The sequence below is a fragment of the Cydia pomonella genome, chromosome 2 (genome assembly GCF_033807575.1).
Source record: "Cydia pomonella isolate Wapato2018A chromosome 2, ilCydPomo1, whole genome shotgun sequence".
Classification (NCBI taxonomy): domain Eukaryota; kingdom Metazoa; phylum Arthropoda; class Insecta; order Lepidoptera; family Tortricidae; genus Cydia; species Cydia pomonella.
The window spans coordinates 22,535,636-22,679,814 of record NC_084704.1 but is presented as its reverse complement, the minus strand read 5'-3'; the positions used below and the strand labels follow the sequence as shown (position 1 = coordinate 22,679,814).

General features: G+C 35.6%; 5 protein-coding genes and 1 long non-coding RNA gene across 7 annotated transcripts; 3 read left to right on the top strand and 3 right to left on the bottom strand.

Annotated features, from left to right (window-relative positions):
• Positions 1 to 29,025: 29,025 nt before the first annotated feature.
• On the bottom strand, positions 29,026 to 58,352 carry LOC133534657 (mitogen-activated protein kinase kinase kinase 15). Its single transcript, XM_061873864.1, has 26 exons — positions 58,179 to 58,352; positions 57,898 to 58,103; positions 56,518 to 56,712; positions 49,551 to 49,720; positions 48,744 to 49,022; positions 47,505 to 47,675; positions 47,031 to 47,143; positions 46,577 to 46,778; positions 46,095 to 46,209; positions 45,805 to 45,974; positions 45,538 to 45,718; positions 44,893 to 45,093; positions 43,687 to 43,837; positions 42,797 to 43,011; positions 42,048 to 42,143; positions 41,829 to 41,968; positions 41,542 to 41,685; positions 40,040 to 40,135; positions 38,962 to 39,055; positions 38,513 to 38,695; positions 37,729 to 37,993; positions 36,846 to 36,996; positions 35,914 to 36,030; positions 35,583 to 35,831; positions 34,415 to 34,552; positions 29,026 to 33,695 (listed from the first exon to the last, which is right to left on the bottom strand). The coding sequence occupies exons 1-26, from the start codon at positions 58,225 to 58,227 to the stop codon at positions 33,551 to 33,553; spliced, it is 4,236 nt and encodes a 1,411-aa protein (XP_061729848.1). The 5' UTR covers positions 58,228 to 58,352; the 3' UTR covers positions 29,026 to 33,550.
• Positions 58,353 to 66,185: 7,833 nt separating this feature from the next.
• Positions 66,186 to 94,275, bottom strand: LOC133534655 (muscle-specific protein 20-like). The gene is made up of 4 exons (XM_061873861.1): positions 94,117 to 94,275; positions 67,826 to 68,034; positions 67,068 to 67,188; positions 66,186 to 66,558 (listed from the first exon to the last, which is right to left on the bottom strand). Exons 1-4 carry the CDS (start codon positions 94,138 to 94,140, stop codon positions 66,367 to 66,369), a joined length of 546 nt encoding a protein of 181 aa, XP_061729845.1. The 5' UTR covers positions 94,141 to 94,275; the 3' UTR covers positions 66,186 to 66,366.
• On the top strand, positions 77,680 to 79,418 carry LOC133534656 (muscle-specific protein 20). Its single transcript, XM_061873863.1, has 4 exons — positions 77,680 to 77,830; positions 78,268 to 78,467; positions 78,571 to 78,691; positions 78,846 to 79,418. Exons 1-4 carry the CDS (start codon positions 77,825 to 77,827, stop codon positions 79,026 to 79,028), a joined length of 510 nt encoding a protein of 169 aa, XP_061729847.1. The 5' UTR covers positions 77,680 to 77,824; the 3' UTR covers positions 79,029 to 79,418.
• Positions 83,740 to 91,094, top strand: LOC133534654 (circadian clock-controlled protein daywake-like). 2 transcript variants are annotated; one of them, XM_061873859.1, is made up of 6 exons: positions 83,740 to 83,899; positions 85,318 to 85,410; positions 89,003 to 89,150; positions 89,414 to 89,547; positions 89,772 to 89,921; positions 90,311 to 91,094. In XM_061873859.1, the coding sequence occupies exons 1-6, from the start codon at positions 83,827 to 83,829 to the stop codon at positions 90,502 to 90,504; spliced, it is 792 nt and encodes a 263-aa protein (XP_061729843.1). In that variant the 5' UTR covers positions 83,740 to 83,826; the 3' UTR covers positions 90,505 to 91,094. The 2 variants fall into 2 exon arrangements, with proteins under 2 accessions (XP_061729843.1, XP_061729844.1); XM_061873860.1 differs by lacking the exon at positions 85,318 to 85,410.
• An 11,718-nt stretch (positions 94,276 to 105,993) lies between the features above and the next one.
• Positions 105,994 to 125,822, bottom strand: LOC133534651 (uncharacterized). Its single transcript, XM_061873858.1, has 2 exons — positions 124,709 to 125,822; positions 105,994 to 108,578 (listed from the first exon to the last, which is right to left on the bottom strand). Exon 2 carries the CDS (start codon positions 108,563 to 108,565, stop codon positions 107,462 to 107,464), a length of 1,104 nt encoding a protein of 367 aa, XP_061729842.1. The 5' UTR covers positions 108,566 to 108,578; positions 124,709 to 125,822; the 3' UTR covers positions 105,994 to 107,461.
• LOC133534653 (uncharacterized) lies at positions 108,587 to 114,261 on the top strand. Its single transcript, XR_009802071.1, has 3 exons — positions 108,587 to 108,987; positions 113,889 to 113,987; positions 114,122 to 114,261. It is a non-coding gene; the product is annotated as an uncharacterized LOC133534653 (long non-coding RNA).
• Positions 125,823 to 144,179: the final 18,357 nt, after the last annotated feature.

Sequence of the window (144,179 nt, the reverse complement as noted above, 5' to 3'; positions counted from 1 at the left end):
TCAGTTTTTCAGACTCACATATTAAGTCTAAAATAGAGTCCTTTTCAACTTGTTAGAGACTCGAGTCTTTTGTACGGATTTGAGTAATTTTCAAAGAATTCTTAATTTTTTCTTTGCAAAATTTCGACATGCTGCGTCTTTAAATAATATTCATCGATTAGGCACACAAATAATACAATAACGCATAATTTCTTTACTTTTATTTAGGTTAAACCTATGAAATTGTTGACGGAGTCTTTATTCGGAGGCTCGAGTCCTTTTGAGTTCTCTTAAAAAAGACTCAATAAATGACTCGCCTCGGGACTTGGAAGACTCGGAAGTATTTTAAGCGCCGAGTTTCGTAAAAACGAGTCGACTTCTTCAAATTCAGACTCAAAAGACTCGAGTTCCTACCAACACTAGTAGCAAGCGCTCTATTAGCGCCGTAGCGAGTTGCGAATTAAAGCATTTTGCCTAAATTACAAATAGAACGTAGTTCACTAGTCAGCGCTAATCCTAATTTGAATGAGGTAAATCCGTCGATTCGAGTACATTTGCATAATCACCCGGGGCTGATTAATTTTGTAGGCAGCGGTTATTCGCGAAACTAAACACTAATTTTGCATATTAGTCGTTTGGTAATATATGAAATCAAGTTAAAAAAGGTGGTTAAAAGGCTACGTAGCTCAAAGTGGTTTATTGTATAACATGTGAATTGTGAAAACCTACTAAGCCCTATATGGCTTGGTTGACCCGACCCTTATGTTAGAAATTACTTACGGCCCGATTCACACTTTAAGATGCTTCAAATCAAGATATCAGATATCATTTTGTCTAGATATGATATGTACCTATCGGATACGTCGATGTCAAAAGTGTAATTTTTGTTTGAAAAAACGTCACTTTTGTTACTGACAAATCCCATCCATATCGTATCTAGACCTAATATTTGACGTTTCTTAAATTTCGAATCGGGCTGTTTGAAGTTACAAGACTTGACTTATATCATAACACAAATCCTATAGTCCTAGAGAACTCTCTCAACCTAAATCTACATATTGATGAAACCCGAAGAAAATAAAAACACGTTTATTTTCACCTAAAAAATTAAAAACAATTATTTAAGAGATCTCGTTACCGTGATTAACGTATGCAGCTACTTATACTAAATCTGCAGTGACTTATATAGGTATAAGATGTAGGAACAAACCCTCTTGAGATAAAGCTTATTTCCTTGAACAAACCCGGGTCTCGTGTTTGACAAAAAGGGGCATAAGCCAAGTTTAATTACCAGCTTCATAGTCCAGTTTCACACATAGTTTTGAACCAAGCTTCACACTTTCCCTTAGAGATTTCTCAACTTAATAATTTAAGTCTAATGCTTCGAGCGCGTGTGGTTTTAAAGGCAGGTGTGGTTTTATTGGGATAAAAAAATAACGCTCGTAAAAATAGGTATTTATTAGAATTCAAATGAGAACAAAAAAATAAATAAAATAAAAACACTTTTAAATATACATAGGTGCAATAGATTTCAACTATTAGTGTAATCTGATGATATTTTCTACCTATTTGGTGGGATTTTTTTAACTTCCTATCACAAAGATAATTTCGTATAAGTAACTACCTTCTTATTACCACAATTGTCTATGAGTTAGTTTCACCTGGGGGCCTACCCAAGATGACACTCGTACATCGAAAAACGCCAAACGATGATAAAAAAATGTGTTTGGATGAGAGATGCTACGAAAAGTCACTTGATTATTGCCATACATTTTTCAAGTTCCAAGTGGTGTTTCCTATCAAAGATGATTATTTGACAGTTGACGTAAATTTACATCTTTGTCGGAACTTGCGTCATCCTTCTCGAGCCAACATGCTGAGTGCGTCCAAGCTAATAGGGACACTATAACATTGGCACCTCAAACCGCGTTTCACTAATAACTTAGTCCAAAGACGAGGCGTCAAGAGCTCACACTTCCCCAGTGGTCATTGAGGAAATGTTCGCTCCAGGCGCGAGGGCGGTCAGTCCTGGCGTCAATTTGAGTGACAGCCGTACTAAACGCCCGCCGGTCCCCGAGGGCTTAACCTTCGGTACAACTAAGCTTTTGCGAGTGACGTGTGTTTGCAAGTTTGTGGCTTGTGCCGTTGTACAATGGGTAAGAGTACGCTCTGATATTGCCTAGCTATTTATGATACTTTACAAGCAATTGTCAAAAATACAAAACCGAGGGGTTTAACTTCAAATCCCATAAAGCAGGGGATTGTGTCTGAAATATGAAGGTTACTTCTGGCGATACCTCAGTAAACGTTGTGAGCTGATAACCGCTTGTTGTCGAAAGTCCTAATGACTCGTCAGTAAATAAGAATTTAATAATTGTAAGTTATAATATTTATATTTCTAATAATTTGGCAACGGTTTTGGCGTCAGGATGATGCTGAAAATGGCCGCCTACATGGGTGACACTTCAGCGCTGTTTTTCAGCCAGAACCAGACTCCCTTCGCACCTTTACAATTCATTATATGTAAACCGCGTTTAAATATTAGTTATCATGATAGAGTCAGTCCAAGCTATCTCTGCACTGACTGGGAAAGCGGCAAAGTATGGATGTGCCTCCATGAACGCCAATCCGTCTCCAGTGGTTAGTGTTAGAACAAATACCTAACGACGAATAAAGTACACTTACCCATTTTTAGGGATCCAATGTTCCAAGAAATATTACGAATTTTGAGTTTTATTCTTCAATTTCTTTATTCTGCAAGGGTCCAATCAAATTAAAACCAAAACATTAAAAACAGATGAGACAAAAGAAATATTGAAAGCAGAACTAATTTGGAAGGTCTTCAAAGGTCTTATAAGCGAAATTCTATTTTGAACTTGGAAATTATTATATCAGAGTGTTCGTTTACTTTATTAAAGCGTCCCAGTAAATTTCCTTGTGGTTGGACCTATATCAGCCAACTTGGCTCCAGGAAGATTATTCTAAACGTAATTATCATAAGTTGGCCCGCGCACTGCACTCGCTTCCCGCTCCGCGGCGCGCCCCTGGGACTAAACATTTGCTTTCATGAATACCTTACCATAGCAGACGCCGTGAACCTGCGCTATAAAAGCAACAATGTAAATTTAATCTTAATTTTCATTGTAAATAACGCTTTTCCATGGAACAAGGCCAAGCTTTTTTATTTTTAGGTAAGTACGAGTATAACCATTTTTATTGTCAGACATTTTGTACAGTGCTACCTATAGAATGACAGCAAAGTAATAAATTTGGTGCCTTTGTATCTCTATTACTTCGCAAATTGAATAATCTCGTTTTTGATTACAGCTGGGGAAGGAGGCAAAAAGTTCATATTGTGTCAATATAAGTTCTAATCGCTTTTTAAACGCGTTAACGTGCGGCGATAGCGAATAAATTTAAATTTATTAACGAACAGATTTGACTCCGCCTACTTTGACAATTTTAGGGGGAACAAAATGGAGTTTGATTGAAATTCTATTTAGCGTTTCGGCCCAAATAAAAACATAAATTATCATCGTTCCCTCGATTATAAACTTTCTTCTTCCTTTCTTTTTTTGCCTTTTGCGCTTAACTGCCTTATGAATGTGGCACTACATACAATACAACTTACAATCTTTTTTCACCACACCAGCTCCTAAAGGATGTCTTACTACTTCAAAACATGTATGAAAACGTTGCATTTTATCCACAAGAGTAGAAAAGTAATAAGATGCAAATTTTAAGTTGCTTCCTGATTTTGGCTGGTGGGGTTCAACAACAACTTTGTCCCCTTGTAAAACAAAAAACTATTATACTTTTTTATAACGTGAACGTATTGCAAATTTTTGCTCAAAACTATGTAGCTTAATAAATACGGATTTGAAAGTTACTAAAAACCAACACTTCACTTGTTCATATAACAATATAATCGTTACATTTAGCGTAACAAAGATATTGAATTATTTAACAGCCATTCCTATGTAAATTCGAAAGATTTAATATAACGACTTCGAGCAATGCACCAATAAGCGTAAATATGACACTTAGTTCTTGAATTCATACCAAGAAGTAGATATCAGATCCACCAACAAAGTTTATTACAACAATTAATAATGGTGCTGAATATATATAGTCAGTACCTACGACTTAATAGGGTGGAGTCGCATCTGTCAACATCGAGCCGCATTTTATATACCCACCTAAATATGAGAAATTGCTCGTAAGTATGAAGATGCGTACGCATGCCTTCAGCTTTCGATTCATAGTGGTAGCTACAGTCAGGTAAGTCAATAACTTTCCTGACTGTACATAAAATTGTAGAAATTTATTATGGGCGCCACTGTGCTTCACCAAGAAACACATGATACAAACATCCATAGGTACATCCATCTCCTTCTGCCGCAAAAGGACGTCCTGTACGTTTGTTGTTTGATATTCGACGTTTGGCGTTTACATTGTTTAACAAATATTTTCATCTAACGTAGACGTAGTTCATCAAGTAAGTTATTAAGATATACTTACCCGTCACATGAGCAGATCATTCATAGAACATCCACAAATCAGATCAGAGTCCGCCTTTAATAGTTATTTGTACAACAAGAGAGCAAAGTTTGATATTTCTTCGAGTGCTTATTTTGAGTCCCGTGCAAACGAAAGATTCTGTAATAGATTCACGAGCGTAGCGAGTGTAAATAACTTTGATCTCGTGTAGTACACAAAAATTTTCACGGCAGCAGTGTGAACATATTTGAAAGGTGAAAAAAAAAAATGTAATCCGTCTTCATCACTATTTCACTCATGTTTGCTTAAGGTATTCTAACAATTAAGTTTAATTACCGCAATAAAACAAAACCAAAGAAGTTTCAATAAAATAATACGGAAATAATGAAGTAACGAACATCAATTCACACAGACAGTTCAATCGAAAACTTTTTTGTAAAAAAAAAAAACTTTGTAGGATACGCTCCGAATTGGGGATACAACATACAACTATTTGTCAACTATAGTAAAAGTCGTTAAAAGTAGAACTATTTACTTTGCGTAATAATTGCGTAATTCATCGTTTTGATTGTAAAATAAAATATGGTGTTTTATTAAATTTTTAACTTAAATTTAATTAATCAATTATTACGATTTAGGACTCGTAGGGTGTTTTGGAACGATGCGGTCTGACTTATTTCGGGAGTCTAATATAAACCGCCAATATACCGTTGAATTACGTATGCACTTATTTTTGTCTCTTTCTTTTTGCTAATGACGTGAATGGGACAAAGACAATAGACTCCAAAAATTTCGAACTTGTATTAGGCCTCGCACGTTGAAACGTCATTCGAATATAAAGGTCACTTGAATGTAATTTTGTCTCACTCAGTGAGTAAAATGCGATTTTTGCCACTGATTTTAAGAAGCAAATTACCCTGGTTCCAGCTGCTGACGTGAAAAACATGTTTTATGTTATCTTCCGAGTTTAAGTATGTTTTGTTTTATTTATTTTGATGCTTGCTATTTATATTTAATATTCATATTACGTCGGTGGCAAACAAGCATACGGCCCGCCTGATGGTAAGCTGTCTCCGTAGCCTATTATGTACGCCTGGAACTCCAGAGGAGTTACATGCGCGTTGCAGCCCTTAACACTCCGCACCCTCGTTGAGCTCTGGCAAACTTACTCACCGGCAGGAACACAACACTACTACTGACTACTACTACTACAATTATTTCTTTTTTCTCTTTTTTTTTCCTCGAAAAATAAATGCGGTTGTTGACATGGTTGTGATGACAAGTCAACTGGTGTTGCTGCTAAGTTTCGCCTTCAGTTCCATTTTATTCAATTTCTACAATTTTATGTAAAAATATATGCATCTTCATACTAACGAGCGATTTCTCATATTTAAAATGCGGCTAGATGCTGGTAGATGTGATTCCACCCTTAATGTTATGAAACTGTCAACTGTGACATCCGAATTAAACCTAAGATTACAACTAACAATACTTAACTGCAAAGTTAAAAAAAAAAACATTTTCAAATTTTAAGTAAAAAATTACTCCAGGATTCTTCCTCTCGATTATCGCCGCTTTCAGTTAACGCATTATTTGAGGGAGCTCAAATAAGTATTTCATAACGAAAGGTATTTTCTTTGAAGCGTTTATAGAAATCCAATATTATTATTATTTAAACTGGATGCTGCAAAACGGCGGGTTTAATGCACGCATTCCTCTGTTATTAAACGACTTGCTGCTGCGGGCAGGGCCGGCAAGCACTTTCACATCACACTCAGTAATATACTATGCATTTAATTGTTTTTTTTTTTTTATGTACTCGTTTTTGAACATTTTCTTTTAACACAACTTACGATTAGGTATCCGGTAGCCTGATGATGTTTTTATATTGAGTATCTTATTGAAAGATACTGCTTTATGTTTCCCATTCTCCAAGTCATATTAGACTATGATTCGTAAGGTTTCAAACTGAGAATAGTTCGCAGATTCCTTCGACCGTTTAAAGATAAGTTTGAACATGATATTTTTATATAAGTATGTAGTTGTACTCTGTTTTCTTAAGTAAGGTCATAGAGAAATAAGTAAGCTACGTATGATATTTACTTATTGTATTTATACTTAGATATTATTTTCTTTATTTTTATTTCATCTTAGGCTAGGTTTTTATAATATGGATATAAAAGTAAAATATAAAAAGTTATACAAAAATAATACAAAATACATATAAACATATTATAAAAACCATAACATAGGGTGCCGCCTGCAGCGGGGTCGGACCCAAGCTGCCGGTGGTCAGGGCCGTATATAGATAGAGGAACTAACTTATACGCGCCGTGTCCAAGATTACCGCCTTCTGCATCTGACCTATCCAGCCACCCAGCGAGAGTCTCTCTCGGTGTTGGATGAGACTCTTCGCTATGAGACCGTTCGCTGACACGCCTATCGATATCGGAACAAGATAGATAGATAGATAGATAGATAGATAAAAACTTTATTCGTTTCCACAACATACATGGTAGGTAATAGGTATAGACAATAAGAAGAACATGCAGCTTAGAATTATTCTTAAAACTAGTTTACAATTCTTGAATGCAAAACCATGTGTCGTGGCAGAGAATAGGCGCTGGCTCAGCATGATGACGCGGCAAGCCACATCGCTGATATTCTGCCAGGACCTTACAAAAACAAAAAAGACTGTACAACGCTTAATTCTTATTAATATAACCTAATTATGCTCATGTTGTGTTGTGTGTGTAATGGCGTGTGCTTTTGTGTATTCGATATAGTAGGTAGCTACATTATTGAGATTTAATTTATATGTTACAATTTGACCCTAAGATTTTGTAAAATTTGAATTTAAATAAATAAATGAGACTACTTCATCTACGAGGGAGTTTCAACCTTGAAGTTTTTGATGGTTTAAAAGGTGTAACCGATATTTAATTTTAAAATTGAATTTATTTTTTAAATTACGAATTGGGGGAGGAATGTTGTTCCAACATTTTGTTGCACGGTAGCGGAAACTCCCTCTAAAAGCAGCGGACTTGTGTTTAGGGACTTGTAGCACGGCTGCTCGTGACGTTCTAGGTTGATGGTGGTTGTTAGTGAGCCATACAAGTTTTTTAAATAGATAGGTGGGCAGTTTTGTCTGTATGGTATCAAAGAGTAAGCACGCGAACATAAGATCCAGACGCGCGGTCATTTTTAGAAGACCCGAGTTATTTAAGTATGGTGTAACGTGTGCCCGGGGAGGGATTTTAAAGCAATACCTAGCGCACGCATTTTGCACTCTTTGAATGAGACGCTGTGAACGAGCAAGAAGACATGGGCCGTAAGCAGTGAGGCAATAATGAAGTTTAGATAAAACGAGATAGAAACGATAAAACAACTTATTATTATTAGTATCTATTTTAAAGTAAACGTTCGAGTGCTTTAAACTTAAGTTATTGACAATAGAGGTGACCGCTGGATATCATCCTTACCTTACTTTAACCTTAGTTACCGAACCTACCCATTTTATAAAGTGATTTCGTAGAGTCTTCTTGTTTCGATAGAGTGTTTTATATTTATTTTCCACGATATTCTCTAGTCAAATTCATTATTAATAGTTGACTTTCCAACATCGGTAACCCTAGGCTGCACAGACTGAGCGGAACAAAGGATCCACTGGAGCGTCGTCTGATAATTAATATTGTTTTATTATAAGCCGCGTATCTCCGGGGCCCGCTGGCCCGTGGCGCAACCATGCGTGCCTCATCCAATAACGCTGCTGCTGCTGTTTAGATAACTCCTCATTCGGGGAAACACCGTTTTACGTTGATCAGCCCCTATAGGTTTCATCTACTCCTTTCAGTTTAAAAAAAGTATAATTCAAATGACATTTCATTCTAATTGTTTAAAGTCGATGTGTTTGCAAAAAGCAACGAAAACAATTTACCAATAAAGGGGTTGTATGTTTAGGAGATGAAATAATTAAGCAATTTTAAGCACACAGTGGCTTTTCCCGCTCATATTCAGCAACGTTGAATTTGATATCTCAGCGGTTAAGAGTCGTGTGAAGGCTCATACATTATGCATGTGGGCGGGTTAGCCTCCGTTTTGGGTCGCCGACGGCCCTTGATTGATTGCGGCTCCATCCCCTGCCACTGATGGACGCCTGCTACACTAATTGGTATTTTAGTATTTATTGCTTAGATTTTCTTATGGGACGTGACAATTTAAATTTTTTATTGTTTAGAAATATTGCAATAGCTAAAACCAAGTGAAACTGAATTATTTTATGTAAATAAAATCCGTTTCCACTATGTTGGGCAGGGATTAATGTAGGTGGGTATACCTAAAAATACTCTACTTTGTTGCATATTGACCACTAACAAAAAAGCTATTAAGAAAACGGAAAAAAAATATTTTTTTAGAAAAATACAAATCTTAATTGACCAAAACAAAACCTTATAAATACCCAGTTAAAACAAATTGACTCATCTAAACCTTTTACCAAAGGCAAACATTATCAACTTTTAAAATACACATAGGTATAGGTACTTTAGGAAATAAAGTTCATCAATTTTATTATGGGCAATTTGCATGTCCCCAAGATAGAAAACAAAAACTTCGACACAGTGATAAGTCTTATTTTAGATACCTATGACAACGCGTTAAGGTTCATTTTAGAATTCAGTTGTTCTTGGAGTTACTGTTGTTTTGTTGTGGGAATGTACATGTAGACGACTGTGACGCTGACATTTCACCGGCCTTGCCCTTCTGTGGAACGTTCTCAAAGGCCCGACATCCAGAACAGGTGTACCAACAATGTAGCAAGCCGTCTTATTCATAGACGACAATGCTTGAGATGTTTGGAAGCGCTTTTAGTTTTGATGAAACACAAGTTTAAGACACCCTTGTACATTAATTTGATTAAACTTTTTATTTAATTTTTCCCTTAACTAGGTACACGCCACACTAATAATATAGGTAGTAATAGATTGTTAACCAAGGGATGAAAGGCACTCATTTCTGTCGAGGTAGTTTGGCGCTCGAACGCAGTGAGATTATTTGTGTGGAAGTCTAGTTAAAGGTCCCACTTTATCGCTTACCATAAGGACGAGATTTGTTTGTATCTTTATATGAATAACATGTCAAAGAGTTCTTATGGTAAGCGACAAAGTGGGATTTATTGCTTGATAACGACACATTTTATTTCACGATAAAAATTACAGTACAAATTTGTCTAAGTCAAAATTATAAGAGTTCACATCACGCTCATCAAAAACTAAAAAACATTATATGGCAAAAAATGCCTTACATCATTTTGGAAAAGAGCTGATACTCTTCAACTGCTGGGTAGATGTTGTTTATCAAACATATCTAAGAAGCGGTGGTGGCCGAGTGGATATGACGTCCGACTTTCAATCCGGAGGTCGCGGGTTCAAATCCTGCCTCGTACCAATGAGGTTTTCGGAACGTATGTACGAAATGTCATTAGATATTTACGAGTACCACCAGCTTTTCGGTGAAGGAAAACATCGTGAGGAAACCTGCATACATCTGCGAAGAAATTCAAAGATGTATGTGAAGTCCCCAATCCGCATTGGGCTAGCGTGGGGACTATAGCCCGAGCCCTCTCGCATGAGAGGAGGCCTGTGCCCAGCAGTGGGTCGTATATAAGCTGAATTATTTTTATTTTCTACCTAAGAACCACCGGAACCGCAAGGAAACTCGCTTTCACGTAAAAAAAACATCGCATCGATATCGGTCCATCTGTTTGAGAGCTATGATGCCACAGACACACAGACAGATATTGGCGTCAAACGTACAACAACCCTCTTTTTTGAGTTGGGGGTTAAAAAAGTTTTAATTAAACTGTAATGAGAAATGTAACCACAGTAAATATTTACTGGCTTTGTGTCACTTAATATATTTAGCATATTTTGCTAAAAACATTTGAAATGTAGTAGATTAGAATAGATTTAGAATAGGTCCACAAGATTTATAATACGACAGGTAAATAAATAACTGCACCCTAACAAAACACCGCTCCAAATCTTTGGATACAATCTTCACGAACCCTTACAAGAATTTATGCCTCGAGAATATTCTCAGTGGAATTTTATTTACCGAGGCGTCACCCAAAGTGTCATAGCACCTGAATTTGCATACGAGTGTGGAATCCGCCTTAATTTACCCGTAATGGTTTTGGAACGAGCCGCGAGTGTCGCCTCTGATTGCCAGACTCCCCAGAGACTGTATTACGGATAGTATTCGAGTACAACCGTTACTTGCGGGGATCCAATCGTAATGGAACTCTAAAATGCCGTGTGGATGACGTCAGTATGAAACAAAAATATCATGAAGTTCATTGTTACGCTATATTCAACAACTTTGCTTTACAGTTGTTGAATATAGCGTAACAATGAACTTCATGATATTATGAAAGCCTTTCATGCCATCTATCTGCCTTTCGTCCGATTGAGCTGTAGATGATGTGGGTGGTTAGTATAAGCTAAGTGCAGCGTTAAAATCTATTTAAAGCATTATAAGGATGCTTTTAAACTCCACCATGGGCCTGTTTCTCCTAATAAAGTTAACTGCATAAATAGTACCTACTGATAGAGAAATATGTACGTTCAATTTGATCTGAACAAACGAAAGCATCTTTTCAACTCTTTTTGTAAATTAAACATAATATCTTCATGACATAATGTCTTTCTTTGCTAGTAGTATGAAGGATTCCTAGTTTCATTAATTTAATTTACATTATTTATATGCATATATATATATATGGTATGTATATCTTGTATTATGTACATACATATTATTTTGTTGCTTATGTGTTTTTTTGTTAATAGTACCTAGTAGTAACTAGTAGCATCCCCCACAATCTCTCTGCTTTACCTTAAGGTTGACTGGTAGAAAATGCCTTTTGGCATTAAGTTCACCTTTTATACGATAAGTTTTCTTTTGTGCAATAAAGTTTAAATAAATAAATAATAAATATTCGTTCAATAAATGTCCCCTCTTTACTTTTTATATATAATCGAGCCTTCTAAAAAAACCTTCACTAATATTTCTGTCGCCTAAACAAATGACAGCCAGTCAGAGTCAAGTGTGAGGCTCCACATTGCTCACCTGTCATATTCGAATGTATCCAGCAAGGGTAGCCATCCATCTTGCACGAGCCCTCTAATGGGGGAGTGCTTAATATTCAATTTTTTACCTAATTTCGCCTACTGCGACGCGTCTGCATGGATTAATGATCTTATTCCGCGCAGTGTTGCGATACTATTCGATATTTAAAAATATATGAGAAAAATAATACATTCCTATTAATAGTACCAATGTTCTTTTTTGGTTTGACTATTTTTTTCTATTTTGTGAATATATTTTATCTATGCCCTGCTTCATTAAAATAATAACTAGACCTAATTTTCAATTTTGGTCCATAGTATATAATGTATATAATGGAAACATGTAAGGAAAGTAGTCCTAGACATGAAATAGGCTTAGCAATTACTCAACGCGATTGCGAACATTTGACGTGTCCTGGGTGCTTAGCCAACATCTCCATTGTTAATGCTCCGTAGCGTAGCGTCGCTGTCGAATATATGTGCAACAGTGCAGTGACAGTTTCGTTTCGTTCGCTACGGAGCGTAAACGATTGAAATGATGCCTACGCACCTTGATTAATTTGGTTCTTTAAAAAATCAAAATTATGTTCAATTAAAATTGCAATAATGAAATATTAGAAAATATGTACTTTAGTATTGTAATATCTAAAATACAATACTGTATTATTGCAGGAGCTGTAAGATAATCCGTGTCGTATCGCAATACGGCCTACCGTTTGTCGATATTCTCCCGTACGACACTAATTTATCCTTGTGATAAAAAATTGCGCTACAGGGTCGCGCCACATCATTGTGTCGTTAGTGTCGACGTACCATCAGTCATGCGTGTGCTAAATCTATTTTGGATATGTCCGATATGTAACTTAATTTCGATGGTGCCCGAAATAAAGGGTCTACATTGTTCGCCGTGCTAGCAAATTTAATAGCAGCCGTCAAAGGGGAGGGTTGAAGCTCTTTGTGTCACAACTAAACAGAAATTCCTGGACTATTAATCTAAATAAATATGGCAATAAACTGTATAATAAAATTATACCCACTCGTAGTTTACGGTAAGTATAAACACACAAAAATTCGTTTTTCCAATCCACTCAGTTCAAAACTTTCAATGAGATCAATAATGGAGCTGCATGCTTAAATTACAAAGCCAGTCATTACTTTCTGCTCAAGTAACATAATTAACTACAACAAGACCAAGAAGTAGTTCCACTTTCTCTACAACGTTGTCACCGCTACTTGTTATAAATAAATGTATGAATAAATTCTTAGACTGGAGAAACAGGTAGAATAGGTGTTATGATGGAATTTTGTTAGACATGAAGACAGCAAGTGTCTCCTTGATTTATTGACTTGTAAATTGTCTGAGTAGCGGCATCTGAGACATCTAAGTGCCACAGCATTGTAGACGGAATCCTCTACGACTACGAGTGTTTTGAGACAAAGTAAAATGCAAATCTTCATGTATTACCAATTAGCACCGCCAGCTGTTTGTAATAAGTTTGTAGCAAACGACGAACCATAGACGTATCGAGTAAAATATTATTATATGTATTTTACAGAATTATTTATTAGTACCTGGGCGACCGAGCTTTGCTCGGTTATAACTATAAAAATTAAAAAATAAACTTGAACATATAAAAAAAAAAAGTTAGTCACCGGGCGAGATTCGAAGATTCGAACCCGTAACACTCGTTTAGCAGTCCGCGTTATAATCTTATAATCCGCTGGACCAGACGGACAGTGGCCGGCAACACGAAATTAGCGACAATATTCTGCGTCGAAAGAAAAACGCATGAAAACTCGAAAACACGCGTTTTCCCAAACATAAGACTAATCTAGATAGATTGTATACAAAATAATTATGATATAAACAAGGACTCTAAGAATTAAAATGTATAAACTATTTATTAGCAACGCATCAGACTTGAATTTAATTAGGTAGTACCGTAAATCGGGGTGAAAAGACACGATTTTCAACTTAAAGGACGATTTCCACCAATAATGCAAATGATAAAAGAAATAATTTTGAGATGATTTTTTTTACTCATGGTTATTAGTTCTTCAATTTTGTATTTGTGAAATTTCTTTTCTTTTTTTTTCTTTATTGGGGAAAAAAACAGATACAGGCCAGTAATATATACGGATAAGATTCTAAAATAATAAATTTAGTCTACATCCTAACACAATTCCCACTAGGAGTTCAGACAATAATTTTACGACAGCGTTGTAATCGGAACTTAAAACAGACATCCTTACTTATATTAATACTAAACTATTACAATATTTATCATATCCTACTAGTATGTACATAAACACAAAAATAGGATTATCGAGTTCGGCCTAAATCACAGCAATAAACAATACAAAAGAAATTAAGCTACAATACTGGTAATTAAAATTAAATTAACATTATAGGAGCAAGCTCACTTTGCGCTTAAAGTTGGATCGCGTATAATTAAATATGTCAACCGAGATTAGGTTTTTATTGTAATTATGACAAATTCTACGCAGCGGAGCTACTACCTGTGTTCGTATCATTAAAATTGGGTTGATAGACACGGTATACAAATATTTCTTTTTGTTTCCATAGACATCGAATTTGGTCATATTATGTTAATGCTTTATTGGCAAATAGTATATGTCTCCGTTAAACAGTTTTTTGACACAAAATAATTTTTTCGTATTGTTAACCCCTAAGATAGGTTTTTCACCCCTTTGTTGTATATAATCACCCCCTATGGCGTAACTACTCACCTCACATGCATGTCCGCTGAATCCTTTATCACGTAATATTACGTATTGATTATTTTAATAAAGATGCTTAAATATGGAGAAAACTGGTGATATTATTTATGTGAGGAAAAAAAATACCTTTTAGTCATTTTTATTAACTTATTTTGGTATCAATGTAGAGTATAAATAAGTAGTCTACTATATACGTATACTAAAACTCTAATTTTAGAGATGTACGTTTTTGAAATACCCCTGGTATGGTGACCCCGTTTTACGGTACTAAGTACAAAGTGAACCATAAGGTTTGAAATAATGCGCACATTCCCAACGTAGAATAAAAGTGTTTAAATACCTAACTAATCTCATGGCTTTAGCTGCTTCAGCATCCAATCCAATGTACAAACGCCCTTAGCCGCGGGGCGACAATGCCTACTCTCAGAGACGTCTACACTTTATAAATAATACATTTTAATCCTTCTACGGACCCTGGCAGCTTGTAAGATGCACTTTAAAACCGTGGAAGTTTATTTGTCTAGTGGCTTTTTTCTTTACCTTTGAACTTAAAGTTCTTAGTCACTTATTTTTATTCCGTGTTAGATTTAATTTAATATACTTACATCATTTATTTTCACGAGCGCGCCATTGCTAGTGCATTATGGTACTGTTAGAAAAAAATCTAGGCGAAAAGGAAGTGGCAAATAGTTTTCTAATATCGTGTTTTTTTAGTTGAACGCCTTTATGAAATAATCTAATACAAAAAGACGTTCAACCAAAAAAACGCGATATTAGAAAACTATTTACCACTAGTTTTTCGGTAAGCGAAAACATCGTGAGGAAATCCGCATACGGCGTTGAAATTCAAAGGTAGCCATGGATAGTCCCCAAACCGCATTGCGCCTGCGTGGGGACTATAATTAGCTAAGCCTTCACGTACATGAGAGGAGGCCTGTACCCAGCGGTGGAACGTATATAGGCTGAATTGTTATTATTAAATGTATAAAAAACTACCAAATTAATATCCCATTGAGATATAAGTAATGCTTAAACTTTCAATGCAACTTAATTAATTAAATTGCTTTGGGCGTCATAAATTGTATCCAATATAATATCATATAATTTTTCTCTCTAAAAACCTTTAAGCTAGAGTTAATTCTATATTATACCTAGTAGGTGCGTTGACACTTCTAATTAGCCCAAAACGTCTGCAGTCTTGCGTTTTCATGAATTATGGAATGGCGGATTTTTCGCCCAAGCAACCGTCTCGAGGCGCCGCGTAATGTTGAGAAATTAAATTCAAGTGTCTCCTCTTTCATTTTAATGGGTATTGTCCGTATTATCACGAAATAACCTTCACAAGGCCATAATATGACAATCTTTTTTATTGGAATATATACTTTATTGTGGTAGAATAAAATACACTATTTCAGACATATCGTTGTGCCGAAAGCAACTGACGCAGGTTTCATTAGTTGTTTACAGATAATCATGTTAACAGTGCGACATCTCCTGTACCTAACTAGGTAAACATTATAGAAAGCGTATAATATATTTCAGCAAATAGGTATTTGCGACGACGATATTTATAGTCCTAATTACATAATAAGAAGAAAATATAATTTCTCCTTTTGCTGATTTTCCATTCCTTCTTTTTATAGGACGTGCTATTTATACGTTTTTTGATCAGTGGAAATGCTTTGGTATCATACAAAACCATATCATCAACAAATATCAGTGTTGATATATTTTGATAATTGAACAATGCTTAGGTGCAAAAGATATAAAAAGATGATTTTTTATTTGTTTGTCTTACATTGCAAAGCATACGTTTAGGCATAAGGTTCCAAATTAAAATCCATAAATGAATATTGCTACAATACATTTTGGCAAAGCTATTTATTAAATTGGTTTACATCAAATATCTATTACCTATGACTTTATGAAACTTGGGGCTAAGTAAACGTTCTGAAGTCGTTTTCTAATTTCTGCGTTTGCGAAATAGTTATTTGTACAAAGCGATCATATTTTACTCTTATTTTATTTACTTATTTGTTGGAATGGAGTAAGTATTTGTACACCCAGTTGCAAAAGTGCAAATACATTCCATTCATAATATGTACATGCAATTTTGCAACTCGCTGTACACTTACGTATCTAAGTATGTATTCGTTCCAAAAATGTTATTATAATGGTACAGTCACGTCTGAAAATATCGGTACAAAAAATGTGCCAAAAATATGTATACACTACCTTAATATATGGGCAATAAAGTCGTGTATACATATTTTTGGCACTTTTTTCGTATTAATATATTCAGACGTGACCGTACAATGTACCTAATTGAAGTTGGCTTGAAGTTTCACCCCGTGTGTTCCAAATATGAATATGACGTTCACTATTTAACTAAGTATTTCCTATTCTCATAAAAAATGTATCATAGTGTACTAACCCCCTTACCTGAAACCCGTTCACCCGTACTTACCATAATAAACAAGTGATGACCGTATTCGCAACCTTACCAGGAACCCTTTGGCTTAAATATCCCGACCTGTTGCTGCGTCATTTTGCGATTCAATAGAAAAATCCGGCTTGAGACGGTGGCGTTGAATAGTTATTGACCTTATCACGAGCGAGTTATGCTGTACTCTGTGTGGAAATTGTAGAGCTTCGTGAAACAAGCAGTATGAATCATATTTTGGAAATCCGTCTGAGATCTAACTCCAATATCTTCGTAAATTCATTCCGCGGCGTGCGGTTATTTTAATGCATTTTTTTACAGTATTGGCTCCCTTAACGACTTAATTTTAGGTGTACCTTTTATATAATTTATGTATCTTTCAGGTGGTTTAAAGTATGCTTGCTTAAAAATCCAACCACATCAATTCGAGCAAAATATTTATGTTTGCCACTCAAATAAATTTGGTGAAAAATGCCTGAAATAAATGCCTTATAGCGTTCTAGGAGACCAGGAATGCGTAGCGAAGATCCCGAATACCGGGACAAAAACCAAACTTGGGTAGCGGTGCCACTTGGTAAGCATCGTCATAAAGTACCCTAACCTCACAAAATAAACACCTGTTTACAGCATTGCCAGCATTGGTCTAACCAAAGTAGGTGTGTAGATTGTATTAGCTGATACATTTGTTTATCGGTAATAATAGAATGAATCAAGCAACTCAAGACTAGTGATACTCTATCTATCTCTCCCCCCCCCCCCCCTCTCTCTCTCTCTTCCTATTACAGGTTTATAAAAACGTGTCTACGAAACGCGTGTTATATTTTTTCATGCGGTTTATTTATTTTATATATTGTTGCAAATTAAAAATATTTCAAAGTTCAACCTCGGGGTAGTTATTATTATGGAATGAATCATCTAATTATTTAATGTTATGGTAGGTATATATAAATCCACGTTAGTAAAATTAAAAATATATAAACGTATATTATCTAATGTTGAATTTCATAAGGTTAGTTAGGTACGTAATTAATTATTACTGTTAGAAACAGCCAGTTAAGATGGTAAATTACCCTTACCCTTAGATGATCGAAAAACTAATCGCGGAATTACCACAGCTGATACATTATTTAATAATATTTGATAGGTAAACCTAGTGTCGGATCTTGTTTATGATGTATCTGTGGCACGCAGCACCTCGAGCCATAAACACGGCGGCAACCTTCCGAAGCCCGCCCCGCTTATGCCAGCTATTTCTCCATTTACCCCCACTTAAATATAAATCTCAAATAAAATATATTGTTTGGGTGGACATGCGACGGACAAAACACTTAACCTGATTGACCCCCGGCTGGTATTTTTATTGCATCTCAAGTCGCCGGTGTTTCGGCCTCAGGAGGACACTTCTGCGTGCATTCGTTCCCTTCAGCGTTTTTCTATAAAATAGCTTTCGCTATTTATTTGAGAGGAGTTTTATTTGGATACGTAAGTGAGTACCTAGATAAAGTGTAATGAACTTGAGATTTGCGGGGTTTGTGATTGTTTCCAATTTCAGACTATTTAATTTCGGTTGATCTGGGGGCACGGTAGTGCTTCCGCTAAGACGAGCCAAGTGTAGCGCAAGGGCACTACCTACCTTTTCTCGAAGCGCTTCGTCGTTTTTTTGAACCCTCATAACGTGGTTTTCGATTGCACGAAATAAACAAATTTTATGTATTTGGGGACAATCTTACACAAATCGACCTAGCCCCAAACTAAGCAAAGCTTTTACTATGAGTAGGTACTACGCAACGATATATACATACATAGATATGCATCCTACTCATATCTGTTTGTGATATATATATGTATATATTTACTTAACATTTTATGGATATCTAAAAACACCCCGATTTCGTCACTAATTTTTAGTTTTTAGTTAGGGAACAGAAGTTTATCATAAGCAACTTACAAAAAGAATCCCACCAAAAACATTTTCATGTAAAATGTTGCCAAGACGAAACCATAAGGCTCGCACTGTCAAAGAGTTATCAGATCTCTTGTAGAGCCAAGCTTCTAACTCTACAAGCACTAACTTCACAAAATCTACACCTTACTCAAAATATGTGGCTTGGCCGTTTCGCTACCGTCATCATATGGGTGTAAGGTTAAAATTTTATTTACTATTCATTACTTTTTTGTTATAGGTTCCTACTATAGTTCATGTAACGAAACGAAACGGCCAAGCCACATATTTTGACTAAGGTGCAGAGTTTGTGAACTTAGGGCTTGTAGAGTTTAGAAGCTTGGCTCTACATGAGATGTGATAACTTTTTGACAGTGCGAGCTTTATAGTCTCGTCTTGGCAACATCTTATTTATTTATTTAATATTTATTGCACAAAAGAAAAACAATCTTATAGTACAAAATGCGGACGAAGTCTCGTCTTGGCAACATTTTACATGAAAATGTGTTTGGTTGGATAGCTTTTTTCTTGACATGCACTAATACTTTTACGTTACTTGAACCTGTTACTTTTATATCTATTAAGGCAGGCTTTCGATGGTAGCTTACATTGTTATGAAACAAAATTTCTAATCATTATAATTCGTGTAATAAATCAAAGTATCACAGTCCCTTAGCTTATGAAGTTATGTTCTTTCTACGTAGGCGCTTTACTCTATAAAGTGGCTTTTCTCTAAGATACGTTATAAGGAATATCTACCCTCATCTGTTTATTACCATAATTTTTTTGTGATAAGAAACAAATTATAGATAATATACACATTGACACATTGCAAATAGGTTGCCTAGTAGTTAAAGTGCGTACAAATATTTTGTTTTCACTATTATATCACATGAAATCTCATTTTATATATAATCTAACTATAATGGGTTGTCTTTTTAAAAAGTTGGTTCAGTCCATGGTTGCCTAGATTTTATATAAAAATCGGTTAATATAGGCAACCATGAACTGTACAAACAAAAATTTAAATTAAATAACAAAGAAAATTTTAAAAATATCTGTCTGTACGCAATTTTACTAGGCAACCTATTTGCAATGTGTCAATCTGTACCCCTAGTGTAAGTTTTATCGACATCATAACGTGACGAACGCGTTTGCGTTAAGTGTCATTTTGTATAGGATTTTGAGTTTCCAAAACGTCCCGCTTGGCGCGCTCTTTCTAAATCACATACAAAATGAGACTAAACGCAAACGCGTACGTCACGTTTCGAAATCGAATTTATTTACACTAGGGGTACTGAATATTATCTATTTCTTATCACAAATAAATAACATAGAAGAGGGTGGATATTCCTTATAACGTACTGCCACAACTACTAACGCAATCGGCTACGAACGTAGCGAGTAGCTCACAGTGGCAGCGATACCTAATCGTCATTTTTAAATTGTAAGGCAATCGATAGGTACAGGTATTAGTTAACTAAATAATTTGAAAATGTGACTACGTTTTCTGTTCGTCTTTGATCTCTGTTTAGCTGCAAAGCGACACTTTCACACTAAGATATGCAATAGGCAAGCTACTTACATATACAGGATATATATTTCACTGTAGATAAAATAGAACCGTCGAACGGAAACATTCAGAAATTTCAGAATGTTATCCACACGTGCAGTGGTCCCTATCTTTGCACATTTTCATTCCCGTTCAATATTCATGTCTTCGGCAATGTAATTGTAGCTTTAGTGAGTGCAGAGATTGAAACAATAAATTGTATGAAACAGTAACATGTGGCGACACGCAACCTACAGCAATTGGCACTAGGGTTGACAGTTATATCAACTAGGTACCTACTTATTGTTAGTACATTAATATTTCGAAAACTGTGTGATTTTTTTTTTAGCTAACTAAAGATGTTTAATTTCAGCTGTCTATGTGTGGGTATGTTTGTGTTGTGTATCCCACCGTAGCATCGAACTTATTGCGCCAATTTCTGTGAATTATATTTCAATCGACTTTATGACGCAGGTGACATACGCTTACATTTTTAATTGACTTTAAAAGACGAGGAGACTTTTTTAGCCTAGTCGTTTTAAAAAAAAAATAGCTTGTTTATGTCGTGGTCATATTATTAAACCACATTTATACATGACTTAATATATATATTTACATTTAATTGTTTTACACAATTATAAATATATTTTTAATATCTGATACCTATTTGATACCCTACATTTGTAAGACGTGATCAGTAACCCACGACCCATGTTTTGTTGTGTTTTGCTAAGTGTGTCTTAATTCCTGCAACAGATTATGCCAGCTGCCACCTGTCACTATTTTTAGATTTATCGCTACGATTATTTTAATGTATTCTACAAATTCGTTGTGTAAAGTCAGATACTTTTGTTGCATCCGCTACTATTGATGTTGACTGTACTTATTGAACAAAACAAACTCAAAACTATGTAATAAAATTAAAATAACTATAAACCATATCGGTATTAAATAAAATAACCACTATGTAACAAGAAGTGTCAATCAAATGTTGACATAATACGAGTATGAAAGTTGGCAGCCCTACCACGCCGCGCCCTACCCGACACCATTAGAGCGAAATTAAGACAGCTTGCGCTACCAATATGCAAATTCTGTGTACCTACACATGTACGAGTGTTCGAGCCTAAACAAATATTGTTCATAACAAAGTACCCGCGTCAAAAGCAACATTTCTGTAAATAAACGGCATTAATGAAAATATTACTTTCTGACTTGTGTCCACATTTCGCTCTCAGAATACGCCTGTTGAATTTTATTCCGGTTTTTCCTTTTAGTTGGTAACTTTGTTTATTGTTGTGAGAATGAAAACCTAATGATATTTATCAGGAAATATGATCCATTTACTAGAAACCATGTTTTTTTATTTATTTATTTTACCTGCAAAAAATGCTAAGATTACAATAGTAGTTAATGTGACTGCTACATAATAAAAGGCATTAAAATACACGAGTGTGGGTTTCAGGATCACACGAGTGTTTTAATGCCTAATTATGTACAGTTACATACACTATTTTATCTACACACATATAAACTTTCTATGATATATTCACTAACCCAAATTACAGCCAACGTTTGGGGCATCATTGTCCTCTTGGCGGAACTCGCGGATAGGTATGTGGTGGCGTCACCGAAATACTTTGCTGTACTTAAACTTATGCTATAGTTACTTTAAAACAACAAACCAATACCAACTACCAGTGTATGTAAGGAAATCGCAATCTGTTGCCTCACTCAAGGCGAACTTGAAAAAGTTGTGGTCCTGATATTAGAACTGAGTACTTTGTATATATATATTATATGTTTACGTTTATGTTTATGTATACATATATTTATTTATAATATTTATCTTATATATAGGTGTATATAGATTTATGTATATGTTATAGTTTGTTTATTCATACTACGGGTTGTCTACTTTTTACTCATGCTACTTTTATGTGTATCCAAAATTTTCATATTGCTACTGTAAATATTGATATGTCTTACAACTGTTAGTGTTTGATCCTTTCGCATTTTCTCAAAGGTTAGCTGGAAGAGATCCCTTTTAGGGATAAGTTCGTCTTTGTACATAACAAATTTTTTCGTTTTGTTTTGTCTGTTTTATGTTAACCTGTTTATGTGCAATAAAGTGACATACATACATACATACAAAACATATTCATTTTATACTTAAAACTAATTAAAAGATAACTGTACGTCAAATGGCGGTAAATGAAAACTTTTTCACGCATGTCACACATTCGTAATTTTTTTTTAAATTCAGAGACAAACTAGAGTCGAGGGCCTATTTCCATATCATTCGATACAAACTAACATGCGAGATATGTCAAAATTGTATGCAATTGACATTTCATTTCGAACAAAAAGGGATCTCGAGTGATATTAGAATAGAGGTCAAATCGAATTGCTTTTTTTTTTCAGAGATGTTCCAACTTTGAATGTCATATGTCACCCAATCGATTATGGAAGGAACAGAATCTCCATATACCAAAAAGTGTCCGACAAAAAACCATAAATAGGTGGCGCTACAATAGCTAGAATACTTGAGAAAAAAATCTGATCATAGACAGCGCACTTCACTCCGTCAATAACGTAGGCGTAGGTTCTTAGCTACTCTAGCGCTACTCTGGAGAGATTTGGAACTATTATTTATAGCTGACGGCTGGACACTTTTGCAACAGTTCTGCCTAAGGAGATTCTGTTCCTTGCCTCTACCTTCCATACAATCGATGTTGATGTAGTTATGAAATTACAACATTATCACAGATAAGAAATTTGTTGTAACAAAACAGTGTATTGTAATGTTGGCCTTTATTTACGGATTTTGAAGGCATCATAGAGGGTTTATGATATGTGTGTAAAGCCCGACCAGATAATCTATATTATATCGAGTATACAGCGATTAACAAAAATGAATGGACGCATTGTGAATGAGAATCTATTCATAAAATGGCCATACAATTTTGTATTTCGGTGTATATAATAAGTATACATGAACATAACAAATAACACATTATTATCAAGTTTTTCTTAACTATACATATACACATTTTTCTAAAATGAGTTATAATGCAATTGGAATAACACATCCTCTTAAAAGTACATAATATAAATAGATTTATCGTTAACTGTTAATTGCGTGTGGGTAAATGTTTAGATATCAGTGATATAAAAATGGAAAGAGAGCAATTCCAAAGTTATAATAAACTAAGCAGATATGCATATGTAACTAACTGGCACCGTGGCTAAGGGCGGTTTCAGACTAGCATATTTTTATGCGCGTATACGGTCGTTTCGGCGTGACGAGCTTACATGCGCGTTTCATCTCATTACATTTGGTTTTTACGCGCTTACACGCGCGTTACTTTTCCCTATATTTGATCTATACGCACGCACGTATACGCGAAAAGTCATGTCGCTAATGTATTGTAATGGGAACTGAAAATAAATAAATATAAGTATGTTATTTATGTCCCCAAGTAAATCTGGCTGCGGCAACTATTGCACGCTTTGTTACTTTGAACTTAGTATTCCTTTGATTCGCTTCGTTTTACAGAATAAACGCGGGTTTCCATTTCCGCAACGCATTTGTTTCTCGTTTGTCAGAGGAATCCTTAAGTTCCTTTCTATTCGCGATAAAATATCGCAAGGCAGTTGCGCATTCCTGACGCGACTCGCCGGTCTGGAAAGCATCCTTTACGTTCAAAGATACCAATAGTAAACCGCGCAGTAAAACTTTTCTTGAATATATATTTTTAGACACGCACGCAAGCACCAGTAAGGGCGCTTTTCCTCCCGGTACGCAACAGAAAATTTTCCTTTCATGAAATGAGTTTTTATTTGGTTATTTTACCTTAGAGTCGTAACAATCCTACGTAGCAGTACCTACCTTGTATAAAGAAATAAGAATTTTCTCAAGCTCATTTAACGAGATAAAATTCAACGGTATTGTAAATTGAAATTCATTTTCTCGCCACTAATAACTATAACGTAAACGTGCAATCACTACGTATCGTCGAGCACCTCTTCACAAAGTTTAAATAAAAATCAAGTCTGAATCCCCTCGGGGCGTGCCTGAGCAATTTTCCAATACAGCCATCAGAGCTGGTACATCCGAGAACTAGTCATCTTACAAGCTGAATTGATACTTCAGACATCCCTTGAAGTGCTATTCTCTTGAAAGCTTTTATATTATATTATCTAAGACCTTTCAACACGTGGCGACCGTCTGTCGAAGCGATCTATCGATTTCGATTCTCGCCTCATGGGTAAAGAGCAAAGTGCTTGCTACAGCAAAGCAGGTGATACCGAGACGGCTTAAATAAATTTGTGAGGTACTCACAGACCATACTTGTGCTCAGAATCTATCACACTTTCAGGTGCTACTCAGTAATGCAAAAGCTTGTTTTAATATTGACTACATAATTAGGTACCGTAATTTTTGATGAAATCTGTATCTGAAAACTATAATTCAATACTATTACTACTATTGTCTAAGTACCCACAACACAAGCTTTATTGAGCTTACTGTGGGGCTTAGTTATAGATAGAATAGGTAAACATTATTATGTAAACATATAGTCTCTGAGTTACTAAGAGTGCATGCTTAAGGAAAGGTTTGGGCATCACATTCGCGAAAATTGCTCAGGGCTCAGACGAGGTTCCGCTCAACGATCTCGCGCTTCGTATAAATCCACATTATGCAGTAACAACGTTTTGGTTCCCTGCCAGCAAACGAGCATATGTATATACACTCTATTCCCGCATCTTGCGGTTTAAGTGCCAGACGTTAAGATATAAGTAACCACGTAAAGCACGGCCCTTAGTTACCCGTAGTATAGTAACATAATCAATCAAAGTCGATTTGTGTATCCTTCATGGTTTTTTCCAAACCAATTAAGTTTTATTCTGTAAGCACAGTAATTGAGTCGCTTAGCTTCAAACTCAGGTAAATCCATCTGTCAGATTATGCGATTTTGGTATTATGAAAAGGTAATAAGGTAGATACCTATTTGCTGAGAGGGTCGAATGGATTTATGAGTTGAGTTTGAAATTAAGCGACACAATTATTTGTTCAACACAGTTGATATATTTTAGATATCTGTCGTAGATACCTAGCTTGTGAAAAAAAATCTTTCACTTTCAACACTTTTGAAAGCTTTTTATTCACTAAATATTGACTCTAATTTATAAATAAATACGAACTGCTTTTAAGTAACCTGCTTTAAGGTCAGAAAACAAGGTAACTTTAATAAGAGCCCTAAAGTGAGCATATATTTTCGATGAAAAAAAGCGTCGTGCGTTAAGAGTATTATTTTTTTTTTATACTTTTACCCCACTATGCGCTATAACCTCACTAAACGTGATTGCTTGTTACAAATTCTAATGAAAAATGTATGAAACTTCAGCCACTGTTCGAGAGTTGTTGTTTTTTCAGAAAAAGTTTCACAAACTTCTTACACTCAGATGGTTCTTTTCGGTTTTTGTTCTTGGCAAGTAGGTATGTGAAATTGATTAAACAAAGAAATAGAAATTAGATTATAATTTCTGACAGCTAGCTAACATTCATTCCATTAGGAATTTTTAAACAGAACTCCTCAACTTATAAACAATAAAATATCTTAGTAATGAACTGCACTAATCAGATTAAGGCTCGATTTACATTAAAGAGCCTTCAGGCGGTTCTAATATAATTAACGATTCTTTTCGCCTGTCTCAGAGTTTTGTGGGAGGGGAAGCGATTGAAATTCAAATCCCAAGTCTCGAGCATATCTAATGTAATTTGTCGCCCTAGTGGGTAATGGAGAAGACATCCGTATCTACTGTTCAATTTAAACAGAAAAGTTACAAAGTTAATAATAAGTTATCGTAATCTTGCTTGAATTAAATGCACTAAACAACGTATTCGGCTTCACCATCAAATTAATGATCAAATATAAATAGCACTTTGATACCTTGAAGTTCCTACCTAATTTATTTATTTATGTATATGCTAACTTTTTTCTTCAATTAATTAGATAATTTACAGGTACCTATCTTAAGTACACGAAATATACAGGTCTTAAACTCCAATATCGTTCCAAAAATATTACGAAAAAATGCGGTATCACAGTATACTAAACATTTTCTTTTCATTTTAATCTCATCCTTGTTATTTAAAAAATACGTACCTAAGTAGCCATCCCTATTAATCAATAAGTAATTACAAGTATTCGGAAGTAGATAATTTAATATAAACTGCACAAACACTTGAGATAACCCGTCACGTAAGCCCCTGCGGCTTCGTTTCCAATTTTAAATAGCAAATTATAATGAGTGCGTATGGATATGTTGTTACAATTTAAGTTGTTCACCCCCGGGACTGAGACGTTGGTAAGACATTAATTCACCCTGTGTTTGCGGGCTAACGTCTGCTCTAATTTGCATATTATACGGTGCTGTCTTCGCACAGTATATAAATCGAAACAAACAGTTAACTATGCTTAAAATTCAATACAGCTTATCATAATTATCATTTATAATAGTTACTATATAGTTCATGATAATTAAAAAGTAAAACGAAACGTGAATTTATTAAATCATCAGATTTATCAGTAGGTAGATGTAGTTTGACCCTAAAAATTATAGAATATTTTTTCTATACCTACTTTTTCATCCCTACTTAGATACCTTTGCAACAGGGGACTTTTGACGATGCACATTTACCTAACGTACAGCGGGCTAAGCACGGTCGCATTTTTATCGCCAATCACGTTCTAACAAGTATGTAAGTGCGACAGTGAGATGCATAGTGACAAGTGATAAAAATGCAACTATGCTGCGACAGTTGGTCGAATTTCGCTACAATACGTGCTAAGAGTGCTATGTCGTAGAATTTGTGTTGCATAGCAATAAAAATAAATAATTGTGTCCGGTATATCCTGATAAGATAACAAAATGGAACATCAAATTCAAAGTGACAGGCTTAGGCCCAGTTGCACCACCTTCCATAATTGAACCGACCACATTAGAAGTAGTAGAGTAGCAGACTGATCAACGTCACTCAGCTGTCAAACATCCCATACAATAAAATTTGGCGAACGCTTTATCCGTGAAAGACGGTTTCGGTTTACTGCAACCGACTCTAAACAGAAGGAATTTATGTTTGAGTTTGACATGGTTCAATTGTTATCATAAAGTACCTATAGAGGTCTGCACCAAAAATTTTATATTTGGTCCCTATTTGTTTCATCTACAATCAGCTGTTTATGAGGTCGGAATTTTTATTCATTTTATTTTATGTTCATACTGTTCCCACACTGTCTAACACGCCACAACTTACGTATCTCTAATGGCATTCCTATTAGATTGTTTGTTACTATGCGTTGACGTTGTGACGTGCGGGATACGTATTAAATCTCAGACTAATGTTTACTGACAAAGCCATTTTGGCTAAAGTAGATTTCGTAGTGTAATGTTATTAGTACGTTACCGAGGTCGCGCTCCTCGGGTACACCTATGATATAGGTATAACTAAAAGTATGTGCCTACATACGTAAGTACGTGTAGGTAGTCTGTGCGGAAAGAGACGAGTCGTAGGTAGAATGTATTGGTTCCCTTACATTTCACGACTCTTCTCTTTCCGCACAGACTCTATAAGCTACATGTAAATACTAGCTATTTATACGTTTCATACGTATGGTAGATATGTTTGTCGACTTTTGTAGGATTCCTGCATATATTCTGTAATAAATTATCTTATCAGAAAGATATTTTGACTAAGATGTAGATTTTGTGAAGTTAGGGCTTGTAGAGTTAGAAGCTTGGCTCTACAAGAAATCTGATAACTTTTTGACAATGCGAGCCTTATGGTTTCATCTTGGCAATATTTGAGGTTGGGGGGATTTACTATTAAAAATCCTGAAATACATATCTGGGGGCATCTATTATACAAGTTGCGCTTTACTGATTCCCCATAACAACTTCAACCCCCTTTTCCCGCCTAACGCCCTTTTCACCCTTACGGGGTGATTTTGGGGTTGAAAACTATTATATCGGGTGTTTCCTGCAACAGGAGCAATAAATTAAACTGTAGGCTGTACTCCTCAAACTGACCAACATTTGTTCAACAACTTTGAAAAATAACTTATAATTTGATTTTTATTACACGTTGAAGTAAATTCTAAGACGCAATACATTACGTTTTTTTATTTTTGTTGTTTAAAGCGTGACAAGCAACGTCAAACACACTGATGTCATCGTACATTCAAAATAATATTAAATTTGTATGAAAAAGTTAAAATCTAAAGATGCATTATTTTTAAAGTTTTTAATCAAAATTTATATAGTTTGAACAGTATAGCTCTTATAGTTTCGGAAAAAAGTGGCTGTGACATAATCGGACAGACAGACGGACATGACGAATCTATAAGGGTTCCGTCTTTTGCCATTTCGCTACGGAACCCTAATAAAAAATCAAATCCAAATTGACGTAATAAAAAAATATCATTCAAAATCATTATTTAAAAGTCAATTCTACCATCTAACATAAGGAAAAAATTCAAAATTTGCATCTGATTACTTTGCCCCACATGTGGATGAAATGCAAGTTGCATCTCATTAGTTTTTGAACAATCAAGAAGGCCTTTATCAGTTGGTGTGGTGAAAATTATTTTTGCATTCTAATATGTGCAAATTTTGCGAATGCGCGTAATGGGAAAATATTAGGCAAGTAAGTAGACGATATAATAATAACAAAAAGTAGTAAATCAATTAATATTTATTAGCTACGCAAAAATATTTCAGCGTTTGAATTGTTCACAATAATCGGATAAACAAATAACGTAGCTTGACGCCAAACACAGGGGCATGACATGAATGAAAAGGTGTCATCATTTAAAACACTGGGATAAACTGAAAACAATTAAGTATTTAGAAGATTGCGTTATTCTCAAATGCACAAATAATAAAAGTCTTCAAGCAAAGTTGAGTACTTTTTTTTTACTTTTTTATCCTATGCTAATCACGGGTTTTCGATATTCGATAACTTACTAACAATGTAACTCAATTATTGACTTTTTTGTTGAATCAGCACAAATGGGCTACATTCACCATAATGTATACAGCGGTAAGGGCTCCATTAAGACCAGGCATAAGCAATGGTATGCGTATTTTTAACACAAGAAAGTGACGTGCATACAGTTTTAGTATATATCTGAACTAATTAGAAGCAAAGATTTGAAATAGAGATGAAGAAAACTTTGTAGCCACAGTAAATTTACTGCCATCTTTCGACACATGATTAAAACTTTTAGACTGCCATTTGACTTTTATCCTTATTCTTTCACTGATGTGTTAAATTTGTGAAATATCAAAAAGTGGCGCCATCTCACCGGGCATAAGCCCAAGGTTGTGGCGCCATCACTCGAAACGATGCCGCCATATCTTTGGCCTTTGATCTATTAGATGGCGCCACTTTTTGATATTTAATAAATTTAACACATATTAGTGAAATAATAAGGATCAAAGTCAAATGGTGTTCTAAAAGTTTTCCACCTCTATTTCAAATTCTCTATGTTAGAAGTTCCTGAAATATTACTGAAAAAAAGGGCTTGCGATATTCTTACTTCATAAAATGATCTCATTTTACACCACTCGCTGCTGGCATTACATCTCGCATGCACTTATATGCCATAAGTCATAGTCATGACCTCTATTTGTAACGTGAAAAACTAAAATGAAAAGATAGATACTTTGTTCATGTTGTTTTACCTCTGCTCAATATATTGTTGTAACACATATTTTGAAGTTGGTACATAAGATACAAAAGTTAATAAATTAAGTAAACATATACGTTTTTTTGTAAACGTCACTGCATTTAAACTTGTACGTCTACCACCAGTTTGACACTGACATATTCGCTAGCGTGTGCGTAACTTACTTTCTATGCATCTCGCTCGTACTCGCATATTAGTGTGAGAAAGTAAGTTACTTTTTTTCGTCCATCTGAACAGGATAAAGCTCTAAGCCATACTGCCTTGTCATGAGTAGAAAATTTGTTATAAGTAAGTTCAATCCGGTAAACGTCTTCAGTAAAAACTATTCATATTAGGTCAATTCCGAAATCAATGTCTTTAGTAGTTTTCATTTTCGTAGTACTTTAAGTAAAATGCATTTCTTCCAGGTATTTTAGTCACATTAGTAGAAAATATGTTGAGCAGCGCGCCTTTTTCATTAAAAAAAAGTAATTTAGGTACGCATACGTTAGCGAATGTCAGATTGACACTTCGGCAGTGGTGGTAAGGCTACTAATTATGGAAGGTAGAGGCACGGGTCAAAATCTCCATATACCAAAACGTGTCCAACAAAAAATCATAAATATGTGGCGCTACAATACCTAGAATACTTGAGAAAAAAATCGAATCATAGCGCAATTCACTCCGTCAATAACGCCTAGATTCTTAGCTACTCTAGCGCTACTCTGGAGAGATTTGGAACTACTATTTATAGCTGACAGCTGGACACTTTTGCAACAATTCTGCCTAAGGAGTTTCTGTTCCTTGCCTCTACCTTCCATACTACTAATGACAACAAAACATCATTTAGTTAAATGCTAGTGACCACGACTAACATAGATAACAAAATTTATAATACGAGTACCTATCATTTGATGATGATTCTCAAAAACATATCGTCCGTCTCATTCGTGCGTAAAATTAAACTTTTAGAGAATATTTGGATGCACTTTAAAACCGTGTAAGAATGCTGTATAGTTCTCGTTTTACGAGTTGTTATATCACTTTCTTTAATGTTTAAAAATCTTATTTTAACCGTCATTAATATATGGCACAATTCAATAAAATTACGTATATACTCATAATCATAATTCTGCACACCTGTCAAATCTTTAAGAAAAGCTATAAAGATAAAAGTTATTCACTTCGGCCATTATTGCTTTTCAGGCGTATATATTGCCTCTAGCGAAACAAATATCAGAGATGTCACTTTGGAAACTGTAGCCAAAAACAGACAGTGCCCAGGGCCTAAATTTGACTTGTTATTGCTGTTTGTTGTAGACATTGACATATATCTAAGGACAGCGGTGTCACGAATTCGAGCCAATCTGCAGTCTAACGCCACAACGCGATTGGTTGATGAGTTCGCATCACGCGCGCTATTGGTCGCAACTAGTTGCGATAGGTTGCACGATTGGCTCGAATTCGTGAGTGACACCACTGAACTAGAACCATTCTTAGTGCCCGTAAGGCCCGTCCTTAGATATATGTCAATGGTTGCAGATGTTAATGTAGTATACATAATATATATAATTATTTTGAAGTTGAATGGGTATTTATTTCTTAATTTGCAAACCAACACCTAACAAGTAACGTTATTAGTGTAATAATGTTATTTCACTATTTAAAAATGATTATAATTTAAAAAAATTTAACGTATACTTTTAGCAACTAGATACCTACGTTAATTTAATTGGTTTATAGCATTAACAAGCGTTTAATTTACAAGGCACTCTTGTTGCTAATATTATTGTAATAAATCACTAGCGAGCACCGTTGCTTTGTGTTTGATTAATTCCGAAAAGGTCACGTAGTATCAATTTAAAGAAAATAGACATTAAAGGCAAAAGTCCACAGTAACGCAAAACTAATTAAAAATTTGGTTTGCATCACGATAGGGACGCGATGTGCGCTGCGGTAGGGTTTTGCCTTCAATATTATATAGACAGGAGATCACATTATATACTTAGCAAAAATGTCACCATGCTGTGCTGTGCTCAGCAGAAAATTTAGATGCTATGTAAATACAAGTGTCCATAACAGTGTATGAACATATCATTATTTGAATCCCAATTTTTATCTGATAAAAATGTTTACAGATTCAGATCTGATTATAATATTAAATTTAAATATATTCAAAAAACTTAACTTACAATACACTTGTAATATTTTGAAATTTTATGCGGCCGATGACCTCATATAAAAGATATCTTTACATTATTATTTAAATGAAATTTAAATATTCCTAAAATTAAATTAAATTGTAAATATATATTATCTACAATAGATCCATTATAATATTATACCTATCTCAACGATATCTTGTTACATAAAAAATATATTTACATGGCGTTAATTTGCGGGTGATACACTCAAGGCTTCATTAAAGCATGTTTATTACTTTCAAACTGATGAACAAGCAAATTAGAAGACGCAACGATGCAACTCGCACAAAATGACTGCAGCCAAAGGACGAAAGGATTCTGTACTTGATTTTTACCGTACCTATTAACCCACAGTACCCAAACATTGGTATTACAAGGTACAAAAAATAAGAACGACAAATGATGCGTCCATGGCAATGAAATAATTAGTAGACTTAACACTAGATAGTTAAAGTTATTTGTCAGTACAATAGTATTTGAATTTACAAGCTATTCGGATTGTATCGCTGACTCTCTAAATTATATTCTAAAAAAGTAGTAATACTACACCCAATCGACAGTGATATGGTTGTCATGTACATCAAGCCACAAAAGTGCATGGTCAAGTGCAAGTGAGCTGCGAAATTGCTTGGAAAAAATATGAATTAATTGATTGATAAAGTCACCATGCACTTTTTTACGGCTGATGCTGAACAAACCCATTATGTATCCCAAGTAATATAATTTAGAGATCAGTGTATAGAATACTCTGCTACAATATTGCCATCAAGTTGCTTGCACGCGTCAAATGTAATTTATACATACGTAGAAGATAAGCAAGTTCAGTTGCATGTGGGACGGCGTACTAAACGTGCATAAACTATCTACATGCCATCGGAAAGTTTCCAAATTGCGAAATTCCACATTAAATATTTTCGGATTCTTCTCATATTTCTCCTTAAACAGAGTATCCATTATTACAAAATGGAATTGAAAGGAGGTTGGACAGATTTGTATGGACACTGGCCTATGAACCAATAAGATTAAGCGACATACCATCGGAAAGGTTTTTTACATACTCAATTTTTATTATGGCGAGACATGTCAAATTTGTTTAAAAAAAAAATAACGCAAAAAAGAAAAATAAGTAAATGAATAACCGATCCAGTGACATACCGCTTGCCCTTATTGCTTAAATAGGCCAATTAGCCCACCCTCCTTTCCTTTGATTTCCGAGAAAATTTCCGACTTTTTGGAAACTTTCCGCAACTTGCACATGTGAACACCGAACCAACTATCGACGCTGCTTGGAAGCCCGCTACTGCAGAGTGCACCACCCTCGTAATTGTCAAAGGTTGACGATGCCGTTGTCGGGGCAGTACTCGGCGACCGTGTCGTCGCCGTTCGCCTGCTGCCGGATCACCACCGTCGGGTTGTTCGAGCAGTTGGAGTTGCTCGATATGTTGGACATGGTGCGCCGGGTTGATTTACACCTGGATGTTATTTATCAGTTAATTTCGAATAAGTAAGCTTGAGGTCGCGTTGTTAAAAAGTAACAGAACGTGTTCTTCGAATTGATTTTAGTCAACTTGTTTTCCAATATGTTTCCAGAAATCTATCTTGATATCTGAATTATTTAGATTAAGTATACTTGTCGTCATAACGTCAATCAAGGTGACAAATGTGTTTGTATAACTCTTACATAATATGTGTTGTTTTAGCAATAGCGAAAAGCTATTTGACCCTCGATGTCACTTTGTGTGACGAGTAGTATTCGGCAGCTTATAAGCTAACGATATTTAACCCGTCACCATAAGCATAATCGCTGAATTGTAATAATGCCGCACACATCGTTTTATAGCCTTACGTTAGGTTAGAAGTGCTTAGTTGTGTCGACATGCGTAATAAAGTGTACTCAACATACTTAGGACGTTAACTGTTGCAAGATGGTGACTTGCGGCCGCTTCAGCCGGCCCCGTCGTGCGGACCCAACCGCCGTTTACGGTTAGTATTGTTAGTAAATCTGCGTTAATCAAGCACTAGTTTTATATGTAAATATAATGTAAAATACACTAAACTAAGGCAGTTGTTATTTGCAAATTATAGGACGCTGACGTAATAAAAAAAAACGCTTCGTGAATCGTGTTCTTTGCATTGATGTAAAAATTTAATTGGCATTGATAGTTTTTAAAACCAAAATAATATTACAAACCTCTGACATTCAACTACGACGATGGAGTTGTTATCTATGTCTGTCTCCGTGCTGCTGGTTCGCCGCAGTCTCTCCGAGCCATTCGTGTGCAGGCGGTGATCTATTATAGCTCGCCATAGACGCAGCTCTACGCCACCTCTGTAGATTAAGATAATAATTACTATAGTCGTTCGAGCAAGTTTGTCAGTAGAAAAAGGCGCGAATTTCAAATTTTCTGTGGGACGATAACTCTTCACGCCTATTGACGACCTTCGCTTGTAGATAGATTATGTACAGACAAAGATCTATTGATGATGGTGTAAGATGTGAAAAATATAAAGCTAAGTGCACACTGTGCCTTTTTTCGTTCAACAAGGGCATGCGTCATAGCGCATTCAACGTCGCACGTGAGGCATGCCCGTAACGCATGCGTCTTTTTAGTTGCAAGCGTAGTGCATGCTCAAAGGCGCGCGTTCCCGCGTTTTTCTACAACTTTGGGATCAAATAATAAAATTAAGACATGATAATCTGTGGGTTTTGGCCACGAAATATAACATGACTGTTGATGGAGTAAAGAAGATAAAATGTCCTTCGTTCCTTTTTATCTTTATATCTTGTCACACATCTTCATCCAAAACTTGACGACTTATGTGGACAGTCAGCTGCATCGGTTTTGATGCACGCAACAGTTGAATGCGCTAGACGAAATGGATATTGAAAATTGAAGAGGAAAAGGACACAGTGTAGACTTAGCTTAGATAATTCAGTGCTTTCAATCTGACAGCTAAACGAGATGGCGCTGTACGGCTCCGTACATTATGCGGTAACTTTAGTTGTGAAAAGCTGATGCTTGACAAGAAGGTTCAAAAGTTTTGTTTTATGAGATTTGGCTTAAAACAATAATTTCATACAATTCTAGGAGTTGACAGGTAAAACCTATGCTGGAGCCATTTGTAAAACACTTCGAGCGGCCAATCTCATTCAGTGACCACAAAACCTATGGCGCCGTACAGCGCCATCTGTTTGGACTGTCAAACTAGAGGCACGTTTTTTTCTTAGACCGTAACTTTCTATAACAATCAATAACTCTTTGGTGCCGATAAGGCTCTGTTCTTGACAGAAGTCATAAAAATACCAATAAGGGAACATGAAACAGAGTGAATATTAATAATATTAAATCGTAACTCACTTGAGATTCAACCTCGCCAAATCCTCTCTCTGAACATGTTGCAACAAGTCTTCCAGCGTAAACTCCTGATCAATCAAAACTTGCGCAGCACTCGCGGGCACCCCTCGATCCGTCAGCCAATCGCGAAGCGGCGACGGCGTAACGTCACTTTCAGAAATAACAGATATTGGTTGAGACAAGTCAGGGCTGTTTGAAGGTAACGGTGTAGGGCATTTGGTTTCGTCTAAATTTTCTTCACGACTGCTGTTTCTAAAATAAAATTATGTTTTTATAGAAATTACATAACGAAATGTGCAATATTTTTTATAGTATTATATAATACGATATTCACCTGTTTCTGCTATTGACGAAGTCACGAAGTATTTGTGTCTGAAGCTTTTGCTCTTCCAACATTTCTCTGAGTAAAGATTGATACTGTTGGTAACTTTCCAGTAGTTCTTGATGCAATCTAAACAATAGAAAGGGTGAGTTAACACATAATAATATAACAGATTAAGCGCCACTTGCATTATCTCACTAACCCGGGGCTAAGCAGTTAAACCGTTAACCCAGTGTCAAATTGTACTGGTAACCATGGTAACTCCAGGTTTATCCGTTTAACCCCGGGTTAGTGGGATGGTGCAAGTGGCGATAATGGGATCAATGTCAAATCAAAACGCTGCAATAACTAGTATATTTTTTTCTCATACCTGCAAAGAAATATTGATATTTTGTTCTTCATATTGGGCTGGGAAGTATCACGTCCCGGGAAAGGCTAGACGAGAGATCTTTAATGAAATTTCATAGCAAATTGCAGGCGGGAAGTTGCTCTTTTTTGATTTCCATTTCACATATATTTGCTTTTTGGTTCATTATGACATTTTGCCATTTTCTTTTTTTTTTTTCTTTTTTATGTGTTTGTTTATTTTTCATTGCACGTTTGAGAAAATACCTCGGCCTGAAAAGGGGTTTTTCGCCTCATGACTATCGGCAACCCCTTACTTCCCAGCCTCTGTAGTAATGTACTATTACAGAATTCACGGAATCAGTTCACAAGGTTTATTGCACGTTCGAATATTCATTCATTAGCAGAAACTGACATGATGACAAGATGGATCTATCACAATACACATATACCCCACGATACATGTCATAGACTGACTTCATATTAAAAATCGTTTTGACTTTTCATAAAGAGTACGAGTGCATAACTTGTACGAGTATCTAAGGTTCGAAGTGGAGGTTAATCAGTGTACCAGGAAATAAGGAGTGTAAAGTAGTTACTTTTGGTTCTCCTGGCGCAGCTGCAGCATGCTGTGGTCCCTCGTGGAGGTGGCGGTGGACATGGCGGAGGGCGTGGCGGCGTCGGCCGCGCCGCTGGGCGAGCGGCCCCCGCCGCGCCGGTGCTCCTGCCCGGCGAGGTTGGCCCCCAACTCTGTCGAATGAACAAGAATAGTAAGTGATACCTAAAACTATACACAAGTGCTATATAACAAGAAAGAACTGGCTTCTAGTACTAGCGGTATGCTAGAAAACGCTACTAATTGTGTTAATAGCATAAAAATCGGTACGATTGTTCTTTAGACCTCAAATCAAAAAAAAAAACGAGAGGAGTAATGACGTAATTTTTTATGTATCGAAAAAAAAACGTGTTCAGAAACCTATCGTGGGTGGTATTAAATGAAAGGGCTATTTGAGCCGCTTCTTAAAATATTTCAAATCGACACAATGTAGTCTTTTTTTTAATTAGAATAAAAATATTTTCATAACATACCAATATTTACCTAATTTCCTCATATGTAACCATAGGAAAGCAATTTTGAATATATTTACAAAATATTTGTGATCTATCAACAAAATATTTAAAATAAAAGCATTATATTATTATTCAGTAAAACTGGTGGGCCCACTTCTTCTCTGCCAGCATGGTGCGGTGTCTAATGTAAGAATTAACTGAAAAAACTCGCCTTTTATGGTGATTATTTATGACCGCGGTCGGCAAAATGTCCCACTTTGTCGCTTGCCATAAGGACACCTTGTCAGGTTATTCTTATAATGATACAAGCAAATCTCGTCCTTATGGCAAACGACAAAGTGGGACGTTTTGCCGGCCGCGGTCACATTTAGATGATGAGTTTTTTTTGTTAGTTGTCAGCGCTTCACTTACCAGGGGTTAATACAGTAATAGCCGCCTGCACAGCATTCCTCACTAAGTTGTCAAGCGCGAACATCCAATGAGGCTTGATGCTGTGCATCCTCAACACTCCATTCACTGCCTCTTGAAACATGTACGTAGCTGCATTCAGTTCGTTAATGGCGTTCGAGTCAAAATCTAGATCCTCTTTGAGACTTGTTATGGCTTGCTCGATGACGCTTCTGTTTTGGTCCATGATGTAGTCTTTTAACGCGCATCGAAGGGTTTCCAAATGATTCTGTCAATACAACAAGTATACCTACATGTGAAACCATTTAATCTAAACTTATCTATTCTCAACCTGTAATCACTATAAATGATATCCTATAAATATTTAGATATGTATATAAATTAGGTAAAAGGAAACAAGTTCGTTGACTCACAAACATAAACCGATTAATTTTTAAACTAAAAGTTAATTATATTGTTCTCTCAATTGTGTACTTCTTTATGAAATTAAACCTTAGGAAAGTTGGCGTATACGACAAGAATGCTTCATTGCAAAAACGATGTTTCCCGACGTTAGCGCTCTGTATTCCTGTTTTAGTATACGGTATCAATAGCGGGTTTTTCAACCAAAATCGAGCGTCCAAGGGATTCGAACAGTGTGCACTGAGGCCACCTACATGTGTTTGCATTTGTTTAATATAGACGCCGCACTGGGCGCTCAGCTGGTCACCGCCGCTCCACTCAGTTTGAACCCTGATGCTCAAGGAATATATTGTATGCGATTAAAACACCCCGACAGATATCTTACCATTGTAAGCACTGTGTTGCCAAAATCTTGCTGAATACTGTGCATCCACTTGGAGCAGATTTGTTCGCTGTCCTGCTCTAGCACCCGCGATAGAGTGAGACGGCGCTGTGAGTCCTTCTTTAGTAGATAGAAACCGTCATGTTCAACGTCTATGGAGGAGCGCTGTACGGTTGTCATGTCCACCTGTCAAAAATACGTGTGTTCTGCATAAACGTTTTGTGTTTTACTTAAACTCGACATATATATTTTGAATAATATCATCATCGATTTTTACTCGGAAACATATTGAAATACAAGAGGTGGTAGACACACACACAACAATTAGTGCATTTGTATTATTGTTTGGATACTGCTTGTGTACGACGCACTTGGATTAAATAATACAAACAATGTGCAAGTATGTACAACTCATGTTCACTTAGAATCTGGTAAAAAGGGAGAATGTTTACCTCGGGTGAGAGCAAGCCCCCTGACGAACTCCGCCGGTTGAGCAGACTGTCGCTTGTATCCATCTCGTCCGTGGACGGTGTGTTCGGCATGGTACTGAAAAATAAACGGCCAACTAAAATCGTATTCAATTGCACATACCATTAGCTTATAATGGCACAAGTGTGATGGTTCACGAAGAATAAATTTACGTCACTACGCTTTCATTATACGAACATTTTTTTAATTATATTAATCAGAAACTGACAATCCAAGAATCATCGTTTAATATCAATCATAAATGTAATCTCGCTTAAGTATTAGTTAAAATATAAGTAAAAAGCGTTATTCTAAGACAGATTTGCAGCGTAAGGAAGGAATTTATAGAATAGAAAAAATATATTTAAGAATAGTAGAAGATATAACTTAGAAAATAATTTATGTGCAGTGAAAGGAAGGTAAACAGTGAGCTCGGAGATGTGTCAATATTTAGTGCAAGGACATGCAACCGTGAAGTGTGAGTGAATAGAATTTTGATTAAAATTTCATAGAAAATTTCTGCCATGTAAAAGTTTGCCGTCATTTTAATTCCGAAAATAGGTACCTTGGCTACTTACATTGTAATGGTGTGTCTCATAGACACATGCCGTTTTTCTAACATGTTTTAAATTAGTTTAGAATAATAAAGTGGGACTGAAGTTTAGAATAATAAAGTGGGACTGAAGTTCTATGAAAGTTTCTATCAAAATTAAACCGGGAACTTCGAACAGTGGTCTGAGTGTGTGTGTTTGTCATTCTTACAGAAATAACAATTTATTTGCATTTTTATTCGCGGGATCACTGCAGAATGTAGCGAATTTATTGAACGCTAGAAACGTCTAAATATGTCTTATTGTTAATTACTTACGCGTTACATAATCGTGAAACATGTGTTTGTTTTTTGCTGTTACGACTACTAAAGCAAAGATCATTTCACAAAGAAATACATAAATGGTTTTGTGGTTATTGCTTTCCATAATTAAAAAAAAAACAGCTGTCTGTAAATGTTATTTCAAACCACGCGATCAAACCACTGCTTCAAGTAAACAAATGTATGGTTACCTGCTATTGGACAAGTCCGGCGGGTATATCAGTATCGGTGAGAGCATCGACGAAGCCGTCCTAGTGATGGTCGGGTTAGACCGGATCGTTTTCACCCTTGACGCCAAACAAACACAGGCTTAGGTGCAAAGCAATCGACAAATGTTAAATACGAGTGGACTACTTATACGTGATCATGGTTACATTCAGAAGTTTTGTTTCCATTGTGTTTGGAGGGTTTTTATAAGTTTAATTACAAATTAACGGCAATTACAAATGTAACTATTAAATCATAAGTGATTAATCCACTTTGATTATCATTAGGAACAAGTGTTAATAAAACCCAGTTAACATTATGTTAAAAATCTTCTCTACATGTTTAGTTCTTATCGAAACGGAAATAATTATTTGAAGCCATTCTGCACTTAGTGTAGCACTGTGAATCGAGTGGAACAAGATCATTGGACAAATACCCCATTATAAACGGACATTTATAAGATGTCACCCTTGTCCCGAACTAAAATTTTCATGAATTCTAGCCTCCTTTGGCGGTTCGGACCATGCTGTGTTGTATTATCCTATACTATTCATCTCTCGTATGCACGAGACGAGTATCTGTGCATTGTGGGTATTGTATTTTAATTAACTTACAGTTCGAAAAATAAGAACGTGACTTCACGTCCCGGCGTATTATTTATAATATAAAAAGTAGCACACTACCTACATTCTGAGGTGCGTTGAAAAAAATGTGCGGAAATCCACACAATAATAATTACATCAATGATGTACAAAATACATTGTGCGCTTTGTAGTTTACGAGTATAATGAGTTTCGCATATGGTTTATAAAAGACATTTCGAAACTACTAGGATTCCTTAATACTCGTAGCTCTTCTGGCATCACGTAAAAAAAAACACTGTCCAATTTTGATATTCTGCTCGATTCAACTTAAGATGTAGCTGTAAATTCACAAGGGTCCAAATATCCTACAACTCATGTCTGTACAATCGACGGTAGTAGAAATCGCGCACCTTTATTTGAAATTGGTAGCAATGTCGCGCAATCTATGGTTCCAGATTAGAACTATGTCCTTTACGAGGTCACCAAAATCGCTACTTACCGACATGTTTTATAGGACGCTATGTGCCTACTGTCCCTATAGGACTTAATCATTATGTCAGTAATTACTAATTAGCAACACTAAACTTCTCAATTCCCCATCAAATTATTTGCACCTGTATTTATATAACGGGTGATCAATATTGGTGGAAAGGATACATGAAGATGCCAATACACGATAAAACTGAACATTGGCGACCCACGATAAGCCCTTTCACCAAACAGCATAATTGTGAGGAAAACGTCACACATGCAGAACGCAACATACGAAAATAAAATTTGGAAAAAGTTACTAAGTCATGCAGAAATCCCTGCATTAATTTTGAAGATATTAATTTTATAAATCCATGCTTCTATGAATTTGGTCAAACTAATGTACTAGGGTTACATGAATGTTAGCTTACTCGATCTCTGGTGAACTCGGTAGATTGCCTGGCAGACAGGGTTCGGATATCTTTTTCTGCGGTGGCCGGATTTTGTCGGCAGGAACGGAGACGCTTCTGCTATAATCTACATTACTACCAAGGCGACTAGATGTTTTTTTCTTCCTGTAAGCAAGAAAGAATTAAATGTATAGTTTAGCCTAAACGGGAGTAATAGGTAGACTTGTAGTAGTACATTAACTGTCGCATATAGTGACTGGCACATTGAATTTAAGAATTAATTTTGGAAGACATGATATTGTACTTACTCGCATAAGAATGAATCTTCCAATAGTTCAGCTGCTGTGGCGCGATTCTCGGGGTCCGGTATGAAACACCGCTTTATGAAGCTCTTGGCTCTTGGAGACAACTCGCTGGGGATTTCTGGGTGCACTTTGTAATATCCCACCTAAAACAAAAAAGAGTAAATGACAATGAATTTCCATAAGACCTCTAATAGAAATGCTGATTGCTGAATAAATAATTACCTTAAAAACCGCTGCTTGGGGCGATCCCAATTCAATGAAAGGTGGATTTCCTGTGGCCATCTCTACAACCGTACATCCAAGGGACCAGATGTCCGCCTATAAGTCAAACAATTAATAAACATGATGATAAAAATTGATTTGTGATCTCTAAGAAGTTTTTAATCCCGGACAGAAATGGAAACATCTAATATAAAACAAATTGACAAAATTTACAATTTTACCGCTGACTGTAATTATTTTCAAATTGTGTAAGTAAAAAATTTGGGAAGGTCTCCTAAGACTATCGCATGGCAGCACGGCATCAGGTAGCTGCCCTAGGTGCCATATAAAAAAAAATCTAACCTGTACACTATATTAATAATAAATAAATCAATAATAAATCTTTATTTCGTAAAGACATAAGTATGTTACATGAGTATGTAGGTATATATAATAGACTTTTACATTACTTATTACTTTAGGTTGCTACATTCGTTGCCGTCAATACTATAAATATATTATTATGCGTAGGTATTAAGAGATTACCATCGCGACATCGAATGTATCAACATGAATTGAATAACCTTATAATTAGGTAACTAAAGTTTTATCATTCTTAACAATCTGATTTGTGGTTCATCACTTAAGTTGTCATTAACATCCTTTGCACTGAATGCTGTACTTTACCTCCCGTACTAGTTATAAACTGTATCACGGTGAGGTAAGAAACCTTGACCTTAGATTGACTTGATATTATTGTGAGTACTCACCGGCGCTCCATACCCTCTCTGCCCCTTATCTATGACCTCGGGCGCCATGTACTGCAGGGTGCCCGCGAAGGTCTCGGTGGACGGACACAGTCCCGCCAGGCGCTTGGATGTCCCGAAGTCCGATATCTTGACGACCCCACTGTACGTGTTTACGAGGACATTGTCGCCTTTTATGTCACGGTGAACTATTTTTTGATCGTGTAGGTATTTTAGACCTGGAAAAATTGGATTTCAGTATAGGCGATAATACGAATTTGGGTAGGGTTTGTTCAGAGTTTCACGTGCTACTTAGAAGGGGTTTTGACTAATGTTGGGTTACCTATTGCAATTTCGAAACAAACATCTTTTACTAAATTTTCATTTGACCGAACGCGTTTTCTCCAAAAATCGCCGGGTTTATAAAAGGGTCACCATTGTAACCTAACCTAACGCAATGACTTCTACGGGATGTCTTTTTCAAAAGTTTGGAATTGTTACGGTTTAACTTTCTCGCTGCCATTGACTTGATATAAAGTCAGTACATTTCGTGCCCCACACGCCACGATTTCATATCAAATCGTGGTTTTGGTCAGGTTTGTTGACCTGCAAGTTTTGACGTGGCGTTGATGACACTTTATTACTTTATTGACGTGGCGGCGAAACGTTTAAAAAAATGCGTTCGATCAAAAGAAAATTTACAAATCAAACATCGAGCGACCATTTTTCGAAGTTGCGATATGTTACCTGTAGGCAGATCTGCTAAGTGGTTGGGTACTGCCAGGTTGAATAAAGTTTTGATGTCATGCAAACAGATAGGCTTAGATCTAGAAGAAGCGTCATATCAAGACCCCGTGTGAGGAGTAGTGCCGGTTTTAGTTGCTTTAAGTAATATTGTTACAAGTATAATTTACCTTCCAAAATCTGTTTAGTGTAGTAGGCGATTGTGGCTTCGTTTTCCTTTAGAGGGCCCCATTTAGAACGGAGCAGTGCCGATAATGAGCCTCCTGGGACTTGTTCCATAAATATCTTAAAATAGTTGTCTTCTGATATCGATCCTAGGTACTGAAATAAGATAAGAAAAGTAAATGGTCTCCGTAAACACCAGAATGGAGATATTTCTATCTCATTTAATCTTTTAAAGCATCAGTTTAATATGTGTAATAGATACACTAGATAAAGCAAATTATCATGATTTGCATGGAAACCAAGCGTGCGGATTTTTTACCACCTACTGTGACGTCACAGCCGAAATTTAGTGATGGGAAATCCAAACCGATTTAAAGACACCGGTTCCCCTCCCTCCAGTATGATACAACCGTCTCGCTCATACATTTTATATCTGCGGATTGCGGTCTCGCTCGCTCACTCTCTGGTCCCCCGCGAACCATGCCCATAATCACAAATCGATTAACATCATTCATGTTAATCACATCGATTTTCTGACAGACAAATGTTTATAAAGACAGACGAGGATCTCCTCAATGGCGATGCGCACTTGCGTGTTGAGGCCGTACGCTACAGTACTCGTGTTACCTGCACTATGTTCCGGTGGCGCAGCTGCGAGTGCAGCAGGATCTCCTCGTGCAGTGGCTGCACATCGCCGAGATTCTTCTCTGGTATCTCCTTGATGGCGATGCGCACTTGCGTGTTGAGGCCGTACGCTACAGTACTCGTGTTACCTGCACTATGTTCCGGTGGCGCAGCTGCGAGTGCAGCAGGATCTCCTCGTGCAGTGGCTGCACGTCGCCGAGGTTCTTCTCTGGTATCTCCTTGATGGCGATGCGCACTTGCGTGTTGAGGCCGTACGCTACAGTACTCGTGTTACCTGCACTATGTTCCGGTGGCGCAGCTGCGAGTGCAGCAGGATCTCCTCGTGCAGTGGCTGCACGTCGCCGAGGTTCTTCTCTGGTATCTCCTTGATGGCGATGCGCACTTGCGTGTTGAGGCCGTACGCTACAGTACTCGTGTTACCTGCACTATGTTCCGGTGGCGCAGCTGCGAGTGCAGCAGGATCTCCTCGTGCAGTGGCTGCACGTCGCCGAGGTTCTTCTCTGGTATCTCCTTGATGGCGATGCGCACTTGCGTGTTGAGGCCGTACGCTACAGTACTCGTGTTACCTGCACTATGTTCCGGTGGCGCAGCTGCGAGTGCAGCAGGATCTCCTCGTGCAGTGGCTGCACGTCGCCGAGGTTCTTCTCTGGTATCTCCTTGATGGCGATGCGCACTTGCGTGTTGAGGTCGCGCGCCGCGTACACTACTCCGTACGTGCCCTTGCCGAGCACTACGCGCTTGTTGCAGTCGTCTAGTTCGTATTCAAACTGGAAGTAGGTTTTTAAGTTTTATACACCTATTTAGTACATAGAACTGGTTTTAGTTATCTTGGTTCAAAACCCTCAGTATGCAGAAGGCATACACTATGATCCGCGCACACATCAGAGAACTATCTCATATTTTTCTGCTACTACTGCCAACGTGATTAAAAATGGCTAGCGGCTACCAATGAAAACGTTGGTTCTACTGGTTTGATAAAAGCATTACCTATATACTTTATAGTGCTCGACTATTCACCTTGCACCGACTGGAGTTAGGAAGATACGTAATGAAGCGAGATAAGGATATAAGGATTAAGGATAGGGTTATAATAGTTATAATGGTTGCCATTGAACAATCAATCCAAACTAATAGTTCGTTAAGAAAATTGACTTAAAAAACGGCGCTAAAAGATACAAGTAGGTACCTATATACCATGTTCTGGGACTCACTTTCAACTGGTCTTGCATCACAGTGGTGTCCAAATCCGTGACTTTCTCGTGATCAGCCGTGAGATCTCCCAATAGATCGTGCAACCGTTGTCTGCAGGCTTCAGAAGGTAAGAATATCTGGAAGTCGTCAGAGTTCTCGCTCACATACAGAAAGAGACAGCGCTCGTCGCGTTTGTACAAACTGAAAAGAGATAATTATTATTGTAATTTGATCGTAAATGAACCTCCTCGCTACGTTTGACTAGTTACCAGGACACCATGACTCACCTGTAGCTTCTAATCATGTCAGAAGTAAAGAGCCACCGGTGGACTTGCCTACACTGTCCACGTATAGAACTCAGACAGAGGTTAAGTATTTCCACGGACTTTTGCTCTGCTCCCATGTTCACGTTCAAGTATGAGGGCATGAACTCTTTTGTAGTCTCCAGAATAAGAACCTTAAACATGAAATAAGGTAGAGATCAATAAATTTATAAATAAAACGAATTCGGTAGGTATATATTATATGGAGATAAAATACTATGACTAATATAATAGGTCAAGTCAGATAAACTCACAGGAAACCTGATGATATTATCACAGCTTCCGGTATTAGTAGCTTCAACAAAATATTCCATCCAAAATGAAAATACTTGTTGTTCTGGTGAAGATTCTTCACTCTTTTTCCTGAACCTGAAATCCAAAAAGTATATTTGTCTTATTCAATGACAAGTTGTATGTATTAATATATGGGTCATTATTCATTGTAAAATTGATCTAAATTGATAGAACCCTTTTCGAGACCTGATTACAAAAATACATACATGACATCCTTCGTTTAATAGATACAGATTTAATACAGCCAAGAAGTCAAGGCCACGCGTGTGAGGTACGTACGGTACGAGTAGGTACTTACACGCGTACACATATTTGACTGACGCACTCAATAGAACTTTGTACCCTTATTCGAATAAATAGCGAACCCGGCTCCATTATTATCACCGCAAGTAACTTATTTCTTTGATTCCTTCTACAAATGACTTGTAATTGTGAAACATACCTGTCAATAAGTTCGATGTTCCCTATCGTGCTCTTCAGATACCAGTTAGGCGGCTTCAGTTTGAACATGCACTCGGCCGCTTGTATAGCCTTCACGTAGTCCTGCGCTAGCACTGAGATCTCGAAAAACGTGGCCACGTCCCAGTAGTCTTTGAGCGATGACAGGCTGCCTTTTTTGCCTATTAGATGGTTTAGCATCATACCTAAAAATCAGTCAACCAAAGGAACAAAATTAGGATAACAATCTTTATTAACACAATAACATAAACTTTAAACTAACTAAAAATAACACTAAGTTTGAGGGCCAGCAAAACCTCATTTTATTAAAAAAAAATGAAAAAAAGAACACCCTGGCAAAGCTAAGAAATGTGGTTTCGTTTGTTGACTTAATTGATTAATTTTATTAATACTCTTGAATTAAAAGTAAAATTAAAATACATTGTCGTTTTTGTTACCAATATGTTGTAGCTCCTGAGAATTCTTAAAGTCATTGCCAGCAATGACGAGCAACGTTGCCAGATTTATGCCTGCATATTCGTTTGGTTGAACTTCAAATCCTTGTCTGTACCTAAAGAAGCAAATAATGTATAAAACTGTTGATTTTTAAAAACAAATTCTTAAGAGGAAACTGATATGAAGCTTCTCCATACACAAGTAGCCGCCCACATTAAAAGAACACAGTAAAATATCGGCCACAGCGCTGCTCAAAATATAGACGCACCGTTAACACATCAAAATGAATTATTACATCATAACGCATTCGACAACTGAGTGCGTATACACTGCGTCAAGTTCCGATGTGGCCGTGGCCGTTCCTTAAGACCTAAGACTTAACGGTTGACTTGTCAGTTTAATGATAGAGAAAAACATGAAGTGAGGACTTTACGTTCTCCATTACTAAACTTAGTACCCCATTTGAAGTTACTTACCAATGTATAGCATTGTTCAAGCTCTCCATATCCGTGTGTTGAGATTCTACAAACTTGTCCTTATAAATACGGCCACACAAACACAACATGTCGGGGAAACGGTTCTCCTTTTTCTCCAAAGCTTTCACGCACACCTTTAGAGCATTTTCTCTGTCCCCTTCCTTATTCCTCCTGGAAGAAAATAATATTGAGACCAAGAATAACATTTAGGTAAGTACAACACAGTTTTTAAAGTAATCCCACATTACGATCTACTAACTTGCGAACATTGGCTCGCACGACAGCTGTTTAGCAACTTTGACCGGTTGACAAACAATAAATTTAAAAATACAAACTTGGTATCTCCATCTCAATAGCGTTTTCAATGTTCAAGATATAGAGATATATTTTCGGATTTCATGATAGCCCTGCCTGGCTCAAGCAGCAGATCGATTTAATAGATTTTACTAGACGATGTAATTATGATTTTTGGCATGCTTCCAAACATTTGCTCCTTTGTCATTCATTTTCTAGCGCATGACGGCAATAATTACATCAAACTGCCTTAGTATCATGACATTTGACACAATTGCTTAAGACTATTTCAAACGTTTAAGATGTCTTGATACAGTCGTATCACATTACTTTGAGCGGAACTAGAACATGCTCATAATAACGTAAAATATGTGTTCAACTAGATCCCGTTTATAGATCCACCCACACATCAATTAAAATACTAATGCAGTTACATGATATTATGGTAATAGATGTGGCGAGCCAATTCCGCGAATAAACAGATCAATTAGAAATATAAAAATAAAAGATAATGGTTTAATCATGTATGTAACATTGTACCTATTTATGTAGCCATGCACAAAATGACGCAACGTTTTTTTAATACGGCCAATACGGTGTGGTACTATTACACATTTATTTTTAAACATACTAGGCAACCTAGCGCGCTATGCCGTTCGAGGGATATTGTAAGTAAACTGGTCTAATAAAAAAACTCGAAAACAACTATTTAAATCTCAACTCAGTTAAGGTCGATGACTGCATCGTGCCCAAAGAGTTCAAGCAAGAAAACGACCAATGACCAAATGAAACTACCAGCTCAAATTAATGCCCCACCGAAAACACGAATTCGAACCTGTGAATAACGACATATATGCCCACAGTTCTTTTAAGTTGATTCGCTAAAGATCCGACATAGGTTCAGTGTTATTGTACAATCGAAAACAAAAACTTGAAATTACTGACCTATTCATAGCAAACGCATACAAGAACCGTATAACCGGCATGTTAATATAGTTTTTCCTGTTCATGACGGTCTTCAGATCATCCACGACCTGCACTATGGCGTCATAGTCCTGCGTCTCCCTGTAGGATATGAGCATGTTGAGCACGGTGTCGCCGGAGAGCACGGCCGGGTCGTCGAGCCGCCGCCGCATGGCGTGGAGCACGTTGGCGAGCTCGGCGCCGCTGTATAGTTCGCGTGCTTTGCGCAAGTCTGAGAGGAATTTCTCTTGGAGGTGAGCTCTGAAAAAAAAAGCCAATGTTACTGCTTCTTTTTTTTTTCAAATATAATAGTTGTAATTCTATTCTTAGGGTTTTAGGTTATGCTTATGGGGTAACAGCTGTTAAGGTCACATTTTAAGGGTACCTAACCGAATCATTAAATATTAGATCCTCAACATGAACTAAGACATCTTGCAGTACATCTTGCCAGTATGGTCGTCATACACGCCTATGCATTTTAGCTCGCCAGCTGACTAGTCTTATATTCTTTACGACCGGTCTGGCCTAGTGGGTGAGTACTGCCTACGGTACGAAGCCGATGGTCCCGGGTTCAAATCCTGGTAAGGGAATTTATTCGTGTGATGAGCATGGATATTTGTTTCTCAGTCATGGGTGTTTTCTGTGTATTTAAGTATTTATAAATATTTATATATTATATATATCGTTGTCTAAGTACCCTCAACACAAGCCTTATTGAACTTACTGTGGGACTTAGTTAATTTGTGTAATAATGTCCTATAATATTTATTTATTTATTCTAGAGCTTACTTGGTCTGTACTTCGACATCCTGCAATATATTCCTAAGCCGCAGCGTCAGATGTTGTTTGGGATCGGCAACCTCCTCTCCTTTGAACTTGGTGGCGGCGGGGTTGGTCGTCACACAGGTGCCCGCGTCAGTCAGCTTGTATGACACGAACAGGAAGTTAGGCAGTGATGCCTGGAAGGAAAAAAACACATTATTGTGCTGTGTATTGACGTTTTAAGATGCGGTGGATATAAGAACTTTGTACGACAACGTCATTGTTAATCCAGGTATGTTCTTATGCATGTTTGTGGAGTTCATTTACGAGCATTTTTATGTTGTCACTTAAACCACAGCTTTTTGACAGTCGAGTTGCACGCTCATCATGTTACATTAGATGACTGAAACCAGCGCCAAGCGTTTCCGTTTCAGCTTTGGGCATAAATATGTCTGCCCGGCTGTTCGATTGTTCTTTATTCGATACAGGTCGTATTACTGAACCCATTCTCATAAGATTTTAAGAGAAGGTTCCATAACTAAATGGATTTTTCTTATCAATTTAGATTTTGAAGTTTTACAAAATGGCTTAGCGATAGGGGATGGCGCGGCCTACAGCAGTCTTTATTATTCTTGCGCATATTCTAATTAGAGTTATTATTAATAATTATGCTTTGCATGGTGTGTTCTTCAAAAGAATATCTTTCTTCTTCCTAGCGTTGTCCCGGCATATTACCACGGCTCATGGGAACCTAGGGGTCCGCTTGACAACTAATCCCAAGATTTGGCGTAGGCACTAGTTTTTACGAAAGCGACTGCCATCTTACCTTCCAACCCAGAGGGTAAAACTAGGCCTTGTTGGGATTAGTCCGGTTTCCTCACGAAGTTTTCCTTCACTGGAAAGTGACTGGTAAATATCAAATGATATTTCGTACATACGTTCCAAAAAACTCATTGGTACAAGCCGAGGTTTGAACCCGCGACCTCCGGATTGCAAGTCGCACGCTCTTACCGCTAGGCCACCAGCGCTTCCTTCAAAACAATATCAAGTATTTTATATTTTGCATATTGTTTTCTTAATCATACTTATCTTATTCTGTTAGAGCGATAAGTGTGATAACCAACGCACCAGCAATCTACAGAGTGTGTAGTCCAAATGGGGCAGTGAGGAAAATTTAGACTACTTATTACCTACTTATAAGATGTCATGTCATCTAAAATGTCATTTTTATATTTTTTAATTTACCAAAAATGGTCGCCCAGCATATAATATTATTATATAATCATATATTTTAAATATTATTATAATATTACTTGTTACTTTATTTACCTAAACAGAATCGTGGTCCCTAAGAACCAATTCAGCTATCTCCTATGGTTTCTAGTTCTCATAGCCCCACTTGGATTAAATAGAAACAACCTGTATATTTATCGTGCAGCACGTAAGTCTTACTCCTTGTTTACTTTTGGTGTACAATAAACATACAAAAGACAAATACCGAGATTATGAACATCCAGCTACCTGTAGTTTGGCAGCAAAATCAATATTACATTTAGCCTGCCAATTTTGGACATGGTAGGTAATATTACTAATGTGCCAATCAAAACCAAACTTAATCAATTTCAGAATAATGATCATGTTTCTGTACACTATACATTTCGGTTACAAACGACTGTCTGCATCGTCATGTCGTCTTAATTCAAATAGGTATCGAAACTATATTGTACAATAGCCGTTTATGTAGGTACCTACACTATTGGAGCATATCGTCGCTGGGCCTGCAAAAGTCGCTATGTGTTTTATACCAATTTTTCAGGAGCAACAAAAAACAAGTTTTCTCAGTATGCATTGAAAGCAAGTAAAAAAGAAAAAAAAGGGTAACAGAGTTTTATTTTTTACGTAATTTAAGAATATTTTTAATATTACATAATGGAAAGCAAATTTTATATTTCAAAAAAAAACTTAATTTTGCACATAGCGACAAATATTTGGGTTCCAAAATAACCTCCATGTGCATAATTAGTACATAGCGACTTCAAATTGTTGCTGAGGCACTCTGAATTGTGCTTCAAATTGCACATAGTTATTTTTGCAAAGAGGACGCTCAGGTAATAAAACAGAATATAAAATAGGCAAAAAAATTTAATTAAATAAAAATGGTCTTCTCCACATTCCTTAAATTAAATTTATCAATTGCACTTAACAAAAAAGTAATCTTGAACTGTATGTTCATTATCGACCTACTCAAAATTTACTTAAAATATCTAAATTTGAACTTCTTCAAAAGTAAGAGAAACAGACCTAATGAGATCCTTAAAAACAAAATATAAAACAAGCTCAAACTTATTTCTTCTTAAAAAAACTTACTAAATCGTCGATATAATAATAATTACTACAAAATTAAATAACTTGAGATCAGAATTAATGAGGCAAATTATCATAGAAAGAATGATAGTCTCGGTGCATGTATTTTTTTAGACTTTGTAAATGGTTAAATTTAGTATTGTCGATTTTAACAGGAGAGTTGTACAGTCTTATCGCTTCCTTATCTTCAGAGGTGGGATTTCTTCTTTGTGGTAAAGTGGTCCAGTCATATGAGTGACGGAGCTTGTATTTTACGTCGCCGTCGACATAGAGCAGGCCTCTTATGTCTGTTACAGTTGGATCACCGATTTTCTTACCAGGCCTTATACTATTCGTTAGTTAAGTTGTTAAGTACCAAAAAGTTATGATTCTAAACAAACATCATTTAAACACACCTTAAGCTTAACTGACATGCAGATGCGGCCGCGGAAATAACAGTTATTATTAAAAAGTATTTATGAAAACTGATTACCACCGTATTAAGCGAGAATTAAAGAAAAAACTCAGTACCAAACCAAACATTTTCACCAGTAGTCATTTTTAACTCTAATCAGTAATATTTAATATTAACAGCACTTCCTTTTACTTAAATAGATAAATAGTTAAATTACTTACCCCGTCACACTTTACTCGCATTAACACATTAACTTATTAAATAATCACGATCTTAACTAAAACGATGTTGCCACAAGAACCGCCAAAACATCAATGAACACTTTACTTTAATAAATACGCATGTGTCAGTTCATCGGATCCTAACGCGAAGTGCGACAGGTCATAACTTGTACTAAAATGTCGCTATGTGCCGAAGATCACATCGCAGGCGCAAACGACCCGATCAAACTAGTACGAATAATTTGCTATGTGCTTCAAAGCACATAGCGAATTATTCGTACACATATCGGCCACAATTTTGCTTTAATAGTATTATACCGATGACACAGTTATGTGATTAGTGAAACTTAGCTATTTTCTAAGGCACTTTTAATGTATGAACTTCACATGCTTATTTTTAGCATGGCCAGAAATAATAATGTTAGCTTATCGCTGTTTTTGGACCATATGAGTATTGACGTAAGGTTCAAAATGGTGCCAAAAACGAAAAAATGAAAAAATGCACATAGCGACTTTTGCAGGCCCAGCGACGATATGCATGCATTGTAGCTATAATTCAATAAGCAATGTAATAAAGGTGTCGTCGCATGATTGCGCTCATAGGGCAATTGATAAATTGAGAGTAATAGCTATTGAGATATCTCCAAGGACGGATCTCGTATGGCATGCTAGCACAGATCTACAGAAGGTCTATTCTTGAACGAGCTCTTTGAAGTGTTGAGATTGTACCAAAATGTCGAATTGAACTACCGAGTCTATAGCGCATAGCTAAAGACATACTTATGTAACAGTAGTAATGTTTGTATTTGTATAATTTTATGTTGTTAGAGATTGATTCAATTAACATTGTAAAAATAAAGTTTGATTTTTGACCGAAGTGTTAGCGATAGTCTCCGTTTCAGATTGGGCAAATTGCTTCCGTATGTCCGAATGTTCTCCTCAACTGACACTCATGAAATTTTGTGAACAGGTTCTATGATTTAATATATTTTTTTGTCGATTCATTATTTAAAAAAAATTGCGGAGTTGTTTGCGGTTTAATGGGGTCTAATAGCTCACAGAGCCACTAATTTAAATTTTATAATATAGGCAGCTGATGTTAACGAGGCTCTGCAATACAAACACATCTATCTCGCCCGCTCGAGTTATCGCCCGGTAAGATATAATTCTTCTTTAGTGCACAGACTGGATTAGATACTGTAATTAACTAGCTAAATAAAATATACTAACGCTAAATGTAGATAAAACCAAATATATTACGCATTCTATCAGAGCTTCTGGCCAGCCTCCAAACGAACTACGTCTGATAGCGCATGAGTGCCCGATTCCTCTTGGTGTTATGTGCTCCTGTAAATCAATTGACAAAACCGATACCATGAGATATCTTGGAGTTACAATTGATTCGCAATTAAACTTCAGTGCGCATATAGAAGGACTAACTGGAAGAGTGCATAAGCTAATATATATATTTAAAAATGTGAGACATGTCGCTGATAATTCTTTAATAAAACGTATTTATAATAAACGTACTGTATCTCAGCTTGGGGAGGTGCTCCCAAAACAACTCTCATACATCTGGAAAGAGCACAACGCTTCGTACTTAAAGTTATGCACTCTCTGCCTTTCTTAACTCCTACAGAATACTTATATAAAACTGCAAAAGTCCTATCAGTAAGAAAATTATTTATTCTAAGCGTTGCCCTCAAATACCACTCAACACTTGACTACAATAGACAACATGTAAGAAATAATTGTCGTTGAGCGTTCTATGTTGATAAAAGATCCAAAAAATTACGCAGCCTTTAGCAGAAGATTCTTTGATTTTCATGGACCGTATATTTATAATAAACTTAATAAAACACAAAATATTTACGACAAAACTAAAACGGAATGCAAAAATATTGTTACAGACTGGCTTTTACATCAAAATTACGTAAACACTGAAGATATTATGAACATAATTACTTAACCATCCGTTGAACATTTCTGCATATTAATTTTCTCTTTTTGCATACACACATAAACACACATACACATGTTTAGATTTATAAGTTAAATTTCTCAGTATTAATGATACTAAATGTTTTTCAATTTTTATCTAAAATTGTATAAATAAAACATCTCCTGCAACTAAATTTTTGGGGAGGAGCGCTGTTTACCCTAAAGTACAGGTTATACCTATTTAGGAAGCAGAGTTTCTAATTTAAGGAAATCTATGTAATTTGATGTTTATGAAATAAAATTCAATTCAATTCGATAATGTCCGTCTTAGCTGTGCTCCGATTTTCATAGAAATTTGACTTTAATTTATAATGACATTGTTATTGCAAATGCCACGCAGAGTTAGCTTGGTCCGACTCTACCTACCTGTTAAATTTTAAAATGAACTAATCTTGGGGTAAATAAACAAGCCTCTTCCATGTGTTGTGTATTTATAGTATAAGTAAGCAGCTAGTAAGTAGCTATAAGCTAAGTTGCTCGTATGTTTTTTTCAATACTGTTTCTCAACTAAAATAATAAATAAGTATGAATGGACTTCCTAACAAAATAAAGAATTTAAATGCAATGGTAGTTCGGTTTTATCACGTTAAATCCGGAAGGCAGATTATTTTGTTGATAACAGTTTTGCTAATCACTGTAGTAATAGACAAGGTCACTGAACTTACTAAATATTTAGGTATATAAATAAATACCCATTATTGATTAAAACATTTGAGTCATTCATTAATGTTTGTCTCTTCATTCTTGGAATCTGCTTCACTCACTATAATTTATTAAGGAAAATATAGTGAGTAAGTAATACTTATATGTATACATGCATATTGATTTAATTAATGACATAAAACAAAATAGTAAATAATACATGAAAATTATACTAATACTTGAAAGAATAATCTATACACCTTATAATACAAAGTGCCCCGCCGCGTCTGTCTGTCTGTATGTCTGTATGTTCGCGATAAACTCAAAAACTAGTTAACGGATTATCATACAGTGTTCACCTATCAATAAAGTGATTCTTGAGGAAGGTTTAGGTGTATAATTTGTCAAGGTTTTGTGTAGTAATACTAGTATAAAAGAAACTTGAAAAGTTGCTATAGTAATCAATACAAATATTATAACACTAAGGTAGATGACAGATAACTGAAGGACTGCGTCAAATTGGTCGAAAAACCCAACAGCGTGAATAAGGTTAAATAGGTATTTCTAAGAACTTCATTTCATTCTATGGGCACCAAGTGGCATTCCATTGCAGAACTGAGATATTGGTATTTTGCTGTTACTTGCTGCAGGGTAGATGTTCACGCACCGCTGGGCAAGTGCGGCGAATGGCTTGCCGCGCTCGCCTAGCACCCGCTTGGTGCCTATAGAACAAAACGAAGTACATAGAAATGCCTATCTAATGACGTAACTCTCATTCCTGTTGGTTTTTGGATCAGGCTCCATACAAAGTTGCCCATGGTCCTTTGTCCATCTGATACCTTTTCATGGTTAAACTGAAACTACTGAATCTGGTATTGTTTAAATTTGGCATGTAGTGAAGCACTAAAATACCTACTTGATTTGGCACGGCTGGTGTACGACATTTCCTACTGACTCGGGCCGTTTTTTCTTACATACTTACATTAAAATTGAATTAAACTTAGTTATTTTTTTTTCAACTTAAAAAAATTGCTAATATTTAAGAATTTAAATTATAAGGGTTAATAATTTGCCAGTTATTCTGTATCTTGAAAAGTTTTTTTTTTTATTGATGTCAGTTTAGACTCTTTAAATCCTAAGAAACACTGACATACCTTAAGTGGTAGTGAGTGATCCAAACATCAATATGTATACAGCAGCACATTCCCCATTATGTCAAAGCTCTCCCGAAGCCCCCGATATTAGAGCAGGGAGCTGTATTGCACTTGTATGCTGAGAGGCACCATAGATATTTTTCATATTGAAGTAAAGATTTCCTGTAACTATTGTTAAATAAATTTTGTAAACATTTCTGTTCATAAACTGCACATACCTTAAGCCGTAGTGTGGAATCTGGATCTACATCATTATATAGCAGCACATTCTCCTTCATGTCAAAGCTTTCCCGAACCCCCAGGTGATAGAGCAGGGAGCTCTGCTGCACCTGCATACTGAGGTCCACCAGCGCTACATCAGCATTGTAGAATGTATCCAGGACACTTGTTTCTCCAAAATCAAGTTTTTCAAACTGGAAAGAATGAATAATTGGATATGGAGAACCAGCATACAGAAATCTTCTAAAAGTATTAGCATCAGCACCCTTATTCTAGAGTTACTTAAAGTTTTTTTATATGTCAATGAGGATTGTTCTGTTCTATTCTATGTAATAAAAAACAGATGTACCTACTTATATTCATGTAATTTTCACCACACCACCTCATATCGTTCCTCACTCCACACCAGCTTTTTCCAGCATTTTATCCACCAGAGTGGCAAAGTAAATTGATGCAAATTTTGAGTTGTCCTTATATTGGCTGGTGGAATTGACTTTTGAATGATTATTTTGAATAATAAATATTTAACAGTGTTCATTTGAATTTGTATTGTGACGTCTCATAGCAAGTATTTCCCTCATGTTGATGTGGTGAACATTTTTGTGTTTCACTTGGAAACAGAGTTTTTTTACTCAAGGTACAAGCCTTGAAACCCTTGCAACACTCAAAATTCCAATTTCAATCACTTGTTAAACTTGTGTTTAAATTTTGAAAGTTTTTGCTTGCTCAGGTATCAATTGATATAAGCATATGGGCTTAAGGGCATCTACTAGCTGAAGAGGGTGCACGGTACTAACTACACCTTGGCTTAACCAATAGGTACCAAGAAAAATCTGTTTGTAAAACAAATATCCACATAAGCCTTTCCCATGTACAGTGTACCATATTTTATTAAAATAAGCACAGTTATCAAATAATAAATATACTTAATGAGATTTGCTGCAATACCATACTGCTACCAAACTATAGTCCAAACGCTCCCAACTATGATGACTATGTTTGAAAGTTGTAGTTGTAGAATGACCCTCTGTGCATATCATGATTTAGAAGCTAGTGTAAGTTAAAACGCATTACAAATATTGAAATTTCAAGATTCTTTGAAAGCACAAAAACCTGCAGTAAGCTAAGACTTTCAAACATAGTCATCATAGTTGGGAGCCTAGTTATACAGCAAAATATTTTTATAAATAGTAAAAGCAAACATTTGGTGATTCTACTTAATTCCGTATTGAACTAATGAACCATAGTTATAGTACGTACTTACTGGACTATAGTCGACTGGTTATACGGTATCATTAACCTGGAGCTTTTTAAAACTAAAAATCTGGTAACAAATAAATTAAAATAACGATATTTGAATACCAGCAGAAGCTACTTACATGGATATGATGTAGGTTTCCATTTACGAGATCAGCAGCCAACCTAACTTCTTCTAAAGCTCGTTTTCTGTGCCCTAGGTTGGTGCTTTGTGTAACATCCAAAACGCACGCAATATCCATCCGGGGCCTCGCATTAGCGCCCCCAGGCTGCACCGTAGCGTTAGATCCATCACTGCACACACTCTCGCATATACTTCGTACTTCACCTAAAACAATAACACAATAATAACACCAACATAAAACTTCACGAAAACAGTTGAACAAAGTTCACGATGTCGCACCAGTGTCCTCCAGAGCCGTGGAACTGCTTGCAGCGCCAAATGTTATCATTTTCTCATGTTACCATCAACATTTGGACAGCTTTAATCATTCATTTCAGTCTTAATTTTCAACTCAAAGTATAACTCAGCGTAAATTCCCAGCAAGTGGCTTTGGCTTGTTATTTAACACTAGTGGTGTGACACACGCAGCGCAACACAACATTAATTTAAATGCAACATAGCAACATTAAAAAAAAAAAAAAAAAATTAATTTTTTATTTTTTTATATTTGTATAATCTGTTAAATCAAAGGGCCCACCGCAAAAATCGAAAATCGAAATTTCGTTACCTGTGTCTCCATCGCTCTTGCATATTCGATGAATAGAGATTTAAATAAGGAAATTCAAATGAGCAAAAAAAGAGACTAAACCAGGTGCTACGGTATCCATGTCTTCAGCTGGTACAGGATACGCATGGAGTGGACAGAATCAAAAGATGTGTTCACTGGTTATGGATAACTTTCATTTATTCTTATTTGCGTATGAAATAATTAGAGCGGCCATGCCCAGTTCTCACCGGATTTATGCGGCACTAAGGTTTGCGAAGCTGGTCAAATCCTTCTTGCGTGTTCTTAGTTGTAGAATACCTACGCGCCACTGATACATACCTACACAACAATACAAGGACGACGCCTACATAAGAAAGCTCCCCGTGGGAGAGTTTTCCTATGGGAGAGAGTAGTTATTGACATTTATGCTGTAAACAATATGAACAAACATACGTCTGTCCATTCGAGTTCCAAGTTTTAATTTTTTAAGAGGAAAGGAAAGGGGCCGGCCGTTTCTCCATACAAACGTAGTTCTCATTTTCCTCCCTGGATATTGACATTATGGTAAATGTTTCTACATAATTTGATGTATATTAACCATATCTATGCCTCTACGTTTGACTTTTTTTAGATTTTTTGAATAAATGGCGATTTCGCGCGAGTCCTCCACTTCCGTCTTAAATAGATGATAACTTTTTATAGTGTTAAAAACTCGAAGCGAAAATTGGTTTGTTTATAAAGCCTGAGCAGTAATATATGATCACGCGCCATATTGCGGAATTTCATTGGAATTCAAATTTTTATACTAAACTGAACTGCAACCCTATACATGAGAATAACAGCGCCTTCTTGACAATGATCATATATTTCTGGTCAGGCTTTATTTTTTATCTATTATGCAAAGTTATACAATGTATGCATAATAATTATATAACAACTAGCGGAGCAGAAAATATACCACAGAGTACATACATTAACTAATTTACTAATAAGTTTTGGAACCAGAATAATTTGTGGATTTAAAACATCATCACGTAAAAATTCCAACATAAAATATTATATTTAAGTTTTGATGCACATCACTATCTTGCCCTTGAATATTTTTGAAGTTAGCGCCATCTACAATAAAATATTTGTACTATGTGGATGTCAAATAGCTAACAAATTGTCAAACTTCATTACATCAATACTTTGTAGATGTCGCTACCACTCATATGAATAAAATGTAATTTGATGACCAATGTATGGTCTTCTTCTCAATGCAATTTATTAATTAAAAATATTTTAATTATTACCTTTCATATCTCCCTATAATTTCTAGTTGAAATGATTGTGAACGAGAGAATCACATTTCGTAATAGTTGGTAATAGTGGCTTCCATGTGCAACCGTGCGAATCGACTGATGAATTTTGGATTTTGCGATACCTACAGCAGAGTGCAGACTAAACAACAAAAAAGCGACCAAGGGCGAGTCGGACTCGTTCATGAAGGGCTCCGTACCATTTATGCCGTATTAAAAAAAACTACTTAAGTACTAGATCTCGTTCAAACCAATTTTCGGTGGGAGTTTGCATGGTAATGTATATCATATATTTTTTTAGTTTTATATTTCTGTTATTTTAGAAGTTACAGGGGGGTGACATACATTTTACCACTTTGGAAGTGTCTCTCGCGCAAACTATTCAGTTTAGAAAAAAATGATATTGGAAACCACAATATCATTTTTGAAGACCTATCCATAGATACCCCACACGTATGCGTTTGATGAAATAAAAAAATTGAGTTTCAGTTCTAAGTATGGGGAACCCCCAAAATTTATTGTTTTTTTTTTCTATTTTTGTATGAAAGAAAACGTTAATGCGGTTCATAGAATACATCTACTTACCAAGTTTGAACAGTGTAGTTCTTATAGTTTCGGAAAAAAGTGGCTGTGACATAAACGGACAGACAGACGGACATGACGAATCTATAAGGGTTCCGTTTTTTTTTTCATTTGGCTACGGAACCCTAAAAAGCCGATGACGTAAATTCCAATTACATTCATATAGAGTCTGTTCGGAAAGAGAAGAGTCGTGGAATGTATTGGGCCCCGTACATTTCACGACTCTTCTCTTTCCGCACATACTCTAACCACAAAAACATTTACATTGATTGCCGCCACATTGCCGCTGTCGGTGGTGGATTCGATATACCACTGACAAAACTTGCTTTCCCTCCCATAGTCCATAGTCCTCCGCAGTTTCGGGCGCCTTGCATGTACATCTTACCAGGCACTCATAACACTACAGGTACATATTCCATATTAAAATAGCGGGAAACCAGAGAAATAATAAGTAATATAGTCTGGCAAACCCAAGTTGTCAGTCGGTAAGAAGGTAAGAACCAGGAAAATAATTAGGTATACTCATCCCTTTCTTTTGGTTGCTAGTACTAGCGTAAGACAAAGGCAGTATGATTACCTCTGCCTATGTTTGAAATGAGACATTCCTGGGCCAATCTATATTTATCAACCGACAGGGCCAGAACCAAGACAGCAATGAGGAATAGTTTAATTCTTAGTATCTCTAGTTCTTATAGGGACCGTGCGCGTTGGAGGGTCTGCCATCTTGTGGCCTGAATCGGATCCATAAACAGTTAATCCAGTTTCCAGCATCCGATTCGTCCGAGTCGGTTTCCTCGAACACCATAATCATCATTACGTAATCGAAATGAGACCCTATGTGCCATTCATGCGATTGATTTTTTGTTGCGATCATAATTCGCTACTAAATGGTTTTCGACACATTTGCTGCCTTTTGTACTAGGCTCGCATGAAATTCGAATGGTAGTCTCACAGTCCAAATGACGCCACCAAACGCCGACAAAGAGAACTATCACAGTAATTCTTGATGCCTTCGTTCCACTATTCATTACGAGATGTCGCTATGTTTAGCAAATATTATGATGTGAAGTGATAGTGATACGAGTATTTATGTTGTTGCCAAGCAAGTCCCACAAGATGCAGGCAAATCTCGTCTTTATGGTAAGCGGCAAAATGGGACGTTTGACTAAACTTCGACGCATTTTATCTATAAAATATAATGTATTGCATCATTGAGTAAATTGAATAGTATAGTATATTGTCGAGCAACCGTACATTAATTTAAATTTCGCTCAGTCTATAATAGTTATTTTTACTTATAGACCGCGAGCTAGGAACAGATTTCCATGTGTAGTGCATAGACGTTTCGAGCGATTACGCATAGAAATAGGATGAACAAGAACGACTGTCAAACTTCAAAAGTGCGACCAAAAATGAAATGCAAGTGTGTGCGTAAATTGTCTATGTGAGATCAAAAATAGTGATGTCATGTTACAACATATTAATAATCTATCGGTGTTTGACTGCTTTATCGACCACTTATTCAAACGTGTTTGATTTTATAAAAAAATGTTATAGGTATGAGTATTATTACTACTATTAGACCCTATATATATCGTACGTAGCGCTTATAGTACCTTTAATTTTATTTATTTTTTTGAATTGGAATTTGGTGCCTCTTTCTACTGACAAGTTAAGTTGGGTGTGTATACGCTCTGTACAAGTATACTCTGTCTTGTGTTTTCTTGTGTTAGCGGCAAAGCCGTGGAAAAGTGGCTAAAACTTAAGTACTGTGTTGGAAAATGAAGTTTAAATTTACCGCTAAACATAATATGCACCTCCAAAACCTTAACCTTATTATAACCATCGTTATTATTTTAAGTCCGTTATAAAGGTTAATATCTTAATGATGTCTTGTGAAGAAATAATTACATACCTATTAATATACCGACGAGTTATCGATACAGTCATATGAACATTTTGTCAAGCCCTAGCGCAAAGTAACAGTTTAGGTTTTTACACAAAAGATTCTAAATTATTGACTAATATGATGAAATATTTACACACAACTGAAGAAGAACTTATAATGAACTGTATAAACCGGCTTTTTATTATTGCTTTTTATTATGATTACGAAAACTTTGCTCTGAATATCATAATTACCTGTGAAATGAGTATTTGCCTGGGTTATTTCGCCCTGTGACACTACAATCCGACACACTACCCGACACCACCTTCACTACATTACTTTATTTATAGTTTTCTTCCTGATTCACATATATTTTTTACATTAAATAATCGGACAGACAGACGGACATGACGAATCTATAAGGGTTCCGTTTTTTGCCATTTGGGTACGGAACCCTAATAAAAAACACTGCAATATGCTCTTGGCTGACTTCTCGACTAACTCAAAAATGGTCAAGTTTTCTCATGTGTAGTCTGCCTCTTTCGCACTCATGGGATGTTCATATTCAGGGGCGGATTAAGAAGGCGCGGGGCCCTTAGCACAATAGATCGCGGAGCCCCTGGTTTGAAAAAAAAAAGATTATTTGCGAGTCGGACTCGCACCATGCCACACAAGAAATGTTATTTTTTTGTGTCTGTAGTTCGTGTCATCCACGAAGACGCGCCCCACTCCTCCCAATCGCCTATAGTACCTACAAATGTTGATGTTGTGTGCAACCTTTTAGTAGTTCTGTCTATACACATCAATTAGTAGACATAACTACTACATTGCCAAAAAGTTGCAGTTTTATACTGTAAGCGATTAGGAAGAAGAGCGGGGCGCGTCTTTATGGATGACACGAACTACAGATACAAAAAAAAAACATTTCTTGTGTAGGGGCTCCGTTAGTTTTTCTTTTTATTGTATATTAATCATCCTTCCTTGCTTTTCACTAATGTTTTTTTAACACAGTATCTTCTTTTGTTCGTTTCCGAGCTCTGCTGTTTCCTGCAGCTTAGCTATGCACAAAAGTTTTGAGACAATCTGTTCACACCTTCGGTTTTATGCTAAACTCTGTTCTTGGTCTTTGCGTAAGCCTAAAAATTATTTTAATTTGGTGATAATAATTGATCAATATTGTTACTGACTTACGAAAAAAATTCATTGTAAATAAAATGTGATAGTACAGGATCCGCGGAGTGCGAGTTCTACTTGAACTTGGCCGGTTCCGCGTGCCGAAATCGCATGGTCAGGGTCGGAGCGCGGGGGCCCCCCCAGGCGCGGGGCCCTTAGCATATGCTTTTTCTGCTGTTCGGTTAATCCGCCACTGTTCATATTGTTCATATACGTGATGGCTTCCCTTTCGCATACTTCATCTGTCTGTCAAGCGAAGCGTTTGAGATGTCTGTGCGCTTACGTTATGGTGACGTCACTGACAGTTAGACCGCAGAGTAGCGAAGTTGTCCCACCCATGATGAAGCGTTGCCGAACAGAGGAGGAGGAGAAATGGATTTACTTAATAAATACAGTACATTACACCATGACCAACCGCCTTCCGGTCGAAAACTCGTACCTATAGAGGTTAACGGCTATGTATTATGACCCTCGTGGACGTCAGCTGCCGCTCCGTGGCTGGATTGAGGAATGACAACCACCGAAACACGTAAAAAAAAATTAGTCATCGCCTCCCGTTTGATACTTTGTCAGATGATAGTTCAGATGCTATTATTAGTTTAAAAAAATCGCGAACAGGTTGTATCGCGGTGGTAGGAACGTTAGCTGGTCACATGAACATGCAAAAAATAAGCGCTTTAACTTTTTATGTTAATAATAAGAAAAATATATGAAACTTTGCATGTAGCATTCCATCAGGCGTTCCAAATAAACGATGACGCAATTTACACATTACGCATACTTTGCGGACATAAAGTGGTAAGGCGCGTATTTTTTATATGTTCATGTCATCAACTGAAGGTTTTTCCACCGCATTACAACCGGCTGACTTTAATTCATGACAGCATCGAAACTATCATCTGACTACATATTAGCCGGGAGGCGATACTGACGATATATGCTCCTGGCCCGCGGTCTATTACCAGATTGGCACATAAGTTCTTCAGGTGAGTAAGTTGCATTTATAACATTGTATTGTACTCTTAAAACAAATATGTATCTAGTTTTACAAGGGGGCAAAGTTAATGTTTAACACTTCGTGCTAATATTGATACTCGAGCAGGTATACAACTCAAAAAACCGGGTAAGTGCGAGCCGGACTCGAGCACGAAGGGTTCCGTACCATTATTTATAAAAACGGCAAAAAAAAATATGTTTGTTGTATGGGAGCCCCCCTTAAATAATTATTTTATTCTGTTTTTAGTATTTGTTGTTATAGCGGCAACATACACTATCACGGTTCATGAGATTACAGCCTGTTGACAGAAGGACGGACAGCGAAGTCTCAGTAATAGGGTCCCGTTTGACCCTTTGGGTAGGGAACCCTAAAAAGAACCACGAAGGTAGCGAGCAGTGTTGGACGAACGTTCATTAGAATTGAAAATATTCAAATTTAACCATTACAAATTGAACCGTAAACTGTACTAATTAACTTTCGGCCAACACTGGTAGCGAGTGTGTGGTTCGAAAAGTGGAACCTTGAGCGTGGCGAGGGTTACAAGGCTGGCTTGAGGTTTGAACTTTTAAAATAAATTTCACCTCAGCAGCTCAAACATTCGAACTCGAATTTGCTGCTTAAAAACAGTGAGCAAAATTGCAAAATGCACACCGAGTGAGACAAAATGACATTCAAGTAACCTTTATATTCCAATTTCATTTCTATAATAATCTGTAACAGTCAATTAATGAAAAAAAAGTTTAAAATGTGATAAAAACAACATATTTTAAGTATTTCATTGTACAATCAAAATAATGAACTCAAAAAAATAAAACGTTATTTCGCAAAATAAATAATTATACTTTTAACGATCTCTACTATAGTTGACAAAAGTACTATCCGCGATCCGGACCGTATATTACAGTTTTTATTTTTATTTTAACAGCTTTAAAATAAAAATTGAATTGTCAATTGATGTTCGTTATTTCTGTATTATTTTATTGTAATTTCTTTCATTATGTTTTATTGCGGTTAATAAACTTTATTGTTAGAATACCTCAAGAAAACATGATTGAAATAGTGATGAAAAAGAATAACAATTTTCAGGTTCAGATAGAAGAATGAATAGGAGAAGAAGAATAGAAAAAAGGATGTATTTTTACCATCCAAATATGTTCTCACTGCTGATGTGAAAAGTCTTGTGTACTACAAGAGATTAAAGTTATATACATTTTCTTTATTGGAAATAGGTAAGCATTAGACCACAGTCCACAATCTCACCTGATGGTAAGTGCCGATGCAGTGTAGGATGGAACATGCTTACCTAAAAGATGTCTATTCACTCTCGCTACGCTCGTGAATCTTTTATAGAATCTTTCGCTTGCACGGGACTCAAATTAGCACTCGCAGAAATATCAAACTTTGTTCTCTTGTTGTACCTACAAATAACTATAACCACACCAACGCAAGGAAAATATTTACTTTAAAACAAATTTATTCAATATTATCATTTAAAAGTCAAAAGAAAACAAATAATAATTTACATCAAAATACTTTCCACTCCTGTGGATAAACTGCAACTTTCTCATCAGTTTTCGAAGAACAAAGAGAGCCTTTGCGAGCTGGTGTGGTGAAAATTGTATTGTTGCTATATTATATACCTATAGCCATTTCAATTTTGTCATTAGACAATGTTGAACAAATTGGTGCGACTTTCCGATTTCGCATAGAAAATTGGAATTAATGTTCTTTATCACATTTTCGATGAAAAAAACATCAATGAAAAAATAGTTAATAAATATTTATTTATTGTTACATTACCGCCTTAAATTACATACTTATAAATACAAACATAGGATTAATATGTATTTTATGAAACAGTTGATTAAATAATAAATAAAATAATTATTGCTAACAATGACTAGGCATCATCTCCTCAAACATCCTATTGCCCTGGTACTTCACTTGCCGAGGATGATCTTGCGGGACGCGCCAAAGTTTTGTCCAGATTGCGTCGCGTGCTTATTCGTGCCGGCTTGCAGACCGATCACAGTCTGTCCTGCCCGAACGACATCTTCACTGAACTCGCGTCGGTTTTCTTCAGCAGGTTTAGGGCCGAGGAAAGGACCGCGCCATTCAGGATGTTTATATGCCTGAAAAAAAAAAAACGGTGACCCAAGATCTGGAAATGTTTTGTCGATGGTGCCTTCGACCAAGCATAGTAAGAGTGAATCATGGCCGTCTTCTAAATACCTACGAAGAAAAAGAATGACATATTGCGAGTCTCAATTAAGTGAACCCAAAGTGTAAAACATGTAAAAATTTGAATTCTTGAAACGGAAATATTCAATAAAAATTTTTTTTATTTCAATTATATTTTTATTTAAAAATAAGAAGGGGCGAACAGTAAAATTCAGTACAGAACTTAATAATGACGTGGCACATCATCAGAAAAAACATCAGGCCGAAAAGCTATAAAGGCACAAGATGTTCCCTTATCCTGCCACGGCTTTATTGAAAGCGTGCCCTTTTCATTACCGGTGTAGAGAATCTTCCGATATTGGATGCACTAAAGTTTATGCAAGAGAGTTAATACGTTTTAGGTACTTAATCGACTAGAAAATAAACATAATAAAGTACCTGTGTGACCTAGCAAACTTACAGTTCTGCCAATGGCGAAGATAGTCTGAGTGACAAGGAAAATATTCTTCTGGTCCCAAAGGTCCGTGGTCTGGAACAGGTCCACATCTGGAACGCCGTATTTTACACACGCCTTTTGAAACCTGCGAAAAAGAAGAACAAAACAAGTCATTTTAAAGAAATAAAAATAACGACGTATACGTACGTGTAAATTGTTTACGTTACGCCGTTTAGTTCGTGGTGCCTATAGAATTTAGTTTACTTATTATATTCGTATCATTGCCTTACAATTCTAAGAATATCAATAGTATCAATACCACACTTGTTGACATCCATCAAATAATTTATGTTGTAGAGCGTGCCAAAGAAATATTATACACAACCATGTACCTACATAAAAGTCGGCTCACGAAAATGGCTCATATTGCCATTTAGCCAATCAGAGTCACATTTGAAATAAGTACTTGACGATAAATCACTAACGTACTTAATATTTTCATGGGCTCATCGTATATACTCATACTATATGTCTAGTATAGGTTATAATGGGTATATGTGCATTATATTATTCAGCTCCCATCTAACACAAACAACACACATATAGGTACGCATAGTCTTCTTTCGTTGACAATTGGGTCAAATATCTAAGATCAAATCATCGAACGAAAAATATTTCGTTCCTAGGAATAACGTAGCCTAGGTATATACAATAAGCGTGTGCTTAAAGATTGACATCAGCTTAGTACAGATGATATAGATTTAAGTTTTTTGCATACTCACTGGCTAATGTTGTCCATGAACTTGTAGTCCCCGCCAGAGATGTTGACCTTGGTGATGATGCCGGGTTGCAGCCGGTTCATCAGCTTGCAGAGGATGATGCCGTCCCGCAGTGCCAGCTCGTATGGCAGGTTGGGGAATCGCTCTCCGATCACGGCTTCTATCCATCGCTGGGCTTCTTCTTCCTTCTCGGGCTCACGTTTGCCAGCGCACTGGAATATGAATATTGAAGAAAGTTATGATAAATGTGGAGGAAAAATGGAAAGTTACGTGGAAAAGGGGAACATCGCCGTTAATTACATCACACCACGTTTAGGAAGAGGGGGTTAAGAAAATGTGACATGTTTTAACAAGGGGGAGATGGGAGTCACAACCTTTGTGACGTCACTTTAACTTGATCAGTAACTGTTTTTTTGCTGTAAAGTTAAATAACGAGTTTTTTGAACGAACATAGTTTTTTTTTTCGTTTAATTTTCTTTCCAAATTATAAAATTACTAATATGTTTTAAAAAAATTGATAAAATGTTAATAATACCTAATTCGAATTGCCGATTTCGTTGAAATCATAATTGCCAAAAATATGACGTCACACTATGGGGGAGGAGTTTGTTAAATGTGACCAAGTGTGACAAGGGGTCAAAAAACCTAGAAATTCGTGTGACTTAATTAATAGATGACCCGAAGGATCGGAGGATAAATTATATTATTTACCGCTTAAGTACTTTGATTTTGCAAAGACACTAAAATTATATTTATTCGTAATAAACATAATTCTTCTGCTCGTTTGCTGACTATGCTAACATATAAAAAAACATAAGCATAATTTTTCACAAACTATAAGTAAGTATTTTTATATATGGTGACAGCAGTTATCACAATACATATTTTGAATTTTAAGGTTAAAAATTTTATGAAAATTACCCCTGTCACCATACCCAAGCTATATTAAAAATACTATGTATAAGACTTTACTTTTCTGCTTTCTGCAGAGCAAAGAGAGATATGTCTAACAGTAAATTATATATATGCAGGGATTCCTAAGTAATATATAACCTATCGCATTTTTTGCTGTACAGTCAAGGTTAGGTCAAATTTTAACATATTATTATTTTATACTGAAAGCAGGAATGGATTTCTCACAACTTTCTAATGTCAGAGAGATGTTACGTCCATGGAAGCGTTGTTCATATCGTGGGACATTCCCATATTACCACGTGTGTTGTAAAGGACAGACAATTTACGTTTAACAACAGCTAAGCATCACTTAGCCGAGTGCATTGCAACACAAACAATCTAGGCAGCTACTAATTTATTTCATGTTTTGTTTAGCTAACTAAGCGTAAATGCTTATTTTGTGTTTGCGTAATATTATTAAGGATAGGTAAATAAACTGCACTACCTACCTAACTAACCTAACCTAACTTTTCGTAAATGATCAATACAGATCGCTGACGTAGAACTAAACGTAGGGCTAAACAGAAACTCTTTTAGTTTTGTCTGTCTGTCCGTACAATTGAATCGGGCGTACCTACAAAATAACTGAAAATGTTAAGAAAATATAGTTTAAATACGGAAGGTTTTATACAAACATTGTTTTAAATATGTTCGTGAAGTAAGCTTTTTTTATACATTTTTAATCTTCATAGTTTCGATGGAGGAGGATCGATTTCTCGAAGACGACGGTTTTATGGTCTCAGATTAGGATCTGACGATGGGATCCTGAAGAATTCAAGCGAACTTAACAAATATTATAGGCACGCCTACTGTATATTTATCAAGATAAGTAATATTAGATAAGTAATTTTAGATATAAGCTAGTTATAGTAATCATCTGTATATTGTTATTTTAAGATAAGTAATAAATAAGATCGTGCCTTTTCTCTCGGAAAATGTCACAAATCACCTGGGCACATCCCATCAAATTAAATCGATTTAGATAATAAAGATGTGTCTATATCCAAGTAGGTTTTTTGGTAGTCTCGTTATGTTAGTATTTGATTACCTATCTTACACAAAAAGTATAAGTATATCTTCGCAAAACAAGTATAATTACAAATAATAATTTTTAATGCGAAATTAGTATCGCAATTTTATAGAGAATTCTGGAGAATCTGAGAGTGCCGAGATTCAAGTAATCGTCACGTTACGCTGCAAGCTGTTTTCATGTCCGCATTATTTTTAGACATTCAGATTATGAGCAGGAATTATCTTTGCATCGCAAGAGCCGAAAACGATTCATAAACATTTTCTTCTAAATAGTTTAATTTGTATACTCTTAGTACCAAATGTAGGTATTATTTAATATAAGTATTTGTTGTAAATATTAGGGCTTCCCCAGCCACGTGCCCACTTTGCTGTTTCAGCTTGGATGGCGGCCAAGCGGGATCATTTATAGAATATTTGATACCGCTAAAAGCGGAAGAAAACACTGTGCTCTAGATTTTAATTTACAGTAGTAATATTATAATATCTTAAAAATATATATAGGTACATTATATCGTCGCTATACTTACTCAACATCGTATCAATATATTAGATACGTAAATCTGATACGAGTTTGAGTAAGTATAGCGACGTTATTTGATTATCTTGAGATTTATCTTAAGGTTTTATTTCAATATATGTAAGTAAAGGCATAAACTGTCAAAGATTCTAATTCAATCATTAATAGAATCAGGCGTTACTTTGCGGAAATCCATGCTAATTAAAGCAAGAAATATTACTTTGCTAATCCGCGAGAAAATAACGTGTTAGTCAATCAGTGCTAACCCGTTATACTTACTTGCGTATTTTTACATGCAATTAATGTTCCCACCCTCCCACCGCAAAAATAAATACGCAAATAAATATAACAACCCACCACCAAAAGTACAAAACTCGACACGTGTTTCGCCTCTCTACGAGGCATCCTCAGGAGATGCTGGAGATGTTGACGGTCTGACACCCGACAACTGAAACTAGTTTTCAGTTCTTCTTGCTTATTCTAATTCAATAGTAAAGTTAATACAATTTAGTCTAAACCAAGTATAAACTCACTTTAATAAAGCAGAAATTGGTACCTATAGATACGAGTAAGTTCCACAATTATTTTGTAACACTTACTTACATTATTTTTCACCACATCAACTAGCAACCAACTAGGCTCTCTTTATACTTCAAATACTGATGAAAAAGTTGAATTTTATCCACAAGAATGGCAAAGTAATTTGATGCAAATATTGAGTTGCTTCGCTTCCTTATGTCGGCTGGTAGAATTAACGTTTAAGTGATGATTTTATACTTGGATTTGAGTTGTAATATTTTACAGTTAGTATTTTTCTCGCATTGCTGTGATGAACAAAAAAATTAACCCTCGTGCATGAAACCCTCGCAACGCTCAAGATTTCACTTTACAGACCACTCGCTACAAGTGTGTGGTTCAATTTTAGAACTGTCGCTTGTTCGGGTATCAATATAACCACGAGGGGTTAAACATCAACTTTGCCATCTTGTAAAACAAATAACTATTGTCGCTTTCTCGAGTCGAATAAGGAGCAGCCTTGTTGTATTGTAACTGAAGAAATAACGCGACTCGTACCAAAATCATGGTATGCTTCTAAATTTGACTTGACACCGACTTCAAACAGTTGGTAACGCTTATGCTTAAAAAAGGATAATATTTTATTTTATTATTTTTGAAGTCGGTTTACTTTTTTTGTAAAAAGGTTTTTTTTCCATTTTTAGTTTGAAGGCATTGTTAAGAGCTTATGATATGAGTGACGCGTGACGCATGAATGAAAAACACAATCATGTTTAACACTAAATTCGTTAACTTTAATAAATAATCAGGAGGAAAAGAGTCCGTCTGGGAAATCATTCCTGCCACTCCTCTAAATCTAGCCTCCGCCTCGCCACTGACCCAATCCCCCAACCCTCCGATCACTCAACCTCACAGAACATCAACCCCTGATCACTGAAACCCTTGACCCTGAACCACCAAACCTTTAACCGGCATTCCCCGACCCCTCAACCCCAGACCATTTAACTCCTAATTCTAACCCCCAATTCCTCAACTTCCAACCCCCGACCACACATTTCCTAACTCCCGATTCCTCAACTCCCAACCCCTCAGTCCCCGACCCATCAACTCACCGCCCCCTTAAGTCCCTAACCTCTCAAACCCTGACTAGTCAAGCCCCAACCCCTCAACTCCCATCCTCAGACCCCCTTCTACCTTCACCACCACCATCTACCTCGCACACCTCTCACACCTAACACTCATCTCTTATTACCAACACTACCTACATCAAAAATCATAATACACCAAATTATAAGAGGTAAGTTCCATATATCACCCGTGGTCTCCATAATCAGTAAATACCCCTACCACGAGTTTGACACTGACATATTCGCTAGCGTAACTTACTTTCTATGCATCTCGCTCGTACTGGAATCCTATCATCGAACGAATTATATAGAAAGTAAGTTACGAACACGTCAGCTAATATGTAGAATCAAACTCGTGGTAAGGCAGTTGCACTACATCAAATTCGTAGTTTACGAGAGGAATGCTTGAGTTGCTTAAGAATACAGTCAAATTACCGTACGTGCCTTTAAAAATTGAGGAGTTCCCTCAATTCCTCATGGATCACATCATCAGATCAAAACAAAAAATATTATGGGACTACCTTTAAAACAAAAAAAGAATTACTCAAATCGGATCACGGGTGTCGGAGTAATCGGTGAACATACTACTTTAAAATAAATCATTATCATTATCATCATCAGATCCACTTCCTCAAATTGATGATTTTTGAGAGAAAATGCTCGATTTGCTTAAGAAAACACCCAAATCACCATACAGGTGCCTTTAAAAAATGAGGAGTTCCCTCAATTCCTCATGGATCCCATCATCAGATCAGAACCAAATTAAAATGGGACCAACTTGGAGATAACTCCTTTCATAACCGCAACCGAATACAGAACCTCCTCCTTCTATGAAATTGAAGTCGGTTAAAAATAAGCGCGTCTCGATGACAAGTGGCGTCATATATTACTTCGACCAATTTTTCACCGACTGCTGAGAAAATAGAAATGCTGTCTTCAAATGATTTGAAAATACATTATTGTTGCCAATTGTCGGATTAAGTGGCTCCCGACAATTGGCAACAATATTTTTTTTAATTTATAACTGATATTTATCATCAACTTTTATATATTTATAAATTGGTCTAGTATTTTAGACCTATGAAGGCGAACCCTAAGAGGGAAGATGGAGTCCGGAATAAAATTTAGTTAATATTGGATTAATTAAAAAATACGCTTCTTTATTCCACAACACTAACTTCTAATATATTATTTCTGAACTAACTGACGCTATCTTTGGCGTTTATTTAGATGTGTTTTTTCATCTGCATCAAGTTATGTACGATTAAAAAGTACTGAGTCAGGTTCAGTCAGTAAGGTTCCTAAACTGTTTTCAATGTTCTTGAGATTAAATTTGGTTTGAACGACGATTCAATTCACTCTACAATTTATTGAGAATCGAACGCATTGGTTAAACTGTTAAATTATCACACTGTTACCCGTTGGCGTTAAAGACAAAAGGAAAATTAACTTGGCGTGGCTGGCTATTCTTACGCGCTAGAAACTGTACATAACAACGTTATTATAAAAGTGATGTTTTTACATACTTTAACATTCCGTTATTATTTTCATTAACACATTCAATGTGTATAAGACCACAATAACTTTTTAAGGATCTTTATATATATTAAAACAACAGCTTAACCTAATCATTATCCAGATATAAATTTTAAATGAGCATTTACCTTAATTTGCTAAGATAGTCATTTTCTTTTTAAAATGTGCTTCACAATTAGTCTCCAATATTTCAGTTGCAAAATAAATAACTGGTACCTATTTGCCTTAAAATAAACAAAAGCTGTAAAGGCATTAAATACTACTCATGGCTTTTAAGGCTCCGCTTTTGTTGCCAAATTTCAGTACATGTTTCTATTTTTTAAGCTCCCAAAATTCGATTTCTTACCAGACCGGTTAAATACGTTTCTTATTTTAATATCTATGGTAACCTAAATATATCAGTCAAGAGGGAAGTATACCACGTGATCGTATACAAAAAGAGAAAACGTTTTTCCACCTCTATATATTTTCCATTCTCCATGATTTGTTTTTTGTTATTGACAAAATTAAAACCTAGGTTTATAGGCTTTTTTTTAATATGCAAAACAGCGAAACCTATGATCCTAAAATAAATTATGCTGAATCGATCGACATCAAAATCAAAATTATTTGTCAAGATTTAGTTAGTGGAAAATACGTAAAGTTCACATAAAGTTATATTTAAATGACTCAGTAAAAAATACTCTCGATTCGATCACTGCAGTAAATCTAATTTTATACAGAATTCTTTACATTCGCTAAAACTTTGACGCAATAAGACAGCTGCTAAACAATTATCTAATAGTAAATAATTTTGTATTTAATTGAATTCGTATTTAAATAAAAGTATATTATATAATATCTAACCAAAACGCAGGTATGTTATATTTGTTGTTATATTAAACTCAAATTGCAATGAAAATAACACGTTTACATTGTAAAGTGACCTTATTCATTTTATTATTTACGGAAATTGACCTTATTTTCATTAGTAGTAGCGCCTTATTGGACCAACAGTGTGTATGTAACAGTGTCTTTGATTAAAAACAATACAAAAATACTTCTTGATGCTTAAACGTAGAAAGTATATCTGGCTGAATCAATTTTTGTTGTCAGAATTTTTTAAATTTTAATTTTAAATTTTTTGATTAAAAGTGATCAAAATAATTTTTAAGAAAAAAAAACCGACTTCAATGAGGGAGACCGTGAAAGAAAGTTTATTATAGTCCCACTTCATCAAATGTCACTTTTTAAATGTAAATGCTCGATTTGTTAAAGAAAATACAAAAATCACTCTTTGTATGCCTTTAACATTTGAGGAGTTTTTTCGATTCCTCATAGATTCTACCATCAGATCTCGAGCTTGACAAAAATGTATCTTGAAAACCTTATTTGCCTAACAAACATAAAGAGGATGACAAGTTGCCAAGCGGGAACTTGCGTCGTTGAAGAGTTCCATTCTGATCAGCATCAGCAGTTCCACTTCATCAAATGTCACTTTTTAAATGTGAATGCTAGATTTGCTGATGAAAATATAAAAATCACCATATGTATGCCTTTCACATTTAAAGAGTTCCCTCGATTCCTCATAGATTCTACTATCAGATCTCGCGCTTGATAAACATTTGTCTCGAAAACCTAATTTGCCTAACAAACATAAGGAAGACGACAAATCGCCAAGCGGGAACTATGCGTCGTTGAAGAGTTCCATTCTGATCAGCATCAGCAGTTCCACTTCATCAAATGTCACTTTTTAAATGTGAATGCTAGATTTGGTGATGAAAATATAAAAATCACCATATGTATGCCTTTCACATTTAAAGAGTTCCCTCGATTCCTCATAGATTCTACTATCAGATCTCGCGCTTGATAAACATTTGTCTCGAAAACCTAATTTGCCTAACAAACATAAGGAAGACGACAAATCGCCAAGCGGGAACTATGCGTCGTTGAAGAGTTCTATTCTGATCAACATCAGCAGTTCCACTTCATCGAATGTCACTTTTTAGGGTTCCGTAGCCAAATGGCATAAAACGGAACCCTTATAGTTTCGCCATGTCCGTCTGTCTGTCTGTCTGTCTGTCTGTCTGTCTGTCCGAGGCTTTGCTCCGTGGTAGTTAGTGCTACAAAGCTGAAATTTGGCATGGGTATATAAATCAATAAAGCCGACAAAGTCGTACAATAAAATCTAAAAATTTAATTTTTTTTAGGGTACCTCCCCTACACGTAAAGTGGGGGTGAAATTTTTTTTTCGCTTCAACCCTAGAGTGTGGGGTATCGTTGGAAAGGTCTTTCAAAACTAATAGGGGTTTTCAAGAAATAGTTTTTGATAAAGTGAATGTGTTCGGAGATAATCGCTCCGAAAGAAAAAAAAATGTGTCCCCCCCTCTAACTTTTGAACCATAGGTCCAAAAAATATGAAAAAAAATCGTGGAAGTAGAGCTTAAGAAAGACATTAATTGAAAACTATAGCAGACATGATCAGTTTAGCTGTTTTTGAGTTATCGCAAAAAGTTTTCCCTTCATAGTAAAAAGACTTACTTCAATTAGGTACTGATTATGCAAATTTGCCTATTTTGTTTAACTCGGGTGAAAGGTACCGTTTCATCCCTTGGTTAACAATTTACTATACTTTAAGCTCCAGTTTAGCTTATTGTGACGGAAGAGTAACTACGGAACCCTACACTGAGCGTGGCCCGACATGCTCTTGGCCGATTTTTTTAAATGTAAATGCTTGATTTGGTGATGAAAAATGCCTTTGCCTGTGCCTTTCACATTTGAAAAGTTCCCTCGATTCCTCATGGATCCCATCATCAGAACTGAGTTTTGACAAAAACGGGACTAATCTGTATATATGTATATAGATTCAATAAAAAAATTTTTTTTTAAATCGGTCCATAAATGACGGAGTTATGAAGTAACAAACATTTAAAAAAAACATACAACCGAATTGATAACCTCCTCCTTGAAATCTTGAAGACGGTTAATAAATAAAAATATTCGGCTTTTATGTATGTATTTTTTTCCTTATTATATAAAAACAGATAAACAAGACATTATGTACCAATGCAATATTTTTATCATGATTTGATATTTTATAACCTGTTTAAGAGCAGTGACCCAGGGGATAAAGCTGTCCCACACTCTTGTATGAAAAATGGTCCGTCCACTGGGTCACCCAATTTTTCATATAAAAATTTGATGTATTGTAAAAAGTTAATTCACCCATCTACATAAAAGTAGTCTTTGTGTAGCTGTGTGTGTAAAAAAATACACGGAAGCGAAATAGTTTTTGTTTTTACGTTTCCTCTTTTACACTAGCGTTGACAGCGTTATATTTCCAAAACGGCCATCAGCTATATATTACGCTAATTCATCACTACCGAAAACCTCGAAGTCTTCGTCTCGTACGTCATGGCTTTTTTAATTTTCAAGTCGTTCAACACTTCTATTTCTGTGCCCAGCGTTTTAGTTCATTGATTACTCGCAATAACTGTTTGATAATCCATTACCTAAACTAAGTACCTAGTATATAAAATATCTAAAATTGCTCTTCTTATAATTTACGTACGATAATAGGTATATACAATTGGTAACTTTACAACGGTTACAATCAAATATCTATTATCGAATAGGTAATTTGATATAAAATTATCCGTGTGTTAATTATTTGATTACGCAATAAAATCTTATATCAAAAAAAGATAAATTGTCTACATCCGGAGAGAGGTCGGTGTTGTGGTGGATGGTGGAAATAAAAATATAACTGATCGCAGCTCTTAGTTTTATTAGAGTACAGTAGCCACTTATAAACACTAACATCATTTACTTCGCCAATAACCGCAGAGAAAAAGATACACTGCATATTTAGGGATGTGTAACGTTGCACAATGTACACATCCCTAAATATGCATCACCGAATATTTGCTACCAACATTTTAATGCAACTTGAAAAACATAAAATATAACGGTTTAAATTGATAAATTCGTTTCCTTCTTCTTAGCGTAGTCCCGGCACATTGCCACGGCTTATGGGAGCCGGGTCCGCTTAACAACAACAAAATTGATAAATTCGTTTAAATACTTTTATTTCATGATTTAGAATCGCAGTACATAGGTACAATATTAAAAAAAAAAAAATTGTTTCCTACGGGACCCAGCTTTCTGCTGAGCTGGCACTTGACGGATACATTATGATATGTTTACAGTGCCGTAGAAAACATTTGGGCGTCAGCCCGCCCCCGCGACGCGGTGCTGGGCGGCCGGCAACACAACGCCAGTCCAGCCGCTGGTACCGCCGCGAAAGCTCGCCCCAGTGATCAGTGCTTTTAAATTATCAAAATGCCCGTAAGTTTTTTTTACTTGGCAATAATTTCCGTTGTTATTAAGAATTTTAAGAACGGTTCACTAAACTTTTCCAAAATTAATCTTTTGCCAAGAAAAACATTGTGCTTTCGACATTGTCTTGACCTCTAACCATCGCATTTAAGTACAGCCGTATGGTTAATTTAACGAGTTTTGTAAGTGATCCCTGACGTCAATGACGGATTAATGAGCTAGACGCGTATGCGCAGCTGCGCGCACGCGTCTGTGGACGCATACGATCTTTTAAATCTCTCCCTTAACTTTCCAGAGGGGATCTTTAGGCGCCCGAGTTACTTAAGACGTTATTTTCGGAGATGATGCTGGAGCGGCCATCAAACGAGTTGGCACTGGAGCTAGCGCTTTATGGCCGGTGTTCAAAACGTTTACGACATCGCTAATGATAATTATACCAATTTCAGGCCAGGAATAAGGAACAAGAACAGGAAGTCCTGAACTGGATTCAGGCGGTTATCGGAGAGCCTCTGCCAGCGGGTGACTACGAGGATATTTTGAAAAATGGCATCGTGCTATGCAAATTGGCTAATAAGCTGTCGCCTGGCTCCGTCAAAAAGATCCAGGAGAAAGGAACCAACTTCCAGCTGATGGAAAACATCCAAAGGTGCTTATAATCAAATACAGTGTCTAAAATAAAAATCATCCAGGACAAACCAATTATGAGTTTGTTTAATGACTTATTAGTAAACAAGTAATTTTGGTTTTAGGTTCCAGGCTGCTATCAAGAAGTACGGAGTCCCGGAGGAAGAAATCTTCCAAACTGCTGATTTGTTCGAGAGGCGTAACATCCCCCAAGTTACTCTGTGCTTGTACGCTCTTGGCAGAATTGTAAGTCCTTCACTTTTCCAGTGTGATTACCTAATCACATTTAAATTTGATAATCTTTTTTGTGACTATATTAACTAAAAGGATAGCATCTATTTTACTATAAAAAATTATAGATTGAGGTACATTAAACCTTAATATTTTTGTTTTTTTTCAGACCCAAAAGCACCCCGAATGGACCGGTCCTCAACTTGGTCCCAAAATGGCTGACAAGAATGAACGTACATTCACGGAAGAACAGCTCCGGGCCCACAACGCGGAGCTGAACCTTCAGATGGGTTACAACAAGGGCGCTTCTCAGTCAGGCCACGGTGGCTTCGGCAACACCCGCCACATGTAACTTATCTCTTCAATGCTTTTTTAACAAGTACCTCGTACCGACCGGCCATAATCAGTATTTTTTACGAGAACAGCATATTCCAGTCTTGTTGGTCTAGGGTTGGATGATTTTTTACTTTTTGCTTACTGGATGTAGTTATTGTGGTCTTCTTTACTATGTTTGATCTGAAGATACATTATCAATTAAATTAATTTACTAATGTAAGCTACAGTAAATTAAATGAGACACTTGATATGTGAGATTTCTACTTAACAATACCAGAGATTGTGAAAGGTTTATTGTATTGCTACTATTAGAATTAATAATCTAACGAGTTTTATTTTTGTTAAGATTTTTACAAGTATGTGTAAATATTTAATATAATTTTATAATAAATACTATTTTTAGGTATTCGTTTTATTCTTTTCATTCTTTTGGAAAAGTAAAATATTACAAGCTTAAGACGTAAATATCTTGTTATTGCATGATGAAAAGAAGTGCCTACCTACATTGTTACCAAAGTAAATATAACGGAATTGACCTCGTACTCGGTAATAAGTAACGCTATTAATAATAAATATTTGTTAACATTGAGAAATCAGTCATTCTCACTGAAGGATAACATGAAGAATTATAACATTTATTTATTCTAGCACTGATACACCACAAGAAGGAATACGCATACTACTTATAGATTTTTTCTGCTATGATCTGACACGAATAGATCGTAAAACTATACATGATAAATGTATGCAAAATAAATTAATTTAATAGACACCCTTGGCCTAATTAACTTCTGTCCAGGCAGATATTAATTTTCCTGACTGGTCGAACTAATGCCAAGACACTTTCTGAGCACTCAATTTACATTGAAGATTAATTTCAATTAGTACATAAATGTATACGTGTTTAATTAAACATACATAGTTGAATTTAATTGTATCACTGTAAGTCAGTGGCACAATTTTAGTCAAGTGCTCGAAATTTAGGTATTCATAAATATCCAAGCATTAAATTATTTTGTCAGGCTTAAAAAATATAATATGGTTTCCCGAGCCCGACTAAGGTAAATAATTTTTAAAGTAACATTTTCTTAAACAATAGATAAGTGGTGAATTGAAACTGTCTGATATTTTTGTGAAAATGTATAATATAACTGATATAAGTGGGACGTGTTCCTGTAAAATGGAAGAAATTAAAAATGAAGATTTATCCCCAACTGGCAGTATCAAATATACAGCGTTTTTTTTTTTGAAGCAATGTATCACTACTTTGTTTTAACTAAAAACGTCTTATTAATGACGCGACGTCACAACTGTTACAAGTGATCATGATGTACGAAATACATTACAGCATGAAAAAAAATCAAAAATTAATTATGCTCTGGTAGAGAAGACTAAACTAAAAATATCTTTCAGAATTGTTTTACAGCACTAAAACCTACGTCTAGTTTAAGTTTGAGGTTAGGAATATCAAAAATGCACACTGTATAGATAGTCAAACAGAAAATTCATTTAACATATACCTAAAACTGTGTGTATATGTAGTCCAAGATCCCAGAGCCGCCAGACCTTACTTATTTTCTCATGAATAAAATGTATGGGATAATATTATTATAGTGTTAGTATGTACTTTTAATATCTGCATGCATGCTATATTGGCCCGACACACAAATACACATATAAAATTTATATGTGTATTTGTGTGAAACTTTATGTGGGTCTGGGGGATGGTTGGGCCCCTCCAATTGGCGTGGCTACTTAAAAAATGTAATAGTAATGGTTCTCTGAGTTTATCAAGAGTGAGAATATAAGTAAAGTTACCTACAATATTTTTGGACAGCTTTAAAGCGTGTGGTAAAAAATACCGCTGGCGGAAATGGTCTGGCAATGTTGATTATCAATTATTAACAATATTTTCTAAAACATACATAAAAATCAACCATGAGAAATGAAGAGGTTAGTAATATTTTTATCTAACTTTAGCATCTTGTACCGGACAAATGGCCGTTGGGGCAATATAGCAAGTATGCAGACATTTAAAGTACATACTTACACTATATTATCTCATACATTTTATTCATGACAAAATAAGTAAGGTCTGGCGGCTCTGGGAGCTTGCTCTAATGTGGCAGTAAGCAGGAATGTTTTTATCTTGACTTCAAATGAATCTCTTTTTAAAAACAGTCCACCAATATTTAGCATTCTATTTCAAGAAAAAAATCTCAGCAAGATTTACGAGGAACAGATCTTTGACAATGGGCAGACGAGAATATTTAGATATTCCTAACGAGGGTAGAGGTCGTCGAACTGTTTCATTCATTTTGTGGGACAAAGTAACAGGTTGTTAATATGTCATGTGAAGCCATGACTTCGTTTGCAGCGATAAAACTGAAATAGCCGGCGCTGAGAGCTTCTTGTGGTTTTGTTAAAGGACTGTAAACAGTGTATACTAGAAAATTTTGCGATTTGTGACGAATTATTTTTAAACAACAGCTGCTTTTCGAGTCTTAAGAGTCATTAGACTCTTATTGGTTTTCATATGTACTTATTTTATTTCAACCACATGGAACAACCGCCCACCGCAGCGCGACAGAAACATAGCTTCAAAAATTCGTGATTTGAAAAGTTGCACAGCTAGGAATTGCTCTTAACTTGCAAATGCAAATAGCGAGGGGTTCCTTTTTACTAGTACATAAATTTAGCAAGTCTCCTTTAGGTCCAGTTTTATGACGAAATGTAATATTTTTGATAGCGGTCTACTGCTCCAGAAAGTTCGTTCAGTAGGCCAAGAGGAGCGTGGGTTAGTGCTTGTCTGTGACCAGTCCTGTTTATCTTGACCGGCAGCCAACGAACGAGGGATGTGCGTTAAATATATTCTTATACATGACACAAAAACCTTGACACACGCAACATTTTAACAGCTCATTAGGAATTGTGATTAATTTTTATTTTTAACCGGTGAATTTCCATGAACAGGCGTTTTACGGAAAACAGAACAGTCGACATGAGTAACCACAAAGGAAAATAATAGTTGTTTCTTCTGTTCCTATATAACTAAATAAAAGTAAAGTATAAGTACTGTATTATAATTTTAATTTGTAACTTTTATCGACAAAACACTTCCCTGATGTAGAACCGATATTTTTAACTTTTGGAAACGTAAGCTGTAGCTGTATGTAATGTAAGCTGGTCTAAGGAATGCTTTCACATTATTACGGAAAAAAAATCCCACTGACCATTATATCCATATTATTAATGTGTATACAATATATAGTTTGTCAACAGGACAAATAATCGTTTTATTCCTAGAGAGCAAAGATTAATTTCAAAGCAAGACTATTTTATAGGTGTTGTTAGCGTTTAAAACCATGGCACCGAAAAGTTTGTTTATTTTAATTAACTATACGTTTTCCGCAATTTCCAACCGCATTGCTTTTACCGTTTAAAGCAAATCTCGGAACTAGCTGCTTAGCATGTTGTGTAATTATTAATGCAGCGGGCTACAGGTCAGATGGAACGGGTTTAATAAGCGATAGTCCTTTGTTGGCAGTTTGCCAGCCAGACAAATAGGTCGTGAAGGGCTTGCACAGATTATAAAACAGCACACTTAGGGATTTTCGACGTTTACACGGCCATTTGACGGCCAACTAATTAACGCTGCCCGTGAATTTATTTTTTTAATATTACACAACCGTAAACGATTATAGTACAAAGATTTTCTGGTACCTAATATTACAAAATAACGTGTTCTGGATCTGTTTGTGGAGAGGGACAGAAATCTCGCTACCATTTTTATGCGATTGATACACTTGATACAAGCCAAGTCTGAAATAATTCTAGATTGATTTCGGCACTCGTCCATCTTAAATATTAGCACATTCCGCACTAAAGCATTAAAGAAACAAGCACTATCGGTCCAAATGTTTGCTGATCAAGTACATATTTTCCTATAGCTACTATTGCCGAGAGTCAACTTCCATGATAATGAGCTTATGACATGACGTGACACAGGTTCCGCCAGCGCCTCGCAAGCAGGGTAATGTTTTCGAATAATTACCTTGATTGCACTACCGATTGCACACGCGAGTCGCGTGGAAGACGATCGATGTTACGGAACGAATGTAACAGTTTGCTGCGTATGAGCTCGATTACGAACGACCGGTAATACGGGTTTTACAGGAACTCAGGGTGTTTCGCTTTCCAGCTCTCCCATTGTGAAAGACGAGGACATGTTTGTTGGAACCTCTGGAGACCTGCGATTTTGTAACGCTTGTTCGCCACGTCCAAAGAAAATCCAGTCTTTATGTTTCCTAGATTTCGCATACCTAGCCCTAAATCTTTGAAAATATCAGCATTTAGTAGCCTTAGTAAAACACTTCACCGCAGTTTTCTAAATAATTATACTTATTGTTATACGAAATCGTTAAAAGATATGTATTTTATTTAACTCCTTCTATTTAAATGTTGTGTATGTACCTAAGCTACGCTTCAACTAAGACGATTAACATTTCACGATATATTTTAGCAAAAATATATGTAATAACGAACATAAAATAAATATTACTCTTCGGATTTGATCATTTTTGTTCACTGCGTTCATAAAATACAAATGAACTTAACGCAAGTTATTTCGTTGTTAATAAGTAAAGTTCAAGCTTTATTTACATACTCAAGAATTGCGTGTGTCTCCCCACTTTCCTACATTACTGCGAGCCAAAGGCTGTCTTGAAGTTAGTCTTAAGCTTACACCGTAGGGATAGCAAGCCGTCTAACTAAAATAAAATTGAGGAAGATTGGTTACGAACTGAGGCAAAAACATGCCGTTAAAACTAATTATAGTGACGTGTGTGTTATACCACAGTTCGGAGGCGGAACATTACAAAACGAAGCGTAAGTATTTTTGGATAGCCTCTCTGTTTATGGACGCCGGCTGTTTGATCAAGATCTTGATTGATTTCGGTTGAGTGATCAAAATAACCTTAGGTATCAGGATTCCGAATTAAATCATTTTCATCATCGATTTCGAGTACACATTAAGTATGCAGCTTAAATTTAATTTAAATTAGATTTATAAATTGCTGCAAAAGTGAATCAGATTTTTTTCAGAATTGCTTCTTGTATTCATTGTTGTTTACAAATAATCATTAGGCTTTGTTGTGTCAACAAAGTAGGTACTCTTCCTTGACTTGCTCGTACGTGTAAGACAACTCACATTTGCATCTTACTTAAAAGTTACTTATTAATCTTTCCAGTAAAGAAGCATCATATTTATTAAACCATTTTACCTAAAGAGACTTATGCAATTGTATTTTTAACCATTTCTCAATTCACTATAGGTAGTTTGAACATTCTTTACGTCTTGTGCAATTTACCATAGATTTATTTATTATAAGTACTAATAATTTTATAAAACGTATTCAACAGGCGGATAATGGGTCCTGCCCGGACGATAGTTAATGTACTTACATAGATTCGCATTACGCACATATTAATGAAATACAATTTGTTAATGTTTTACCTATATTACTGACTTACAGTATTACGAATAAGAAACTGAAGTCAAATACGCAACTGGCTTGTATTTTAATTCTAGTTAAATGTTTGCATAGTTGCATATGTGCAAGATGTAAAAGGTAAACGGAGACTGAGGTAGGTTAAGTGAATAGGTGTAAACCAGTCTCGCAAAAACTGCATTGCTTATGTAAAACTTAAACTTTGTTACGTAAAGTCTGTTATGTAACACAAAGCCAAATGCTAATGTCAGGGTCACAGTATTTGCTTAAATTATACTACAAAATAACACCAGGTCGTAATTGCTCTCTTTATTCGTCAAACTGATGAAAAAGTTGCATTTTACCCACGAGAGTGGCAAAGTAAGTTGATGCAAATATAGAGTTGTTTTCTCATGTTGGCTGGTGGGATTGACTTTAAAGTTTTGAATTGAATTGAAAACGATTTTGAATGGTACATATTTAATCATTGTGATTTGATTTGTATCTAATATTTTAGCTAGGTAGAATATTCCTCGCGTTGGCCTTATGAAAATTGGTTCACTCGGTAGGAAAGTTTGGTTGAAACCCTCGCAACGCTCAAGTCAAGATTTCAATATTAGCACAGAGGGTTAAATAATAACTTGGCCCCCTTATAAAAATAATAACTAATATCGCTTTATTTATCGATTATTTAAATTTTGTTTATTTTGTTAATGAGAACTTCCCGGAAACTTGCCTTGTGGAAATTTCACAATTTAGAAGAATTTTCAGGTATCTCTGCTCTAAGGAGTTAATTGTAATTGTTTCGAATTTCAGCTGACTTCGTAAAGACTTGCTTCAAGAGTGACCCTGAATTTGACGACTGTTCAAAGACGGCTGTTCAACAACTTTTCAATGCCTTAGGTCCAGGTAAATACGTAAGCTTTACAACATACTTCAATAATCGTTATAAAAATTCTACGTGTGAGTTCATAATTGTTTATTACTACAATTTGTAATAGTTACTCCCAACTAAGTAATTATGTCGTGTATTTGATGAGGTCTTACATGCCCACTAGTATAAAATATACCATGAGTAATGAACCCTAGGCGACCCTGTGCTAAATCTCCTCTTTTAGACCGAAGTCAAAATGTTATTACCTAGTTGGGTCACAAGCCAATAGCCTTGTTACGTCTGGGCAGTTTATTTATTTATTTATTATTACTATGCACAGTTTACACAGCACCAGAGCAAATTTAATCATGCAAAATAGTAAACAAAATTTTACAGTAATTATAGAAGTAATTTAGTCATGAAAATAATACAACGAAAAAAAAATGTTAAGTGATTTAAAATGTGATATAATATCTGTAACTTCTACCCTTGTATGGCGATACATTTTTTTTTATTCTAATGGGCTTCTTGACAGAGGCGAGCTCTATGCCAGGCCATGTTTTAAGCAATTAAAATAAACCCTATGCGTTCAAAAGTCTCAAATTACTACCAACATAAAGATGATTTGAATTGAACGAACTGTTGTTAAGTACATCAAATTTCTTATCTGTGAAAACATTATTCTTGTATTCAACACAATATTCAAATTTCGAACATCTCTGGGAAACAAGGGAATTTGATTTGACCTAATTTTAGTATCGGTCGAGATGACGTTTTATTGAGTATGTGATCAATGGAGGTATATAGTAACATGCGCTCGCTTTCAGCTCGTTTCATAAACCCACATCATCCTTTAATGGCCCGTATCCAAATTGTAATTAGGGTAAAACTGAGATTCTAGACCTCTCTTAGAATCTCACGGGGTTAGTTTTAGAATAAATATTAACTGCATTTTTATATAGAGCATCTAACAAAAAGTCGAAAGGAGTCCTGTTGTAGGACCAAATGTAAATGCTGCATTTCAATACATATATTTACTTTAATTGAAAAATAATATGACGGCTGGTTTTTTTTTTAGTCTAGTTGGTATATCAAGCTTTACAGTATATCTCACGAACTTTATGAACTCGAACTATGGATAATACAGCCCCACCGAGTAGATATTGATTAGATTAAATTTATTATTTAACAAAAGTTCAAACTAACAAATTGTCAATGCTCACATATCATAACGTCCCTAATTCGTTTTATTTGTTTCATTTGGCATGCCTAGCAAGAAATCAGCTAAACGGCTAATTGATTTATAATTTGTAATGCGTTTAATGTGTTTATACCGAAATCTGGATTTTATAGGTACAGTCAGCGCAGCCTAAGATCACACAGTTATTTGACAGTTATGAATTGACCGTTATATATACATATATGACGTTAAGGCTATCAGTAAAACGGTAGGTCTTAGCATCATATATATAAGGGTCAATTCATAACTGTCAAATATGTTGTGAACTTAGAAAATTTCCACTATAGCCATAATTTTACAAGTATTTCAAAATGAAGCTATTGCTAGCATTTCACGTGCAATAATGCTGGCGTGCTCTGTGCGCCTGGTTGGCCGCCATTGCACAACCGTGCCGTGCGCAAGCTACTGCACTCGAGTTTTGTGGGACTCAAACACTCTTCGTGAACTCTGCGCTCCTATGTATTTATTCCCTCATTCGTGTTTTATTTAACCGGTAACACACAGGAAACCGGTTTGTAGATACGTTTGTGCCATACGCCACTTACATTGGCTTGCAAGGAGAGCGAAAAGAGGCAACCACAATTTTTTTTTCGAAATTATTTATCATTTAGCCATAATTTCTACTTATTTATAACATATACAAATAATTGTTTCTCATTATACAAATATTTTTAATATGGTGGTAATCATGAAATAAAAGCATTTAATTATTATTGCGATATCAGTTTTTGATGAGTAAATAACGTACTACAATGTATAGTTGTTAGATTTGTAGCTGGCCACCAACGGCTTATCCTTTGCCCATTGTTAACTAAAACGGCGCGTGCCACTACCTGCAAAAAAAGGGCCCGGTCACTTAAACCGGTTATTTAATTACAACTCCTACGGTAATTGAAATAAGATTCAAAATGAACAAATGGAAAAATATTTTGCAATTTCTTCTGTGGTCCCTATACGGTTACTGAGTGCCGGCGAGTCGAACGCTATCGAACCAGTCTAAAATGTGTCCTCGATATGCGTAGCAAAAGCGCGTTATCGGAGAGCACACCTACACTGGTTTTTTGAGCGTTGGACTAGCCCGCGCTCAGGTGCCAATTAGAATTATACGACCCTTTTTTTTGCAGGTAGTGGCACGCCCCGTTTTAGTTAACAATGGACAAAGGATAAGCCGTTGGGAGCCAGCTACAAATCTAACAACTTCTACCTATAACATGACATGACATGACACAAAGTTTTGGATATGTCACAATTTTCGTGATATTTTTCTGTTATCAGACTGTAAATTATGCTATAAAATGTGGATGTAGATTTTTTGAAAAATATTTTTTTTTTTTTTTTTTGTTATTATAGGAATCATTCAAAAACGATTTTGCTCAAAAATGGATATGGCACAAACGTATTCTCAGCCGACAAACTATTATGATGAACAAAGTGATGTTTTTATCGGTTTCTGCAGAAAAGTAATGTATCTTGACTTTGAAAACAACAAACAAATACATGCTGCACTGTTTAAAAAATACGTGTTAACCTTTCTAACTACTTATCAATAATTCACATATACGAGTATATTTACCGGTTACGCTGAAATTATTTCGATGTAGGTGCTGATGAAAATTGTATAGGTACGAGTAGTAACAGTAATATGGATTCACTAATATAAAAAAATCTAAATGTTGTCTTGTATTATTTATTTCTTATTGCAGTAAGTTGTTCAGTAAGCTAACATAGGGTAAGTACATAGGTTGAGGTAGATTTACGACCCGCTGGGTTAGTCACATAGCCTCATTACGACATGTCTTACTTGTTCATACTTGGTTGCTACTAGCGGAAAGCGAAAGCTAGGTATTTCTTAACTACTATGTCCACGAAGTTTCGGTATCGTTATAAAAATTTGACGATAACAGTATTGTTAATTCCAATTCTCTAAATAACTGCATAATATAATTAATATACAGTGAAATCTCGACAATCCTGCACTTTGATGGCCTGGTACACCCAGTAATCCGGCACTTAATTAGGGGTGTAAATGATCATTATTTGTCCTTTACTATGTGCCTTTACATTATCACTCTTGAACCTCTTTATAAAAGCCTAAAATCCAGGTAACAACGGTAGAATTTTCTCTGCATTTAGTATTTTAGTATATGTAGGGTACCTATTGCTACGACATACAAAAACACATTTCAAAATAATATTCAGATGTGCTCTAACTTCCAGTAATTTGAATATTCCAGTAATCCGGCTCTCTTAGTTCCACAACAATTTACGCGTACTTCTAATAATCAGTAATCAGGATCTCAAATCATGATAATTTATAATAATATCTGCTAATTAACATTTCGTGTGCTGCGTTACAGGTTATAATTTTAATTATATGATTTTTCTAGGACTTCCAGAAATAGGAATGGAGCCTCTGGATCCGTTGAAAATTCCGAAAATAAGAATTTTGCAAGGCGATGGACCAGTTAACGTTAATGCTGCACTGGATAACGTCACTGTGACCGGATTCGGCCAAACAGAGGTTTTATTGAGCCAGTGAGACACCACCTTGATCTTATTTACTCCTAGTACCGTACGCGACTGTTTGATCGACTGAGTCTAGTGAGTGACGCGCAAGTCGAGTCGGTTGTCGGAAAGGGAAATCTGGGAAATTAGCGGATTGAACAAAAGACTAATCATGATTCACATCAAAAATATTAATCAAAAGTTACAGTGCGAATCTGTGAAGTTTCTATTTTTTCATTATAATTTTTTGTTTCATAATATTGACTTACCGGTAGTTCTGTATTTTATTTCAGAGTGGATGGCAAAACATACGACTTTTATACTAGAGTAAGAGTTCCAAATATCAGGATAGAGGGCACTTATGATCTTAAAGGAAAGATTTTATTGATACCCTTGGTTGGACGCGGACGCTGCTGGTTTGAACCAAGTAAGTTCATAAAATCCATATAAAATCCCTGCATAAACGTGAGTTCAAATGCTATAATGCTATCAACTCCCATTATTTATTTCATAAGTTCGAGTATCTACACGAAAACACGACATATTTTCATAGCTTTTTGGCATTAATGATGACATTGCCCCACGTCATCATTGTAAATGCCATGCAGAACTATGTCCGTCTTTATCAGTATCACTGTCTATCCTTTCCAGCGAACATGACAATTGACATTGTCAGCGACGTCAAAACTTACGACAAGGATGGCTTTGTGTTTTTTAACGTCACGGCTGCACATGTAAAATACAACATTGGCGGTATGAGTTTGCGGATGAATAATTTATTTGATGGCATTAAATCTTTAGGTAAGAACATACTTAATTGGTTAAATTTTAAATTACGTCACTAGAATAATATTGTGAAAGTATGCATTAAAAGCGACATCTGTTGGTGAGTAGAAAAACTACTCTTGTTTCTGCAGGTACATATAGATGGCGCTGTTATCAATATCTTTTGCTTCAAGCTTCTCAGTTTCATGCCATCCTGGTGTTACAGTGTTGCAAAATTGCAACGTTGAGACGTTGAAAGAGCGACGACAATCATTGTTATTTGCGAATATTTCAAGGATTTCTTGTGACGTCACAACAACAAGCCACAGAGTAACGATTGTTGGCTAGGTTTTGATTATTTACTTGTTATTCTATTGTTGTGATCTTAGGAACAATGTCGATTTTATAATTTCTTTTTTTTACAGAGGATAGTACGAATTCTTATCTTAACGCTAATTGGCGGCCAGTATCTGAATCTTTACGACCTATTCTGACCAAGACAATTGAGGACATTCTGTTGGAGTTTATGCAACAATTATTCCATAATCTGCCTGGGAATTTCATGATTGGGGATGTTAAGAACAACGTTGTTAACAAAAAACCTGATAAAAAGCATTAATTTTAAATAATAGGTTTTGTGTGAGTGTAAAATAAGTATGACTGTCTATGTTTAAAAAAAGGTAATTTATGTAAGTTTAAATTGATATTAATTTATAGCTGAAAAATTATTGGATTAGTTATTGGTATATCTACCTACTGACTTATTTTGTAAGTAAATAATAGTTTATATTTATAAAGAATAATATTACCTAAAAATATATTAAGTAAAGTATTTTCAACTAGGGTCTTGCTTTTCTCCCAATTTTAGTAAAAGATTTTAAAAAGAGGAGATTTATATAATGAGATTAATAAGTAAGTTTCATTTGTGTCATTGAATTTAAGGAGTGAAGCTGCGTCTAAGAAGATACTCTACAAGAACACACATTAATGTATGTATGTATCTATTATATTTTTTGAAATGTAAAACCATGGTCTGTAACTTTCTTTGTAATTATTAAGCATACAAACTTTTTTGGGACTCCAGCTCTGCAATATGGATGATCTAGGTACTTTAAATATTATGTCTGTTAATAAAATATATTTTTTTTGTACCTACATATAACAAGCGTTATTAATAAGTAATAAAAATTGCCTTTTAATCGCCCTTAATTTGGACTCAAAGTTAAACATATTTAAATAAAATCCTTTCCCCCATGATATATAATCATAGAACGGACATGCGTATTCTTATTTTATTTATAGGATTTGAATTCGATCTGGACTAGATATGGGTCGGATCTGTCAGTGTCAAAAGTGACGTTTTTATATGTAATCCAGATCGAATTCATATCCTATGATTAAAATTAGAATACGCCTGGGACTCTATCGTCTGGCTGGAATCCTTGGAAGGGAGCCAAATTATTCCACGTTGTTTTCACGCCGTGTATTTTCAGGTAAGTCAAGGTGTGGCGTTAGTCATTTACCATTATAACGGGGTTAGGTAATGTTAACAAGTAATCTATGTGTAGCTTCATACCATAGACGCTATCTACTTATTATTTGAGAGCTTAAAGAGCATCCTGTTATTGGGCAAATATGAATATTCCGAGTACCAAGTTAATGGGAAACGTAAAAGAAAAGTGGAGCACTGTTAAGACGACAGAGGGGGACCCGCGCGAAATCGCATTTTCATACAAACGTAGTTCCTTTAAAGCAAGAGGCTACTACTGAACCGGCGAGCTCCATCTTAGGCCCTGTCTTTACTTTCCATCAGGTGTGACTATGACTAGGTCTAGGACTATGTATGACGTTTATAATAAAAAAAAACGTAGTCCGCATTTTCCGCTCTGGATATCATTATTGAAAATATTTTGATTCAATTTGTCGTATATCAACCACAGCTAAACCCCTGCGTTTGATTTATTAATTATTATAAGAGTTAGGAGCATTTAAATATTTGTATGAAATCTGTGTCCGCACCTAATTTTTACAATAATAAAAAAAAACAAAAAGAGTAAAACGTAACATGAGCATATCTATGGTTAATATACATAATTTCCATTTAGAAAAATAGTATCGAAATAGTCATGCACGGTTCTATAGTATAAAGTACGTATGTACGTATAAAATAATGTATCGCACTCTACTTTTTAATATGTGCTAATTACATTTTGGAGTTAACAGTAATAGGATGTAGGATGAGATCGAAGTGCCTACTTGACGGGACTATTAACATAACATGTGTTATTAAAACATTTTTGCCCAAGCTGAAACGGAGACTTTCGCTGACGCTCGTTCGATTATATTTTCCTCAGCTATTCCATGTTAAACCGAAGTGGCATTGACTAATTTAAATATCATTTCAAATATCTTCCAAGAATCTTCCATGCGAGGTAATGAGGTAAAACAACTACCGTAAAGTCTGGTTACATTACATTGACCCAATAGGAGTAGGTAACTTTGGGTCACATATTTAGCACATATATACATAAGGATCTAATAAAAAATATAAAAACGTGAATGGCCAGCTAAAATAAAACCATCCTCATGACAATATTGACATAATTTCAATGCACTAAGGCCAGTGTAATGTAACCCGACTTTATGGTATCGAATCTTCCATAACCATCTTGAATCGAACCCTCACATCAAAAAGGTCAAAACCAATTTCCTTCTATTAATAATTTTTAATAAGTTTAAGGAACAACTCAAACTGCCATGATTATTCAAAATAATTGTGCAATATATTTATAAAATAATAAGTAAGAATGCACTACGAGCCATATCTGCACGCTGTATTTACACGCCTGAGATCCTTAAAAAAATCTGTACTCTTTGAATTTATTAAGCGGTATTCACACGATCCTACACAGGGGTCTTGTAATAAAGATGCCACCAAAAATATTTTCATGAAAAATGTTGCCAAGACGAGACATTTGGCTCGCACTGTCAAAAAGTAATCAATCAGATCTCATAGTTCTAAAGACATGATTCTAACTCTACAAGCCCTAACTTCACAAACTCTACGCCTTAAATATGTGGCTTTGCCGTTTCGTTGCTACAAGAACTCTTGTATAACAGATAAGTAATGAATAGTGAATAAATTTACCTTGCGCCCATGCGACGCACGGCAGAAATGTTAAAATGGTTTCTGTTTTTACAGTTTTTAACCAATTTTTCGGCTACTGTAAAACGTTTCCGCACCCAAAACCCCGGTGTATGATAAAAAGTCATTGATCACTCTATTTTAGATACTACACTTGATCTCCTATAGCTTGAAATGATAAATGGACCGGGTCGTAGAGACGCAGATTTAATAATTGTCTGTTTGCATTGCTTTTTTTAGTCGATACATGTTTTGAAAAGGTAGAAATCAATACAGCACCTAATGGAGTTTCGTATAACTTCCCGAGCACTAAAATAAATGAATTTATAAAATGGTGTTTAACTGAGTCAGTCGAATGAAAATGCAATATTATGGTACTCGTACCATCGAGCTGATCCGATGAAGGAGACAGGAAGGAGGTGACCATAGGAACTCTGTGATAAAACAACACAACCTGATGTATTTGGGGTTGTTAGAATTGTGTCGATGAGTAAGTAATATTATAGTTGCCTGTGGAAAGAAACGTACAATAAAAGCTTGTATCAAAAATGATATTCTTGACAAAAACTCATTTGGTCATCAAAATTTGAAATTAAGCTAAGGAAATTTTATTATACTTTGTAAATTACTTTAAACGTTTTGTTTCGGTTTGGAAATAGAAAAACTAGCTCTAAAGACCACAGACAGACGGACATGGCGGAGCTATATGGGTTCCATATACGGAACCCTAATAATACTAAAATTTATATACCTATTTAAATATTATACTGTTGGCATCTTCGAGGCAATAAAAGAGGATTATCTATAATTAGATTAATTAGATACTCATAGTCAGATTGTTTACAGAGTCAAGGTATGAGAGTGTTAATTGGCTATGCAGTTGTCTTTTATTAATTCAGTGTGTTTATTAAGTCACTAGGTCCTTATAAAATCATAACCGATTAAAATTAAGTGCCATTATATTTTTTTTCATATTTTTTTCATCATTTTAGCTATAACTTTTCCATATTTCTCGTTATGACTTATCCCCAAGCTAGTTTAATGAAAACGAGTAAAGAGATTTGAACAAACATTTCATTTAGGTACCTGCCAAATTGGACGTCCAGGCATTTTGATAATAGTTCAAAATCACTGCACACACAGATGTTTACACGCACTTATTTCACGCGAATCTCACTAGATGGCTCTCTCACCAAAGTTGAGGACTAAATAAGCGCTAGCGCGCGAAAATAACCTGTTTTATACGGGGAAAAGCGGGAGTGTAAATAAACCGGCGCGCTAACGGATTGAATACAGAGTTGTTTAAAATACACCCTTACTGGTCATAAAAGATATTGAGTTGTTACAGTTACAGAAATATACGTGACGAACTCCGGTCCTGCATTCTAAGAGTTACTTTTGGTATTATTTATTCCGCTCCAAATCATGCATGATCGAAAATGATGTGAGGGATTGGGTTTGCACTTATTTAACTACATATATAAAATATATATCAAAGTCGAATGAACAGTATGCACTAGTAAATCCACGTACTTGCTTAATCTTGAATCAAAATGACGTTAGTTAGGTATGTATTGATATTGAATATACCTAAAATATATAATGCGTATAAAATCTGAATGCATAATTTCGCATTGCATTTTATAATCATGCTCGTAAAGTTGTTGTAATATTGGATTACTCAAACTGCGTTATTTTTAGATTACCGCCGGATTCTGTGGCATTTAGAACGAGGTTGCTCGGATTGGTTTATTATAAACATATATATTTTCCTTTTTAAAAATCAGGATGGATACAGTCAGAGCGATAAGAAAAACAAAATGAGTCACTAGGAAAAGTGTCGTCTTAAGAGATGATATTTGAAAGTTAGTCGTTACTAATATGTGACTAATTCAGAACGCTACGCGTTCAAAGCGACACCTTTGTTATTAATATGATAAACTGCATCAAACTACTTTTGCATTCTGCATTCCTTGTCCAGAAGTTCCTGGTACAACGAGACGTTGGTCGACTTTTCCGAACGGGTTATCTCAATAGAGCGCAGCGGCCATGACCGGGGGCCTATTTCCTTGTTAGTAGATAATAATTTCAACATTCGCCTTAGAGTAAATATAAAAAAATATTTCACATTAGTGTATAAAAGATAAAAAATAAGAATAAAAATATATATTGATAACAAAAATTATCTCACAAATCCATCGGTAGGGAAGATTTAGCTAACATTGCTTAATTGCCGAATCGCTGTACATTCAGTCCTCTATTACTTAAAAAAAAAAATTCCTTTAGTTGGTTAATATTGTCTAATGAAATCCGATTATTTGTTTTTGTTTCTGTAGCACAATCAAAATGTGCGCAAAACATAAGACTACGAAGGTCGGGCCAGTGACCGAGATACGAGCAGTGACCCAGAGAAGGGTGCACGAAGGGGATAGGGCCCCTTTGGTGTCGCTCACAAAAGGAACGAGCACTAAGGCGGCATGAACGTGAGGAGGTGGGCTGCATGTATGCACTTTGCACCGAATGATGACGTCACCCTCGCTTTGCGTTGCATTGTTTGTCGCTGCACTGATCGAGAAGTCATTAATGTCATATTCAGAATGAATGCAAATATTTTCTCTACCGAAGTAGTTTTTTTAAGTGGTGTTTAATACCGCTCCTGTATCTTTACATCAGCTATAATTTTGTACCATGGATAGTAAAATTACCAATAATGAAGTAGGTAGGTCTATAAAATTTAAGAGCCCCTCACGTTAACAGTAAATAACATGTTATTACAAACACGAGCAATGAGCTGTTGGTCAAAAATAAAAAGGGTCGTTATTCTCTTCCAAGATATAAATAAACTTTGTTTTTGAGCATTAGTATTTAGTAAGTTGAGTCACTTTCTGACATTGCGAACTGACATCTGTCCATCCTACTCATTATCACGTAAGTAGGGTTCTAAACAAATACTCGTAAACCAAAGTATATTAGTGACTATATAACATATTTAATTAAGTTTTAAACAACAACTTTCTTATTAATGTCAAAGTACTTTAATCAAAAGTTCTGGTTTACTTCTTCACATTATTTGTAAGGTTTTAGTTTTAAGCGTAAGATGTACCTAGACTTAAACTACACTCCATATTTTTTTCGACTCGATTTCTATAATGTCGTATATGAACATCCGACCAAACTGAAATTTTAACATAACGATAATAAATAGTGCATTACTTTTCTAACAAACTGACTTTGGTATTTCTTTTTAGTTTCCCAGATACAGAAGTAACACGAGAGTGCATAACGTCGGATTTCATGATTTTCTTAATTTTTGTAAAGCACAAAGCATTATTTTGACATCCATCTTTTTCCATCCTTTTGCTTTTCAAATGTTTGTGGCGTATGTGTGTGGATGGCGGCATTGGCGGCTTTAAATATGATGGATTATGCATCTAAAATGTACATTTTGAGATGTGTATTAGTAGATACGACATTTTGCCTATAACTTTAGTAACAACATTTTGCCTACATAGTTCATAAAATAAAGGCAAACAAAAGTGACAATTTTGTTTTGACTCCCCTGAAAAGTTGACTCTTCACATCTGACCGTATGGAACTCGAGGGGAGTTATGTTCTTGAAACATAAAAATATAACTATTGTTTTAAAATTTAAAATCGTTTTAACTATTGTTTAAAAATATAACTAAACTTTCATACCACTAAATCGCATGAATGGAAAAGCAACCATTCCCACCTAAGCAGTAAATAAAATACTTACACATTTCTTATACTATATCAGTGGCGGCGCGTCACAAATATTCGTAGGGAACCCGGTCCTAATTTTGCTTTCCTTTTGTCCATGAACCGATCGTGAAAGTACTCAACGGGCTGAAATTAGACAAGTCGATGGGAATCGAGTTCTTTGAACGATCCGCCACTGTACTATATATACTTCATTCTTCAAAAACTACACTAGACATTAAATTTTTCAACTGTACATTTCATGTGAAATTGTTATGGTAAAAAAATTTACTGTTATTAGCAAATATAGTTCTTTTTGCGGGATTTGTCAGAACTCCGCAGAGCAGAAGTAAGCGTGAGGGTCTAAATCAGGGATATTATGCTATCAAATTTTGAGACTAATTACGTGTTATTTCATAGAGAATCCTTACGCTTTCTTCTGCGGGGTTCTTCCTAATGTAAAAAAAATCATCTCTAATGTAAAAGAAATTATATATATATATATATATATATATATATATATATATATATATTTAAAGGTTGATATAGAGACAATTACGTCCATTACTGATGGTGGCTGGGGCCTTGGGGCCTTGTTAAATTTGTTTGTAAAATTGTTCATATTTTTCGTACATTTTGTCATCCATTAAAATGCAACGAGATTAATCTTTTTCATTTCTCATGCTCTGAAAGAGGGCCATTGTTGTTCTATGAAGTGTGCAGACACGTAACACTTTCTGTATCACTAGAGCATTGTAGATCGCGAAATCTTCTGTCGCAAACTTCGGGCGGCGCGCCTCATCTTTTGCTCCTTTCTAATTTATACGTATACACATACTAACCTACAACACTATAATATAATCAGAAGTATAGTTTACTAACTTTATCTTTCAATTTAAACTGTTTATTGTGTCAAAATTACTTTTAAAACAAACCTAAAATATGTAGTATGTATATACATAAAATACACGTATACATATATGTAAAATGTATAAATGAGCATAAAGCGCTTCCTTATATGCATTCACATCCGAGTAGGCATACCAAATACTTCTTTAAAGCACGCGTTAAATTAAAATGAATGGGCCCGGTGGCATGGAGTGCTGGGGAATGGTAGCCGCCAGTGACTTGATAAAAAAAAACTGTAAAAAATTAGTTGAAAATAAAAATTGAGAGATTGAGAGACATTGATATAAGAAATTCTATTTTTGGTGTTTTTTGTACGGATATAATTCTGTTTGTATTACTTTCATGTTAAATGTACCAACAAATGTTAAAACCGATCAAGCGGTGATAAAGGGAAAATTATTGTGATGATACCATACGGAACCCTTGGGTGACCGACTCACACTTGGCGGTTTTTTGCATGTTTTTATTTCGTAGCGTAATGCATTGTAAAATGTTGTGTGACATACGTGTAGAAAGACAATTGCCAACTTGTGTCGCTCGTTTGGAATTTGATACTTTCTGCACTTGTTGCACAAAAAACTGCATATTTTTAACCCGCATTCGAAAAAAGAAATTAAAAAAAAGGAAAACCAACTTATATTCATATTTAGCACGTTATAGTGTGCTAGTTAATCTAGAACTATATTATATTAACAAAAATATATTTTTGAAATCTGTTTTGAAATGACGGCTTAACAAATATACAAAATAGATTCGGTCGGTTTTTGAACTCGATTAAAAAATAGAAGAGGTCAAGATTCAATATGAGAAAAAATCAAATGTTAACTTTAACAAAAAATATATGTGGGTGTGATTGTAAATTGGGAAATGGAAAATTTTCAACATAAAGCTTTGTCTAATTTCTATTTTGGTGCCTATTTTCAACTGTTATACTTACTTATTATTATGAGTATTATGTACATTTCTATCATCGTAGTCATAGTTATCTAGTGAAAATGCTTTCAGCTTACGCATTCGTGGTTCAAGGTAGCACGGTTGTAAGAATAGCTCCTGAGTAAGGCGCCTAAAATAACATCGACTTCCAGTGGTTTCCTTCGCGAAACGATATTCGTCTGTCAACATTCAGCCCTTCAATAACGTTGCGTAAATGTAAAAAATAATGTATTTAAACTACCAGTCGAATCATACATATAATAATGTTTAAAAATTGTTTCGGAATATATGTACTTATAGACACCGTGCATCGGGAGGAGAAAGATGAAGGATTTTAACTAGTGTCCGACCGAAGTTTCGGTTTCGGCAGGTTTCGGCATACAAATCGTGTTTCGACCAATGGTTTGGTTTCGGCACAAAAACTGCCGAACCTTCAGTCGGACCGAAACTTATGACCTTGTAAAGTACAAGTATCTATTTTTTTTTGTGTAAAGACTTCAATTTACTAAGCGGACACCCAAAATGGATATATAAATCAATTAGTTGGTCTAGAAACGTGTTAAAACGGAACCCAACGTTATATAAGAGAGAATAGAATGTAAATATTTGGTAAAATTACATTTTTGACGCATTTTGAAATCTGTAAATGACATGCGTTTAAATTATTCTTATGTTTTAGCTTCTTGCCTATCATTTATTAAGTTCACCTTTAAAATGCCCCAGTACCTACTTACCAAATAAACTGGCTGTCAGGCAAGAACTTTCTTCCCCAATTTATCTGTTTTCATGGATTTCTCCTCATCGGGTATCGGGTACATGTTCTCCTATGACAAGAGTGTAATGTTGGGGCCTTGTTAAATTTGTTTGTAAAATTGTTCATATTTTTCGTACATATTGTCATCCATTAAAATGCAACGAGATTAATCTTTTGCATTTCTCATGCTCTGAAAGAGGGTCATTGTTGTTCTATGAAGTGTGCAGAAACGTAACACTTTCTGTATCACTAGAGCATTTTAGATCGCGAAATCTTCTGTCGCAAACTTTGCGCGGCGCGCCTCATCTTTTGCTCCTTTCTAATTTTCTGGCTTTCCGCCCCCTCTAAAATATCTTCATTACGTTCGTAATAGTAGGTTGCGAAAGGTGTAACGCGCTCTTAAGCAAAGCGCGCCCGCAATTAATTTTCGTAAGAAATTTTATTTTGAGTCCGTACACACGAACGATTCTATAATAGATCCACGAGCGTAGCGAGTGAATCTAATTTAGAATCTTGAGTGTAGCTAGGGAATCAAAAGCATGAGATGTAAATAACTTTGATCTCGTCTGTTCTCGCACTCTCTCTCTCTCTCTCTTGCACACACAACTTTTCACCTTAGCAGTGAGAACATCATATTAAAGAAATCCATAGCATAGGCTATGGACCGTCATTAACAATAATCAATTTATTGCCACCAAAAGGCTCGTAATCGCCACGCTTACTAAGCAATCAATGGAATTAACCTGTGATTCAGTTTAGAAACGTAATTTCAAAGAATCCTGTTTATCAAGTATATAAGTAAGTAAACACTTTATTGTACAAAAAAACAAATATTGATTACATCAGATAGAAAATAATTGAGTAGTACAAAGGTGAACTTATCTCTAAGAGGGATCTTTTCCAGATAACCTATAACTAAAAGAGTAATTAAAAACTATACCTAAAGTAATCATATATCATTACAGACTTTAAACTAAGTATATATAAATGAATATCTTTATATAGATATATGAATAAATATAAATATATATTATGACCGCACACATCTTCCTACCTATCAGTAGGTTCTTCGTCTGAGAGCCATAGTTTTTGGGTGAATGTAAAGAAAGAAAGAGAGAAAGATTAGTTACAAGGAAATATCAGATCAAGCGCTGAAATACTCAGAAATACTCGTATTTACCGACTGTTTTCTCAATCACATACCTCTCTTTTTCACTTATCTTTATATATTAAAAACAAATACAGAAACGGATTACAAGTGGAATCCGATTTGAGATTACAACGTGATTGCAACTTAGTAGTAATAGCCGGGCCATTTGCGCCATTACGGCACAATTTCCTAAAAATACGATATGGATTGTTTTTTTTCCAAACAAAAAAGTCACTTTTCACACTGACATATCTATATCGTATTTTTAGGAAATTTTTGACATATCTTAAAGTTCGAATCGGCCCGTTAGTATGCTATATGATATGCTGAATAAAACAAAAAACGATTGTAAAACATAGTTTAAATTTATTTTCGTTACAACAGAACACACTTTAAAATAATATATAACAGTAGACAATAACGTATCATACTCAAAGAGTAGTAAATATATAGGGCAATCGTCATACATCTAAAAAAGTAAAGATAAGCCCATCCATACAATTCCGACCGAAAAGTCACGTTAAGCAAAACACAGCGCCATCTGTTACATACTGCGTAAACTATGTGACCAATGGTCAGAGCGAAGATACAACCAAGTCTCTTTGGCCAGTTTTTCTCCAAAAAAACGTGTATAGAAAAATGGCTCGAGGAAGACCTTAAGTGTCAATTACATCTGCACTTTATCAGGCCTGATATCAGACCCAATTTCGGGGCCGAGAAAGAATATTTTTCCAGTTCACCAAATATCAGCACATCGTTTACAATATTTGAAATGTAAAAAATGGTTCCTATGCAAAAATATCAAACATTGAACATTTAGAGACAATTTTTTGGGTTATTCCCACTAGTTACCACCAAGTTGTTACCAGTGGTAACTACTGGGAATTTTTTTCCCACCTTTTACCACTGTTAACTACTGGAATAAAAACCCTAGTTACCACCAACTTGGTTTAGTGGTAGCTAGTGGGATTTTATTCCCAGTAGTTACCACTGGTAAAAGGTGGGAATTTTCCCAGTAGCTATCACCAAAAGAACCGTGTCCCGGATAGTATGGGTCCTGGGCCATGATGAGTCCCGAAGTAACTTATATATCATTTAGCCTATATTGATGGAATATATCGTTCTTATGAGCGTATTTGGTGGGCATACCTTGTTAGCAAAAAAGTCAACTGCGTTATATTAGGGTGGCAGAAACCCATTTCATTTGTAAAAATATCACCTATTATTGATTTGAGAAATATTACAGGGCACTGTAGTTTTCCTCGCAACCAGAGCATCTCCCCGTGGTGATGGTGGTAGTGGTCAAAGTTTAAACTTTGACCGGCCAAGTCTCTGACAATCTGTCAATGACATGGCTAGAAGATTTAAGTGATTTAATGCGTTCTGATGCCTCTGGAGTCCATCTTGGAGGGGAAGACATGTCAGCGACGGATGAACCGAGGGGTTAATGCCAGCCCTTGGTACGAGATAAATCCGAAGATGCAACTGGCATCCTTAAAAATCTGAAATGTTGTTCGTCTGCAATGTCACTGACAAGACACAAGAGAGCTGTAAGAAAATATGATTTAACTGGTTTTCATTTTAGGAACTGGTATTTAGGGCATGTGAGGCATCAGACACACCAATAAAACCTCCATTACGAGTAACACACACGGGAGACATATTTATAAGATTTGACAGTACTGATGAAGAATCTTCACAGATATAAATGTCAATTAAGTCACCAGTGTTGGGTTGCCTATAAATATATATATATATATATATGCCCACTTCAAATAAAAATGAAACTATTTTTCCGTGAATGCACTCTTAAACCCCTACCCGTTAGTATGCGCATCATAAATGGACGCACCATGGCCCAAATCAATAATTAATTAAAAGTCGAATTAATTATATGTTAATTCGTTATTCGTTTAATTATAAGTCGATTAATGTTTCAATAAACTGCCTAAAAAGTGATAAAAAAATCGGTCTTTGACTGATTTGTGTGTTCGTTCGTATAATTGTGACGGTTTTTATTGAAAGGGACTTTAAATATCAACGATGCTGCTATATAAATACAACGCTGCGCTACGCACTATCATTGATTAAAGCACTCTATATTTATTATTTATACTATTCTTATTAGTATTGAACGCTAACCAAATTTTGGTGGTAACTACTGGGAAAAAAATTTCACCTTTTCAGGTTTTTTTTCCCAGTAGTTACCAGTGGTAAAAGGTGGGGAAAAAATTCCCAGTAGTTACCACTGGTAACAACTTGGTGGTAACTAGTGGGAATAACCCAATTTTTTACATTTCAAATATCATTAACGATGTGCTGATAATCCGTAAAACAGAAAACGATTATCAGGTCCGAAATCGGGACTGATTTCGGAAGTTTGGATGTAATTGGCGTTTTAGTCCCTTTTTCTTTAGGGTGAGTGACGATGAAGGGACAATTGAATAAATGTTATCATTGTTGCCACAGCTAAACAAGCCATGCTACTATTTTTATTAATATAAATATCATCATTATAGATTTTGCCGTGCTAGTTTATTACGACCTTCTGAGGGCGTTGGCGGAGCGCCTCGACTCTCCTCTTACTCGCTACTGGGTTGAAGTGGTGATTGGCAGGGCCAAGTAGAGCAGATTGTTTGCTTTGCTTGCTCCTGTCTTTTTTGATCTCATATTATTATATCGTGTAATATATTTACTATATTTTGACGTAATAACGTCTTATTGATGAACACCGGTAGCATGCACGAAAAAGTGTCACGTTGTGGACAGATCTCCATGGTAACGTTACGGCCACGTTGTGGACAGATATCCATGGTAACTCCTTCTTTATATTATACAAAATAATGATCATTCAGTGATAATAATTCAATTCAATTCATAAATACAAGTATGCAATTTTTCATCAATGTTTTCTTATGACGTTATCACGCAAAATTATCTTCCGTAATCCGACTTTACAGAAAACCTTTTTTTGTATTATTTTATTTTAATATTTTGTATTGTTCAACTAACATAGTTATTAAGATACTCTGTAATTAACACACAAAGGAATAAGTGGGAGTTAAAACATATTAAAATGTGTTAGATAAATAAATTTTTTTTTTAATTACATACAAAATACTTCATAACATAACCCAAGAAGCTTCATTTTCACTGAATGTCAACATTTACAAGGACTATTCTTAAGTGAGTCACTAACCAGTTTAACCTATCTAACCAATAAAAATGTCATTTTTTTAAAATAAATATGGTAATAGCAGAGGTCTCCCTCGAGCTATCTCGATCGGCACGTGTTTTGGAGGCGAGAGTGCAGTCTACTTTAATATGTGTCTGTTTTCGCCACATCGCATCTCGCGCCACGCAAGGTCAATATGAAACAAACGGAACGTTTAAAATTTGTTTTAAGCAAGAAATTAATACAATTTTTCTCAAACTTGTACTGAAATGTTGACATGACTTACTTCAAATTAGGTCCGGAAATACTACATATCAGGTGCGATGAGTGATGATGATATATTATGTAAAGGAATTTCATACAGCCTTACACACCTAGCACCTAGGCCTGTAAGGCAACCTTCTTTTGTTTTTTAACGTCAAATAATGGCACGTCTTGGCATTCAACTATAAAAAATCTATAAGCAAAATTCTGCCAGTATGCGTTTTTTATTTTTTTTGTCTTTTTTGTGTTTTTTTTTCTTTTTTGTGTTTGTTAAATTATATTATTTCAGGAACTTAGAGGGGAACAAAAATTTCATTATTTTTGCGCTACGACGCACGGTTTAGGAGATACAGCCCCAAAAAGCTTAATTTTTTTTAGTCATGCAGAAATCTTTATAGGGCTGTATCTCCTAAACCGTGCATCGTAGCGTAAAAATAATCAAATTTTCGTTACCCTTTCGGTAACAACAAAAACACGAAAAAGAAAAAAAAAAGAAAAAAATAAAGAAAAAGAAAAGAAAAAAGCGTAATGGCGTGCGTGGTAGCGCCAAAATTATTACATTTTTGTTCCCCTTCAATACCCCACGCACTGAATAAACTATCACATTAGGACATGAAACAATCATCATCATCATCATCATCCTATTTTTTTTAAATTATTTCATTGCAAGTTTGAGAAAAGCATTATACAAATCTCGGCGGGAAACGGGGTTGCCGGCCGCGTCTCCCTATTCGACCTCGCTACACGCTTGGCCGTCTATATCTACTTGGCCTGCAACCCTTCGTTTCCCGTCCTCTATAGTAATGTACTATGAAATGATTTACCGATGATATGAAATCTCATAAGTTTATTTATTTTTCTGTAATAGTTTTTACACAATTTCACGACAAATATAGCATTTAAAAAAATTGGAATAGAATTGCGTGACGCGTTTCCACTGCGCAATTCGCCAGACGACTGAGCGCTAGGGTGTAACTAAATGCGATTTTGACACCCATGTATTGGCCCCATTCGTAGTGCTCGTAAGGCCAGTCTTTACGAAGTAATATATATGTCTATGCCAATCGTACCCCTGGTTGACTTTACCTTAATTCATATCTCAAGGTAACTTTTTAAGTGTACATGTACATTGCATTAGGCCCCACTTACAGTGTTTTACTGTGTAGTGTGAGTTCATATTTGTTACTAAACGCAAGTTATAAATCGCACTTAACGGCATTGGTGGGTACACGTGAATGTTTATAGCCTCCGTCATAAAAATAAATGATAAACGAACGAAAATGGTGCAATTACACACCGAAATAATAAAATTACTCTTGTTCGCATCGCACTTGAAACGCGTAAGCGGAGTTTTCTTAGTATTTTCTTACTCTATGGCATTTGTAGCATTTGAGCGAGCGTTTCTTTGGTCGAGTGGCGCCATTCGGTGGAGAATGGAACGTTCGGAACGTGGGCGTCCCGCGGTGGAGAATCTGGAGCAGGCAGTTACGATCGCCAAGTACTAGGGTAGCATAGACTAGAAAGAGGTAATTTTGTACTTTGCTTTTAACGCCATCTAAAAGCAAATAGCTAAACTTTCTTGTGTATCTATGTATCTATCTCTTTCTCAGGACTATTGCTGTTTCTTATTCATATCTTACTGTTGTCGTATGTTGGAGCGAGAACAATTTAAGTTTGTCAAATACATTGTTTTTGTGGCTTGCCTACCTAAACCTTGATAAGTGTTTTCGCTATTCAACCACAGATGTCGCTGCCACGTACTCTCATATGTTATCTCCAACCACTGGTTTAGAGGAAACGATGCTGCAGTAGCTTAAGAAAGACTGTCTGAAAGCAATAATAATTATTACGTACGAGTTTTTCTTACTACGAGTATATAAATCTAACACGAATGCACGAGTACCTGAGACTAATTTCTCTGTTTTTTGTTATTACTGTTGTCAGTACAAAACTAGCTCTATAATCGCCTATTGTTGTGTATTATGCTTGTAGCCCCAAGTAGAGCAAGATCCCAGAGCCGCCATACCTTATTTATGTACTCATGAATAAAATGTATGGGATAATATATTGTTAATATGTACTTTTAATGTCTGCTTAGGTACTTGTTATATTGGCCCGACGGCCATTTGTCCGGTACAAGGTGCTAAAGATAGGTAAAAAAATATTACTAACTTTTCGTAAATTCTCATGGTTGATTTTTATGTATGTTTTAGAAAATATTGTAAAAAATTGATAATCAACATTGCCAGACTATTTCCGCCAGCGGTAATTTTTACCAGACGCTTTAAAGCTGTCAAAAAATATTGTACTTTACTTATATTCTCACTCTTGATTTTTATGTATGATACTCGGAGAACTATTACAAAACATTTTGTAAGTAGCCAAGCCAATTGGAGGAGCTCAACCATCCCCCAGACCCACATAAAGTTTATACATGTGTCTGTGTGAAAATCTTGGTCTATAAGCGTCTTATTTTAGTTGGCTTTCTCACTTGGTTAAGTTAGCTTGGTTTGGTTAGGTTAAGACTAACTGAGAAATTACTTAATCAGAGAAGGGGTTTTATCATGAAAGGGAAGATATAGAGCGTTTCGGGCGTTTCGGAGGTAAATATTAAACACACAATTCGTTTTAATTTATTTACGTAGGTAGTTCAAATATTAAGTTTATTTTCTATGGAATATATAATAAATAGAATATGCGCAAGATCGCACCTTGGAAACGGACTTCGAAAAATTCATTCAACAACGGCTTCGATCCAAAACATGGTAAATGACTCAAATTTGTAGCTTTTCATTAGAGAAAGTCACATTTCAATCAACATCTGATGGAAGGCCACATTTTAACCCACATCATCATCTTTTCCTATTCAAGAATAAATTCACGAGTATGGGGTAACCTACTGGGGAGTATCAGATATAGGTAGACATTAATGAAACAATAATTTTCGTCGGCTAACATGTTAAGTTTACTGTATTTTATTTACAGTTAAAATAAATTTAAATACGATAAACAAAGGACGCAATTTTCGGTGGTTGGTAATGTGTTGTATATTATATCGTATAGCACATTTTATTGTGACATAAACGTCCTTCAGTGCGATATATGTATAATATAATTAGTGAGCTCAGAGTTATGCTACATTACATAATACAATTGGTACTTACTATTTATTGCACATTATTGAAAGTGTTACTTTCTGTTTAAATACTACTACTTAACATAATTATATAAAAACATTTAATGCACCTATTACCTATATATACTATTATACATATTACATACTTTAAGGTATAGGTATATGAAGCTTATTGCTTGAGACACGTATTGAGTTATTTACATTAGTAAATATGTAATTTTAGCACAATTCAATAAATACACATCTTCTCTCGTCATTCTTTATTGATCTTGCATCAATTTACTATGGTATTAAAAAAATATCACATAACTTAAATCTTGATTAAAACTTTGGTTCTATTTACTTATGATGGAATGACTATTGGAAAAACGAAACGAATAATTAAATGCTCTAAACTAATTCGTATCCTTCATTGAAACTTGGATCTATCTCATCACTGTCGAAGGTCGCAACCTGTTTCTGACAGGGCTCCTTCTGCGCGAGCAACCTGTCGCATTCGTTCAACTTCCCATGCAATACATCATACACGCGCGTCATGGACGCGACCTTCTCTTTACACGACGGGTCAGTTTCAATAGCGAACAATCTAGAATCCAATAACTTTATCGCTGCTACGATGTAATTCCTTAAAGTTTTCGTCTTATGCCCGCTACTTATATGCTCCAAAAACGCACACACCTGTCTTTCTCCACATAGAAGTACGTCGACATCGTATGCCAGAGGTGAATGTTGTCTGTGAAGATATGCTATCAGTCTCTTAGCGTAGCGACGGTAAGTTCTGTATGCCTTTCGTTTTCGAGCTCCAAGCGTTCTTCCCATTGTCATAGATTTCTTCATATTGTCTATGACTGCTTTGTATCCCGCGTCGATTTTGGAGTCGAATATGTCTTGTAAACGGGTCTCGACTGGCTGAAGTTCGTACGGGGCAGGAGAGGGCGGAAGAGACGGAGATGACGGTGGCGGCGATGGAGGTAAAGTATTGGTTCTAGTATTTTCTTCTTCACTGGACTCGCTTGATGCTCTGCGATCAACTTGCGGTGTTTCTGGTACTGTATAGGGTCGAGCTCGAGTTCTGGCCCGCTGGACTCTTGCAGGTCTGGGAGCAGTTCTAGCGTTATAAGCGGTAAGAACGTTAGCGTCTTGCTCCGTTAATGGACGAGATCGTTGTGTCGCTGCCAGCGGAATAATCCGAATCTTGACCAGTGCGTAGCTCTGTTGTATCTTCGCTCTTATCCTAGGTTCATCATAATCACTTCCCCAAAGGTCTCTGATTGCTGATTCTTTGAGATATCGAACTTGGCACAGTTCTCCGTTAAAAAAACGTTTTCTCTGCTGTTCGTTGAGGGCATCGCGTTCCGCGCCTGTCAGACCGTGGATCTTTGTCAGATGATCGGGAAGTTTGCCATAAGTGAAGCGGGCGCAGTTTTCTATAGGACAGGGTATGTTCGCGTGATTTTGTTTCTTCGTACGTGGTGGAGCTGGTCGCGCAGCCATTTTTAGAGACCTCCTGTAACAATAAACATTGAGAAGTGTTTTGAAAACGGTTAAAGCGTATTTATCTTTTTTCAAAAATTATCACGCAGTAAATGAAAAGGAAAAAGACATTGCAGAACTATTTCATTATACCTCCGTATCATAACTAATCTAACACATGGGAGTCAAATGTCATTCAAGAAAAAAATAATGCTGTCATAAATTGGGCTATTGAAACTATCATCTAAGTCTTTGATGAATGATGATAGTTTCAATAACCCCATATGTAGTACCTTTATTTTGTATAATTATTTTAATTTTATGTAATTAGGAACGTATTTGTCAATAAAATAAAGTGAAAGTCGAGTGAGTGTGATTGTGTAAATTATGCAGTGGTTGATGTTTTATGTGAAAGTATTTACTTGTATGACCGAAGAAAAACCGTAAGTAATAAAACTAACCATGTAAATAATTTGATATTTATGTGTATATATTTATCAGTGCGTTTTATTGATAACAGAAAACTACAACAACATTTATCTTAAAAAGAAAAAACCACAATACACCCACCTAGTATAAATATATTAAGGAAGGAATTCAAAGGCCCCGTGGATTTAGGTTCCCTTTCTCTTTCTTACTAAGCATTAGCATGAGTGAGATGGCTGTGCGTGTTCGGGATCGTGGATATCATGTTTTTGACATACGATGAAATTTTTAGTATGTTTTAAAGTAGGTCAGATGGCAGTCGGTTCGTAAAAACTAGTGCCTTCGCCGATTCTTGGGATTACTTGCCAAGCGGACCCCAGGCTCCCAGGCTAGTACTCTTTATTATACTGTGCTGCGGCAAAACCGCCGGGATAACGCGTGGAAGTTGTGTGTTATTAGTAAGTTTTAATAAAAAAATCGATGCATTTTTCATATTTTTAGTTTTTGTGAAACAATTGTTACAAATTTAAACATAGGGGGCAGTTTTTTGGATAATGTTAAAATTAAAAAACAAAGTGTTGTAAACTACATCGTGTTATGTATTGAATGAAAGGGCACATTGTGAAGATATCAAATATGTATATTTTTAATAATTTTAGAATTAATAGTTTTGAAGTTATTTTAAATAAAAACTTTTTACATTTTTTTGTAAAAAGTTTTAAACCGACTTCAAAAAGGATAAAATAAAATATTATCCTTTTTTAAGTATATGCGTTACCAACTGATATGTTTGAAGTCGGTGCCAAGCCAAATGTAGAAGCATACCAAGTTTTTTATGCAATTCGATAAAGATGCGACGATAAGTATGTACAATACGTTGGATTGCCTTTCTACGACATCAATGAACATACTTTCTGTAGGTAAGTACCTAAGAACAGTGTCGAACCTTCTTAGCGCATACCGTACCATGTTTGTCGGTATATTAGTATAAATCCAATGCGTTTATTTGCCGTCGTAATTTTTAAAGAGTTATTTTCGAACTTTTCATAGCACGCAAGTGTGGAATTGAGACAGTTATATCCAGTCCCTTATCCAAATAACTTGATTTCAAAATATAAAACAATTCAAAGACAGTCTTCAGGGCTTAAACTTTTTACCCTCAAGCCAAATTTCACCTAAATCGATTCAGATGTTTAGCCGTAAAATGGTAACAAAAAGACATAGAATTTATTCCACGTTTATAATACCTATTACTAAAATTGTAATGTGATTTATAGACATAAAGCTGATTATTTTTGACCGGTAGTGTTACTGTTTGGCTTGGCACCGATTTTAAACATATCAGTTGGCAACGCATATACTTAAAAAAGGATAATGTTTTATTTTATCCTTTTTGAAGTCGGTTAATTTTTTTTGTAAAAAGTTTTTATTTCCATTTTTAGTTTTAAGGCATTGTTAAGAGAATGGTCATTTCTCCATACAAACGTACTCGACTGTTTCCTCTGTGGTTTTTGAAGTTAGAGCAATGATTTTTTCAACACAGATTACTGTTATTAATATCTGTGTCGGACTGTTTTGCTTTTTTGAAATTTTTTTTCTTAAGGCGCTAGTGCACTTCAAATATTGGCAAAAACGGCCTAATATACTACGCCCCTAACCCCAGACCATTTAACTCCTAATCTTAACCCCCAACTCCCCAACTTCCAACCCCGGACCACTCATGACCTACCCCCCAATTCCTCCCCCTCAGTCTCCGACCCATCAACTCACCGCCCCCTCAACCCCCTAACCTCTCAAACCCTGACTCGTCAAGCCCCAACCCCTCAACCCCAACCTCAGACCCCCGTCTACCTTCACCACCACCGTCTCCCTCAAACACGTCTCACACCTCCCCCTCGCCTCTTATTTCCCACACTATCTACATCAAAAATCATAATACACCCATTTATAAGAGGTAAGTTCCACATATCGCCCATGGTCTTCATAATGAGTAAGTAGTTTACGAGAGCAAATGCTTGAGTTGCTTAAGAATACAGTCAAATCACTATACATGCGCCTTTAAAAATTGAGGAGTTCCCTCAATTACTCATGGATTCCATCATCAGATCAAAACCAAAAATATTATGAGACCACCTTGGGAGTAGCTCCTTTCAAACAAAAAAAGAATTACTCAAATCGGACCACGAGTGTCGGAGTAATCGGTGAACTGAATGGTGCTAATCGGTGAATGATGATTTTTTAAATGTATTAAAAAAATCACCACCATTATCATCAAAATCATCATCATCATATCCACATCTTCAAATTGATGATTTTTGAGAGAAAATGCTCGATTTGCTTAAGAAAACACCCAAATCACCATACACGTGCCTTTAAAAAATGATCATCAACAATCATCAGATAAGAACCAAATTAAAATGGGACCAACTTGGAGATAACTCCTTTCAAACAAAAAAAGAATAACTCAAATCGGACCACGGGTGTCGAAGTAATCGGTGAACGTACATAAAAAAAATAGCCTCAATCGAATATAGAACCTCCTTCTTCTATGACATTGAAGTCGGTTAAAATAGTACATTACGATACAAGTGCGAAAAATAGGAAATTCGAAACGAGTGGCGATAAATTAAAACACGACCGAAGGGAGTGTTTTAAATCGACACGAGTTGCGAATTACCTATTCGCACATGTATCGTACAACGTTTTACAGTACATATGGCCCTTTAAATGTTCGACACAGTAACGTAATATGCTACTTCTCGCACTAGTGCTATAAAGTAGCCCCATATGTACTGTAAATAGGATATTCAATACCCATTCCTCCCTTTGTCTCCGAAACTACTAGAAGTTACTAGAAAACGGCCTCAAGTTTGCTAATTAATTTTTTGACAATGTATTACTGTCTTAAAAAAGCGGCCAAGTGCGAGTCGGACTCGCGCATGAAGGGTTCCGTACCATTTAAGACGTATTAAAAAAAAATCTACTTACTAGATTTTGTTCAACATTTTACCACTTTGGAAGTGTCTCTCGCGCAAACTATTCAGTTTAGAAAAAAATGATATTAGGAAGCTACATGTCATTTTTGAAGACCTATCCATAGATACCCCACACGTATGGGTTTGATGAAAAAAATTTTTTTTTAATTATATGACGTTTTAAAAAAAAACTACACACTAGATCTCATTCAAACCAATTTTCGTTGGAAGTTTGCATGGTAATGTATATCATATATTTTTTTTAGATTTTTCATTCTGTTATTTTAGAAGTTACGGGGGGGGGGGGGGGGGACACATTTTTTCACTTTGGAAGTGTCTCTCGCGCAAACTATTCAGTTTAGAAAAAAATGATATTAGAAACCTAAATATCATTTTTGAAGACCTATCCATAGATACCCACACGTATGGGTTTGATGAAAAAAAATTTTTTTTTAATTTTATGACGTTTTAAAAAAAAAACTACTTACTAGATCTCGTTCAAACCAATTTTCGGTGGAAGTTTGCATGACAATGTATATCATATATTTTTTTTAGTTTTTTCATTCTGTTATTTTAGAAGTTACGGGGGGGGGGGGGGGGGGACACACATTTTACCACTTTGGAAGTGTCTCTCGCGCAAACTATTCACTTTAGAAAAAAAATATATTAGAAACCTCAATATCATTTTTGAAGACCTATCCATAGATACCCCACACGTATGGGTTTGACGAAAAAAGATTTTTTGAGTTTCAGTTCTAAGTATGGGGAACCCCCAAAATTTATTGTTTTTTTTCTATTTTTGTGTGAACATCTTAATGCGGTTCATAGAATACATCCACTTACTAAGTTTGAACAGTATAGCTCTTATAGTTTCGGAAAAAAGTGGCTGTGACAGAATCGGACAGACAGACGGACATGGCGAATCTATAAGGGTTCCGTTTTTTGCCATTTGGCTACGGAACCCTAAAAACGCTACGATTTTTCAAATAACTGCTGGCTGAGTCTACTGCACCTACACAGTCTACAAGGTTGATGCTAAAACCTGTTCTTTATAACAGGTTTACACAACCTACTGCATTTATTCAGCCAAAAAAAACACATGTGAACAATTATCGATCCCCTAATCTGCAACAGAATTCCTATTCTCAAATAGGATCTCCAGAAACCTAGACAACACAAATGTTTTCACGAGTCCAGTTAATTTATTTAGAGGGTGTTTATTGACGCGAGGGTGGCTGTCCGAGTATAATAATTGTGTTGACGGAGCCCCGGGGCTGTTTGTGGAGCCCAGGCCTCTTGTCCTACGGTTAATTTATTGAAAACAATACGGTCTTGCGACTGCCGAGTACTCTCAGTGTCTTGGCTTCCTAAAGTTGTTTTAGTGTAGAATTGGACATTTAGATACACAGTGGATCTGTGACAGCATAAGACGAGCCGGTCTCCTTGATATCTATCTGGTATCTAGTTATTTTAGTTGCATTTTATCTACTGGTTGAAAATATCATCATAAAATTAATAAAGAATGAAACCCTATCTGATCTTACATACTCGTACCTAGTTAAAAGCAGCGGAATTTAATTTATTTAAAAGTTTTTTTCTTAAATCCACACCAGTATTTATATTATAATAATTTTTATAGTTTATCTACATTTACCTAAACCAATTTTGTGGAACTCTTGTATTTTATGTGTTTCATTTTTACAAACTAACATTAGTATATGAAGTTATTTAACATTATCATTGTGTAAATATATAGCCGGTCAAACAACTTTGTCAATAGAAAAAAGCGCGAAATTCAAATTTTCTATGGGACGATTACCCTTCGCGCCTACATTTTTAAAGTTTGCCGCTTTTTTCTACTGACGGAAATGGCTCGAAAGACTATAAATAAACAACGCTACTACCATGTTACAATTCAACTAAAATATTGTATTTTATGGCAGCATGGCAAACCTGTACAGTGCATCCACCTCGCGGACATGACAATTACTACATAGTGCACATATATGGGCTGCCTCTAATGCCACCTACGAGTAATGCAGGTAAAATATTTTAAAAATAGTTTTAAGTTTTTCTTATGTGTAAATCGAATTCTAGTCTTATTTGTACGTCACCGGTTTTTTAACAGGCTTAGAATGGGCTACGAACTAATATAGACTACGAACGATTGTTTCAGCTTATTCTTCTAGCTATCTCAAGACACAAGCCTGCTGCTGTCTATTTACTGACTTGCTGCTGAAGTTTTTCACTGCGCTCTACACCTGTGACCAATATTCATCGTTCTCTTCCATGGACGAAGATCCTAATTCATGGAGCTTAAGTAGGGATTGCAATCCGGTCCGGCGGATCCGGTAATCCGGCCGGATCCGGCACTTTTCAGGAGCTACCGGATCCGGTAAAAATCACCGGATCCGGACCGGATCCGGTCATATAAAAAAACGCCTAAATACAACACGCACTGTGCGGTTTAGATGAGGAAAAGGCGACGGATGAGAGGTATGAAGTTGAACAGAGCATAAAACGAATGATAACGTTTAAATTTAGTTAAATAAAAATATATTTATTATGACGATGACTGGAAACAGAAGTTGCCTTTCATGTTGGTGGCACGATGCGAAGATAACATAAATACTGTAATAGAAGGAAAAATTAAACGATGGAGATGCCACGGAAGGCATTTGTAATTTATGCTAAAGAGAAGAAAAGAGTGTCATAATGTTGTGATAGGAGATTAAAAGTAAACAAATGAGCAGGATTAAGTCGGCGGTACTCAACCGACTAGAGTTGGGCTAATCAATATGTGTTACAAGTGTGAATGAATATATGATGGTAAGATTGTAATGAAAATGAATGTATAAATTGAAATGATAACATTGATAATCTTTAGTTTACTTCGATTTTATATATATTATGATATATATATGAAAAATATTGTTTATTTTGTAGTAAAATTTGAGAGAGAATCTTTTGTATTTACAATTTCATTCAATCTTATGCAATTTCCTTCATGGTACATGCTACTCTACGTCTAGCCAATTCTTTATTTGATCCATGTAACTTTTCTTAGGGAGTCCCTTTCCGCGATGGATTTCAATCCTACACTCTATTATTTTTCGCATGAGATCGTTGTGTTGTGTTCCATTCCCTATAATTTGACCAATATAATTTTCTGTAAATTAAAAAAAAGTTAAATTTTTTAAATCATACAGTCTACTACTTTCTTGGGCAAAAAGGAGGGGAAATTTAACATTATTTTGGTTAATAGTAAAATATCTAATTTTCTTACTAGAATGGATGTCATCGTTACAAAGAATTCAATCAAGGAACAGTTACGAATACTTGTCTTTTCAAGGAGTTCCAATTCCCACCCCACATCCCATTACCGGGCTTTGGAAACTAATCAAATTTATAATTGTAAACGAAAATTTGAGCATTTGTGAATGGGTTATATATAATAAATGACCAATTTCATATTTTGGTTTTTAAGTGATATTGACAATGACACACTTTTTACTACTAAGGGTTAAGAAGTTATTTATTAACTTCAAATTATAGATTTAGGAATACGTATTACGCAAAAAACTAGAAAAATATGTCATTTAATTAACTTTGATATCCCTATACCAAACCGGATCCGGTCCGGCCGGATCCGGCCGGGTTATGGTCAAAATCCGGCCGGATCCGGCCGGATTGAAAATCAATCCGGTTTGCAATCCCTAAGCTTAAGGTCAGTGACGATCGCTTATTAGTTTATGGCTCATGTAATGACAAATGTAATTTATAATAAGTGTGTACAGTCAAGTGTAAAAATATGGATGTACACATCTTACTCAAAAATATGTCCCATAGCATCTTATTCCAGTGTAATAAGAGCGTAGTACTAAGAGTATATTTATGAGACGATTCTCTCGATACATATTTTTGCAGCTGACTGTACATATGTTTAATTGTTAAATTGTATTTACTATAAAACCGGCATTGAACAAGACCCGATAAGCTCTAGCTTATCGGGTCTTGTTCAATGCTCAGTGTAGGATTTCCGTATTCCCGCCCGTCCCAATAGGCTACCTTGAACGGGGGCCAGTAGTCAGTATCATGTAGGTAAGTATATAACAAGCAAAAGGCATACCTTCGCAGCGCTTTGTACGTCTTTTCACTAAGGGAAAACTTTTTGCGATAAATTAAAAACGGCTTAACTAGTCATGTTCATGTTATGTAACTGGTAATAAGTTCTAATTTTACGGTATATATATATATATATATCTTTTGGACCCATGGTTCAAGAGGTTAGTAGGCACATTCGCAGTGTTATTTCCGAAAAAGTACACTTTATCAAAAAATGGTCCTTGAAAATCCCTTTTAGTTTTGAAAGACCTATTTAACGACATTGCACACCATAGGGTCGAAGAAAAAAAAATGTCTCACTTTATGTGTTAGGAACGAACACTAAAAAAGCGGCCAAGTGCGAGTCGGACTCGCACAAGAAGGGTTCCTTTATGACGTATTAAAAAAAACTACTTAAACTACTAGATCTCGTTCAACATTTTACCACTTTGGACACACATTTTACCACTTTGGTAGTGTCTCTCGCGCAAACTATTCACTTTAGAAAAAAATTATATTAGGAACCTAAATATCATTTTTGAAGACCTATCCATAGATACCCCACACGAATGGGTTTGACGAAAAAAAATTTTTTTTTTAATTTTATGACGTATTAAAAAAAACTACTCACTAGATCTCGTTCAAACCAATTTTCCTTAGAAGTTTGCATCGTAATGTATATCATATATTTTTTTTAGATTTTTCATTCTGTTATTTTAGAAGTTACAGGGGGGGGGACACACTTTTTTTCATTTTGGGAGGTTCTCTCGCGCAAACTATTCAGTTTAGAAAAAAATGATATTAGAAACCTTAATATCATTTTTGAAGACCTATCCATAGATACCCCACATGTATGGGTATGTTGAAAAAAAAAAATTTTTTTTAATTTCATGACGTATTAAAAAAAAACTACTCACTAGATCTCGTTCAAACCAATTTTCGGTGAAAGTTTACATGGCAATGTATATCATATATTTTTTTTTTGATTTTTCATTCTGTTATTTTAGAAGTTCCGGGGGGGGGGGACACACTTTTTTTTCACTTTGGAAGGTTCTCTCGCGCAAACTATTCAGTTTAGAAAAAATGATATTAGAAACCTTAATATCATTTTTGAAGACCTATCCATAGATACCCCACATGTATGGGTATGTTGAAAAAATAATTTTTTTTAACTTCATGACGTATTAAAAAAAAACTACTCACTAGATCTCGTTCAAACCAATTTTCGGTGGAAGTTTACATGGCAATGTATATCATATATTTTTTTTAGATTTTTCATTCTGTTATTTTAGAAGTTACAGGGGGGGGGGGACACACATTTTACCACTTTGGAAGTGTCTCTCGCGCAAACTATTTATTTTAGAAAAAAATGATATTAGAAACCTCAATATCATTTTTGAAGACCTATCCATAGATACCCCACACGTATGGGTTTGATGAAAAAAGATTTTTTGAGTTTCAGTTCTAAGTATGGGGAACCCCCAAAATTTATTGTTTTTTTTTTCTATTTTTGTGTGAAAATCTTAATGCGGTTCATAGAATACATCCACTTACTAAGTTTGAACAGTACAGCTCTTATAGTTTCGGAAAAAAGTGGCTGTGACAGAATCGGACAGACAGACGGACATGACGAATCTATAAGGGTTCCGTTTTTTGCCATTTGGCTACGGAACCCTAAAAATGATTATTTTTTGTATTTTTTTACCGCTGTCGGCATTATTAAATTATATATTCATGGCAAATGGCAGCTTTCTAGCCCTAATCGCGAAGCAAAGCTTCAGACGGATAGACAGACAAACGGGCATCGCGAAACTATAAGGGTTCTTTAGTTGGCTACGGGACCCTAAAAACCAGGAACCAAGTTTTCACTATTTTCATTTATCGCTAGCTTAGAGAAATAAGTTAGCCTACTTATTTCTTTATGCCACTAATTAACCGGTTACAGCATCAGCAGATATCAAGCAATCAAAATACACTAAATATGAATATTAAAGGATTACTGTGCATAGGATATTTCGTACTAACTGATTCGTTTTAAATGCTTTCAAGTATAATATTAACTAATTTTGTAGTCATTAATTTCAAATTAATGGATATTATTTCAGTTGTTTCATGGTTAGAATAGCTTCCTTGATTACTTATTTATATTAAACCAAAACCAATCAAACCGCCCTAATGTGAAAACGCTTTCTTAGACAAAATTTATTATAAGTTGTTAGAATGTAAAATGAAACAATGGCTTGGTACTATAGGCGAGGGCGGGTCTGATTGAGCTAATATTTATTTTGGAAATTAGCTTGTATTGCGTCGTCTTGGCCGCTCGCGATTATAAATAATATAAATTAAACGATTCTCTGGGGATTCTGCGGCCGACGCCAGATATTGTTATTGTTTAGGTAAAATACTTAGGTTTGTTCCATTCCATCGTTTTAACATAGTTTTTAATTCGAGTTTGTTGACTGATGATTTAAATAATAGTCCACACAAGGTAATATACACGTAATTGGAATAAATACATTTTCAAGTCTAGGAGCTCGGCAGTGCCCCCACCAAGTAGAGCAAAAAAGCAGCACGGCCGTACCATCCTTTTCTCGAAGCAGTTTAGGCCATTTTCAACCCCCCTATATCTTGACTGTGGATAAAACTAGAAGCCTGAATTTTCAGGAACCAAGCAAGCATTGTAAAAACGCAGTATATTTCAAATTGCATTAAGAATTAACTAGTCAAAGTTTCTTCATTTTGTCACTCACTCACTGACTGACCGATCAAAACTTTAAGGCACTTCTAGCAAACATAGCAGCTTCAAATTTAAAATACAATTACCCCCCTTATTCATAAACGTGTACTAAAGTTAAGATGCCGCTGATCATCGTTTGTCCCTTTTCGACGTATTGGTATGATGGAAAGGGACAAACGATGATCAGCGGCATCGTAACTTTAGTACACGTTTATGAATAAGGGGGTTAGTGTTTAGTGTATAAATCAAGGAAAAACTCAAAATATTTTGCAATTTTGGTCCAGTTTTCTAGATACACCAACTGCATAAATAACTTGTAATGCAATCCCATATAAAAGTATAGGATTATAAAGTTACATTTGCAGCGAATGAATCAGTGTAAGTACATCTATATGTATAATATAATGAAATTCAAGAAGTAGAAGGTACCTATCGGAAAGGAAAAAAAAAAGTAAGACTATCTACAAAAAGAAATGAGATCCCATCAAAAACATAACTTGTAAAAAAAGTCTCGCAACTCAGTTCTTCTACCGTAAAATATTGTGAGACTTTATTCAGAGAGTTTATTCAGTCCCTACTGAAGGGACCTGCTGTCTGTCTGTTTTAAGTTATTACGTACATAATAGAAGTGCCAAATAAAATAGTAAAATAATTGCATCTATAACTCATGACTCAAGAGGATATATTCTTACTAAAGAAAGAGCTTGTTCACTCGCGACGTGGTTGGTGTAGCTTGGAGATCTTGGTCAATTTTTCTTACCAGCATTACTGTTGCGACATTACTGCGGTGGCGCTGATGCTGCCGCTGTATTTCTCAATTTCCTTGGTAGAATGAGTGACGGATTGAACGTCCTAATCTCTGCAGTAATGTAGCAGCGAACGGCACATTATATCAATAGGCCAGGCAACGAATGCTTAAAAAGTTATAATGGGAAATAATTAAACTACGATTTTTGACTTCGTAACTTTGTTTGGACTAGTTAGGAGGTGAGCATATCAAAAGTCCCCAGCCGTAGCTCTCGAGTCAGGTCCCATCTCGGTTTTAGGATTAGATCTCGGAAACTATGCTTCTTAGCGACATGACTACCCAAAGCGAAAGTTTAATATAGTAAAGTTTTTCGATATCTTGAATAGTTTACGAGATATCCTCTCTTGAAGGTTTATTTGGGGCTCTCGATTTTATCTTGATTAGATATCAAGATAAAATCAGTGAAGCTACTAGGCCTTTGGAATTGGCCTGTGGAAATTGACAGATACGCCAACGACAACAACGCTGCCGCAGTAATGTCGCTATATTAATGCACCGGTAGTTGACATCCACAAGTCACCTTAAATTAAACCTCTCGCGTTGAATGATGGTCCCTATTTCATTGTATATGGAGTATCTGTCACGTAAAATGTTTGTATAGGTATATTTTTTGGAAGTTTAGTACTTTAATTTATTTAGAAATATAATAAAATAAAACTATATAAGCAGATTATATCGCGTATGATAGATTTGAAATACATCCCGACGTTTCGAACCCTATACTTTTAATACTTTACTTATAATCCTAATATCATAGTTTTCTTCTTTCTTTTTTTCTTTAGTTTTTGGAAATAATTAATATTATGATTATACTAGTAATTAGGTAGAAGCGGTAGAACGAATGCAGAAATTTATATATTTAATTTGATTTATTCTACAATTAGCTACCTTCTACCTAATCTTTATCAAAATTAAAATTAACAATTTTCCTACATTAATAATACCTCAAGGGTTACAGGATCATTTGCACAAACAAAGTAACTCTAATAAACCAAAGATTACCAAACTCGTGTAACATGCTAATCTTTATGACAGAAGTGTCACGGAAATATTAAGGCAAAACTCCCCTTTCGCGGGCCGAAGTGGCGGGCTTGAATAAATAACTAATTTACATATTTAATAACAGGTATCGTAGCAGATTCAATTGTTTAAGCCGTGAATTATAAATCCGTACCGCGAACGCTTATTACCCTCTGGCTTTGTTTTAATCAAATATTCAGATCTATTCTTTAATTAGCTCTGTGTAAACTTTGAGAAGTATATCTGCCGTTTTTGAAGGATTGTTATAAGATTGGAGAATTGTAAGTATTAAAAAATTCTGTAACATGTGTCTGTAGAAGTAGACGCATCGAATTAAAGATGTAAATATTCATTCGACAGCTACTGGTGGATTTATCTAAAATATTTCACTCAAGCAAGAACAATGAATTTGTTCACATTTTAATTAAAATTCCTTGCAAAGTAGCCGATTTTCTTGTGGGTATTAGATGAGGTTTTTAATGAGAACGGGAAGGATACGTAACGTATTACTAAAGGAACTAACGAGCTCAGTCTACTCGAAAGTCAGCTTTGGTCATTTTTGAGATGAGGAAGCGTGAGGGCCTTGCGTTTCAAAGAAATACAAATAGCTACCTAAGCTTATTTTACTATGGTTGCGTTTTGCACATGGAACGCAAGTGCAAGTGCAAGACTTCCATACAGTTTGTCCGACTTCGTATAAGATCTATATTGATAAACCGGTGTACCTACTCAGTATGTTTGAGAATGATCATTGATCACATCCTGATATGTCAATTTAGTTAGAATAAGTCCAAGAAATTTTTATTACATTTTTATAGTGATTATCCAACGAGCCTGGGGTTAATGGGATAATATTTAAGTTTGAGTTGCTTTTGTTAATGCTGAGTTCCTATGATGTTATTTCCGCTTCATCGTCACACCAGCACTGGCACTATAATATTGTACAACATTTCCTATACATATATTTTTTTAATACCACGATGGTGGCAAACAAGCATACGGCCTGCCTGATGGTAAGCAGTCACCGTAGCCTGTTAGTCTGGGATACTACCTGCGTAGACACACTGGCACCGTCCCACCTCCAACGGACTAATGTAAAAGCGGACGGAAAGCCCTGAAATTTTGAAGCGTACCTAATAAATATAAGAGCCTCGGTAGAGAGTGCCATTTTGTACCATTTAGCGTTGAAACTCTAGATCCATGGGGTCTCAGCGCGCACAAGTTTTTTGCAGAAATCGTGAAGCGTCTGTTTGATGTAACTGGTGACAGCAACAGCATTGCGATACAAAGAGGAAATGCCAGCATCCTTGGTACAATGCCTCAATGGCCTAGTTTAGATTTAAGCTAGTTATAGTAACACTCCTGTCATATATCCGTTATGTATACTGTTATTGTTAATAACGGCAAAGTAAAAATAAACACTACCTAGCACACTAAATCAACTGTTTCAAAAAATATATTTTTCGTACCGAATTTGATTAAAACTAATCTCAAGTATATTTTGGTAAATATAAAACCTAGTCTCCTTTTAAAAGTATGGATAATTTTGCTATCTATAAAATGAGGAAATATAATCGTTCACTTTAAGGAACGGTTATGTTAACTCATTCAACCTCTGGCTCTTCGAAATCACCGGGGGTAGGGGACTAGGGTTAATGCAAATAAACAAGGGCCCGTAAACAACGATGCAGCAGGAAAATGCAGCTAGATATTGAAATCAATGGGGGCATAGTAAGGTGGGTATGGGTTTGTTTTGTTAGTGCGTACGTAATAAATGTAAATTAATAAATATTTGGGGACAATCTTACATAAATCGAAACAAATAGGTAGGTAGTATTACACAGTACAAAAATTGTCTTGTAATTTGTCGCTTCGATGGTCAAAAGTCTGGATAAAACGTAAAATATGAATATGAATCTGAAGTAGGTCACATTAGGTTCGGAGCGCATGTATTTTATGTAATTTCGTTCACATAGAATAAAAATGTTGTAATAGTACATTACTATAGAGGCCGGGAAACGAAGGGTTGCAGGCTAAGTAGATATAGATAGGTACATATACGCAGCCGGCAATCTCGCTTCTCACCGAGATTTGTATAGTGCTTTTCTCAAACCTGCATTAAAAAAAAAACAATCGATTTGAAAACAATCTATTTGTTTTGATCATAGGTTTACACAGCTAATAACAAAAGAAGGTTGCTTTACAGACCTAGGTGTGTAAGGCTGTATCAAATTCCTTTACATTATATCATCGTCACTCATCGCACTCGATACGTATACTACGGACTACTCTACTACTTCCGGACCTAATTTGCAGTAAGTCATGTCAACATTTCAAGTTAGAGAAAAATGCTTTACTTTTAATTCTTAAAAATATACTTGGTTCCAGAAGATTCTAATTTCTAATATTTTGTAGCAATCATATTTTAATTTAAGTGCGTCGTTCGTATTTATTCATCGTTTTAAAAATCGAAATGCATATACGAGGGCAAACCGGAACATTTTAGAATATAATAAACTGCAGTAATTAAGCCGTCACTCATTTGAATGCGTGCTTTAGCGCTCACCCTGAAACGCACAGCAATTGACATGCTTTTCTATGAGCATCCGTGCGATAGTGATCCGTGAGATATGAGCAATTTGAAATCCAAAGTGTAAAGTAGAATAACGCTCGACATACAATTTTAAAATTGCCAGCAATATACTAAAATACAAATTACAACTGAATGTCGTATGACGTAAAAACAATTTATATTTTTATAAACTATATGCTTCGAGGTATGCAATGTTCCCAATGTACACATCTATAGTAAACACCCCTATAATGGAACAGGCACCAGTAATGGGATGGTATAGACAAATCCTGTAAAACAAGTATTTACCATCAGTTTTTAATCACTGGCTTTAGTTTAATTTTCTTTAATGTCTGTCACAAGAGCTGCTTTAGTTTAATTTTTATTGATATTTGTTATTTTTAAAATGAATGGCGCCATACATTCCATGACTGTAGCAAAAAACCACAGTTTTAATTGGTTAATAATATTGAAACCAATTGCAGTAGCTTTCATTAAATACACATAGAAAACGTAAAGGACGAATTGGACATTCAACTTTTAAAGCATAAAGCGGTAGAAATTTTACAGGTGTCGGTGAAATATCAAAAACACTCCAAATTTTCTATTAAATGTTCCATGATTGGTGCTGTTAACATAGGTGCCATATTCGTGCAATTATACTTACAGTAATGTAGTCCCGGTCGAAATAGTTAGTCTTTCTACTAAGATATTTAAAATTGTAATAATTCGTGAATAATCGGCTCTGGTTTGATTTAAATTTCAATGTTTAAAATAACGATAAACAGCTATTCAAACATTTAAAAAGTAAGCGATTCATCGTTAAATAAATAATAAAATATAACCACTACCACTAGATACTAACTATCTATCTTATATTTTTTTGGCTCACAAAAACGTATTTATTAAAATAATAGTACCTATAGTAAGCACGTATCGTAGTAATAAATAAATAATAAATATTAATGGACATTATTACACAAATTGACTAAGTCCCACAGTAAGCTCAATAAGGCTTGTGTTGAGGGTACTTAGACAACGATATATATAATATATAAATATTTATAAATACTTAAATACATAGAAAACACCCATGACTCAGGAACAAATATCCATGCTCATCACACGAATAAATGGCCTTACCAGGATTTGAACCCGGGACCATCGACGTCGTAGGCAGGGTCACTACCCACTAGGCCAGACCGGTCGTCAAAAGGTCGTCGTAGTAGTATTTTAATTTCAAGGACTGCTAGTGAAATTTGTTTGTCATATTAATATTTAGTGCATAGAATCTAATTCAAAATGTAAGAATTATAAATAGGTAACTAAACACGTGCCGTTTTTTCTATAACATCACAAAATACTAACACAAAATGTTTCATTTTATTTAAAGCTCACCATGGTGAAGGCAACTAATCGTAGTTCAAAATACTCCAAGTATATCATTATTCCTTCTAAATCTAATCAATAATTAATACATAAACAAGATGTCAAAATACTGAACAACCAAAAGGTTACTTACCAAAAACTAATCGAAGAACAGCTAAGAAAGTTTCACGTTGTTGACGACCGTAAACACGTTGTTGTTATTTATGTTTTCCTGGTACACAAGCGCAGACGAGCGGCCACCGATGCTGCCGTCACTCTACTGCCGTTACGTAACCAAATCCTGGCGGAATTCCGCGTGCGATTTCCACGCATTTTCTCGCCCAACCCGCCATTCTGGTAAGACCGCCACCCCTCCCTCGCATACCTCCTTCTAGTCATCCACAAGGGGCCCTCGAACACATTGTAAGTTCATCTTACATTGGATGAATCTTTTGCGAAAGCTCAACGAGCCTGTCGTTACTGTTCGGAAAACGTCGGTTGAAATCGGAGACAGGCTCCTCCTCTTGCGAGGATTTTCAAGTAACACGCAGTATTGCGGCTTTCAGTATAATTTGTGAGGTTACATTAGTGTTAACTTGAGATTTCATAGTTGATTTTATAATGTCACTTTTTTGTAACAGTGTAACTAAGGGTTTTTTGTAAGAAACTTATTAGGTGAATACAAAAAAAAAATACTGTTTTTTTATGTAGGTAACCCACAAAACTCTTTTATTTTATTATTTCTCTGTTATCGATTTAGTTTTTTGTTTTAATTAAATTTTAGCAACAAAACCGACTTCACAAAATACTTTCATCTGATTATGGAACTCATGACAAGAGGACTTTAAATATTGTTGACTTTATTACATATTTTCTAATTAAATGTGTATTGTTTATAATATGTGTTGTATATTCAAAATACGTTTACGAATAAGCCGACTACATAAAACAGTTTAAAAGACCACTAAAATAATTTATGGACAATGCATGTCAGAACAATTACAATGAAGAAGGCGTTAAGGGCCTTGATTAATTTATGGTCTTCATCAGTATTTCCACTTCACCAAATGTCGGTTTCACTACAAGTACATTTGTGTATGCCTAGGCTATTATATTTAAAGAGTTTTCTTGATTTCTTTAAAATCCCATCATCAGATGAAGTACATCTCTTCAAATAAAATAATTATTTTCCAAATCGGTCCAACCGCCTTTGAAAAATCGGGAATAAAAAATAAATAAAAACAGGTTTATAAATTGTCATTTTACAGCGTTATGTTACTACATGTAGGGATTGACCACTGCCAGACTTCCAAATTGACTTTACTTAAATATTTAAAAAAATATTTATATTCCTTAACCAGGCAAAATACTATGAATACACCATTGGACGAAATCGGCTAAAGGTATTTATATAAATTAATTTGTGACGTACCTATACGTCTGTAATAAAGAAAAAAATAAGATTCTCATTTTAAAGCCACGATGTTATAGTTAAACCTTTACAATTGCAGCTAAACTGCCGGTCCCGGTTCCTTGGCACCAAAATACCTCTAAAATTAAAACGGTGGACGACTTCAAATGGAATTCATATTTTTTATATTTCACAAATTCATAGAGTAGCATAAAGATGCTCGTAACAACCCATTACATTGAAAAAAATTTGCATTTTCCATAGATACGATAAAAAAACCGCACCTTTTATGGAAATATGAAAAATGGCCAAAAATCATAAATAATTCGTGGTCAACTATCTGCGAGGATATTACGGTATTTTTTGCGGTTCTTGAATTATATTATTTTTTGTTCCTGCTCCATACATGTCTTTATAAACATCATAACTAGACTTTATTCAAGCCAAAGCATTTGAAATTCATAGTTTAGCATAGCATAACAATGATAAGCAAAACCCATTTCTGTGGCACAATAAGCAAAACCCAAGGCTGTGACACAATAAAACAGACGCACGAGTGATACTAAAATGCAACATCAAAAGTTAGTCCAACTAAAAATTAATATGCTGCATTTTCTTAAATTCTTTTATCGGGGTTTACAGTATTAATAGTATTTAGTAGGCCGTATAAAGTTTTAATCAATTCAACATTTTCTTTGTCCTTAATTGTTGAGAATTATAATATCGTAGCGCTGCGATAGGTAAAGACCGTTCACGTTCCCAGGCTTTTATCAACCGTCGTAATATTTTTTCCGAATAAGATGTATTGAAAGGTTACTCTACGGAAATTAGATAGTTTCGAAACATCTACTTTACTAGAAGATTCTTGTACTCTAGCAACATTTGGTACATCATAGAGGAGAATTTATTGCCAAAGAATCAAGTGCTTTTCGTATAATAACCAGGTGTTAGTGTAAGTATTCTTGATTATTTCACTTTTTTCATTGTTTCAATTTCTTCACTCACATATTATTGAAAAAATTGCAAAAGCAGTTTAGTTGTTTGGTAAACATTTACTAACCAGTAATATGGCGCCTAATTTCGTGAATATTTCGGTTAAGTATGCAAGCCAATAAACGGACCGACCAAAAAATCTAAGCTTAATTATTATAATTCCTGTAAAATGGATATTACTGTGTAAAGTATTCAAAAGAGGCTATTACCAACAAAAAGTGATGCTCGTGAACTGTCAGTAATATTGTCACGACAACTTTAAGAAAATATTGATATCTTGAATCTGCTCGTTTAAAATTTTAGAAACGTTTACTCCATGTTGCGAAATTTCAGAATAAACTATTCTGCGTGCACGCATAACCCGTGAAAATTCAAAATAAAAATACAACACAATTAGCAAAGATTAAACCTCTTTAACCGTTATGGCAGCACTTTGATTATGAAGAAAATAAAATGTCACACTTGAAGGAAATACGATTTTTCAAAAGTAACCAGACTTCGATGACATTCAATTTGCACGTCACCATGATGTCACGTGTCCGTTTTACGAATTTTCAATCTGATGGTCACGTGACGCCTGACGCGAGTTTAACATTTTTTTCCATCACAAAAAGTGCACAGCGCCGCTAAAGAAGTTTTCACTTCAAAAAAATTGTAAGTAGGACTTAAGGGCTCTTTTACAAGTCAATACAACATTCAAGATTCAAGTCCCGCACACGAAAAATGTTTGAACTTCTTATAAATTTTCAACCCTCTTTTCACCATATTGGGAGATGAATTTACAAAAAAGCTGAAATTTTATTTTAAGCTAGGAACTTGAAACTTTGTAAAAATTTATTTTATTAAAAGAGAAGAAAACTATGCTTCTGTTTTAATAAAATACCTTTTTATGAAGTTTTAAGTGATTGTTTTATTCCTAGCTCGGTAATAGCTGCGGGAGCAAAGAAACGTCCTTGGTTTGATTGGCCATGTAAAGAAGCAGCAAGCTGCTTACAGGGATTGGACCAAGGCCGTAGCTAATAAGGATCTGAACGTTTCTGATGTGAAACGCAAATTAAACGCTGCCTCGAGGTCCAATAAAAAAGCCATTGGCAGGGCTAAATAGGAATAGGTCGGCAGAATTGGTGAGAAACTAGCGGGCTACCCTACGTGGAGTCGCGCGTTCTGGTCTGCCGAGGGGAATTTTTGTCAGTCATCTTTACCACCGCTGCGTAAAGCTGATAGTGATCTGGCCCACAGTGCAAAGGAGAAAACGATCTTCTTGGGACTCTTTTTGCTTCGAACTCGACCATGAACGATGACGGTAGCGCCATGCCGCCTACCATCCCGCAGGGCGCATACTCTATGCCAGAAATCGCAATCACTCAGAGGGATATTCGGCGGGAGTTGCTTTCCCTGAACGTCCATAAGTCGAGGGGGCCAGACGGCATACCAGCAGGTATACTTAAGCAGTGTGATTCTGTGTTGTGTCCCGTGTTAGCGCGTCTTTTCACACTCTTCAGCAATAATAGGCATGATCCATCTTTGTGGAAGACTGCCTGTGTGCACCTCGTGCCTAAAAAGAGCGATAGATCGGACCCATCGAATTACAGGCCTATTGCTATCATCTCCCTCTAAGGTAATGAAACGTATAATGAACACGAAGTTCCCGAGACACCTAGAGGAACACGATCTGATCAGCGACCACCAATATGGCTTTCGCCACGGTCGCGCGACTGGTGTTTCTAGTGTATCTCACACACCATTGGGCTTCGGAAATTGAGAGTCAAGGTGAGGCATTCGGCAGTTAGCCTGGATATAGCGAAAGCGTGGCATTGAGACCCGGATGTCGAAGATACCGTCATATGAATTGCCGGGGGGTCTATGCGAGTGGATTACTAGCTTTTTATCCGCCAAACGCATACGAGCCGGAGTAGAGGGAAGCTGCTATGATATCATGGACATTAACGCTGTTTATCCTGCACATCAATGACAAGTTGTCTATCGATGACATTCATTGCTATGCAGACGATAGTACTGAGGATGCCTATTACAAAGGCCGCGCCAACAATCCTCGTTCTGAGGTACTGGAGACCCGTGAAAACCTTGTGTCGGATATTGAGAGCACTCTATCCAGAGTTTCGGTCTGGGGTTGGGATAAATTAGTCCGGTGCAACCCCACAAAGACACAAGTTTGCGCGTTTACCGCTAATAAAATACTGTGGTCCCACAGGTCTAAGGCCTAACCCTTACCATGTCAGGGAGTATTGGGATTCTCGGTGTCGACATCTCCAGTGACGTCCAATTCCATAGCCAAATAGAAGGGAAGGCTGCGCTGGCATCTAAAAAACTCCGTGTGCTCAATAAAGTGAAGCGATACTTTACTCCAGGGCAAAGACTGCTGCTTTATAAGTCGCAAGTCAGACCCCATATGGAGTATTGCTGTCACCTTTAGGCAGGAGGACCTGGATGCCAACTTGAGCCCTTCGACTCAATTCAAAGGCGTGCTGTGCGAATCGTCGACGATCCCAAACTCACAAGCGGTATTGAACCTTATTGAGCGGTATTGAGTCTAAAGAGAGACTCTACACCATAGTCAAAATATGTGGCTTGGCCGTTTCGTTACTACAAGAAGTATTGTATCATAAAAAATAACGAATAGTGACAAAAATCACCTCACGCCCATGTGACGGTAGCGAAACGGCCAAGCCATATATTTTGACGAAGGCGTAGAGTTTGTGAAGTTAGGGCTTGTAGAGTTACTTACATTACAAATTGGCTCTACAAGAGATCTGATAACTTTTGACAGTGCGAGCCGTATGGTTTTGTCTTGGCAACATTATACATGAAAATGCTTTTGATGCGATTTCACTTCTTTTTGTGAGTTGCTTATGAAAATCTTGACAATTTAAGTGGTTGGGGGTGATTAACTAACGAGATGGCTTAAAGTATTGAAAAGTTTTATTTTAGAATACACAAAAAAAATACCATAAGCTATTCGTTTTTGGATTATATAATGACGAACGGGAGCATATTCGGCATTATAAGCAAACACAATAATTAATACCTATAACATAAAGTCCACCTTAGATTTTTTGTAGTGTTTTCTGACCGTCCGCATAATGCTTTGTAGGTACAACGTGTTGGTCAATATTTACAACTGTCTTTTTACCATTAATTTTATTATTTCGGCGTATTGGCTTCTCGTCCATTAAAGGCCATCCTTCACAATATTATTCCACTCAAAATTGCCCACAGATCTGCAATTGATGGTGCTTTAGAAACGTTCGGAGAGTTGCATGTTTTGGTGAAATTGTATGTAATGGTGTTTTTGACTAATTTTAGACGCTGTGTTACGAATGTCCTTAAGGCTCGACTACTCGAAGGTTTTTGGGCAATTTTAAGTACATTTATATATGTATAGCGATGGGTGGCAAGTTATTTAAGAGAATAAAATAGAGTTAACAATGAAAATCCAAATGCTATATTATAGCATTTGCTTTTAATGCTGGATATGTTCTAGTTTGTCATTATAAAATCCATAAAACTATAGCTATTATCTTTATTCTCTGGTTTTCGAAAATAAAACTTCTCATTACTTTAAGCCAACCCGTAATTAAAAATCCTCTTCTTTTATACATCTTTTATACAAACTTATTTTACTGATTCCCCATACAAACTGCAACCCATTCTCCCCCTTTTTGCAACTACCTTTTTGACAGCACGAGCCTTATGATTTCGTCTTGTGTGTCGAATGTTTTTGATGGAATTACTTTCCCTTTGTTCTAATAATATGACTATATATATAAGAATTCCAGTCCCGCACTCAACATTTTTTTTGATCTACGTACAAAATATTAACCCCTTTTTCACCACCTTAGGAGATGAATACTCAAAAACGCTGAATGTGGTTTTCTTCTCTTTTACTAAAATACATTTTCCGAAGTTTCAAGTTCCTAGCTTAAAATTAAATTTGAACCCCAAGACAAGTTTCAACTCCCTTTGAACCGCCTTAGGGATTGAATTTGCAAGAACATAAAAATAACTTTGTAATAAATTTAAATTTTCAACGCATCTTTAGACCTTTTAGGGGATGAAATTTAAAAAACGCTGAAATACCATTTTTTGTATTCTAATAATACGCCTTTATACGAAAGATTCAAGTCCTGCACTCGAAAAAAATGTTTGAACTCCATATAAACTTTCAACCCCCTTTTCACCACCTTAGGGGATGAATTTTCAAAAACACTGATATCAGTTTTCTTATGTCTTAATTAAATCGTTTTTTATTACTTCTACACACTATAAATGTAACCTGATAAAATCAAATCTTAACTTTAAGCTTTTGTAGTTTTGGCTCTGACTTGATGAGTCAGGACACACGCATTTATAAGATAAATTATAATAAGATAGATAAATGTTTCGCGTCAGGATTATTAAGATAACAGCCTTATTAACTAATGCTACAGAATACATAAGGAGTATGTATCCAGTAAGTCCATATTAGACAATATTACAGAGACGTAATAGTCTCCACGGTTAGTAGCTAGATGAAGTTTCATTTCAGGTAGGTCGAGTCAATATTGCCTACAAAAATGAGCTTTTATTCTTCTCGTTCTGGTGCTTGCTTGTTTTCTCTGGACAGATATGGTGGTCCAGAGAAAATGTGTCATTTGCCAAATTCGATACGATATCTATATGGAAGGAAAATGGGCATTTCCATTTTAAGTTGCACCAAATTTAAAGTTCGCACCAACCAACCGTCAACGTTACAAGGGAGGGAGGGAGAATGCCGCGTAGTATTAAGTCCGTCTTTGTAATGGTATATTTTTAGTGCAATAAAGTTTATTTAAATAAAAAGGTAATTAAATAAAAAAACCCAAATAGTTTTTTCAGCTGCAGCTGCAGACCAACTTCTCCCCAGGGAGAAGGTGTGGAGGATACCTAGAATAGGCAGGTGTTGAACGTCATGTAAATTTGTGCAATTTGTATGAACATAAAAACTTAAAATATAAATAATCAAGAAATAACAAAAAAAAACCTTACTTACTTTATCACAAATATTAAATTACCCCTGCTTACCATTTCTTTGCTAAACAAGCTTATATTCAAATTCATGTAAGATGTTTCATTTTGTTAAACAGGCAAACTAGAATGAAAGCCACTGCAGTTGATGACTATTATGGGCCCCGGATGAATCTAATGTTTAAGTTTTTCTTATCATATTATATTGAGAGACTTTATTTATTTTAGCCATCTATGTAAAAGTCTAAAGGCGTCACTTTTCTAGAACGAACAATTATTCAATATGTTTTAGTTTTCATTTACGGAATTTCACAAAATCTTGAAAAAATCTAAAAGAGATCACTTTTGTTGTTAAGAACTGGCCACTTCGATATTTCAAGTCAGGTATACAAGAGTTTCTACACTTTCTATTGGTGACCACCAACAACAATTGGTGACACTTGTACTTCTTGTGACCACAAATGACACGTATTTCATTAATTTAGTCATTTATAGTTAAATTAGGCTTGTTGCTCAGGCGTAGAGGTAGGTACCATTCTACTTTTAAGATTTCAGTTGCGACTAAACAAATCAACGTTCAGTGTGGCAACGTGGCTTTAAGACTTGAATTAAAAGGTCGCCATCTCCATTACAAAGTAACTTATACTACTTATACTATAATTTTAATATCCGCTTTGAGCCACGCCCATCGACTGGGCGTTCTGAGACCACGCCCACCGCCTCTTACATTACCTTGAGCCTTAGCCATCTCACATCCTCTTTCAAGAGACAATGTGAAATAACATCGATTTGCAAAGCTGTTCTCAGTGGAGCAGTATAAGGAAATATTAAGGTTTCCGAATTTGGCTGGGTTATTGCGATATTGCGATTCGCATATCGATCCTGAACTTTCTAGACGATTGATTAAATTGCAGGGATTTGCTTTTACGTGTAATAGGGGATCGGACTGGCTAGTCAAATTCGTTACTTGTTTTAAAATTTCAGAACGATCCATTTGCAAGAAGTGTGTATGAATGGCCATTCATGTCACGTCAACTTATTGTTTGTTGCATACGTCGTCGGTCATTCATCAATTTATCGATAGCCAAACTAAAGATAATTCCAAAACCAAGACAAATATAGATTTTTTTATTTATATTTAAATAATTAATTTTGACTGTAAGTTTTATGAACAAAAAAATGAAAATTGGGGGAAAACTATAACTTTGAATGAATTATATTGGAACTTTTTTATAATGATTCCGCATTAGATTCAAGAACATCAAATTCAGATGAAGATATTTTTATGAGTCTCTTTTTAATGTTCTTGAATCTGATACGTGGACAAAACATTTTTTTAATTCCGCATAACTTGACATTCTTTCAAAATTAACTGTAGCCTTCACTTGAATAATATTCAATATAATTGATCTAAAGTTATAGCTTTCCCCTAGTTTTCATTATCTTATTGACTGCTAATATTACTATATTGTACTCAACTGTATATGTATAATCGCTACCAAGTGTATTTTTTACAGGTAGAAAAAAAGGAGATAAAAGAAACAATCAACTGGTTCACTCTTTTATGTTACCTGTACAAAAACTGATAGTAGTACCTCATATTAAATCCTCTATTATTTTTGACAAAAGTGGTAAAAGTTATAATTTTAATGATTTAATAAAAATGTTTACGAGATACCTCATCATAATATTTGGGTAGGAAACAAAACCGCTAGGTTAATAAATATTAGCGTGTTTTTTTCTTAAATTGTATTCCTGTTCATATCTTTAAAAAAACATTTTTTTTCGTATGTTTGCACTTGGTTGTACTAACATCATTAATCAGCCAATAATATGCAACTTAAAAACATCACCAAAACGGAAACCATTTTAAGTAAAGAATGCTATGGATGTGTCATTAAATATAATATTTTCTTTTTTTATTATTGTGTTGTAGGCATACAATTATTTCTACACACTATAATTTTATTTTATTTTCAATCAGCTTAAGAGGAAGGGTGTCGACCACTTCTCCATACAAACGTAGTTCCTATTCTCTAGATGTTAACATTATAGAAAATATTTTTATACAATTTCATGTCTGTATAATAACCACAGTTTGCCCACTCTGTTTGATTTTCTGAGATTTTAAAATTATAATAAGAGTTAGGGCCTTTTGAAATTTGTATGGATCTCTCTCTTTTTGCTCTAGTAGCTATAGTTAATAAACATCAATATTGCGTAATAGTACATTACGATACAAGTGCGAAAAATAGGAAATTCGAAACGAGTGGCGATAAATTAAAACACGACCGAAGGGAGTGTTTTAAATCGACACGAGTTGCGAATTACCTATTCGCACATGTATCGTACAACGTTTTACAGTACATATGGCCCTTTAAATGTTCGACACAGTAACATAATATGCTACTTCTCGCACTAGTGCTATAAAGTAGCCCCATATGTACTGTAAAATATTTTCCATAATGTGTATATCCAGAGAGGAAAATGAACTACATTTCTACGTATCTATGTTTTTATGAAGAAGCGGTCGTCCACTACCCACTTAATTTTTTTTAGATTAGCAGTGATGTTTAAGAAAAACTACTTTGAGGTACAAATAAAAAAGTAAACAGAAATTTAAACGCAACCAATTAACCACACATAACCAAACAACCATAATTTAGTCTATTTGTAGTTTGTGGTGCGCTGTTGGATGAAAGAAGTGCCTAATGTCAGCTAGCTCGTTGAGTGGACGACATTCGGAAGATCGCGGGCCACTTTTGGTTGAGACATACATGAAGTAGAAGAGAGGCATATTCTCAGCAACGGCCGACAAAAAATGATGATAATCAAATTTGTGTGATCGTTTATTGCTAATAATAATTGACAAGAGGGTGTTGCTCTGAAGCAGTATTGAAAGGCATAAAATAAAATCCCGGTTATACCTTTTTTGGTCAAAAACAGGTTTTTTTTTATATCTGAGGTTATTTAAATTTTTTACAAAATCTGTACCTAAGTACAGTCAAGGAATTTGATTTTTGTACCATTTTGTACCTTGCCACAGTGGCAATCAATATTAAATCAGCTAGGGATCTCATATTATTGCATATACTATAATACCTACATTGTGCATATATATCTAGTTTTTAGAGTTCCGTGCTCAAAGTATAAATCGGGTCCCTATTACTAAGATTGCACTGTCCGTTCGTCTGTCTGTCTATCCGTCTGTCACCAGGCTGTATCTCATGAACCGTGATAGCTAGACAGTTGACATTTTCACAGATGATGTATTTCTGTTGCCGCTATAACAACAAATACTAAAAAGTACGGAACCCTCGGTAGGCGAGTCCGACTCGCACTTGTCCATTTTTTTAATTTTCATACCTGCGGTAGCTGCTTGAAACCTAGCCGTAATGAAGTCAATATGTCACGAGCATTAAATACAATCTGACCTTGATTAAAATTATAAATTACCAAACCATTAGAATATACTTTACAATATAAAATATTCGTCGTAGAATACGGATAGATGTCATACTTTGTGAAAAAGCCTCATAATTTCGAAACGTTTAATATAACGTGAATACTTAATAATTAATTATATAGAAATGTGTAATTTTTAGCCTTTGGGAGATTATTATAATATGATTTACATAGCAATAAAGCATTGTCATTATTTTTTAAAATTATTTAATTGTTATAAAAAAAATAGAAAGAGTATATAATGTTACGGCTGCGGCATAGTTATTATAAAATATACTTAACACTATCAAAAAATATAATTGACCTAAGTTAGTAAAAAAAATTAAGTATCTGTATCTACTAATGCTTTATCTAAACACCAATAATATTTATATCTAGCGATTACATAAACGTATAATACTTATCTCATGAACGCATACCAATTTGAATATAAAAAGTAAGTATTTCTAATAATATCACAGCATAAAAATATATTTAAAAAGTAACTTTAAATTGTCATGGTGTGTGAGCAGTGTGAGGTTTAAAAGCTCTAAGGGTAACCTGGATAGACGCCCTTTAATTTTCTTAACAAAACTAAATACAAAATAGCGGGATTTGGCACCTGGATGTACTTCACTAGTGTATCGATGTAATTAATATAAACAGTAATTTAATAGAACTTTAAAGGTTATGCCATTTGCCATTACAGCGGGTCGGATACTACTATTTACTAGTACTTACAAAGAAGAAGAAGATTATATTGTTGTCTAAGTACCCTTAACACAAGCCTTATTGCTCAATAAGGCTTGTGTTGCTTACTGCGGCGCTTAGTCAATTTGTGTAATAATGTCCTATAATATTTATTTAATTATTATTTATCCGTACTTATTCTTTTGTTCCTCAACGTTTGACATCCATACAGTTACATATCAATATTTACAGGCAAATTCACTCACAGTTACAAATAAACACTATTTTAACCATATTTTTTATTATGGGAGGATCTACACTATGCCTACGCAATTTTTCTTCTAATGATAAAAATATGATGTCGGGCGCCCCTCCGGATATCCGCTGGATACAGCCACAATGAGCCGGTGATGAATTTGTACCCGGATGCTTGATTGATAACCGGCTGTCGGCAAGAACGCTAGGGAATTAACGTCACTTTACGTGTTGTTTTCAGTTTTGGAGAAAACAATCATAGCTTTCCGTCAATAAGCTTTCCGTTATGCGAAAAGTTTCTGAAGGATGCGTAATATTAATGTATGTTTTGTAATTGGAATAAGGACAGGGTTCAGTGCGGTTTTTATACGACTGCATACGCCTATTACGCTGCGCGCGTACTTACGCGCCTGAACATTACTTATAGGTCGGTATTTCATAACTAGATAGGGCTTCTAAGATAACGTACAATAATTTCCGTTGAATATCCAATAATATTTTCCGTCAGCATGCAGCGTTGTGCAGCGTAAATCATCCCCCGTGCATAATAATATAATAAAATAGGGCCCGATACTTTGTTTATTGTTTTGATGAGTCGGCCGTTTCTCCCCCTGCATTAGCCCGGAATGTGCCCGCATATGCTAGAAAAATAAGAAGAAAAAGAGTTTTTGAGTGCTATGCTAAAGAAAAAGTTTTCAAATTTTGATGTACCTGCTCACTAGCTAGCAAAAATGTTCAAGTTGAATTAAGTTCAGAGTCTTTTGTTTGAATAGTTGTAATTTAATGTGAAGAAATATACTGAGTTGGATGAAACAAGTTTGATTGTTAAAAAAATGTGCAAAGTTTTGCAAAAATGTACTACTTACTTCATTGACCTTTACCTTATTCTCTACCTTAGTTTATTTTATAAACTACAACATCAACCGACTTAAAGATATTGGTATAATCCATGTAAATGTAACTAGTTATTTGACTGGGTTTTCTACAAGTAGAATACCCTTTTCACATTCGCAACTCAGATCAAAAGTTTAATGTGTAGTAAATAAATTCCTATTAATTACCTTACTTTGCTTGTGAAATCCCAACTGTCCGTATACGCCATTAACCTTTTATTGGCCAACGAGCTGGAGCAACTATCGCAGCAATTTTGTCCGTTTGTTTGGTCGCAGTTGCGATTAAGTTACTGAATTTTTTATATCGCAGATCGTCGAGGAACAATCGGCGAATGTTTTTCACGTCGTTTTCGGAATTCACGTGATTGTCCTCTGAATAATATAGACCTTGCGAATGGTAGTTCAGATTTTTCAATTACCTCACAATGCGATACCATGTTTGTCGAAGGTATGACAAAAACGATGACGTTGAATTTCACGTTATTTGTATCGCGAGTTTAATGTGATCGCGAGTGTAAAACCTGTGCGAGTTTAATAAGTACCCGTTTTTGATGTGATCGTTGTTTTCGGGACATGCTTTATTTAAGCGCTTTAAAAATTAATTTGATTGTACAGAAAGTTCATATTTTTAACTTTGCGAATGTTAGTATTAGATTAAATAAACTTATTTCGCCATTATCTTGAAAATATCTAATTTCTTGTGGTGCTTTTCACAGTTCACAGTTCAAACGCAGTGACTTTATACATATGTAATTCAAGCATTGATACATTTTGGTGAACCTTTCTATGTAATTTTTTAAAGTTCTCAGGGCTTACCGTCAACATCTAAAAACCTAAAATCGTTATAATAATATGCCTCTCTATCGCTCGAATATACAAAAAAAATAGAGGTAGATAAGAATTTCTTATTTCTTGATTTTGGCGGTGATTATTGCTACTTACGAAGTAGCGTAGCATACTCGCGCGAAGTTATAGAGCGCGGGCCAGGAGCATATTTCGTCAGTCATCGCCACCCGGCTGATACTTTGTCAGATAATAGTTTAGAACAGACTCTAATAACTATCTTCCTTAAAACTTATTCCCTAGTGCTACAAATAACGTATTCCGATAATAAACACACACACATACACACACACACACACACTAGTTTTTCAAAGAGCTCTTAACCCATTCAGCGCTAATCACGACACGTTGTCGTTTTGTTTCTACGAAGCAATTCCGTTACATACCGGGAAACTCATGTTATCGGCTACGACGTAGCGCTACGACCGTCTCTCAGCGGTGAATGTGTGACTCCTCGATTTCACTGGCGAAACAACTTCCTCGCGCAACGTAGTATTTTAGTTTCATGTTATAATAACTTGGTTAACTTACTAATTGTGTTTTATATTTTCTTGTAATATTGAAATAAAATCAAATTGCATATACATATTCATGCACGTCGTTATCTCGCCGTTTTATTTCATTTGAATTACACAAACTTATAGTAAGTATAAGTATTACTAGAATAATTATTAAAATAAGCGACCAGGAAAACATAACTCGCAGAAACCCACGTCACATTGCTAAGGGTGGGTGGCAAAGCGATGGTCTGTCGCCGCGAAGTGGCTGGATAAATGAGCGCTCGTTTTTTGCGGAACTAGCGACGCTTTTTACCTCCGATAATATCGGCAGTGCACGACTCCGCCCGCCGTAATGTCCTAGCGGATTATTGCTATATAAATTGTCCACAGTTGCCCATTCGATTGGTTAGGGGTGTCACAGTTACATAGATAACTGTTCGCAAGTATTAGAATTAAAGGAAAATAGAACACTACAAACAAAACAAGTAAATTCGTATTTAAATTGAATAATTCATAATATAATAATAAATAATATGGATAAAAATAATTTATTTTTAAAATCGAAAAACCTGTTTTCTGTAAATCTTTGTAAAATTATTACCTAACTAATGTTAAATTAATCAATTATCGTTCGCCACAAGAAATGCATATAAATAAATGAAAATATTCATTCTTCAATTAGGGCACATTACAATGTACATATGAATGTCAATTGATTCTAACCTACACCAAAATGATGCGGGCGATAAAATTAAACGGTACTATTTTTTTTTAAATAAATTACTGTACATGTACATATAGTACATGAAATATTTTAAATAGGTACGTAATACATACATAATTCTTCCAGAAAACATATAAAAATAAATGTATACATTTCAAATACCTATAACATATTATAGCCTTTACTGAGTTATGTAACATGTTTTATGATATCGAGTTGTAATCATATTGTCCTTAATCTTTAAGTTTTAGGTTTGTGTTCAATAGCATCTAACATAGTTAAAGAGATCATTCACTTAAAGCCCATCATTTGCAACACTGACTTGGAAGAAATAAGATAAATGATCAACTGTCAATAGCTAATCTGGATTTGCGCAGCCCTACGTCCGAATTTTCCGCTTTGGTCAGTCCCCGAAGGAACATTTAACGATATTAGGGCTTTATTTTTTATAGTTTGGGACAAAACTCAGACGGTATATTTAAGGAAGTGGCAATTTTTCCATTTTGTTTGTCATATTCACTTTAACGGATCAGTGCATGAGGGAATTTGAAAGCACTATATTATGGACTTTTAAGTTGTTTAAGTATTTTGTCGATCCAACAGAGCCTACCTCTATTTTCACTGACAGAGTGATTATGGAGATGGTACCCAAGCGGCAAGGCATGTGACTTCTAAACTGAAAGTAGTGGACTATGGAACCTAGGGAAATAATTAATCAGAATTTATGTACGAAATATCATGTTATATTTACCTGTCGCTTCTCAGTGAATAAAAAAGTTTAGAGGGGAACTTAGACAAAACAAATCCTAAAAAGGCCTGATTTCCGCTCTGATCTGAATGGACAGATTAGCTGGCATTATTATAAACCTTAGTTCCTGTACCAATTACTAGTGTTCCGTACAAAACTTTGTTCACGGAACACTTATGGAATGACTTTGGTTTTGCAAATCGGTTATATGCAATTTTTTATAAGGTTGTCAACCGGACTTTGGGCTGGTTTAGGACTCCTTGAGGTGTTTTACGTGCTTATTAATGTCCATATGAAATTATGTTCCAATGTAGCGATGTAACTAAGGTCGCAACTAATAATGTGCCAACTTTCTGGTGATAAGTGTATTTTTTATTGATATCATCCTTAGATACCTTCATTTGGGTTAAGTGGCTATTTCACACTAAAAAGGCGATTTAAATTTTTCGGTACATTTTCTCTCTAAATATTTTCAGGTGATATCAAAAGTTGCAACAAAGGGCCTTGGAAAAATCCCATTGTTATCGGGGGTATAATTTATTAGGGGCGCGGGCTCACGGGGACCTTTTTTTATATATCATCGCATTATCCCCACTTGGAGAGTTACAACTTCTTAAAGAAAATCAGGAGAAATTAATTTGAACGTTTTAAACTGTCGCGGACACCCTGACTTTATGCCGTTTTGGAGAGACGAAGTGACTTAAGTTTTGAAAATAAAGGCGACTATAAAGTTATTCTATAATAAGGCGGCGGCGTAATTATGCTATCTTGTATAACTTAGATATTCAATATTTTTAAATCGGATCTTTTAAAATATTTACATAGGCCATTTTATATCAAAGGCTTTTCGTCCATGGGTGCCGTAATAATAATGATAACCGGTATTCGAACGCATGTCGAGTTAAATGTTAGTTTGAATGATGACTTGACACTACATGAATAGTGCTAAATTAAAAAAAACTATGCAATTTTTTATGTTTCCTGGAATGATTGTCATTTATCCAGGAAATAACCTAAAATCCATTTATTAAATTCCAGAGATAACCTATATTTTTAAAATTAATTAAAATTGTTGAGAGCTGGCCGGCAAGTTTAGGGTAGCCCCTGTTCATCCGTTTCCGATTAAATTGTGTCCCTAATATTTTTATCTCCTCACATAAATACGCGGTAATGAGAGCCCGGAATTCTGCCCGTTATAAATTTATTCAAGTCTGGCCACCCACTCGAGTGTGCATAATTTTGATACAAAAATAATCTACGAGTGTTATTAAAACCCCTATTAATTCTGTGGATGGTTCTGCCGACTTCGTAGGGCACGTTTAGACGTCTTTTTTTCTGATATATCACTTGTTTGGTGTATTTATAATACATTCATATTTGTCAGTGTGACAAACTATACAATTTAGTACAGTAGGTTCAGACAGCGGAGTTTTTGATAAATAGTACCGCTTTTTTAGATACCAGGATTTTCTCTAGGAACTTCGGTGATTCGAATCCTGATTTTTTTGCTTTCGCTCTATAGAAAAAAATCATATGTTTGCAATCTTTAAAACGCACTTTTAAAGCGTCTAGCAGGCTAAGCAAACAAGAGTGGCCCTCAACGACGGATTTGGTCATTCTTTCAGGTGGTGTACTGGCCTAAGAACACTCTATGCTTATAACATCAGTCCTCGTTTTTCTTTTGTTTTCGAGTTATTCAGGATAATACTAAATAATTAGGGTATCACTTAAAGTGACATATTTTGTAAACTATTCAAGTTAGATTAACCAAACAAAACACACTTGCCTTAGGGCCTGTTTACATTATAATTAGTGTTTAGTATGGGATAACGCATTTGCTACTAAACGTAAATACTATTTCTGACGATTGATGTTCGAAATGACAGTGATATGTCATAGTTTTCAATTGTTTGGTTGAGTTAAATGTAATGCCCGTGTTACAACAACGCTATATGCAACATTTGATTACATTTTATAAAAATAATAATAATTAAAAAATTAAAATGAAAAAGTTTTTTTATTTATTATTAACTATGCCATCTAGTTTCCCTTAACGTTCTTACTGATACCCCGAAGTTAACGGTATTCAATAAAAATACGGTGTATATATATTTAAAATTTAAAATGCCACGGTTGAATAAGTAACTAGCTCTCCTTCATGAAACTCGGGCCTCTATAATTTTGGTAGGTACACGGTTGTTTGACTTCTCTAATTTGCGAGTGAAATATTTTAACCTCGATAACGTGGACCCGTAGCCATAGGCACTTCATCCGAGGGCGAAGGTTCTCGCGTGATATCCTCTCCCAGGAAATGGGCTTTTTCTTACAATTTCCTATGGCGTGCGATGGCCATCGTGTGGGCTATTGAGATAGTAATTTTTATCCGATATTACGTTTTCTTGAACATGTTTTTGTTTTCAAAAACCATTCATATCTGCTATTGAGATAGTAATTTTTATCCGATGTTTCGTTTTCTTAAACACGTTTTTGTTTTCAATAACCATTCAGTTTCATACATTCAGTTTCATAAATGTTACTTAACCCAATATGGCTTCTACATAATGGTTAATACTTTTTAATACTTAGGACTTGGGCAATTTTTTGGTGGGATTATTATTACCGAAATGTAGTTATACTTATAGGTGTTATACAAATACTAAAGCCACCAGTCCTAAAGTGCATCTATTATTTACCGTATTCAAAATGCTAGGAACCCAGTCTTGGTTCAGCCTGTGCAACCATTCCAATAATTTTCAAGTTTTAAAATCATTAAAAAGTATACCTAATTAGAAGAGCATTCAGTTCACATGAATTACTAAATGACCATTACTTGGGAAGTCCAAAATAATATCACCAGGGGGCTCCTGTAATGTTTATACATACTTTGATATCAACGAATGAATTATTTTCAAAAAGATCGCTTCGTTTTTCTATCACATTAAGGTACCATCCATTACTTGTGGTCTGAATTTTGTTATTTGAGTAACCTGTTTATACTTTACCTCATTACTGTAAAGTTATTGATGTGCCTTCCCCTTGAAAACAAGAAAAGGTGAGAGAACTAGGAGCGCTACGAGGGCCTTTAATGGCAGCGGATAGCGTCATGGCTGATTTATAGGGGCTGCAACTCGCCGTGAATAATTTGAAGCGATTTATGGACTGAAGCTTGGGTGCTCCGCGGTTGTGATAGCTTAACACAAGTATACTAGACCCGATGCATATGTTCTCTTTGATGTTCTCCTGTTGCTAATGTTTAGTTAAAAAATCACTAATGCTTTATGCTAATACTATTAATGTAGTTTAATTTCATATGGGTTTATTTAACATACAATAACTAGATCCAAACACAAGAAATACCTCCTTCTTCCTCGTGTTTGTCCCGGCATTTTGCCACGGCTCATGGGAGCATGGGGCCCGCTTGGCAACTAATCCCGAGAATTGGTGTAGGCACTAGTTTTTACGAAAGCGACTGCCATCTGACATGCCAGAGGGTAACTAGCCCTTATTGGGATTAGTCCGGTTTCCTCACGGTGTTTTGTTTCACCGAAAAGCGACTGGTAAATATCAAATGATATTTCGTACATAATTTCCTAAAAACTCATACCTACGAGCCGGGGTTAGAACCCGCGACCTCCGGTTCGCAAGTCGCACGCTCTTACCGCTAGGCCACCAGCGCTTATAATATAATGCATTTAAATACAAGAAATACCATTGAAAGAAAAACATAATGATTTTTATTATTTATTATCCCGGGTAGGAATACAACAGATGTGAAAAGGGCTATTACTAGGGAAAGCAACACGGCTCTGCCAATGTACTGACACATTTGTATCGAGCCCATCCATGCAGAAATGCTGTAGGAGAGGACAATATGGTTTGGAGAACGTTTTTAAAAGTGAATTTTAGTATACAATGAGAATAAACAAGGTTAAATAAACATTACATTTTATATATCTACCTATACATGAGTAAAATAAACAAACTATTTGTGTGGAACTAGACGAACTAATTTTCATCGGGGCTAAGTAGTACACGTTTCTAGTTATGTTTAAGAAAACACTATACTTATAAAATCGTAAAAAATATTTCTAGCTTATATACCTGTAAGAATTTATCTCGG

Coding starts and splice junctions, on each gene's coding strand:
- LOC133534657 (XM_061873864.1), bottom strand. CDS start 58,227: ATGATAACATTTGGCGCTGCAAGCAGTTCCACGGCTCTGGAGGACACT. Junction 49,023..49,550: donor GATGTCGAAGTACAGACCAA/GTAAGCTCTAGA, acceptor TTTTTTTTTCAG/AGCTCACCTCCAAGAGAAAT. Junction 37,994..38,512: donor GCAACACAGTGCTTACAATG/GTAAGATATCTG, acceptor TTGTATTGACAG/AATCATTTGGAAACCCTTCG.
- LOC133534654 (XM_061873859.1), top strand. CDS start 83,827: ATGCCGTTAAAACTAATTATAGTGACGTGTGTGTTATACCACAGTTCG. Junction 89,151..89,413: donor ACAGAGGTTTTATTGAGCCA/GTGAGACACCAC, acceptor ATTTTATTTCAG/AGTGGATGGCAAAACATACG. Junction 89,922..90,310: donor TGATGGCATTAAATCTTTAG/GTAAGAACATAC, acceptor TTTTTTTTACAG/AGGATAGTACGAATTCTTAT.
- LOC133534651 (XM_061873858.1), bottom strand. CDS start 108,565: ATGGCTGCGCGACCAGCTCCACCACGTACGAAGAAACAAAATCACGCG.
- LOC133534656 (XM_061873863.1), top strand. Junction 78,468..78,570: donor CTGATGGAAAACATCCAAAG/GTGCTTATAATC, acceptor TTTTGGTTTTAG/GTTCCAGGCTGCTATCAAGA. Junction 78,692..78,845: donor TGTACGCTCTTGGCAGAATT/GTAAGTCCTTCA, acceptor GTTTTTTTTCAG/ACCCAAAAGCACCCCGAATG.
- LOC133534655 (XM_061873861.1), bottom strand. CDS start 94,140: ATGCCTGGACGTCCAATTTGGCAG. Junction 68,035..94,116: donor CTGGACGTCCAATTTGGCAG/GTACCTAAATGA, acceptor TTCATATTCCAG/TGCGCTGGCAAACGTGAGCC. Junction 67,189..67,825: donor TTCATGGACAACATTAGCCA/GTGAGTATGCAA, acceptor TCTTTTTCGCAG/GTTTCAAAAGGCGTGTGTAA.